The sequence below is a fragment of the Mesoplodon bidens genome, assembly GCF_964165515.1.
Source record: "Mesoplodon bidens genome assembly, chromosome: 18".
Taxonomy (NCBI): Eukaryota; Metazoa; Chordata; class Mammalia; order Artiodactyla; family Ziphiidae; genus Mesoplodon; species Mesoplodon bidens.
This window is the reverse complement of record NC_138175.1, coordinates 44314914-44459092: the sequence shown is the minus strand read 5'-3', so window position 1 is coordinate 44459092 and position 144179 is coordinate 44314914. Positions and strand designations below refer to the sequence as shown.

The following is a 144179-nucleotide window of genomic DNA, read 5'->3' as shown; positions in this document are numbered from 1 at the left end:
CGGGTTCGTGCCCTGGTCCGGGAGGATCCCACATACCGCGGAGCGGATAGGCCCGTGAGCCATGGCCGCTGAGCCTGCACGTCCGGAGCCTGTGCTCCGCAACGGGAGAGGCCACAGCAGTGAGAGGCCCGCGTACCGCAAAAAAAAAAAAAAAAAAATCAGTTGCATTTCTAAATACTAACAATGAACTACCTGAAAAGGATAGCACACAATCCCATTTATAATAGCAACAAAAACAAAATAATTAGGAATAAAATCTAACCAGTGAGGTGAAATACCTGCACACTGAAAACTATGACATCGATGAAATAAATTGAAGAAGATACAAATAAATGGATACAAATATTCTGTGTTCATGGATCAGAAGAATTAATATTGTGAAAATGTCCATAATACCCAAAGCTACCTATAAATTCAATCCCAATCCCTATCAATATTCCAATGGCATTTTTCACAAAAATAGAAAAAGCAATCCTAAAATTCATATGGAGCCACAAAAGACCCTGAAGAGCAAAAGCAATCTTGAGAAAGAAGAACAAAGTTGGAGGCATCACAGTTCCTGATTTCAAACTATACTACAAAGCTGTGGCCATCAAAAAACTATGGTACTGGGCTTCCCTGGTGGCGCAGTGGTTGAGAGTCCGCCTGCCGATGCAGGGGGACACGGGTTCGTGCCCCGGTCCGGGAAGATCCCACATGCCACCGAGTGGCTGGGCCCGTGAGCTATGGCCGCTGAGCCTGCGCGTCCCGAGCCTGTGCTCTACAACGGGAGAGGCCAGAACAGTGAGAGGCCTGCATACTGCAAAAAAAAAAAAAAAAAAAAAACTATGGTACTGGCATTGGGACTTTCCTGGTGGTCCAGTGGTTAAGACTTTGCCTTCCAATGCAGAGGGTGCAGGTTCAATCCCTGGTCAGGGAGCTAAGATCCCACATACCTTGGGGCCAAAAAACCAAAACATAAAGCAGAAGCAATATTGTAACAAATTCTTATTGAATTTAAAAATGGTCCACGTCAAAACAAAATCTTAAAAAAAAAACTATGGCACTGGCATAGAAGCAGACACATAGACCAATGGGACAGAATCAAGAGCCCAGAAATAAACGTATGCACATAAGAGCAACTAATATTTGGCAAAGAAGTCAAGAATACTCAGTGGGGAAAGGATAGTTACTTCAATAATAGATGGTCTTGGAAAAACTGCATATTTATGTGCAAAAGAATGAAACTAGACGCCTATCTTACACCGCTCACAAAAATTAACTCAAAATGGGTTAAAGACTTAAATGTAATACCTGAAATCGTAAAACTTCTAGAAGAAAACATAGATATTACAGAACACTTGACTTGTAGCAAAGAAGAGCAAAGAGGTTAAGTAAAAATGCTGTAGTCCTGAATTTGAAGGATCAGTATACACTCCGTAAAAATACGTGATATATGGGCCTCCCTGGTGGCGCAGTGGTTGAGAGTCCGCCTGCCGATGCAGGGGATACGGGTTTGTGCCCCGGTCTGGGAGGATCCCATATGCCGCGGAGCGGCTGGGCCCGTGAGCCATGGCCGCTGGGCCTGCGCGTCCGGAGCCTGTGCTCCGCAACGGGAGAGGCCACAACAGTGAGAGGCCCGCATACCACCAAAAAAAAAAAAAAAAAAAAAAAACGTGATATAGGGGAAAAAAGAAAAAAGAAAAATATGTGATATAGGTGAATGCATATATAATATGGATTAGATGTAATATAGTAGAGGTAAAGTAGAAGAAAATAAGTAAAAATTCTGCAATCTTGAATTTGAATTGGATGTAAATTATTACAACCATTTTGAAAAGTGATTTTACAATATCTAGAAAAGTGAAGTATCATATATACCCTATAATTCATTGGTATATATCCTAGAGAAACTCTTGAATATGTGAACCAAGATAAGAATGTATAAGAACATGCATAGATATGTTCTCTAAAAGCTATAAAATAGCAACAACTCCAAACAGCTATCAACGGTACGATGGCTAAATCATTTATGGTGTCTTCATCCATGGACTATTACCCAGTAATCAAAATAAATGACTATACCAACACATAAACATGGATGAATCGCTAAAATGTAAGGGTGAGCAGAGGAAGTAAACACAGAAGAAAACACTTAGGATGATTCAATCAATATAAAACCCCAAAGCACTCAATAGTAAACAACAAATTGTTTAAGCATACATGAATAGGTGGTAAAACAATATAGAGAAGTAAAGGAGTGATTGACACATGATCCAGCATGAGAGCTCCACCTGAGAGGGTAACCAAGGGAGATGTGTTCAGAGCAGGGCACACTGAGGGTGCCGGTTAGGTTCTACTTCTCCAGCTAGGAAGTTATCAATAGATCCACTGGCATGTGTTCTTCTTTCCTTCAAACTGAACCTGTGTCTTCTAGCCTCACTGGCCATAATATATTTCTCAATATAAAATTTTAAAAAGGAGGGCAAGAGAGGAAGAGGAAAGGGCTCTGGGTCTAAGGAGCATCTTTAGGGTGGGAACAGCTTGAAAATGCTTTCGAGTCACTCTCCCTGTGAGCATCGCAAGGAGGAGGCCAGGGTTGCTGCAGGCCAATGAGTTTCTGTTGGAGAAGGAGAAAGAGGAACTGAGCCCACACTTCCTCTTGACGAAGGATGAGGGAGGGCCGTGGCCCAGCCCTGAGCAGAGCTGGAAGGGAGACAACCGGGACCAGGCAAAGAAGGTTCAGAGCAGCACCAAGGGGTGAGATGAGGCTCCCGAAGCAGACAAAGGAGGGGAAGAGATGCAGAACGGCCATGTGACCCGGGGTGGGACTTGCAGAGAGGGCTGGTCAGAGGGCCCTGGTCCTGAACGTCCACCTCCAACGTGGACATGGCCCTGGGGCAATGTGCAGAGGGTCTACAGTTGGCTCAGTGGCCCCTTCTCAGGAGGGAGCTGACCTGAGTCAGGGATGCTGCTGTGACCTCAAAACCAGACTAGCTGGGGCCACAAAACCAGAAGCCTGGTGGTCCTCACACACCATGCCTGGTCTCTGAGTCACATGTCCCCCTAGCCTTACAGTGGCAAGTCTCACGGACATAGGATGTACGTGCAGAGTCATACACACCATTGCTGAAGTGACACTGTCCCACACAGGGACTCATGTACAAACTGTAGACATGCCTTACTCTATACTGACTCATCTTAGCGATAACAGTAACTCACTTTTGTTTTTCAGACTACAGCAAATCTTTTATTACATATAATAGTATGTATCCAAACAGTACCCAACACCATTTCATATCTCTAACACAGGGCAGAATGGGCATTCAGCACGAGAACCGAGAGAGGCGTGTTAAATTTCAAGCTTCTGACCACATCATATGGTGGCCAGGCAAAGCTTATATGTCATTTTCTCGCGTTATCCAACATGTGGCTCATACATTTCATCATCTCGATGGAGACAAAAATTTCCATTTCATATTTTGAGTGCAGGAAGTTGAGAGAGATAAAATCCAGTGAAAACACACTGGTTTCAATTCAACTGAGGTTTAAAAAAAAAGCAAACTTAAGTTAGTCATTTTGAAGGGAAAGAGGAAAAGGAAGTCATGGGGTTAAGAGTCAAAACTATGACAAGGGCTGGTCCCTATACAGGGGCTGCTGTAGCTCTGGAAACGATCTATCGAAGGATATTGTAAAATAAAGTGGCTTCTCTGCATTTTGTCTTTTTTGGTATTGTAAACATGTGCTGTTTGATATCACCTGAATCTAATTTAAAACATTTTTTTTTTGCAAACAAAACAAAAAATGTAAGTCTTTTAGGCAAGTATCTTCCTAAGGAAAAAAAGGAGTTCATTTATTATAAAACTGTGAGGATACCCAAGCACGGCCCCACTTAAGATTCAACAGCATGAACTTGAGAGCTTTTGTCCGCTGCTCCTCAGAGCTGAACCGGGTTTCAGTAGAATAGGAGCCACCGCTGCCTCCTGTGTCTTCCTTCTTGCCTTTCTCCACATCCACCCTGTAAGGAAGACACAAATCGATGTCTCATCTTTTTCAGCCCCTTCTTTGAACGGCTGCACACAGCCCAGGAAAGCCCCACTGCAGAGTCAAACCTGCTGTTCCAGAAAAAACGGAGCCCCCAGACCAGTACAATAGCAGCTCCTTAGATATGTCTGAGACTCCAGACTCCACCGGGAAACGCTGAAACCTCTAAAGCTTCAAACCCGTCCTACCGGCCAGGGAACGGGTAGCAACGCCGTCCAGCCCTCAGCAGCATTCACCTTGTTCCACTCCCCAGGAATAGAACGCACCTGGTTTTCTACATCCTTCCAGCTGTTGTTTAAATTCACTGTATTTCCTCTGATGCTGAGCTGCCTCTGGATCCAGTCTCAGCCTCAACCTGGACATCCTTAAGATTTTCTGTCACTGTCTCACGGTTGTTTTCTTCCAGCTCCTGGTCAGCCTCTCCTCCCCCAGTGCCAGCTCCTTTAGTCTCTCTGTAGCTGTTCACTGTCACCCTCCTTCATTCGCTCTGAGATCTCCAAACATCATTTGCAGCTCTGACACTCATCTTCAGTGACGCTGAGCTGAGTGTCCAGCTGGCCTAAAAGAGTCTGTGCCTCCCTCACCCAGCGGTGAGCCACGCCTATCTGGCCCGACAGGATGTCAAAAAGGCCTCCAGTGACTTTCACGCTTCAGCTAATGTTCTCCCCGTGCTGCGTCAGATGCCTCCCGATCAGAGTGAAGTTGTTGGCACTTTCTGCAGACATCATCCAGGCTGAGGGGATGAATGTGTGAGAGACACCATCCTGATGGGGTTGGAGAAGGCTCCTTTCCTGAGTTAGACCCTTCCTCCTGCATCTCTCCTGGTTTCACCTGGGCTCGGGGTAGTAATGGAGCTGTGGGCTCCTGGATGGTGACGCGGTCCAGTTTCGGGGGCTAGCTGCAGTGTCGGCACACGAAGCTGACTTGCATGGGGCCGCTGGGCATCTCCAACCCCTCCATCCCTCGGCACCTGGAGCCGCCACCCTGGTCCAGTCTACAGCCGGGCACTGTGGCTTCCCGTCGGCCCCGGAGCAAGGCCTCCTGAACTGCCGTCACCCCGTCTTCAGCTACTTCCTGGTCCGCAGCTCACAGTAACTCATTTTTACTGAGCATTTATTATGCACCTGTTAGTGTTCTAAGCGCTTTACAATACAGACCCCTTCACTCAACCACTTAACCAACATTCCCCAGCACCGGAGGAGCCGGACGCCGGGCTCCAAGTGGACACAGCTGTGACCACTGCAGTCACAGACACCCCCATCCCCAGGCGGACCGGGGTCCGGTGGGGAAGACAACCCTGGGAATGCCCACGTGGAGTGTACACGCTCTTACAGACATGGGCAGGGAGCCTCAGACAGGCCTCAGCGTCCTAAAAGAATTCACCCTGACCCCAGCCCCTGCAGCCGCTGCACCTCTGCCCGATACACTTGAAAGAGCTCGCTGCTCTTGACGCCTCCTCTTCCTTCCCTCCCCTCCTCTCTAGGAGCTCCGATCTATTTTTCCCCCACTGCTGCTCTGAAACAGCTTTGTTCAAGGTCCGAAACCCGCGCGGCAGTCCCTGTCCTCCTCTCTCAGCCCTTTTCCCCCACAGCTTCTCTGATGCCACCTTAATCCACCCCCTCCCCCTGCCCGCCCGCCTCACCGGTGCCCCTGCTCCATCCCCCTTGCTGAGGGACACATGCGGGACACCCCAGGGCTCAGGCCTGGGCCTCTTCTCTTTCCTGATCTCATCCTCCTTCCACATGGTCTCATCCATGACTTCAAATACCTCTATAAACACATGGCTCCAAAATGTGTATCTCCTGCCCTGACTTCTCCCCTGAGCTCCAAACTCATATGCTCCACACGGCAGGCATCTCCAAAGGGCAAAACAGAATTTTCTATTTATGCACCCACATGAACCTGCCCTACCCTCCAGGAAAATGGAAAACATCCACCCAGGTGCTCAGGCCCAAAGCCAATGAGGTATTCTTTTTTTCCAATCAGACCAAGTATAACAAAGTCTTTAAATACAGATATATATTTTTTAAAGAAGAGAGGGTGGGAGGGAGTCAGTCCATATCAGAGCTAAATGCAGTCTTCCCCACTGACCCCTCGCCGTGAGACACCTCCAGGCTGGGCTCCTGTGACCTCCACTTAGACTCTGTGGGCCCCTCACCCACACACGCGGCTCCCACACAACACATGGTTCCCGGGCTGCAGGGTACAGGGCTGCTGTTTGACCTCCTCCATCGTGGACACAGCCCTCTGCCTCTCTGAAGACACACCTCTCTGGCAGTGGGACTCCCTCCACCCCCATGAGAACTTGTTCCCACGCTGGCGGGAGCCCCTCTCCCCAGTCAGTGATCCCCCCCATCCCCAGGGTCACAGTTGACCCAGGTGTCGAGGGAGACCAGAGCGGGCTGTGTGAAAGGAGCTGAACCAAGCTGAGCAGGGCAACGGGAAGGGCTGGTTCGGGACAGGCTGAGACTCAAAAGGCCCCATCTGGCTGGGAGGACAGCAGCTCCTGGCTGAGACCCACACAGCTCAGGAATGTGGCCACACCAGACCATGGACCAGGCAGAGGGCCCAGCTGAAGAGGCCTGGAAATCCTCACTAGCACTGCTGCTCAGGTGCAAGAGGGAGTTCCCAAAGCGATCTGCGGTTGAAGGAGGCTGAGTAAACGTCGGGCCGGTGAAATGCCTCTCCCTGAGCTTGAGCTCCACCCTCAGTGTCTGCAAGACCAACCGTGGACAGGGCACTGATGGCCAAGGCACCGTCACAGAGAAGGGAGTAAGCCAGCTGGGTCACACAGGTGCCTGTGACTGGTGTGTGGCAGGTAACTTCAGGGAGGTAAGGTGGATTCTGTGGGACAGTCATGTAACCAGTGGCAGGTGTATGTGACACAGGCAGGCACACCTGCACAGCACAGGTAGAGGAGAGTGTGCACTGGTATGGGATGATGGGAGTGACAGGTGAGCAGTTAGGGACAGACAGGTGAATATGTGACAGGCACACCAACACCACTGCTGAGCGCTTCCCACCCAAGTGCCAGATGTTTCAGGGCCATAGTCCCCCCAGCCCAGGGAGACCTGAGGGCCCTGATGTCCTTGGAGAGCCTCCCAGGCCCCCTCTGCCCTCCAGGGTGAGCCTCCCTGAAGGACAGGAAAGGGCCCACCTGTGACACAAACGCCCGGACTTAGGGAGGGCAGCCCAGCAGTGTCCTCAGGCCCAGAGCAGGAAGATGGGAGCGGAGAGGCACCCTCCACTCCAGCTGTGTTGCCCCGGTTCTCCAGGCTCCTAGACACTTCCTGGGCTCTCTCTCCAGGAACCAGGGGCCTGGTGAGTGCTTGTGGCCTCAGACTAGTCTGCTACCCCAGGAGACAGTGCCACACAGGACTCCTCCCGGGATGGCTGAAGAAGAGCCTCCCTGCCTCCACCCCGGGTCATGGGGCCCCCAATCCAGGCCTGCTCCCAGCAGTCACTGAGTCCCCAGAGCACGTGCACACACACCCCTCTCCCAGCCAGGTACCCACCACACCCACTCCGGGTGCATGCAGATCCCATGCCCACACACCATGCAGGGGCAGGTCCTCCAGAACTGCTGGGTGGAAGGTCACCAGCAACCTGGGCGCTGCCCCCATCCCCAGACCTGTCCTCAGATGCCAACCCGAGGCCCTCCTGGAGCCCCCGCAGGCTGAGCCTACTCTTAGCCCTTCACCCTCCTCCCAGGGGGCATCTGCTAACTAGAAGACCAGCCTCAGGGATGGGAGTGAAGCTGGGAGGAGATGGTGGTGAGCACAGCCCCACACATCACCGCACTCAACCGCTGACGGCTCCCAGGATTGGCCCACCTTGCTCTCCAGGCATCTGTGGTGTGGATTCCTATGCCCAGCACCTCCCCAAAATCACGGCCCCAACTGCCCATCCCCTCCTAGCCCCTCCACAGCAAGTTCACAGAGGCACTCAAGGGTATCTTCAGTTCAGCAAGCTCCCATCTGTGTGTCCTGGCCAAAGAGGGGTAGGAAGCACAGACCAGGAGGAGTCAGTACCATCTCCTCCTACCCTATGACTATGCAGGCACCCCATGTTCAAGACCCACCTCCAAGAGCCCACCATCCCAGCCTAACATCATACACGTGCACACACACCACAGCCTTTATCACTTACAAGAGGTGGACCTTTCCTGTTTGTGGGCCAGGCCATCCAAACATTTCCAAATCACCTGGCCCTGGGGCCCCCCTGCTTTGTGGGAAAAGGACCCTAGGTTCTGTTGGCCTCACTCAGTTAATCTTTCTCTCTCTCCCTCTTGTTCATTCCACCTCTCAATTTCTTTCTCAATCTTTCTCTCCACCATTCTCTCAGTCAGCCTCCCTCTCAATCTCTCACGTCTCTCTCACCATCTCTCCCTCTCCCAGTCTCTCCTGATCAACCCCCCACCATCTGTCAAACATTCATTCTCTTTCACAATGTCTTTCTCAAAATCTCTCATTACCCCTCACAATATCTAACTCTCTCAATGTCTCTCGCAATCTCATGCCCCTTCTCATCTCCCTCCCAATCTCCATCTCTCCTCTCCCTCCCTTTCTCCCTCTTTCTCACCCATCTCCAACAACCTCCCTATCTCTCCCTCTCTCTCCCTCATACACACACACGAGCACGCGGGGCAGGAAACCCAATACTCAAGGGTATCCACAAAGGCACACCTGTGTGTGTACTACCTGGGGCACACACTTGATGTGCAGCATGTATAGTATTTCTGTAAACCCATTCTTGGGCCTTTGTCCCACCTGTGGCTCCTTCATTGGGCAACTGAGGCTGTACTTGGACTTGCAAACCAGTGAAGGAGAGGGGTCCTAAGCTGAGACTCTAAAGGCCAGGGCAAGGTCTGCCTCAGGTTACAGTACCAACCACATAGGCCAGGCACTGTGGAGACAAGAGTGAACAACCCAGACAGACCCTGGCCTGGAGTGCCCACCCTCTAGTGAGAAGATGGACATGAAGAGAACTCTTCTCTCAGTACACGTAAGTACAGCAGTTAACAAAAGCACAATTAGAGGTGTCACCAGGTGTCAACATCAAGGGAGACATCCTAGGGGCAGGTGGATTTGGCACCCAGCAGTGGAGGCTCATGGGTAATCTACCTGGCTTGAGGTCTGGCTCTCACAGTGCTTCCTCAGTCTCAACAACCATCATGTCAGCATAATTCCTGACAGTGGACTGGAAGATGCTGCTTTTGGAAAAGAGCTTAGAGATCGGGGCCCCAAATTCTGGGTGTTCGGTGAAGTGTAATAACTAGGAGCCTGGCTTATTCGTGTAGCTGAGAGCGGAAGGATCTGACTAGGAATTAAAGCATCGGGCAGGGGGTGGGTCCAGGCAGAGCGAGCTGCATGTGCAAAGGCTCTGGGGTGAGAGGGATGGTGGCGGTCACCAGCCCTGGGAGAAGGCAAAAGAGGGTCATGGAGCCCAAAGAGAAAGGGCAAAGTGTGGCCAGAGATAAAGCCACTGCCCCCCAGGGTCATGCATTCCCTTAGCTCTGACTTCTGATAAAGTTTGGCACATGAATTCAAAGGAGACGCCATGCTGTGATGACTCGGTCCAGCTGGATGGGGGAGCATGGAAACCAGGATGGAGCAGGTGTAGACAGTGATGGTGGTCCCCATGGCAGGAAGACCAGGGACCACCTCCACAGCAGACACAAAGAGAGAGAAAAGAGTAGAGCTGAACTTGCAACAAGGAGAAACGGAGGCCAAAGCAGGGTTCGACACTGGAAGCAATCAGAAGAAAGCTTTGCAATGATCCGCTAGAAAGCAAAGCGGCCCAGCTCAAGAGGAAGAGAAAGCCAGAAGGAACCTCCCATTCCTGGAGTATACTGTCTCCTGCCCCACTGGGATCACCTCCTCCAAGAAGCCACCTTGATCCTGTTAAGTCCCTTCCTCAGGAGACACACGCTTCCCCTAACTCGGGGCAACCTCTGCGTTAAAATATTTGGTCAACGATCGCCAAACTCACCATGTACTTCCTCCCTCAGCCCACTAGAGGGCCCCCGGGCTCCAGGCCTTAGCCCAGCTGGAACCCGCCGGCTGCCACTTTCCCTCCTACGCATCCCAATGAGCAGTCCTGACAACGTTCTGGTTCCTACGGCCTGGCTCCCCCAGATGAAGGATCTTACGTTTAACAGTGGGGGGAACGGAGAGCAAGAGCAGTAGTCGAGGTGGTTCAGTTCTCATAGGAACAAACGGACTTAAAATATTCTGTAAAAATCACCGTGATGGTTATTGTGATTAGGAGGTCTCTCGCCGCAGGGGCCACGCACAAGTGCAAATCCAACATAAGCCATCAGTGAGAAGCTTCGCGATGCTGATGTGTCTTTCAGAGGAAAAGAAAAAAAATCTACATTTCCACATACATTTCATTAGGTAACCGCTCTCAAGACACTGACATAAACAAAACCCCACGCTAGCCTAAAGTCTTTAAGGCAAACACATATTTTGGGATTTTAGAGGAATTTATACAAAAGTAGTTAAACTACAATGTTTTACCACTTGAACACTAGCTATATATGATATACAAATTGCACATTTGGGAGTTTCTTGTAACTTTCCTAAGAAATAACAACCGTGGGCCAAGTTTTTAGAAGAAAACTATATTCTTTTAAAGAAAATGAAAATATTCTCAAAGGAAAAACTTAATTTAAGTCAAATCATATGCTTTTGTTGTGGAGCCTGATACACAGTGCTTTCCTGTAACAGATGGGCAGGGCGCCCCCTCGCGGTCTCTCTCGACCGAGCCCTGTGGCTGGAATTCTGCACGAGGTGTTCTTTTCCCGAGGCCGAGGACGGGAGGGGTTGGGAACGAGGAGCCAGGGGTGGGAAGACCGGGGCGGGATGAAGGCTGAAAACGCCCATCGGAATCCCGGTTGCCAAAACCCGCCGTAACCACAATGGCCGAAGGGAGGGCTCCTTCGCAGGCTCCACTCCCTAAGGGTGTCATTCCTCACCCCCTTCTACGACCCCTCCCAAACAACGAACCCTTCCCACCCACCAGCGGGCCAGGAGCTTATGAGACAAACACGCATGCCCTCCGCCAACCCCCGCCTCCCCGGAGCTTTCTTGAAGGGGGTCCCAGACCCCTTCTACACAGGGAAACTGGCTCCCGCCCCGAGGCCAGTCGGAGGACGGCGGCCGTGTACCCCGCGCCCCTGCACGTGGTAACGGCCACCTTCAGCCCCGTGACCCAGAGCCGGTCTGGGAGCCTGCCCCCGAGGCCACGGGGCACAGGGGGTCCCGAAACAAGGCGGGTGATGGGGTGGGGGCGGGGGGCGGCCAGGGCCCGAAAGAAAGGAAGCCGTTTGAGGAGGCACAGACGGTGAATAAATATTAGTAGCTTCGCCGCGGGGCCGGCCCCTCGGACAGCAGCTCGGTGGCCGGTGGGAGTAGGGGTTGGGTGGGAGCCGGCGGCCGCGCCCACCCTGACACAGAGCTCCGACACTGACCTGGGTCATCCATCGCCGGCGCACGCGCAAAAATATACTCGCGCAAAAACACGTGCGCGCGCAGGAAAACACGTGCGTGCGCAGGAAAACGCGCTCCTGAGCGAAAAAACGCGCGCGTGTGCACGCAGACACAAACACACGCCCCCAGGGTCGGGCTACCCAACCCCCGGCTCAGAGCTCGGTGACGTGGCACAGCAGGTGAGGCTCCCCCAGGGTCGGGCTACCCGCCCCCAGCTCAGAGCTCGGTGACGTGCACAGCAGGTGAGGGAAGTGGGCCTGGCCGGAGGCGCCGCAGGTGGCAGCGGCGGCACAGCAGGTGGCCCTCCAGGGGGTAGCAGCGGCGTCCATCCTCCCCGCTCAGCTGCAGCCCGCAGTCCTAGGGAAGAACACAGCCCCGGCGCCAGGGTAAGCAAGGGAGGGGTGCATCAGAGATCTATAGGACCCTGCCCACCTTCCGGAGGACTTTGGCCTTTACTCTTTGGGGGAAGGGGGTCAGGAGCCCAGTGCTGGACACCCCGAATTGGAGAGCGTCTTACACATCCAGAGGAGCCAGCCAGGAGGGAGGTAGTCGGACACTAGGCTGGAGTCTGGGAGAGAGGGCTGGGCAGTAAATGGGGGCATCAGCATAAAAATGTGATAGTTTTTAACAACAAAACAACTGGAGTCTCCCAGGGAGTGCAGATAACTAGAAACGAGAAGAGAAAAAACAGCTGAGCTGTGGAAGCTCCAACTTTAAGAGAGGAAAGAGGAGCGGAGCCAAGATTTTAGGGGAAGATGAAAGAGGAAAACCCAAAGCAGCCTGACCTACGGGCCCAGTGAAGGGGGAGGGAGAGTCTAGGAAAGTTGCTGCGAGCTTAGGACAGGGACAACTGAGACTCACCTCCTGGATCCCCACATGGGGGTCACTGGTGACCTTGGGAAGGGGGGGAGGTCAAATGGCTGACCTCAGTGGCCTTAAGAGATAGTGGAACAGAAGACCGGAAGACATCAATTCAACAAGGAGTTTTGCTGTATGTCCCTTATCTCACCATGTTTACCACTGCAGGATATTTTATAGGCCAATTTTCTCTGCTTAACAAGTTATGTGATTCGTGTTTGACCTCTAACAGGCAGGAAATGTAAAGGGCAGCCATGGAGGATGGTATGCTGCAAGCGACAGTGGGGCACCAGGCAAGACGTACTGGACTTTTTCCTTCCTTTCACCCCCCCCGACCCCAAGGAGGCCCCTTTGGTCAGCCTCTCACTGCACCCAGGGCTGAACTCCAACCTGGAAGCTCTGACACTTGTTACCCAAAGGCCCTGAGACCAACATCTACCCCGCCCCACACAGGTGATGCAGCTGGGCTGTTGTGATGGAGCTTCATGTCCCAAGCAACTCAGGTCCCAGGTGTCCTCCATGTCCTGTCTGGCCACAGCCCCCCTGTTCCCATCCAAGGGTCTCCCCTGGGGACAGCAGCACCATGTCTCACAGCCCCGAGGCGCTGGTTGTAATCTGCCTGCAGCTTGACCTGCTCCTGGACTCTCAGCATCAGCCTTTCCTTAAGGACTGAGCTTAGCGACCCCAAGGGGACACTGCAGTCCCCAGGAGGGCAGGATGCCCTCCTACGGTTGCTGGAGGAACTGTGGCCACACCTGCTCCTGATCCCCCTTCCCTGGTCCTCCAGCAGGACTCCTATTCCCTTTGGGCCACTTGCCCCCATCAAGGGGCAGATGGACCCTAGATTCCTACTGAAGGTTTCTCACTGACACGCCTGCTCTTCCCTGGGGGCTCTGAAAACCAACACTTGGTTTTCCTCCTACCTCTCGGTAGGTCGGTCACTCATTCTAGGCCTCCTGTGTGGCTGCTCTGCCTGAATGCACCCCCGGAATGTTGGAGCTCCCTGGGCTATCCTGAGCCCCGGCTCCTTCCTCTACAGCTCTTCCTGGAAGACCTCATTTACTCCCCTGGCTTCAGTGGCCATGTACATGCCCATGATGGGACTCCTGCTTCCGGCCATGACAGTAACAAGGACTGGATTTCCCACCCTACCTTTAACAATGGCAAACTGGGCAAAATATATGAAACGATGATTCTCAGACTCTGAACAACAGGCAAGGCAGGCCAGTGATCTCTGAGGGAAGGGAAACTAATAAGGAGAGCCCTACAATTGCCCAGGTTACTACCTGGAGACATTTTTCCAGGCTGCCCATTGGTCTCTCTGAACTGAGAATTTGGGGAGGCAAAGGCAACTAGAAACCACAGGGCAGAGTATCAGAGAGGAAAGAGCTATGTAAGCCAATGACTCCCAAACTCCTGCACCTGTACCAGTCTTTATACTCCAGCACATCCGGCTGCCGCCTGGATAGTTCCGTTCAGGTGTCTCCAGCTACCAAAAGTGAGATCATCTAATGCCTTCCTCCTCTCACCCTCACTCTCTCCTGGGGTCGTAATGGACACCTTCCAACCCCTCAACTCCCACATCCAATCACTGACCAAATCCAGTCTCTTGTACCATCTAACCAACACTAAACTCACTCTACTTGCTGGAACCCAGGGCCACAACCTTGACTCTACCCGCCTCCTCAGGGAACCCCAGCCCCTACTCCCTCTTCCTCCATTCATTCTCTGCATGAGTGCATGAGTGCCCTTTCTAAAATCTCAGTGACATGGCGTCATCCTTTTTCGATCCTTCTCCACTGCCCTCAGGATAAGTCCACACTCCTCAGCTCAAGTGGCCTTTCGTCCACAGCTCCTGCCAACTTCTCCAGTGAAACAAAACAACACTCACCTTCACACCTTAGCACATTCTGCTTCCATTGCTTGAAAATGCCCTTCTCCCTGCTCCTTGGCTAACTCTTATTCATCTTTCAAATCTTAGCTTGGGTGTCACCTCCCCCAGAAAGCCTTCCTTGATTTTCCAAGGCCTGCTATGTGCTCTGAAAACTCCCCTTGATAGCAATGATGACCCTGTATAAATACTGCCTGAGTACTTGTCTCTCTGGAGGATAGAGACTGCTTTATTCTCTGTACATCAACAGCAACCCAACACTGAACATCCTCGGGAAATATTTGACTGAATGAGAAACAGGCTGAGAGAAACCATATCCTGGAGGGGAGGGAGAGACCTCACTGGGGGAGGACAGGCAGAATGGGGTAGAACCATAAAAGAGGAGGTGAGCCCACAGAGTACCTAGGGAGAAGGAGGCCTGTGTGAGAGGGGGACTACCCTGGCCACCAGCCTTCTGGGGGGACCCAGGCTCACCTCACAGTGATAGCATTCCACGTGGTAGTCTCTGTCCATAGACACCACACGGATGGTTGTCTCACAGCCCTGGAGGAAGAGACAGGGCTTGAGGCGAACTGTGTGGTGGGCACATAACTACACAACGCGCTCCTGTCATGGGGGTTGTGCATTCACACCCATGTGAGCTCTGACGTGGGTGCTCCCACGGGGCAGAACAGGCATCAGTGGGTGCACACAAATGGATGTGCGTGTGCCATAGGCCTCCTTCCACGGCTGCAGCCGAGAGCATGCACACTTGCTGACGAGAGCCATCACGTGGGTGTCAGTGTGTGCGTACGTGTTCTTTTCAGTTCTTTGGAGTCAGGAAAGACCACTGCCAGGCCTGCTTCCCCAGGGCCAGCATGTGTGGAAGACCCAGTGCCGGAGAGAGGTGCATCACCCGAGGATGTCTCCTGCACAAACTGCATCCTTCTCTCGTCTGCTCCCCCACCGTCTCAGCTGCGAGCTCGCAGAGCCCGGGGCCAGTCCTGACATCGACGGGCAACGGAGCTGAGGGGCCAGTGGGGCAGCCAAGCAGCAGGGGCCACCATTTCCCTCTAACTCATGCGGGGACACCTGCACCGTACGTGCACTGGGCACAACACATGTCCCTCAGCCCAGAGGGACAGGGGGCAGGAGCGCCTGCTCATCCCTCCCACTGGGGCCCAAGACCTGGGGCCAACCCAGGAAGGACCAGCAGGGCCAGGCGGGGCCAGGCCCCTGACCATCTCCAGGTGAGTGGTTCCTACCTGTGCAGGGAGGATAGGACGGGCACAGGAGGCACATTTTGGTGCAAAAACCCTGGAGGAATAAAGGAAACCAGAAGTGACCAGCTGAGTGACCAGAGGCCAAGGGCATGAGGACAGGTCCACCCATAGTAGCCCCATGACGTGGCCCGAGCATCAGGCCCCCTCTCCTTGTGAGGATATGTTGGGGTAGGAGCATCCTATGCCATGCCTTCTTGGCACTGGCCTTTTATGTGGTGCCCCAATTCACCTCCACCCCAGCACCTCCTCCAGGATGGCTTCTTCAGGTTCTGCCCTGGCCTCTCCCTCATGCTTCCTGCCAGCCATTGCCCCCTCATGTCCAGGCTTGGGCCTCCTCTAGCTGAGACCCCTGCAAAGCCTGGCTCCACATTGAGTACCAGGAACCGATGCCCAGCACCAACCCCATGCAAGGCAGCAGCACCGGACCAGAGGTCCGAGGGCTGAGCCTGGAGCCACAGCAACGGAGAACAGATCACCTGGTCACATGGGTACCGGACAGGCAGAAAGAGACTCTGCAGAGACCCCAAGCCCCCATTCCAGGCAGAAGAGTCCTGCCTGGCCACTAGAGCAGCGGGACAGAAGCTAGGTGGGGCAGCCCCGAGTCCCCACCGCTAGGACGAGGGGGTGCAGGCAAAGGCAGGGGGAGGAGAGGACTGAGACAGAAGGCTCCAGCAGAGATGTGCGCCTCGCCCCACCACTGAGCACACAGCGGAGGCCACAAGTGAGCGGGCCAAGAATGGAGGGCACAGACAGGCAGGCCAGAAAAATACTCCTGGGGAGAGGCAGGGGAACCATGGAGTCACACTGCTGCACAGCGCTGGCTACTCACGTGTGATAATCTCGGACACAGTAGATGTTGTTCTCCACGTCCACAGTGAAGGGCACGCCGTCCAGGCACTCGTTGCACACCGAGCACCGGAAGCAGCCCGGGTGGTAGGACTTCCCAAGGGCCTGCAGGATCTGGGGGCAGGAGGCACTGAAGGGTCAGTGTAGGTGGAAGGCTCAGCACAGCCCCCAGAAGACACTCTGGCTCTGAGCCCCTGGCAGGTCTCCAACAGGTGAAAGGGTGGGGTCCTTGACTCTGCGCATGTCAGAGGGGCTCCAGGAGCCTGGGGGAGGTTCTCACCATCTCCATGATGAGGTGTCCACACACGCTACACTTGTCAGCCGTTTGCTGGAAGCCGGAGTACTGGGAGGGGACACAGGATCCAGGATGTTATGTGACAAAGGGGCACTCGCTGCCCAGCCAGCATCTGCTTCCTGGCCTCAGGTCACCACATGAATCAGAAGGAGGGTCCCCGCCCCTGCTCCCACCCATGGCACCAGCCAGGGCACAGCTTTGACTCACCAGGAAGTCCTCCTGGCAGTATACTTTCTCACCCACATTGTAGAACGCCTTCCCGCGAAGCCGTCTCCCTGCAAGGACGAGGGTTGAGAAGGGGGTCCCTGGCCTGCTGGGACCAGGGACAATGCTCCTGCTGCCGTTTCTCAGCACCCTCCTCCCACAGACGAGAAGCGGATTGCAGACAAATTTTTAAATTTCCCTCTAATGTTATGTTATTATCATTACGCTAATTAATATTTTTTAAAAATTAAATAGAATATGTTGTTGACAAAACTGTGGTAAGAGGTTGTCAAAGCAAACATATGAAGACCTGTTTCTCAAATGTAAACTGAAGTTCTGATAATTTAAAAAAAAATTTGCTTTAAGTTCAGTGGAATTCAGAGCAGACTCCGCAGAATGAATTTCTTTTTTTTTTTTTTTTTACTTTTTCTTTATTTTATTTTTGGCTGCGTTGGGTCTTCGTTGCTCTGCGCGGGCTTTCTCTAGTGGTGGTGAGCAGGCGCTACTCTTCATTGTGGTGCACGGGCCTCTCTCATTGCAGTGGCTTCTCTTGTTGCGGACCACAGGCTCTAGGAGCATGGGCCTCAGTAGTTGTGGCTCACGGGCTTAGCTGCTCTGCGGCATGTGGGATCTTCCTGGACCAGGGCTCGAATCCGTGTCCCCTGCATTAGCAGGCAGGTTCTTAACCACTGCGTCACCAGGGAAGCCCAAGAATGAATTTCTCAATCTAGAAACGTTATTAGTACAACTCCCACCAGGTGAAGGAGCCCAATATAAAAAAAGGTATCCTTTATTCCAAGGATGCCAGGATAGTTCAACATCAGCAAATCAGTCAGTGTGATACATCACATTAACAAAATGAAGGATAAAAATCCTATGATCATCTCAATAGACATAGAAAGAAAAAGCATTTAATGAAATTCAACATACTTTCATAATAAAAACTCTCAACAAAGCGGGTATAGAGGGAACGTACTTCAACATAATAAAGGCCATATATGACAAGCCCACAGCTGATATCATAAACAATGGTGAAAAGCTAAAAGCTTTTCCTCTAGGATCAGGAACAAGACAAGGATGTCCACTCTCACCACTTTTATTCAACATAGTATTGGAAGTCCTAGCCAGAGCAATTAGGCAAGAAAAGGAAATAAAAGGCATCCAAATTAGAAAGGAAGAAGTAAAACTGTTGCTATTTGCAGATGACATAATATATAGAGAAAACCCTAAAGACTATCAAAAACTGTTAGAACAAATGAATTCAGTAAAGTTGCAGAATACAAAATCAATACACAAAAATCTGCTGTGTTTCTTTTACTAAAAATGAACTATCAGAAACAGAAATTAAGAAAATAGTCTATTTACAATTGCATCAAAAAGAATAAAATACCTAGGAATAAATTTAACCAAGGAGGTGAAAGACCCGTATATTGAAAACTACAAGACATTAACGAAAGAAACTGAAGAAGACACAAATAAATGCAAAGATATTCTACGCTTATGGACTGCAAGAATCAGTATTGTTAGAATGTCCACACTACCCAAAGCAATCTATAGATTCAACCCAATCCCTATCAAAATTCCAATGGTTTTACTGTTGGTGGGAATGAATGTAAATTGATACAACCACTATGGAGAACAGTATGGAGGTTCCTTAAAAAACTAAAAACAGGGGACTTCCCTGGTGGCACAGTGGTTAAGAATCCACCTGCCAATGCAGGAGACATGGGTTCGAGCCCTGGTCTGGGAAGATCCCACATGCCACAGAGCACCTAAGCCCGTGTGCCACAACTACTGAAGCCCGTGCACCTAGAGCCTGCGAGCCACAACTACTGAAGCCCGTGCACCTAGAGCCCGTGCTCCGCAACAAGAGAAGCCATGGCAATGAGAAGCCCTCACACCACAACGAAGAGTAGCCCCCACTCACCGCAACTAGAGAGAGCCCGCGGGCAGCAACAAGACCCAACGTGGCCAAAAATAAATAAATAAATAATTTATTAAAGAAAACTAAACTAAAAACAGAACTACCATATGACCCATCAATCCCACTACTGGGCATATACCCTGAGAAAACCATAACTCAAAATAAGTCATGTACGACAAGGTTCATTGCAGCACTATTTACAATAGCCAGGACATGGAAGCAACCTAAGTGTCCATCGACAGATGAATGGATAAAGAAGATGTGGCACATATATACAATGGAATATTACTCAGTCATACAAAGAAACGAAATTGAGTTATTTGCAGTGAGATGGATGCACCTAGAGTCTGTCATACAGAGTGAAGTAAGTCAGAAAGAGAAAAACAAATACCATATGCTAATAACTATATATGGAATCTAAAAAAAAAAAAGTTCTCATGAATCTAGGGGCAGGACAGGAATAAAGACAGACATAGAGAATGGACTTGAGGACACAGGGAGGAGGAAGGGTAAGCTGGGACGGAGTGAGAGAGGAGCACTGACATATATACACTACCAAATGTAAAACATAGCTAGTGGGAAGCAGCAGCATAGCACAGGGAGATCAGCTCGGTGCTTTGTGACCACCTAGAGGGGTGGGATAGGGAGGGTGGGAGGGAGATGCAAGAGGGAGGGGACGTGGGGATATACATATGCATATAGTTGATTCACTTTGTTATACAGCAGAAACTAACACAACATTGTAAAGCAATTATACTCCAATAAAGATGTTAAAAAAAAATTCCAATGGTATTTTTAGAACAAATGATCCTAAAACTTACATGGAACCACAAGACCCTAAATAGCCAAAGCAATCTTGAGAAAGAAGAACAGAACTGGAGGCATCATGCTTCATGATTTCAAACTGTATTACAAAGCTACAGTAATTAAAAAGTATGTTGTTGGCATAAAAACAGACACATTCATCAATGGATCAGAATAGCAAGCCTAGAAATAAACCCACACGTATATGGTCAATTAATTAACAACAAAGGACCTCACATCTATTAGAATGGCTATTATTAATAAGATAAGACATAACAAGTGTTGGTTAGGATTTAGAGAAAAGGGAACCCTCGTTCACTGTTGGTGGGAATGTAAATTGGTGCGACCCCTGTGGAAAACAGTATGGAGGTTCCTCAAAAAATTAAAAATAGAACTAACATATGACCCAGCAATTCCCTTTCTGGGTATTTATCTAAAGAAAACAAAAACACTAATTCACAAAGATATCTGCACCTCTATGTTCACTGCATCATTATTTACAATAACGGAGAGATGGAAACAATCTAAGCGTCCATTGATGGATGAATGGATAAAAAAATTACACACACACACACACACACACACACACCAGAATATTATTCAGCCATAAGAAGAATGAAAATGAAATCTTGGCATTTGCAGCAACATTGATGGACCTTGAAGGCATTATGCTAGGTGAAATAAGTCAGACAAAGAAACACAAATGCCGTATGATCTCTCTTATATGTGGAATCTTAAAAAAAAAAAAAAAAAAAAAAAAAGCTCATAGACCCAGAGAAGAGTTTGATGGTTGCAAGACACAGGGGGTTAGAGATGGGAGAAATGAGTGATGTGGGTTTTTTTTAGTTTAAACAAATTGAACAAAAACTTTAAAAGGCATCCTTGTCAAAACCACAGCCCCAGCAGACCTATGAGAGGCCATTAGAGTCAGGAGATGACAACACGTAACCAGGAGCAAGAGGGAACCTCCCCCACCTGATGAAGGGCACCTATGAAAGCCCCAGAGCTCACATCAGACCTAATAGTGAAATAGTAAATGCTTTTCCCCTTAGGATTCAACAGTATACTGGATGTGCTAGGCAGTGCAATAAGACAGGTGAGAAAGGAAAAACTATAAACACAAATGACATGATTGTGTTATATACAAAGTCATAAGGAATCTATGAAAAAACTGCTAGAACTAATAAGTAGGTTTAGCAAAGCTGTAGAATAGGTGGTCAATATATGAAAACCAAAAATATTTTTATATTCTAGCAACAAGTGATTGGAAAATAAACTCACAACTTTTATTTTTATTATTTTGAATGCATTTTACTAGCACCTTCAGTATTCCTTTTTTTTTTAATATCTATTTATTTATTTGGTTGTGCCAGGTCTTAGTTGCAACATGCGGGCTCCTTAGTTGTGGCATGTGAACTCGTAGTTGCAGCGTGCACGTGGGATCTAGTTCCCTGGGCAGGGATCAAACCGGGCCCCCTGAAGTGGGAGCGCGGAGTCTTAACCACCGCGCCACCAGGGAAGTCTCCTAAACTTACAATTTTTAAAATGCATTTATAACAGCATCCCCAAAAAAACATAAAATACTAAGGGAAAAATTTAAAGATGTGTCTGACTTTACTCAGCAAAACCAAACTTTGCTGAGAGAAATTTTAAAAGAGCTACATAAATAGAGTTATACCACTGCTGGAAGACAGTTCTCCATTGGATCCCTTCCATTTCTGCACATCTTTCAAACGGCTTGCGGCTTTCATTCCAAATTATCTTTCCAAGGACGTCTGTGGAGCAAACTGCTTAGAAGACAGAGATAGCATCTCCCTCTGAAGCAGAAGGCAGGTTGGTTTGCTGTTCAGTATAAATAAAGATAATGTGCTTCTCTGGGATAAGAGTCACACAGCTTTGCTGGCAGCCCATTATAAAATCCTGGGGTTCCCTAAGCTCAGGTTTCCTCAGCCATGACATAGAGACCCACCGCCTGTGCAGCACACAGCTGGCATCCATGTCACCACTGTGGGACCAAGGAGGGCACACAGAACCGATGTGAACATGAAGCTCACGCTGCCTGCAGTGCTGTATGTCCCAGGAAGGTCGTGTCTTCAGCCAGCACCTGTGAAACACTGGCAGGCTAGCTAGTCAGCTTGCATGCAGGAAAATATCTTGGACCCTGCACAGTTCCGACAACCATCCTCATGGCTTCAAACGTTCTCATGTCAATTCTCCCCAAATTGATCTACATATTCAGTGCCACCCAATCAAGTTCTCAGCACTCTATTTTTTTTCTGTGGAAACTGATGTGCCAATTTTTAAATTTATATAGAAATACAAAGAACCTAGAATAGCCAAAATAATCTTGGAAAAGATCAACAAAACTAGAAAACTTACACCACCTATTTTAAGACTTACAGAAATCAAGACAATGTAATATTGTGGTAAGGAGAGACAAAAAGATCAGCGGAACAGAATGGAGGGCAAAAATAGACCCATAAATATTTCAACAAACATACACGTGGGAAAGCAAAGTCTTTTCAGCACATGGTGCTGGAACAACTATATATTCATATGGAAAAACGAATAAGACTCAATTCCTTACCTCATACCATAGAGAAAAATTAACATGAAATGGTTATCAACCTAAACATGAGACACCTAAAGCTTCTAGAAAATAACAAAGGAGACTATCTTCACGACCTAACAGGGGACAAAAAATTTTAAGTCACCAAAATAATAACCGTAAAACAAAAAAAAAAAAGGAAGAAAATATTCACAAAACATCTGAAAAGAACTTTTACCATATATATTCCTATAACTAAATAATAAAAGACAACTCCCAATTTAAAAACTGGGCAAAAGAGGGACTTCCCAGGCAGTCCAGTGGTTGAGACTCCACGCTTCCAGTGCAGGGCCTGCAGGTTCAATCCCTGGTCAGGGAACTAAGATCCCACGTGCTGCATGGCAAGGCCAAAAAATTTTTTAAATAAAAATAAAATAAGGGCTTCCCTGGTGGCGCAGTGGTTGAGAGTCCGCCTGCCGATGCAGGGGACACGGGTTCGTGCCCCGGTCTGGGAGGATCCCACATGCCGCGGAGCAGCTGGGCCCGTGAGCCATGGCCGTTGAGCCTGCGCGTCCGGAGCCTGTGCTCCGCAACGGGAGAGGCCACAACAGTGAGAGGCCCGCGTACCGCAAATAAATAAATAAATAAATAAATAAATAAAATAAAAAGGGAGTAAGAATTAAATTAAAAATTATTTTTTTAAAAAACTGGGCAGAAGACTTGAACAGACTTCACAAAAGAAGATATAAATGGCCAAGAAACAGAAGAAAAGATGCTCAAACCTCATTAGTTGTCAGGGAAATGCAAATTAAAACCACAGTGAGATACCACTTCAAATCCATTAGAATGGCTAAAATTAAAAAGACTAAAATACAAGTTGTTGGCAAATATGTAAAATAACCCAACTCTCTTACATTTCTAGTGGGAGTATGAAATGATACAGCCCCTTTGGAAAATAGTTTGGCAGTCTCTTATGAAGTTAAACGTACACTTAGCCTATGACCCAGAAATTCCATTCCTTGGAATTTACCCAAGAGAAATGAAAACATTTGTCCACAAATGACCTGTACAAGAATGTTCATAGCACAACCTAGTATCTATCAACAGATAAATGGATAAACAAATTGTGGTATATTCATACAATAAAAATGCTATTCAGCAATAAAAAGGAGTGAGCTACTGATTCATGTAACAACATAGATAAAAAAAAAAAAAAATGCGGGGCTTCCCCTGTGGTGCAGTGGTTGAGAATCCGCCTGCAAATGCACGGGACATGGGTTCGAGCCCTGGTCCGGGAAGATCCCACGTGCCGCAGAGCAACTAAGACCATGTGCCACAACTACTAAGCCTGCGCTCTAGAGCCCGTGAGCCACAACTACTGAAGCCTGCGTCCTTAGAGCCCGTGCTCTCCAACAAGAGAAGCCACCGCAATGAGAAGCCCCGGCACCACAACGAAGAGTAGCCCCTGCTCGCAACAATGAAGACCCAACACAACCTAAATTAATTAATTAATTAATTATTTTTTAAAAAGAGAAAGAAAATAGTACATACTATTATGGTTGCATTTACATGAAGTTCTAGAACAGACAAAACTAATCTATGATGGTAGAAATCAGAACACTGGTTGAGTGGATGTGATGGGAGAACATATGGGGATTAACTGAAAAAAAGGGAAGATGAAAGTTTCTCGGGTGTTTAAAATTTCCTATAACCTTGTTAGGGGTGTGAGTAATATAAATGTACACATTTATCCAAAATCTTTGAACTATATACTTAAGATCTGTTTGCTGCACTACATGTAAATTGTACTAAATTAAAAACAAAAACAAGGGGCTTCCCTGGTGGCGCAGTGGTTGAGAGTCCGCCTGCCGATGCAGGGGACACGGGTTCGTGCCCCGGTCTGGGAAGATCCCACATGCCGCGGAGCGGTTGGGCCCGTGAGCCATGGCCGTTGGGCCTGCGCGTCCGGAGCCTGTGCTCCGCAACGGGAGAGGCCACAACAGTGAGAGGCCCGCATACAGCAAAAAAAAAAAAAAAAAAACAAAAACAAAAACAGGGCTTCCCTGGTGGCGCAGTGGTTGAGAGTCCGCCTGCCAATGCAGGGGACACGGGTTCGTGCCCCGGTCTGGGAAGATCCCACATGCCACGGAGCAACTAGGCCCATGAGCCATGGCTGCTGAGCCTGCGCGTCCGGAGCCTGAGCTCCGCAATGGGAGAGGCCACAACAGTGAGAGGCCCACATACTGCAAAAAAAAAAAAAAAAAAAAAAAAAACAAAGGTAAACCGAATATATCTTGTGCCAGAGTAAAGGAGTGCTCAAAGAACAATGGGGACATGTCAAAAGGGCACAGGAGTCAACTGGAAGGGACTTCCTCTGGCAATCTGAGCATCAAAAAGAATAATGGTGGTACTGCAACACATTACATGAATACAAGTCCATAAGTAATAAGAATACTCACAAAAGAAAAAATATATTGTTTGAGTTTTTTCCTTAATAAAAAGTTTTCAGGGACTTCCCTGGTGATCCAGTGGTTAAGACTCCGCACTTCCACTGCAGGGGGCATGGGTTCGATCCCTGGCTGGGGAACTAAGATCCCACATGCCACACAGAGCGGCCAAATAAATAAACAAAATAAAGTTTTCAAACATCCCCTAGGGAAATGCACCTTCAACATACACCTCAATGAATTCCCACAGACTTCCACAATCAGAAATTACAAAACACATGAGGAAACAAGGTATCATCACCAAGAGTGAGGAGAAACAATAAACAATAGAAGTAGGACTTCAAAAGTCATCAGCTATTGGGATAATTAGATACAGAATACAGAACAGGTAGGTTTAATATGCTTAAAAAATAAAAACAGATGTCCAAAACATGAAACTACAAAGATTTCTTGGACACATTAAAAGCAATGCTGTACCCCGGAGGAATGTGAGGAGACAAGTGAAAGACCCAAAAAGAAGAAAAAGCAAAAGCCCTGGGGGCTTCCCTGGTGGCGCAGTGGTTGAGAGTCCGCCTGCCGATGCAGGGGACACGGGTTCGTGCCCCAGTCTGGGAGGATCCCACATGCCGCGGAGCAGCTGGGCCCGTGAGCCATGGCCGCTGAGCCTTTGCATCCGGAGCCTGTGCTCCGCAACGGGAGAGGCCACAACGGTGAGAGGCCCGCGCACCGCAAAAAAAAAAAAAGTCTCGGGAGGCTACTTAGGAGAATGGAATGGAAGACCCATGTGTCTCCTCCAAACCCCAAAAAAAGAAATCTTTTTCCAAGGAGGAGCTGGTTAGTAGTGATCCTGAAGAGACAGCTGGCAGTGGAAGTCTTACCAAGAGGAAGAAATCCTTCCCTAAAGAGGAACCAGTTAGTGACCCTGAAGAGTCAGGAAACAAGAGGGTCCCCAAGAAAAAGAGGAAATTCTCTTCCAAGGAGGAGCCACTCAGCAGTGGACCTGAAGAGGCTGCTGCCAGCAAGAGCAGCAGCTCCAAGAAAAAGAAAAAGCTCCGAAAGCTATCCCAGGAAAATTAGAATGGACATTTCCCTAGTAGGGCATAACTTGCAGAGATATTTCCCAACCAATCCCCTATAGCCCAATAAAAATAAAAATTAAAAAAATAAAATTAAAAAAAAGCAATGCTGTAAACAAACAAACAAAAATGATCCTTGGCAGTTATGTTTGTGGCAGTATAAGGTTTGTTTTCCCATATGCTTCACAGTGTCTTTTAACGAATAGAGGTTTTTAATTCAAATGTAGCCAAATTTGTCAACCCCCTCTTTAAAGTTTGGCAGTTTTTGCGTGAAAAAAAATTTTTTCTTAACCAGAAGACTGGTAAAGATATGTTTCTATATTTATTTCTAAAATTGTCAAGTTTTTCTTTACCCATTTAGGTCTTTGATACACCTGGATTTAATTTCATTATTTTAGATGGATAACCACTTCTCCCAGAACCATCTGCAACATTGTCTCTATCACCCATCAAGTTTTCACACAGACATGGGTCTGTTTCTAAACTCTCCACTCTGTTCCATTGGTCTATTTGTCTATCCTTGCCCCAGTACCACATGAAGTTAATTAATGTAACTATACAATATATACTGACACCTGGCAGTGGAAGTTTGCCCAACCTACTCTTCTTCAAGATCATCTTGATTATTCTTAGCCTTTTGCTCTTCCATTTAAATTTTAGAATTAGCTTGTCAAATTCACAAAAGCCTGCTTAACTGGAATTACAATGCATTATAGATCAATTTGGAAAAAACTGACATCTCAACACTATTTTATATACCCATGTTCAACAGTATATGAATATTTACATGATTAGGCTACATTTATTTTTCTTGTCTTACTGCAATGACTAGGACCTCCAGTACAATGCTGAATAGAAGACATGATTGCAGGCATCATTGTCCTTTCCTCTTTTAAAGGTCCATTTTTCTTATATTTCACCACTGAGTATGATGTTTGCATAGATTTTTAGTAACCAACTTTTATCAGGCTGAGAAAGTTCCTTTTTATTTCCAGTTTGCTAAAATCTGAATGTCAGATTTTATTGACTGGTTGTTCTATTCCTATTGAGATGATTATATAGTTTTTCTTCTTTAGTTTGTTAATGAGGTGAGTTACATTAATGAATTTTCTATTGTGACTCCACTAGTACTCTTCAGGGAAGCTCAACTTGGTCATAATATATTATCCTGATTCATACACTGTTGAACTCAGTACCAGTGGAAAGAAGAAGGGAATAAATAAGAACACAAGAAAAATTCCCAGAACCGAAGGGCAAGTCTCCAGTCTAATGGGGCTCTGTGTGTACGCAGCACCACCAATGGCACAAAGCCTACACCAAACATAAAGAAAGTATCCTAAGCCAAGTAGCTACAATGCACAATCTCAGGAGCACCATTCCTGCGGCATCTATGTAAGTGGCAACCCCTGCAACTGTGCAGTTCACAGCCCTTTCCAGAGGCTATTGCAGGATTTGCTCAATGATAGCCCTCTTCCTGAGATCTCGCAAACGGAAAAAAACAGATCACACACACACAAATGAGAATCAGAATGGCATCAGAATTGAGCAGTAACCATGGCTTCTGGAAGATAAATCTATGACTTCAAAATGTTTAGTGAAAATTATTTCCAATTTGAAAATCTATTCCCAGTCAAACTACAAATTGTGAGGGTTGAATAAAGGCATTTTAGACACAACAGAATTCAGAAAATTTACCTCCCACATTGCCCTGCTTAGACAACTACAGCAAAACACTGGACAGTTTTGGTTGTTTCACAGCTTCGATTCCTCCCTACTTATCCAAGTTGTGTTCAGTAACCAACCTTACCTCAGACAGCCTGGTGTGTTTAAGGGAAACCTGAATCCACTCCCCTATCAATGGATGGGTTTGATTAGTATAAAGCTAATTCTTCTTCCCTTGTAATGGTTCAGAGACTCAGGCAAGTAAGTCAATCAAATCATAGCACTCCCCCCAGCCACAGGGGGCTTGGTTCAGGAATGGATGTGTGAGATGATCTGGCCAATGATATACAGGAAGATGTTTGCTAGATGTTTTCTGGAAAAGAAGTTTCCCCACCCCAAAAACACGACCAGAAGAAATGGCCCCTCTTCCTCCAGACCAGTGGTGTCCCAATGGAAGTCTCAAGCTGCCTCAGACATTTCACTACCATAAGAGAAGTCGCCCTAAGGATAAAGCCAAACCCAAGGGAAACACAGCCAAGCTATTCATAGGGCCTAAGCCACTAGATCAATCCCAGCCTGAAGCCAGCCTTATCTCTGGGCTCCCAGTTCAATGAGTCAAGAAATATTCTTAGAGTTTAAGCCTCCTCAGCAGCTTTTCTGTAACCTGCAGCTGAAAGTTTCTAGGAGACAGTGGATTCAATCCAACCAATATACATGAGAAGGCACAGAATGAACACCCCACAGGGGACCACAGAGCAACTGGCTCAGACTAAGGAGAGGCCAGGGGCTCCAAGGGGGAACTCAAAAGAATGCCTACTAAAATGGGGCAACTGGAGTGGGGAGAGGAAACTGAAGGATATGTTAAGTCAAGACAATGCAAGGAGAAGAAAAGGTTAAAAAGAAAACTCCAGGAAAAGTAAATGACTATAAAAAAAGGAGATATAACCCCAGTATAATCCTTGGTTCTGCAGTGAATAATATTTACATAGTCATATATTATAGTAATATAAACCTGGTTTATTGACTTAATCACAACTTATGATGACTACACTGAGAAGACGGAAGGAGAGAGGGGAGAACAGTCAGCATGAGAACCTATTCCTCACCTACCACAGCAAACATAAGTAAATCATTTCCAAAACTGATAATCAAGAAACAGCAGTGTATGCTGTTAGAACACGGAGGTGCCTACTAGATGAAGTTGCTAAAAAATACTAAGTGGCTGCCCCTGGGGAACAAGACCGGGGTAGAAAGATAAGTGGGTTTTTGCTATTGCAAAAATAGCTTCTCAGGACTATCTGACTTAACACTGTGTACATATTACACTTTTTTTTCTTTTAACATCTTAATTGGAGTATAATTACTTTACACTGGTGTGTTAGTTTCTGCTTTATAACAAAGTCGTATTACACTTTTATAAAATAAAATGTTTTGTATTAAAATGTTTTGTGTATATAAATAAAAGATGTCTTCTCAGGGCAAAGCATGAAAGAACAGTAAGAAGATCAAGAGTGCAGACTTATTAGGTTGGTTGGATTATAGTTACTTTTTTCTTTTATAACTTTGTCTAGGTTAAATTAAAACATTTAGATTTTATACAGTGTGTAAAATTAGGACAAAAAATATATTGCAGGGAAAAAAATATTAGCCTCATATCCAGGCAGGCAGAAGGCACATCTCTGGCTCCACAAGCCCCACCCAGGCAACCAAAAGACATCAGTACCCTGCCCAGGACAGAGGTTCCAAAGCCAAGGGCTAGAAGGGCAGCCTTTCCCTGTGGCCAGCAAAAGGCTCCTCCCTGGCCTCACGCCTCCCTCCCCAGGGCCCAGCAGATCTCCCCAGGAGCCTGGGCCTCTCAAGCAGACTAGGCCAGAAGAAAAGGGGCCATAACTCAGCCTCCTCCACACTCCAGCCTGGGCCAGAGCTGGGTGGTCCATCTGTCTGGGACTTAGGTGCAAGGGGATCCACAGTGCAAGAGGGACAGGGGAGAGGTTACCTACCACAGGAGTTGCAGGTGAAGCAATCGGTGTGATACAGGCTCCCCATTGCCTGGCACGCCTGTCTCGCTCCATAGATGCCAAGCCCACACTTGATGCAAATCCCTATGGAAGAAGAGGCAGGAAAGAGCAGCGATCAGCACCAGGACTGTGGACTTGAATGGACATGCATCTGACTCCCAGTCCTAATGCTGCCCAGCCACGTGATCTTGGGCAAGGAAATTCCATAGGCCTCCATCGCTCCATTACTAATGGCTAACATGGGGACAGGAAGGGTACCACTACTTAGGGTTTGCTGCTGTTGTTTGAGGACTCAAAGAGTTTAGCAAAGCACGTGGCAAGTCAGAGCTAACTGACACTGTCCACACCATCAAAATTACAATGACATGTTTATACCTGGAAAGTTGGTCTAAGCCCCTTCACCTTGATCTGCTCGTGGACAGAGGGAAAATCCTTTCTGCTGTCTATGAACCCAAAAGAATGAAGACCACATAGACACAATCAGGGCAGAATCCCTGACCCTCCCAGCCACACCTCCTTCATCTGTACAATAAGGTCAAGTTATTCTCTTGTTCAGTCAACAAATGGACACTGACACCCCGCATAGTTTAGGTGCCAGAGATTCTGCAACGCACCAAACAAATCCCCCCCACCTCAAGGAGCCTGTATTCCAGTGGAGAGAGATGGACAACAGGTAAATCACATCTCAGGTAGAAACAAGTGCTATGGAGGAAAAGAAGGCTGATTAAGAATATGTCTGAGTGTGTGATTTTTAAAGAGGATGGTCAGAGAAGGCCCCAGTGACAAGGTGGTATCTGAGCAAAGGTCTAAAGGAAATAAGAGAGGGAAGTTGCTCTGCAGGGAATAACTGAGTGGACTTGGGGACCACCCCAGGGTGGGGTGCTTGGCAGGCAGGGGAGGGGTGGTAAGGAGAGGGGTGGCCAGCAATGCCAGGGCAAAGGCCAGCACTAGCCTTAGGGAACTCTCTAGCCAGCCCTCCTAGAGACCGTGGAGACTGCAGGTGTCCAGCCCAGACATCAGAGGTCCTCTTACAGACTCACCAAAGGTCTCCCATGCCACAAAGAGCATGGAGACGGGCCCCCCCTGCCCCCTGGACCCTAAGTCTTCTGGCTGCTTCAGGACATGCTGCCCTCACCCTCTCCTTCCTGCTTTCCACCAGATCTCTCTCCTTACATTTACCACGGCTGAGCATCTCCCACCTTAAAAAAAACCTCCCTCCCCATCAGCCACCCCGTTTTCCCCCTCCCCTCAGTCAAGAAAGAAAGCTTAGTCCACATCCTGTCATCTCCTAACGGTGCAGATTTATGGACTTTCTCTTCTGATCTTGCTAAAGGGGGCCCTCTCCTCCTCTCGGGTCTCCAGAATATGACCCGCACCTGGCTTTCTAGTTCTTCTCTCTTCCCAGTTCTACTGGGTATTCCCTTGCTCAGTCCTGGGTCTCCCATGCCTCAGTCTCCCCAGGGGAGGGAGAGACAGTTCAGATGCCCTCAAACCAGGCAGGAAAGTAAAAGTGGCTGGTGGGCACCCAGGTGAATGGAGAAGAAAGCCATGGCCGCCGGAGGTCACAGACACGCCTCAGCTCCACTGATGGCTACCGGGGAGGAATGCAGGGCCAGCTCTTCTAAAGATTCTGATTTTTCAAGAAAAGCTAGAAATCTAGATTTGTGCATGAAATCTTTCCATACTGAAATTAATTGTTAACTTAAATGTTTTGAGAATTTGAGAGCCAAACACGCCACCTCTACAGGTCTCCGCAGGTGGCTTTACCCCAGTGCCATCTGCTCCCAAATGCTCACCCCTGCCGAGGCTCCTGGCACTCTGCCCAGCCTGGATCCCTCTCCTGAGCCACTAATCCACCTCCCAGATGGCCCCAGACCACCTCAGGTCCAGAAGAGAGCTCTGGGTTCCTGCTCAGAAAACGGCACTTTCAGGAAGCATCCAGGTCTACCCCATCTTTCTCACCTCCAACTCTGTTCCCTACTCTGGACTTCATTCCCTCCCCTCACTCCCACTGGCCCGATTCAACGTCATCAATTCTCATCCCACTTGCTGTTTCAACAGCTTCCTCACAGCATCCTACCCTGGCCCCCGATAATCCATCCCCAAAACTGCAGCCAGACTTATCTTTCTAAAGTGAAAATGACCCACCCTCACACCTTCACTCTTGTCCATCAACTTTGAAAACCTGGCCTTGTCATGTGACTAAGTTACCAGCAAACACGATGCAAGGAGCAAAAGTCGGCTGCCTATTGGAAGCAGAACAGAAAGATGGGCCAGAGGGGAAGTTATGAGCTTGTATTATTTGTTTCTCGGTTCTGTTTGATTTTTTGCTAAATATGAGCTTGCAGCACTTTAATGAAAATACGCTGAAGGAGGACAACCAGGACCACGAGGTACCTCCAAGATCCAGGGAGTAGACTGCTTCGGAGGAGAGCTGACTCCACCTTTGGGATGCAGTAAGATCCAGACCAACAAGACCTGGCAAATGCCCTCTGGTGTTTGGGGCTGAGGCTGGGGCATCGCCAGGGTGCTGAGCAAGAGCTGGGTCAGTCCAGTGGGAGGAGACAGAGACGGGCTGAGGGGAGATCGAAAGCGGATAAGCAAAGACGATGTCAACCAGACACTAGGATGCGAAGACGGGACGAAAGGGCGGATAAGGCCTTGGGGCCATACAGGTTTGGGTTTGTTGTTTTTTCTTATTTTTGTTGTTGTTGCTTAATATGTTATACATATTTATAAACAAAAGAAAAGGGCCAGCGGAAAGAGGAAAGCTGAAGATGGAGGAGGTACAGGTTGGAGATGGAAGGACCTTCATCCTCAGACCTGGACATGGACTTGAGAGCCTTCAGGGAAGGGACAGGAAGCCAAGACTGCAACTGCTGACGCCATTATCCTCAGCAAAGTAGAAAGCACGGGCAGGGCCAAAGAGAGAGGCAGGCTGTTGAGGGACTGAAAGAGGGAACTGACCAAGGCTCAGAGTGACGGGTGGTGCCCAGAAGAGCACCAAGGTTAAAGGCCATCACTCTGCGGCCTAATAGAGAGGCAGAAAAGGGGGCTGCAGCACTGACTTGGAGCCACGGTTCTGCAGGGCAAACAGCAATCAGAGGAACCAGACGTAGTGGTGAGACGCAAGCTGCACCCAGAACTGGAGACAGCTGAAGCGAGGCAAATCCAGGGTGTGGCCTTGGGGGTGGGCGGCTGAAGAGAAGGCAGAGAGATCACCAAAGTGAATGAGGTTCTGGAGGCCTGAGGCTGTTGGCTGGCTCATGGCCAGCAGAACTTGGTCAGGAGAGATGTCCATGAAAGCAAGAGAGCAGCCAGGAGGTGAGCGGGCGCCAGCGCCAAGAAGAAGGGATGGACAGAGAGGAAAAAACACTCCAAGGGTGAGGTTTATCAAGATCTCTTGAGCTCATGCTACCTGCAGACTTCCTTTTGGAAAATGTTGTACTATTCAGGTTGATCTGTACGAAACTGCCACTTTCATAGCCCCAAGATGTGGAATATCGGCAGTAAGATAACAGCAGTTCAAGCAAATGGCTGCTCATATTTTTTAAAAATCAGGAAAATGTTACCTAGATCTGGCTTCTCTTTAAAAAAACCCCGAAGATCTATCATCACTGACCTCCCACTCCCACGTGGCTTCAATGGGAGCAGCAGGTCCCATGAGAAAGGATGACCCATCAGCCCCCTCGCTTCTCCCACTACCTGCCCCGGTCTTCACACACAGATTCAGGAGTAGCTACGGAGGCCCAGAGAACACACCCCTGCCCAGGCCCTGCAGCGAGTGGGGACAGGAAAAGGGGCGGTCTCCCCGGGAGAGAGCGCTGGAATCTCATTCTCTTCAGAAGGCAGCCCAGCTTCTGCTCCTGGTACCCGCCTGGCATGAGAGGCAACGGCTTCCCACTCCCTCCCAGCTCCCAGGCGGTCTGACAGCAGCCTCCGGACCTACGAGACCGCAAATTCTCACCGTGATGCTCCTAGATGAGCAGGTCCCCTCCCAAAGGCAGGACAACCCTTTGGCCTACACACTCCCTTGACCACCTGACCCCTCCCTGGGCTGCAACCCCAGGGAGTATAACGGAACCGTACACATCCTTACTTGTCTCCTTTTGCCCACATTCTTCCCTCGGCCTGCAGTGCCCCCACTGCCTGTCCCATGCAACCTCCTTCCCTCTCAAGATCCAGTTCAGGGCAGTCCTGAGCTGCTAGCTGGAATGAACCATGAAATACAAACTCCAGGACGGACAGCCTCAGTCCCAGACATGATAACCACCACCACCCCTTCCAAAGCCAGGTGCCTACTTATCAGTGAAGGACGGAGGGAAGCCCCTCCCCAGGCCTCCCCTCAGAACCTCAAGCCTCAAGTTGTCCAAAGGACTTGGGATCAAAGGGCCAAGGTCAGACTGAGAAAGGGAGGCTGTCAGAGACTGGTGGTCTTGGCAAATGATGTGAAGCAGGATTCCCTTCGGAAACATCCCATATACACAGCACAGCCGAGAGCGAGGGCAGCGCAGTATGACCAGCTTAGTCTCCCCCCCTCCCCGCCAGCGTGGGCTTCTCCTCCCTCAAAGACTCTACTTTCAGCCACTACCATTATCAAAGCCTCAGGTCAGGCGGGCGCCGGTGGTATCCAGGCCACGCCACCTCCCTGCCCCTGTTCACAGCCCTTACTGCTGGGGGAAGGGAAACACACAGCTTCGGCTGACCGGCTGATCACAAAGCATCGAGTACGATGAGCTGAAGCAAGTGCCAAGGGTTAAGAAGAAATTATTCAAAAATAGCTTTTTCTGCCTATTAACGTGACTTTTTCTCTAAATTAGGGGCAACGCATCCACTGACTTTGCCAGAACTCCCGGCCCGGAGACCCAGAGGCTAAGCCACTGTCCTAAACAAGCCCCAGACCTGGAGGTTCACACACACACTCCGTCTGCGGGAACAAACGTCGCCAGCTCCCCAGCCCCACGGGAGGGAGACACGCTTTTTGCAGCCCGGTCCCTTGTCCGAAGCCCAGCCCTGGGCCCACCCAGCGCTCTCCTCGGCCGAGCCGGCCGCCTACCCGGAGGTCGTCCCCGACCCCCGACGAGGATAGCGGAGGCCTGGGGCCGGGGCGCGCGGGCCGCGCGGCCGCGCTAGCTCACCGAAGTAGTCCCGCGCAGTGCGCGCCTCCAGCGCCCGCTCCAGCTCTCGGGTCAGCGCCTCCAGCCGCCGCTCCGCCGAGCTCGGGGCGCCCTCCCGGCCCGGGGGCAGCTGGAGCGAAGGCAGAGCGAAAGGGGCCGACCCGGCGGGCTCCGGGGAGCGAGCCGGCGCGGAGCAGGCGCCGGGCAGGAGCAGGTCGGGGTAGGCGCCGGCCGAGCCGCGGGAGCCGAGGCTGGACACGCTGGAGCGCGCGCTGCCCACCGACGGCGGCCCGGGGCCCGGGCGCGGGTCCGAGCGGCCCGAGCGCGGGCTGCCGTGGCGCTGGTCGTAGCCCAGGCTGATTCCGCTGGAGCGGGCGCTGCCGCTGCCGCCGCCGACTCCGTCGGAGCCCGCCAGGCTAGCCCGCGGGCTGCCCGCCGGCTGAGCGCTGAGCTCGGGGGCCGCCGCGCGCCGCGGGCCTCGCTCCCCGCGGCTCAGTCCGTCCACCCCGGCCTCGGGGCCGCCGCCGCCGCCGCTGCCCTGCCCTCTGCGGCCCAACGCCTGCGCCGCCTCGTCTCCCGGCCCGGGACGCGGCCCCCGCCGACCCCGGCCTGGAGAGTCGCCGCCCGGCTCCAGCTCCCGCAGGGCCAGCCCGGCCAGGAGCAGAGCCGCCTCGTCCGCGGCCGCCCGGGAGCGCTGCATGGCCCGGCCCGCCGGCCCCGGCGCGTCACCTCCGCCTCCGCTTCCCGCCGCCGCTCCGGCCGCGCCGCCGCATCGTCCGCCCGAAGCCCGGAGCCCGCCCCGGGACCCCTGGGCGCGGGGCGGGGCCGGCGCCGGGCCGGGGTCGCTCTGCGGGCCACGCGCGGGCCGGGGGCCGCGGCGCTCCGCTCGGTGGCGCGCGCGGCGGAGGAATGTGCGCTCGGAGGCGCCGGGCCGCGTCCCCTCCTCCTTGCGGCTGTGCGGGGGGCGGAGGGACTCCTTTGTGGGGGCAGGAATGCGAGGAAGGAGACGGCGCTGCGGCCTCTGGAATGTGGGGGGAGTGGCGGCGGCGGAGCCGCGGTGTCCGCGCTTCGCCGCGAGCTCGGAGGGGCGCGGAGCCTACGCTGGGCCGCCGGGGCGTGCGGCTTGGAGCTGGCGCTCGAGTGGCGGAGCGGCCAGCTGTGGCGGGGCGGGGCGGGGTGGGGGGGGCCGGGGGCCCGGGCTCCGTTGTGCGCCCCGACCGTCGGGCCCCTGGAAAGATCCCGTATCCCCGCGGGCTGAGCTGGAGGCGGCTCCCCCAGTCCCGGCCAGAGAAATATGAGCAGTTGACAAACGTTTCCCACATCCTCCCCCATCTTACTTCCCAGTGTCGCCACGGTTTCAGGCGCTGGGCCGGACAAGTTCGGCCTTGGGCAGAAGCGCTGCACCCATCCGCCCCAGGGCACTGGAGACCACTGCGCGTCTCCAGCAGATGCGACCCCAGCATCTAGCGTGACCCCGAGATCCTAGCGTGTCCCAGGGCCATGTGGCTGCGCACTGGTTTCGGGTGCCCCCACCTGCCTGGTGGGGAAGGCGCCTTGTACTAGGAGCTGGGGCTGGATGGAGACTGGTCCCCAAGGCTGGTCGCCGTTCACAAGCGCCCAAGGCCAGGCGAGGCCGGAAACAGGCCTCGGGCTAAGCCAGGGGGCGGGGAAGCCTCAGTTGTGACCCACGGGCAGTCACCAAGAGATGTGAGGACTCCTCCTTTTTCCAGCACCTGCCCACAGGGGCTTGGGTGAGGCGCCAGTCCTGGGACAGGATAGGGCCTTGGGGCCACATGGTGGGGGAGGGGAACGAGAGGTGACTAGGGCTTTGTCCCCCAAAATACAAGCTACAAAGCCCTTGTCATACATTTCAAACAGCTTGTAGGAAAGAAAAGCAAACCATTATCTGTCAGGGCCTGTGGATCCAGGAAAACAACCTTGAGTGGAAGAGTTCTCTTATTTCCAGGCACCTCCCTCCTCAGAGAATTCCAGGAAGGCACACACAGTGTCTCAGGGAGCAGGAAGCCTGGATGGGGAATGGTCCCGGTGCAGACTGAGCAGGGCTCTGACCTCAACATTGCTGAGGAGCTCACTGTGGCACATTCTCAGCTGTCAGGGGAGCAGTGTCCGACCCAACTACTCCTCCCTCCTTCCACCTCTCAGAGCTGGAAGAATTCCAACCCTACAACCCAGGCTGGGGGGTGGGGAGGCACAGGTAGGGGCAAGTGGTTTGGAGGGAGCAAATATCCAGAGGAGCCATCTGGTGAAAAATGATCTTCCACTCTGAGAAAGGAAAATAAATTAAATCAACAGTAAGGTATTATATTTCACTGATCACATTATCTATCTACCATTTGTAAAAGGAAATATTGGCAAGACTGTGGTGTATATTTGTGTATATTTTACTGGTAATGAGTGTCAGTTGGTACATCCTGTCAGAAAGAACAGTTTGGTGTTATTAACATCCTCACAAACAAAAACACTCTTGAAAGCAGTAATGTTCCAAGTATCTATTCTAGGCAAGTAATCCCAATGCAGACAACAGTGTACCCACAAAAGTGTTTATCACATTACTTATGTAATCTAAACAGTCCTACCTAGGATCTCCAGCCTTCTGAAAAGGAGCTCTCTGCCCTCAAAGGTACTTCTTGAATAACCGTTCCATCCTTTCCTGACCACTTGAGCTTTCAAGATTTAAATAATATACTGGAGTCCAGGGTCAGCTAAAGGACATTACTTACTCTAATAGTAGATAGATAGGTAGATAGATGATAGATAGATAGATAGAATAACCACCACCCACAAACAGGAAGAGAAACAGCCTAAAATATGTTTGCTTTCTCTCTCTCTGGCAACCTTGGCAGCTGATCTTGGCTGGGGGTCGTCCCACACCTAAGACAGGAAGATGGTGGCAGCAAAGATGAAAAAGTTGCCAGAGTCCATCAACTCTAGGCTCCTAATCACTATGAAAAGTGGCAAGTAGGGCTGAGGTACAAGCCAACTCCGAAAATGATCAGACAAGGCAGAGCAAAGCCAGTCATCCTCCACTGAAATGGAAAACCGGTGTCCATCACTACAGTGGCAATAAGATTGAATTGGGCAAAACGGATAGAAAATACTAGAGAGTTTGCACACTGGCTATCATTGATCTAGGTGATTCTGACGTAGTTAGAAGCATGCCAAAACAGACTGGTGAAAAGCATGCAAAATTATTCTTTAATAAAATTGGCCAGAACTCGTTTAAATAAATAAATAAAATATTCACTGTTCGGGACTTCCCTGGTGGTGCAGTGGTTAAGAATCCGCCTGCCAATGCAGGGGACACAGGTTCGAGCCCTGGTCTGGGAAGATCCCACATGCCGCGGAGCAACTAAGCTGGTGCACCACAACGACTGACTGAGCCTGTGCTCTAAAGCCCGCGAGCCACAACTACTGAAGTCCGCGTGCCTAGAGCCTGTGCTCCACAAGAGAAGCCACTGCAATGAGAAGCCCATGCACCACCACAAAGAGTAGCCCCCGCTCACCACAACTAGAGAAAGCCCACGCAGCAAAGATCCATTGCAGCCAAAAACAAATAAATAAATAAAATAAAATAAATATTCGCTGTTCAACATTAGAATAAAGTACTTCCACGAAGTGGGAAATTCATTAAGCAATTATTTATAAATACCTTTAAAATATTTAATGATGTGGGGAATCCTACCATCATGCCATTAAGTGGATACAAAGTAGGATTCAAAATCACATGCTCTTATCTATACATTACCTGAATGTGTCCCAGACCCCATCTCCTTCTGTATCCTCAATAAAGGGTGGGTTTTGATCTCAGTTCACTGGCTTTCTGCCTGAGAAGCACAATGGGGTGCTCTCTGGCCTTTTTCTTCCTGAGTCCAGGGGTGTGTGTAAAAGATGAACAACCAGCGCTCTGGGGGAGATTTGTACAAATCAGGAGCCCTGATTTGTACAAATGGTCAATTCTAAACTACCAACATGGTGTCACTGAACAGAGTTGGGAAGAAATGGGTAAAATTAGCTCTCGAAAGCTAGTATGAGCTGGCTCCAATGACCACTGCCTGGGTCCCGCTGTCGGAGAAAGAAGTTTCACAACAGAACTGCTGGGCCTCTAGTTCTATCATTCTTTCAACCAGAATCTTCTTTGTCTAGACAAACGGACCAACACTCAGGAGGCTAGAACAGGGCATGTTCAATCTAGTCTCACACCAAACCCTGAACCACCATCTTTTCCTTCTAAGGCCCCAGATGCTGACCCTACCCAGACTCTGTCTACACTAATGGTGATTTTTTTTTTTTGAGAGCCCATTGTCTCACCTTGTCATGAGACCCCCTTATCTGTCTGTAGTGTCCATATTTTCTGGACCCCAATTATGGACAAAATTCAGTGGTTTTCTCACAGTCTTGGGACAGACACACTCAGATGTCAGTCAAGTATGGACTGAGTAACTTGGGTTATGAGGGAAGGGGGATGGCACGCAGTCAGACACCATGTGGAAGAATCGCTGGGATCCGCATTTCTTTCCCTCCCCTCAGCTTGCAGCAGTCTTTACCTTCATAATTTTTCCTGGGGAGAGCAGAAGTAATCTTTCACCTAAAGCACTCGTACCTCTCCCAGCTCAGAACCTAGGGGCCAGTCCTCCCATTAACACACAGCACCAGACCCAAGGTGCATGTTCTGCCTAATCCACTGGGAGTTGTGCCCAAAGGGATTTTTTTCATCCCCTTTTCTGAGGCCCAGCTCTTTCTACCAGATTGAGTCCACCAGCTTCCCCTGGTCCTAGTTCATCCCTTAGGCCTCTCTGGGGGCACAGAAGTTTCAGAGCGTTGACCACTAAAGCCATGGATGGGGCTTCCCTGGTGGTGCAGTGGTTGAGAGTCTGCCTGCCGATGCAGGGGACACGAGTTCGTGCCCCGGTCCGGGAAGATCCCACGTGCCGCGGAGCGGCTGGGCCTGTGAGCCATGGCTGCTGAGCCTGTGCGTCCCGAACCTGTGCTCCGCAACGGGAGAGGCCGCAACAGTGAGAGGCCCGTGTACCGCAAAAAAAAAAAAAAAAAGCTATGGATGGTTGGTTCCCCAATATAAGAATTAGGGTTAGGATCTGACCGTTACAGCTTGCTTCCTCCATCAGGGAGCAAGTGGCCATCTTGGGAGGACCTTCACTTTCCTGCCCTGAAACCTTATCCTGCACTCAGGAATGGGAATTTATGCACAAACTTTACATGGCAAAGACCCCAGCTAGTCTGCATCTCCATGGGGAGGAGCTATTTGGGGATACCCAGATTCCTACAGCCTTCGGAATCACATTTTTGAGCATGAGGTTGGTGTTCATGACTTTCAGTGCTGCTGGAAGCTGCCACTGGGACCAACTGGGAAGCTTGGCAACACACAAGCTGCAGGTCCTCAGATTCTCATTGCTACCTATTTGCTGTCTTAAGATGAGAAGTTTTGTGCACACCAGCCCTTAGTTTCTTACTGCTTCCAAAGATTTCTACCAGGCTGGCAAATTTGGCAAGGTTTTCCAAGAGCAGCATAGTGCGGAGTAGGGATGCAATATGTTTATAGAATGAGTGAATGATGGTGTGTACAATGCCTACATTCTAAGATTGATCTTCTGAGAAAGTAAATTTCAGAAGACTTATAAAGTAGATCTTGGGGACCTTCTTGGAGCACTGTACATTCTAGTAAAATTTTTGCTCAGCCTTTCCCTGTGTAGTAAGTCATCATATGCTGCAAGATTTAAAATGCTTGGGGACTTCCCTGGTGGTGCAGTGGTTAAGAATCCACCTGCCAATGCAAGGGACACGGGTTCGATCCCTGCTCTGGGAAGATCCCACATGCCACGGAGCAACTAAGCCCGTGCTCCCCAACTACTGAGCCTGTGCTCTAGAGACTTCGAGCCACAACTACTGAGCCCACATGCCACAACTACTGAAGCCCGCACGCCTAGAGCCCGTCCTCCACAAGAGAAGCCACCGCAATGAGAAGCCCGCACGCCGCAACCAAGAGTAGCCCCCACTCGCCACAACTAGAGAAAGCCCGCACACAGCAACAAAGACCCAACGCAGCCAAAAATAATAAATAAATAAATTTATTAAAAAATAAAATAAACTTCTTAAAACTGTTATAGGGAATTCCCTGGCGGTCCAGTGGTTAGGACTCTGTGCTTTCACTGCCAGGGCCAGGTTCCATCCCCATTCGGGTAACAAAGATCCCTCATGCTGCTTACCAAAAAAATTTTTTTAAAATAAATAAAATGAATATATAAGATATATATATATATATGCAAGCGCAAAGCAGCATCAGAGCCCTATAGTTCCAACGCAGTTTTTTGAGAGCAGTTAAAAAAATGTTCCCTGTGTGCAGAATGCAAATAATGTATTCCCAGTATGAAAGTGTCTATAAAAATACTTCGCTAAATATATCTTGCAAAACAATCAAATGGCTCCTGGTCCTCAGGAACACTACTTTAAGATGCAAGGACATGAGAGATCTTCACCACACCTACAAGCCACAATGACTAGAAACATGTGCCAACATTTTTCTACCCTAATTTCTTTGGGTTTGTAATAGTTTTTGCTTTCTGTATTACAAGAGGCTTAAATTTGCCCATGGTCCTTGGCCATAGGGCAAGTCCCCTTCAGACATATGTGCCATCAATGGGCCATCAACGGGCAATTTTCAGGAACAGGAACATGGACTATGAACCAAACGTTTTCTGGCCACTTCTAAGTGGACCTTTAATCCTGGGAACAATTTGGTCCTCTTCTTAGTTCTTTGGAAGCTCAAATGAAAGACTTCCTCCTAAGTCTCAGCCTAGCAATACGGACAAGCAAAGCTGATTTCATCAATGCCAACCCAGGAATCGCTGTAACACTTTCTCATTCCAACTGATATTTTTAATAATCTTTATTACCTTTCTGATTTCAATCACAGGATATACTCAATACAAAACTTGAAAGAGACACAGGCACTAAAGAAAAATACAGAATATGTATCTCCACCTTTACTATGAAAGTTTTCAGAGAAAAGTTAGATGGCACAGTGAACAACGTATATAGGCTCCATCTATATTCAATGTTAATTTTGCTTTTTTTTCTTCCGGTATTATTTGCTGAGCCATTTAAAAGTTGTAGGTATTTTGAGCTTCATCTCTAATGCCACAAGAGTAAGGACAATGGCCTATATAAGAACATTACCATAGCTAAGAAAATAATTCGGTTATCACCTAATTTATTCCACTTTCAAATTTCCCATTTCTCACAAGAATTTAGTCATTTATTTTGCACTTGAGTTCTAGAATATCACACATTCTATACTTGCCCAATTATTTCCTCTTAATGTTTAATTTGTTCCTGTACCCCTTCTACTTCCTGTCAGTTGGAAGTCTAGATGCTATATACAAGTTACTTTTCTGGGGGGGGCCCTAGGTGGTGTTGTGTTCTTTGAATCAACATCTCATCAGTAAGCACATACCAGGTTGTCCCATTAGTGATGCTAGGTTTGATCACTTGATTACAGTGATGACAGATCAGTCCATTGTCAAGACTGAGCTTTTCCCTTTCGTGAGTTTTTTATACAGCAACATTTGAGCACTCTGCAAAGGTTCTGTTCCTCAGGAGCCTCTTACTAAAGGTTTTGATATCCACTGATGATCTTTGCCTCATCAGTTATTTCGTTAATGGTTCAGGCTCTGTATTAAAACACTGAATCCTTTCATGGCACATGCCAAGTACGTGGAATGATCTTTGGGACAAAGGACTCTCTAGGTAGACTTGAGTCGCCAGACTGCTCCCAATGAAGCTGGAAGATGGTTTGTCAGACTGTATTTCAGGCTGGAGCTGCCAGAGATACACCCTGTCGAGCCTTGCTTCCAGCCAGCCCACTAAGAAGACCCATGTGGGAAAACCATGAATACAAGGCCAGTTTCTAAAGTATCTCCACTCTCCAGGGACATGGGAGCAGCTTGAATCTTAGTCTAGTTGAACAAGACACTGTAGTCAGACCTGCTTTGCTGGTAAACCCAGATTTTATAAAAACAAGTAGAAAACGGACAGAAACTGCTGGAAAAATGGTCACGGAGTTGTTGCAAAGATGAACACCACTGCTCTGCCAAGACAGAAACACACCTCTACAGATAAATGGGAAAGAAAAAATGGAAGAACATACACAAAATGCCAGAAATACATTGTTGACAATTGTGTCTAAAACGGCAGGGTGAAGGGTGAGGTTTTAAGGAATGGAGAGACTTTCAGATTTTCTCCAGAAAGTACAAATTTTCTGGAGAGCTCTTCAGAATGCAAAATTTCAAAATGGGAGATGATCATCAGGGACCAACCAGTTAACCAAAACTTGCTTCTGAGAGGTGGTATTCCAGAATATCTCATTTTTATCTGTTACACAGCTCTGTAATTTTGAAATATATTTTTCTGGAGGAAAATGAAACCTCCAAAAAAATCTAGAGGCCAACTAAACCTCACAGGGTCATAGAGTTGTGGGTGGGAATCTAGCCTGCTTGTAGTTGTCGTATCTGAAGACTGGAAGTCGGTCCATCCTGGAGGCGTCAAGCAGCATGCTCCTGCGGGCTGAGTCTTGTTCGCCACGATTTTTCTGAAGGCTGATTACATGATGAATTTAAAAATGACAACAGACGAGGAGTAAGCTGGATGGCAGAGTAAGAATTACACAAAGTGTAACAATACAGAGAATTATCAACTTGAAATTTGGCTGACTGTGACCCAAAACACCAAAGGCAGAGGTACAGAACTGGGCAAACAGCTTCATGGGTTTCTGTTACCCAAAAACTCCAGGCACATCTGTGTGACAGCGGCCTGAAGGCCAAGGCCTTCCGAGGTCCGAGACAGATGTGAGTGCTGCCCCTTCAGCACTGGTGTGGCCACATCTGCTGGCCAGAGTTGGGTCCTGAATGGTACAATGCAAGAAGGGATTTGGATGACCTGGGGACAAACCAGAGTGGAGGAAAGGCTTTCCCCGTGGAGTCTCAAATCGAAGGCTCCAAGTTACTGGGGCTGAGCAAAGATCACTTAAATGTTCTCAACAGAAGGCCAACTGTTTACAATCCGAATGCCATTAAAAGCTTTCTTTCAGAACGTACTCACCTATGGTAAACAGCAGAGGTCTTGTAACCTCCACGTCCGTTTCTGAGTTAATTTTCTAAAAGCAAAGAATATAGCATGCCTGCAGCAAATACAACATATAAACCCAGCAGAAACGTGAACTGTGCAGGCATGTATAACAAGTATGCAGATGCCATTTATTTGGTCCATAAGTACAGTATAGTCGTATTTGAGTTTTACAAAACATCAAATATAAATAACCTGAAACTGGAACAATACACAAAATTGGCTTCTTACACAGACACACCAGGCAGTACAAGCTGAAAACTTGAGTAAATTAACAACTGTTTTACATTAATATACATAGTGCCAGTTAACATTTAAAAACAAGTTTCAATGCATAGCACTTGATACTTCTTTGAATCTGTTTCAGTCAATTAAGAGTATGAAAATGGTTAGATCTAGGCTAAAAATAATTCTTCTTCTAACCAAAAATAAAGGCATAATATTTATAACCAGGTATCAACTTTACTAAACCACAATATTGTAAAACTGTTAAATGATACCTAAGGGTATTTACATTAAAAAGGCAACATGCATTGTGTTGTTCCACCTCATGACTGGTTATGCACACACTTTGTTCAAAGGGTTTTAAAACTATATTCCTACTTTCAATACAGCATACTGCAATGTTTCTAATAGTTCTAGCAAAATGAATGCTTTCAAAGGGAGCAGAATCATCTTCAAGTCACTGGTGCCAATGTTTTCCCTTTGGAACAAAGGACGTAACAAATAACCTGGTTCTGCCCGGAAGGCCTACTGCAGTAAGGGGTTCTGTTCAGAGGCATTTCCGTTCAATCTAATGCTATGACATCATCAAGCTCCTCTGTCTGCTCTGTGCGTGACTTTTTCGCACTGACATTCTCTTTCTCATCTAATTTCCTCTTGCGACTTCTTTCTTCTTCACTGATGTCGGCATTATTTGAGGGACCTTCTTCATCCGAATCAACTATGAGCACATCATCTTGCTCTTGTGCTTATTTCAGAAAAAAAGGGAAAAAATGGTTAAAAGTGGGGGGTTACTAGCAGCTCACTAAAACTTTACGTATGTGGAAACCTAACTCTTTAATATACACCAAACTTTAGAATGGCTACCCTCAGGACCTCGGCTTTATACATTACATACTTCCGTAGTGTTTTAATGTTTTCTGTTACAAGCACCTCTTCCTTTTTTAATCAAAACAAAAATTTTAACAAGCATTATATAATTCAAAGGAATTATTACAGTTCCTTGTTTCTACTTCTCCAACAGAAAAGAGGAGGGTGAATATCCTAATATTCGCAGCAGTGGTAGTAATAAACAACAACATATACACAGCACTTACAATGTGCCAGGAACTGTTCTAGGCACTTCACATATACAACTCATTTAATCATCACAACCACCGTATAAAGAAGATAACATTATTATCCATTTTCCAGAAAAGGAAACTGAGGCACAGAGACTTGCCCACGGTCACACAATAGCAGAGGATGAGGTCAGGATTCAAACCCGCAGAGTGGGGCTCTACAGTGTATGCTCTTAACCCTACACTACGGTTGGTTTTGTGTCCCCCATCCCCCACCACTCCACTAAATCAAAGGCAGAAAACCTACCTTCCTCATTGCTAGAACCTCCAAAACCTACCCACAGCAGTGCATCAATAAATGCACATTTTGAATTATGATTTTTGAAAAACTACTAGTCCTTTCCTTAAAGGAGGATGATGAACCTTTCTTTTTTCAGAGGGGGGAAAAGTTCATGAACCCATGGCCCACACACTCTGGACTACCTCAAAGTCCATCTTTACAACTCTCAGAGAACATGAGAACCAAGGAACCACCAATATTCCAAAGAACCAAAGACACAGGGTCAAAGAAATGAAAACAAACAAATGAAAAAGTAGTAACTTTTAGTTTCCTGACACTAAATGAAGAGGTAGGTAGGTAGTGTGTGTGTGTGTGTGTGTGTGTGTGTGAGAGAGAGAGAGAGAGAGAGAGAGAGAGAGAGAGAGAGAGAGAGAGAGAGAGAGAGTGAGTGAGTGAGTTGGGGTGGGGTGAGGCAGGTAGTAAACGTTTACATTAGAGCACAGTGAAGTACCAACACTGAACACCCAGGAAAAGAGAGCTTCTGGTGCACTTTACCGAAGTCACACTGGTTCTGAGAAAACTGTGAAATGCTAAAATGCTATACTTACCAAGCATCTGTTCACTCAAAATAGTTAGATGCACTGATTTGCTGCCCCTACGAACAGGCATACAAAATCCAAAACTACTACTACTAAGAATGAACCATCTTTATACACCAGCAAACTAACATTTCCAGTCGTAAAAACAAATGAACAAAAAAATAAAGTGTCTTATTTTCCATAAAAATTTTACCCAGTCTTAAATATCTTCATGGTTCATACATTCAAAGCTTCATTAAAACAATGCCAAACCAACACACACCTCTAGTAGTCCTATGGAGTTCTACTTTATGGTCAACATTCATAAAATAATCAGTTTGTTCTAGATAGTCGTGCTTGGTGCGTAAATTAACAACCTGCTGGCCAGGGCCATGACTCACCTGTGGATGTGGAAGGCTGAGCTCCATCGTCACTGCCATTGGTTATGCTTTTGGCAGCATCTTCAGCTTGCTTGGGCCCCACTTTTTCTGGGGCATCACCAACAACTTCAAATTCAACATCCTTTCCTAGGTCTTCACTGTAAGAGAACCATGTACTATAACACTGGACCACTGCTATACTACTTACAAAAGCAAAGGCACACCAGACAGAAACTGTCCTCAAAGCTCAAAAAGTGTATACTACATACACACCAAATATTTGGATTCTGATTTTCAAAGAGTTTAAAAAAAGACTATAACAGATTTTTATGATAATTCAAAACTCTAATTCAAATGGTCAATAGCATCGCACTTTCAATTCAGGGAAAGGGCTTTTTAAAAAAATGTTAAGTAACTTTTATTGCTAAAGCAGAAAACGAGTTGAAAACTGTGAGGCCTGATGTAATTCTTAGGCATTATTTCTTCAGCTACTAGGTGAAAAGATTCTATACACTCTACTCTGAGCTTGACCAGAGTAATTTAGTGTTTGCGGGTAGAGTTACATGGATTCTCGGTTTTCTCCCCATCTTTACAGGCAGCACCCTGCTTTTGTAATGAGTTCCCAAAAACATGTATAAAAGTTTAATGCATGAAAGTCAAACAAAAGACTTACATGTTATAAGGGGGGTTCTGTTCCCAGAGAGCTAAAAAATATGATAAAAAAAAACCCTAATTATGCCTCCTTTTTTAGACACCATGTGATATATTTCCATTTTATTGTACATGTCCTTTCACAACTAAACACAAGCACACCACTAACATCCAACTGGTGTCTAATCGAGGCCAGATATCACTCCCTAGCGATATCTACCTTTCACTCAATTGTCTCATTTTATACTAATAACCCACATTCAGTTTTTCCTGTCATTTTATGCTTTTTACAAACTAAGTATATATATAATGTAATACTCTCCAAACAACTACACAAGTTCTAAATGTTTGGATATATAGATAGCAACATTGGCAAAAAACATGTGGATGCAGGTGGCAGCCTTTGCATTTTGTTAGATGCTACCTAAAGTAATGAGTCAGGGTGCAGTTTAAGGGTATCAACGAGCATGTTACCTCATTCAGCAGATAAACACACCAAAGTGGAGGACCATCTGTATTTAAATTGTGTTACATATGTGCAAATATCCTGTAATGCAAGCACTCTGGATGCTTTTTTATGAAGTGGGCAGGATATAAAATCAAATAAAAAGAAAAAAATACATGACTCAGGAATCTATATAGGATAAATTTTAATGCTCTCTTGTTACTGTTCCAGATCACAATGAAACACTTGTTTTATGGGAGAAATATTTCTTTCTTCCAAATCAATCTTTAAAACTAATTAAAATTTTTTATTCTAGTTCAATTATCAAAATGAACGCAACCCTGATTATAACTATTCAAATGCCTGGATTTCTACCCTCTCTAGGTCTTTCTGATCAGCCACCACTGATGAGTTAGTTAACCCTTAAACATTTCTTGCTTATCCCTTTTCTTTCTGGATTATCAGATTTTTCTGTAGGTCAAACCTCAGGGAACTTAGCGGCCAACTTGAGCATATACATGGTGCAGCTTCAAATGAACAGTAAGGTTTAAAGGTAAGAAAACATTTTCTCTCCACTTTATCTTTAGTTTGTATATTCAAATAACTTCTTACACTTAAAATGTTAATAGTTCCTACCTATGAAGGATGTTGATCAATAAAGTGTAGTCCTGAAGGAAGTCGTCTGCTTGAAGTCGGCTCCCATTTCTAATTCCAAATTCTGATAACTTCTTGTGATTATTAGCTAGAAAATTTGAAAGAAATTTAGATGCTTTAGTTACATGTCCGTGGAGCAGTCACCTTAATTTTTAAAAGGTAAACCCCTTGCTATAAGCTGAACTCTATCTCCTGAAAATTCGTACACTGAAGCTCTAACACCAGTGCCTCAGAATGTGGCTATACTTCGAGACAGTGCTTTTTAAAGAGGTGATTAAGTTAAAATGAGGCTGTTGGAGTGGACCCTAATCCAATCTAATTGGTATCCTTAGAAGAAGCCAAGGAGGGAGGCCTCAGGAGAAACCAAACCCATCGACTCCCCCCACCCTCCCAACACTTTGATCTTAAGAATTCTAGCCTACAGAAATAGAAGAAAATAAATCTGTTATTTAAGTCACTTGTCTGTGTATTTTGATATGGCAGCCCTAGTAAACTAGTCCACTAAAGTATTACTCACTTAGCTACTCAGCCCTGAAAACTTAACTACCAAAATTACTTCAAGGGAACCAAACTGTGAGAAGTTCTGAGAACCTTCTCCCCTTGAAACCAAATTAATCTGGAATCCTACAGGAGTCAGTGACAACTTACAGAATTGTTCAAAATATACTCTATTTCTAAAGAGGTTATCCACAGAAATGCCAACAAACTACTTTTAGCAAATTTTACAATTCAGAAGTATGAGGAAACTTTATTTCAATGAATTTTTCAACATAAATTTTCAACATTTCTCAATGGACAGACAGCAAGGTCTCCAAAAACTAATCATTCCAACTTAGTTCTCTCTTCCACATGTCATTCTGCTTCATCTGAATATCCCCAGCATGTAGCACACCATGCTTAGCATCTACTAGCACTCAATAAGCCTTTGCTACATGGATTATAAATACTCCAATGAAGAACAATCTCTCCAACCAAACTTTTGGTGTCACCACCTCCTCCTACCTATTCTAGGGCCCATCCTGCCTTAACTATCTTTTCTCTCCTGTATGTTCAAATGCTCCTCTCTCCTGACCTGTAAAAGCACTCAAGTTTCATTTACAAAACTGCTTCTTCATTTAGCTGCCAATTTACACTCTCCCCTCACAACACTCAGTCAGCTTTACTGAGTATCTGCTCTGTGTCTACAGACTGTGTATAACCTGTTGACCTACAGCCACCGTGCCTGGCACATACTAAGTAAACTGTATTTTAAATTCTACTTACGTTTAAATTTACATAATCTAACAATCTTTTACGTTCTTAGTTTTTATTTCTTATTTTACCTTTTTAGTCTCCCTGGAATGTCTCTGGAAAACAATAGTTTCTATCCAGACTTCCATCCCCAAGCCCTTTCACACTCCCTAAAACTCCCCAGCCCAACATGTTCAAAAGGGAACCAGTCACTGAGCATTCTATCCTGGTGAATTAGCATCACCTCTGAAGCCAGGGTCTTGGCAACAGCTCTGTCCAAGCCTAACGATGCTTCTCTTCTTCATCTGTGCTCTAAATTCTGCCTCTGCAAATCTCAAATCTGCCATTTGCTTCTGCCTTAGTGAAAATCCCTCACTTCCCTCCATTTTTTTCTGATTCCCTGCCTCTACTCTTACATCCTTATCTCACCCCCCTGCAGATTATACTACAAGGTAACTGCATTACTTCCCTGCTTAAACCCTGGTGGGAGCAGGATATTGGGGGAGGAGGAAGACAAACAGACATTACACATATGACACAGCGTATCTTCCAGCTGCACAGTCACTGCCAACCCCACAGCACTCCACCTTCCAGTGAAACAAAATAACTGGCCATTCCTAAAGCTTTTATATTGCTTCATAAGTTTATGCCTTTGTAGATGCTGTTCATTCTGCCCAAATGCAGACTCTCCCCTCTCAGCTCTTCTTCAAGAATTGGCCCATGAGTCCTCTTTCTCCTGTGACACCACCCCCCACCCTCCTTTTACAAAGCTTCAATTCAAACTTTGTACACTTTCTCTCTATAGTATTTCTTAGACGGCACTAAATCTACTTGTTGATAATCCCTCCTCTCCTTCTAGGCTGTAAGTACTTCAAGCCAGGGACAATTATCTTATTCATCTTTGAATTACAAATATCTATGACTACGCCTGCAATACAGAAGGACTCCAAACATATTTGAATAAATGCTCTCTCACCCTCAGTAGCACATGTATTTTGTGGAAAAGGACCACATTTGAGCCACTGAGATTCTTGACCAGTTTCCATTTTTAAGGTCCTAGCCTTTAAAAGAGACAGATGGCTAGAATGGGGCTTAAATATTCAATTAGACTCTTAAAACAGACTATGACCCGGCCAAAACGCAACCTCCAATTACTCATGACCTAATATCCCCAAATTTCTTAACAAGGAGCTATAGCCAAAAAGAATCCTGACACTCCCCGTCAGGACAAATGAGGTGTGGGAACTTCTAAGTCCAATCAGATTGACCAGTGTGGTCTGAAGGAGGCATAACCACAACACAATTCTCACTTAGAAAGCTTAAACAGAATCTAATGCATTACACCTTATATAACAAATACATTAACAAAAGGGATGAACTGCTTAAACCAAAACTGGGCACTGATTTCAGCAATACTCTCTGCTCTATATCACGAGCAGGCTATCAAGGCTTCCCCACTCTTGGACAAACATCACCCCTGTCAGCTGAGGCACTGAGTACCATATATAGTGAATGGATAAACTAACGTGCACTCCTTCACGCAGGCAGTCTGCATCCAAATGAGGGGGAGTGAACACAGGCAATGTATAATAAATACCTTCTGTCTCTCCCTCTTCTGAAGATATTAGGATTGTTCCTTTTCCATCTTCAATTTGGACATCTGGTGCTACCATAGCAAATTTTTCTTTCACTATCTATAAGAAAAAAAAGATTCAAAATATTAACATACGGAATTAAAACCACAAAAAGCCTAGACTTTTTTTTCATAAAGGCTCTGAACTTTCCCCTTCCACTGGAAATGAGCCAAGGTGCTCTTTAAGGTACCTTATAGGGCAACGAGGAAAGCAATGGGAATTTACCCAATTATCCCATGCCCATGTTCCATCCCCATGTTTGACCACTGATAAAGATCAGGTAAAACTTCCTCCAGATGGGGACTGAGAACTCCTTGGCTGGCTCTGGGTATTTTGTCCTTCCCAGCAGATTAGGTACTAAGCTAGATACTTGACATATTTTATCTTAGTCTCTATTCCAAACCCGTACTGACAGATGTTTTATAGACGAAAAATTTCTCATCAATCTGATTCTCAGATAAACAGTCTTCCCCTTCCCGAGTTCCATCTCTAAATTCCAAGACGGATCAGGAGTGATAATATTGTTAAATCCTACCTGATCCTATGAAACAAACAAATAAACAAAAAAACCAAACAACGGAGGAACTCTCTAAAGGCCCAACTACCCTACCAATAGTGGAATTACCTTTAGCTCAAGAATGAGCAGATGCCAACTATAATCGTTTCTTTCCTAAGAAAGAAGATGGGGCAACCACCCTCTCTGCTGGCCAGTATATCAAGTCCTGCTGCTTCCCCATCCAAAACATAAGCTCAAATCAACCAGCCCTGTGTAACCATTTCTGGGAGAAAGGCCATTCATTCTCAAGCAGCCATTAGGGCCACGATGGTCTACTCCCCCATGTCAGGAGATATATAAATATGTAACACTATGATGGACATAATCAGAGGAACTATCTGAAATGATCCCCAAAGTGGGAAGTGGAACCCATTCAGGCCATTTTTTAAATCTTTCCTAATTCAAAAAAAACTAGGAGGAACTGAAGGACCAAGCTATAGAACCAGACCATATCCTAACCCTCCCTTTCTCACTCCAGAGCTCTACAGGTGAATCCAAGTGTGCAAACGATGCATCTTCTCAGGGACTAACTTAACATACCAGAATCAGGACCATCACTAGATCATGTAAGGATACCTCCTATCTGCCAAAAAAATACAGAATTTACACACTGCTTGAGAAACAAAGAACTTGCTTACTAAGATACTGTGCCACCAATGTACCACCTGTGCTCCATATTCTAGCCAAAAACGCCTATTCCCTTCTGGGATGTGAAGCACATATTCTGGAACCACAGACAGGAAAGACAACAGGACCCAGATGGTAAAGCAACCCAGGATATCAGAGCAACACACCTCAGTAGTTAGGGTAATTATCTGGCTTTTAGTTTGTTATCACAGTAACACTGTAAAAGGCAAAAGGGGACTTGTTTTTTCTTATAAAAAGAAAAATGAACAACCTTTCTTATAAAAAGAAAAATGAACAACCAGGAAGAGAACTAGGTCCTGCACTTACCTTATCTTGTAAGGTGAGAACAGTCACTTTATGGACATTCAGCCGCACAGTCACCTCTGGCTTGCTGGCACATACATAACAATTAGGGTTGGGAGGATCCAGTGCACAAGGCACAAGGAGCTTCTTTCTTGGGTTTGGTTGTTTATTCAAAAAAATCTTTGGAAAAAAAAAACACAAGCAAAATCAGAAATTTGAGTCATAATTTATATACCATACAGTGTTCACTTAAATACGCCCTTCCAGAAGGAAAACCAAGACCTTTAAAAAAAAAAAAAAAAAAAAAAGTTTGAGCATGTACTTATTTATTTGTTTGTTTACTCATTTATTTATTTATGGTTGTGTTAGGTCTTCATTGCTGCATGCGGGCTTCCTCTAGTTGTGGTGAGCGGGGGTTACTCTTCATTGTGGTGCACGGGCTTCTCATTGTGGTGGCTTCTCTTGTTGCGGAGCGTGGGCTCTAGGCATGCGGGCTTTAGTAGTTGTGGAACATGGGCTCAGTTGTTGTGGCTCGCGAGTTCTAGAGCGTAGGCTCAGCAGTTGTAGCACACGGGCTTAGCTGCTCCGTGGCATGTGGGATCTTCCCAGACCAGGGCTCGAACCCGCGTTCCCTGCATCGGCAGGCAGATTCTTAACCCATGCGCCACCAGGGAAGTCCCAAAACCTTCTTAAGAGGCTGGTTTTTCCAACCTTCTTTTTAAATTAGCTACCTTGTAAATAAGGCTGAGCTCACTGAAAAGAAATCTCCGTGTACTGAAGACTCTATAGACTATTCTGCACACTAATTTAGCATGAACAAAGGCCTAACCATACTTGTCTTTGGTATCATCATTAAATCTGGTATCATCAGTTTTGGGGTTCCTTCCTAATGGTTATTCTTATCAACTTTAAGCCAACTTCTAACAGGACCAATACACTAATTTCTCTAATTAATGATAATGCTTTCGCAGACATATGGAACAAATGAGCTACCTTTTTTTTCAAATTTTCAGATGACTATGATATTAACATTTACATAATTAAAGGAAAAACAATGTATGTCTGGCACTATTACCATTTCCCTAATAGCCAAACAAAATAATAATAAGAACCAAGGGGAAAAAAAACACACAAAAAAACTGCACTTAAGTTACGAATGTCAGAACACTGGAAGCTGATACACAAATTCTCATCGTGGAATTACCATGTAGTATGGTATCTGCTAAGATGAATTAACTCTGAAGAAGAACCCCATCAATTCCCCAAGGCTTAAAGAAGTAAATCCCTTGACAGGCATTAAGTGCTAGGAAGAGCCCTACTGTAACCTCTCCCCACAATAAACACTAGGCATATACATTTGTACTCAGGGCTGGAAGCAAGGTACAATGAGAGAACAGACTTATTTGATCTTGATCTTCACTGGGAAGGTAGAAATCAACAGTAATAAAAACAACTGCTAACACTACTAATACTCAGGCTAACACTATTATTAATGTATCCTGGCATTCGTTTATAAATGTGAACAAATGAAGCCCAGACATATGGGTATCATTAGCCCAAGAGAAGAAGAGAGATAAGAAAGCAAAGAAATGGAAAGGATGTTACAGAACAAAGTAGATACTTGTTCAGGCTGCTATAAAAAGGTAGAAATAAAAAAATATATAGTTCTAAAATATATATATATATAGTTCTTATAAATTAAAAACATGACAACCAAAATAAAAATTTAAATAGAAAACTGAACCTAGATGGCAGGTTCACTGACCTTATGAGTCTACATTCCCTCACCCTGAAATTTCATGGAAACAATAAAAGGTATTTTAAGAGTGCATTAGGGCTTCCCTGGTGGCACAGTGGTTGAGAATCTGCCTGCCAATGCACGGGACACGGGTTCGAGCCCTGGTCTGGGAAGATCCCACATGCCCCGGAGTAACTAGCCCCGTGAGCCACAATTACTGAGCCTGCGCATCTGGAGCCTGCGCTCCGCAACAGAGAGGCCGCGACAGTGAGAGGCCCGCGCACCGCGATGAGGAGCGGCCCCCACTTGCCGCAACTAGAGAAAGCCCTCACACAGAAACGAAGAGCCAACACAGCCATAAAATAAATAAATAAATAAATTACCAAAAAAAAAAAAAAAAAAGAGTGCATTAATAATGGCACTGGGTGGCTTCCCTGGTGGCGCAGTGGTTAAGAATCTGCCTGCAAATGCAGGGGACATGGGTTCAAGCCCTGATCCTAGAGTCCGTGCGTGCTCCGCAACAAGAAAGAAACCACCTCAATGAGAGGCCCGCGCACTGCAATGAGGAGTGACCCCCGCTCGCCGCAACTAGAGAAAGCCCGTGCATACAGCAACGAAGACCCAATGTAGCCATAAATAAATGAATAAATAAAAATTTTAAAACTAAATAAATAAAATTAAAATAAACACAAAATCCTCTCTGAAGAAACACACCTTCAATAGGTCCTTAAAGAATTATTACAGATAGTGTTAACAAATACTAATTGTTTTTTAAAAAAATCATGTATCACATAAGCAAACAAAACACTATGAGAGATCTAGCAAATGACTGTAAACTCATCCATAAAGATTTCAGACATAAACATGATCAAATATAAGTTTAAAATAAAAAAGACTGACAAAAAAATGACTGAAGAACAGGGGACTATAAAATAACCAAATGGAATTTTAAACCAGAGAACTCTTAGAGCTGAAAAACAATTGAGAAAAGTTAATATAAGGACCCCACACAAAGAACTCAGTAAAACTAGAAATGTTAGAAGCAAACTAGCTGCTGCAAATGTGACAAAAGAGAAGCAAATGTGTTTTCCTTTTTGTTATAATTTCCAGGAAGCTTACTTAAACATGCAACTCACAAGGTAACTTGAATAATTACTTTTCCATTGCTTTACACCAATTTTATTGTTTTAATTTAAAAATTGCAAATAGAAACACTCACTGTTCTACACTGGTCTATTTTTCCTGATAAAATCTTCAATCCTTCCAATACTATCAACCCAGCAATCACTGCATTAGTAGTAGCGATAGCAGGAATAATGTTCCCTGCCATTGCTGGAAAAAAAAAAAAAAAAAAAAAAGTTTAGCTGTTAAAAAAAAAACCTTAGAATTTTAGATGATACAATTGAAGTACAAAAAAAAACTTACATTTGATATCAAATCTGCTCTTCATATTCATACTGAAAATATGCATCCTGAGGTTTGCAGCAGAGGTGACGAAATCCATTGCAGACGGGTCATCCTGCCAATAATTTAAACAATTTAATAAGTCTCCCCACAAATTTACTCATTTGGCTAGTGTTTCAGAACAGCAGTTTCACACATTTATAACAAGTCAACTAGAACAAGAGATGGCCTCTCTGGATGAGAAGGGGGCAGGGGCTCATCATCAGCTCCTGTGATCCAGGAATGCGGTCCTACCAAGAGCCAGCAGGTTCTAGGAATTCACTCCTGCTTACAACAAATGCACTGGAGACTAAGAGTATAGACCAGAATACCAATTCCATTTATTGATTGTGGCAATCCTTCCCTGGGTCCATCAGTCAACAATAAGGTTGTTTGACAAATACGGAACACAGGCTGTTTTGAGAAAGCTATTTCATTGAAGCCTCAGAAACAGCTGAACTACTCCTTTTGGCTTTCTTTCTCCAAACTCCCTTCACGTACTCCACAGTCCTATATTGTTTCTTTTCAGATATGGCAGGACAATACTTTTCCCTTTACAATTTCCGTTCTTCCTGAGCCGATATCCTAGTCTCTCTAATTAGATTTCAGCAAGGTTTCCTGCTTTGAACTGAGAAGAAACTATCGTAGCCCATAATTCAGAAACACCAAAGTATAAAAGAAAAAGCACTGATAGGATGTGGGTTCTTTACATACTTATTTGGCTGGCTATGTAACCACAGGCAAATAAACCTCCCTGACCCAATATTCATTAATCTGTTAAACAGGGAAAATTATATAAACATCCTGTAAGGTTGTGGTAAGGATTAAATATGATTATTTAAGAGTACCCAACACAGTGTCCATCAGGTACTTCCCCAGGCAATTGGCTTATCACACCCATTAGTTAGAGTTTACTCACAGAGGCTAACAATTCACAGTTCCAAGTTTTGTTATGTAGCCCCTGTGTATAGATGAAAACCTCCCAAGCCACTAGTGTAACAGTAACAATGAAAAAAAATTTTTAAGTTACTCCTTATAGCACACAAACCCTAAAGACTAATGTTTACGAGACTCCCCCAAATCTAAATTTACCAGATTTCAGATGACTGATTCAACCCGTCTCAAAATTTGCACATAAAGTTACCTTAGTTTTCTTAAACCGATCAAACTTTTCTCCTTACTTTAAAACTCACAGCAAATCTCTACCAATATATGAACACATAAACTTTATCAGATAAATCATTTACAGCCACAGAAAATATTGACTACCATTAAAAATAAGTTAACTTACCAAATCTCAAAATGTAACATTTAACTGCAAAATACTATTAAATATTGTTTTAACTTGTAAGAAAAATTACACCTCATTTTTCAATTGAGAAGTCTCTCAGGCCTTTAAGAGTTAAAAGGCAATTTTTTTACTTTCAAGGCCAAATTAGGCCTATGAGCTGCTGTCTCCAAAAGGATATTAGGACTTGTATTAACAAATCTCTATTACGTAAGAAGTTCTCTTAAGCCTATTTGCTTAAGTCAGATAAACATTTTACTCCAGTAAAGTCACATTTATAAACCATGAACTCATGAGAATCTAAAATGAGGTTTTATGATATTGCTTAAATTCACATATAGAAAATTCATAGTTCAATGTAGTAATCAGAGAGGAAAACATCCAAACAAAAATCAACATGTCCTCAAAATCTGGTAGAACAATATCCCCAAATTACTAGGCTCTGGTACAGCTCAAGAACTAAAATATACATTTGATATACAAGTAATTGCCACACATTTTCAAAACAAACCTTGTCCCATATAAGCTCAGCTCCATCTCCCTTTTCTGCTAAATGAACTCTCAAAGTCTCAATGCTCTTTGAAAAAAGACGTGCATAGCTCTTTACATCTAGAACTTGCTGGTCTCTCAGACCTAACTGGGGTTCATTTTGTTGATCTGATGCATTGGTTTCTTCTCCTAAAGAAAAAAATATTAGAAATTTCACTATTAACATCATTCCTCTACTCTGTTTAACAATTCAATACCCAATGATAAGAAAATCAAATAATATGAAACAAATTCCATTAAAGTAATTATCACTATGATACACTTATGTGTACAAGAAAATCGCCAATACTGATATGGGAAAGGTGCAAGTGTCTCAGAACTTCATAGGAGATTACGAGAGGATTCAAGAATATAATGTAGATAAAATAATTAGCACTATGCCCAGAACATAGTTAGCACTCAGTAAGTGGAAGCTATTAGAGCAATACTTGAATTGGGCCATAAAGTGAAGTATCCGTTACTGTAGGTAACTGTAGAAAACGGCTCCAAACTGACATCCTAAGTCTCCTGGTACCTTTTAAGTTCTACTATACTGAACACTGCTGTGCAAAACAAGCTGAGACACAATGTGTGGAAGGAGAGTGGGTAAGTTGGTAAAACTACTACAATAGTTTTTCTTGCACTTAAAGTTATAAATATGTTCCTAAGTTAAAGGAACAACACTTTATGTCAGGGAAAATATGAAACAACTAAATGTTAACTGATAAGGGACTAGTTAAATAATACCGACTGAAAAGAACAAGTCAGAGTATATAAATAGTATGATTCCATTTACGGAAAGTGCATATACAACTGCCTGCGTCTACGTGCAGAGTTATCACCAAGACATTCCCTACAACATTAATAGTAACTATTTCCCTAGGTGATGAGATTTCCAGTGATTTTCCTTCTTCATACTTTGCTGAACTGTCTGAATTTCTTACCATGGGTATATACCACTGAATACCAAGAAATGACAGGGCTATTTAAAGACTTTAGGTTAGAGAATTTCCAATTTAGGTATCCCAAAGACAAAAATGTATCCTTTACCTTGACTTTGCACTTCAGCCCAATCCAATGGAACTGGAGGTTTCCTTTTCCGCCACAGTTTGTCCATTGTCAACAGATACCTGATATCATCTTTAAAAAGCTAAGATAGAAAGAAGGGAAGAAGGAAAGGAAGAAAGGTAAATTCCATGAACCCTACAGTCCCTATGCTGATAAAATATAACAAAATTTCCCATCTGATTTATTTTAAACATTACACTATAAAATCTGATTTAAAGAACACATGTTATATACCAGTAGATTAACAATTCTCAAAGGGGCAGGGGGAGCTTAAACCTTTGTGTAAAAGGAAATTTTACACAAAACCCCTGTACGTGAAAACAGTTAAAATCAGAGATGCTGATGAAAGCAGAGTAAGGAAACTCTGAACTGTGCTGACTGACCCTGTCCTCCCAAGTCACCTCCCCTAAATTAGCTCCTCAGATCAGTCGGAAGCACAATCATACCGTTCAAGCGGACTAAGTGAATACACACCAACTCCACAAGAATTGAGCCTAAAGGTACCAGTTAGCAATATCTCCAAGTTTGTGGGTACATACCAATAAAGCACACACATTTAATAAGGGCTCAAAAACAGAATTTCTTAACCATCTGCAACATCTTTGAAATGTGCTCCCGCCCCCCCAAATAACCTCAAACACACAAAACAATTCCTATTTCGAAAATAAAAACATAAACATTACCACATGTAGACTGAGAGACCGTCACATGAATCACACTTCCTATGTGGCAGAATCTCAGATGATCTTAATAGTTTTACCTTTTCCTTAGCTATATTTTCTATTGTTGACTGATTTATTCCACAGGTTTGCTGTATGTACCGGGTATGAATTTAGATGTGGCTAAGTTAAAAGAACTATTTCTTTTTTTTTTTTTTTTTTTTTTTTTTTTTTAAATAAATTTATTTATTTATTTTTGGCTGTGTTGGGTCTTCGTTTCTGAGCGAGGGCTTTCTCTAGTTGCGGCCAGTGGGGGCCACTCTTCATCGCAGTGCGCGGGCCTCTCGATGTCGCGGCCTCTCTTGTTGCGGAGCACAGGCTCCAGACGCGCAGGCTCAGTAGTTGTGGCTCATGGGCCTAGTTGCTCCGCGGCATGTGGGATCTTCCCAGACCAGGGCTCGAACCCGTGTCCCCTGCATTGGCAGGCAGATTCTCAACCACTGCGCCACCAGGGAAGCCCAAGAACTATTTCTTAAATGCTGGAGAGGGTGTGGAAAAAAGGGAACACTCTTGCACTGCTGGTGGGAATGTGAATTGGTACAGCCACTATGGAGAACGGTATGGAGGTTCCTTAAAAAACTACAAATAGAACTACCATATGACCCAGCAATCCCACTACTGGGCATATACCCTGAGAAAACCATAATTCAAAAAGATTCATGTACCAAAATGTTCATAGCAGCCCTATTTACAATGGCCCGGAGACGGAAACAACCTAAGTGTCCATCATCGGACGAATGGGTAAAGAAGATGTGGCACATATATACAATGGAATATTACTCAGCCATAAAAAGAAACGAAACTGAGCTATTTGTAATGAGGTGGATGGACCTAGAGTCTGTCATACAGAGTGAAGTAAGTCAGAAAGAGAAAGACAAATACTGTATGCTGGCACATATATATGGAATTTAAGAAAAAAAATGTCATGAAGAACATAGGGGTAAGACAGGGATAAAGACACAGACCTACTAGAGAATGGACTTGAGGATATGGGGAGGGGGAAGGGTAAGCTGTGACAAAGTGAAAGAGCGGCATGGACATATATACACTACCAAACGTAAGGTAGATAGCTAGTGGGAAGCAGCCGCATAGCACAGGGAGATCAGCTCGGTGCTTTGTGACCGCCTGGAGGGGTGGGATAGGGAGGGTGGGAGGGAGACGCAAAAGGGAGGGGATATGGGAACATATGTATATGTATAACTGATTAAATTTGTTATAAAGCAAAAAATTAAAAAATTAAAAAATAAAAAAAATAAAAGAACTATTTCTATCAAAATATACTCAATTCAATAAATATTTATTAAGCAGCCTTAATCTTTGAAAACCAGCCAAATATACAACTAATTAGAGTACAATTCAGTGTGAAGGCCACACAGCTCTGAGTACTATAAGTTTTTTAAAATATTGATTTATTTATTTTTGGCTGTGTTGGGTCTTCGTTGCTGCGTGCGGGCTTTCTCTAGTTGCGGTGAGTGGGAGCTACTCTTCGTTGTGGTGTGCAGGGTTCTCACTGTGGTGGCTTCTCTTGTTGCGGAGCACAGGCTCTAGGCACGCGGGTTTCAGTAGTTGTAGCACGTGAGCTCAGTAGTTGTGGCTCACGGGCTCTAGAGCGCAGGCTCAGTAGTTGTGGCGCATGGGCTTAGTTGCTCCGCAGCATGTGGGATCTTCCCGGACCAGGGCTCGATCCCGTGTCCTCTGCATTGGCAGGTGGATTCTAACCACTGAACCACCCGGGAAGTCCCCATCTTCACACTCCTGTCTCTTTCTATAAACCTATGAATCTCAACCAAATCCTTAGTCTAAATTGCTCTACTTACCTATAGGACCATCTGTCATCTCTCTAATATCCCAGAGGAATCTCAAAATTAATTCTATCACCTTCCCCTCTTCCCCAACCCCCACGCACACATCTGTTTCCCACCCTACCTATCTCAGAGAACGGCACTTCTGTTCACCTGCTGCCCAGCAGGAAACCAGGTAGCATTATTCTTCGCCCCTCACCTTATACATACAAAGTCCTGTTGAGTCTAACTTTTCCTCCACACTCCACTGGGAATGCAGATGGGTTGTACTTCAGATTACTCTGGCATTGCACAACTCCAGAAGGCACTGCCCCATATTGGTTACAAGAGGAACACCAGGTCCTACAATAGTGCACTGCATACTTTCTATACCTTATAGACTACCCTTTAATGGATTCCCACTGTCTTGGTATAACATCCTTATCATGACCTAGCAAGTCCTGCCAGATCTAACCTCAGCTTACCTTCCCAGTCCTCTTTCCACTCTCCCGTTTAATGGGAATTATTTCAGTTCTTCAACCTGAAACTTTCTTTCTATATGCTGCACACTCATCCCCACCTTTATTCTTTAAAGTCTTGAGTTGAAATGTCAAGACTTCAAAGAAGTCTTGACAGCCTCTGGACAGCCTCTTCTGAACCTTCATACTAGGTCTAATAATGTTTAATAATAAGTGGGGTTAAGTTTACTTATTATTAGAGGGTTCCAATGCATCAGAACTTAACGTCATAACACGCTGAACTTGAAATTACTTGTTCAATGTTTGACTTCCCTTCTAAATGCTGAGTTCCCTCCCTAAAAAGAGCTGGGACCCTATTTTCTGTCTTTCACCACTAAATCCTCTGTACTTAAAGTGGCCCCTGGCACACAGCAGATGATTAAAGTTACCTGTTGAACAACGGATTGGAGATGTATTTCAGATTATTCTGGCATTCAACTGTTGCTCAGGTTGGAATGGAAATAGGTATATGGATACTAGTTTGGAAAACATTGTCGATATCCATATCAGAGTTAAGTGCATCTGATTTTAAGTATAATCAAAATAAAAACCATTTTCTAGGTAAAGGCTGTAGTGAGGAAATAAATGCAGTAGGTTTAAGAAAGTCAACCTGTGACATGTACTGTCACTGAGGAAAGATGAAATAGAAGCTGGAGGGAGCAGTAGGCCATTTGCTTAGGACAATAGGACGTGTGCATGTCAGAAAGCAGACAGAAGGAGCCAGGAGACTCAAGACGCAGGGCAGAGAGAAAATACTATTTGAAGAAAAAGGTACAAGACGGAAAAATAGCAGATGGAAGCGCTAGCCTTTACTCAAAGGGATTTCTCTCAAACAGAAAAGAGCTAATAAGAACCTACTGTATAGCATAGGGAACTCAGTACTCTGTAATGACCTGTATGGGAAAAGAATCTTTAAAAAAGTGAATATATGTATATGTATACCTGATTCACTTTGCTGCACACCTGAAACTAACACAACATTGTAAATCAACTATGTTCCAATTAAAAAAATTTTTTTAATTAAAAAAAAAAGCAGGGGAAAGAGAAAAGACTTTTTAAAACACAGATCTGAGGGCCTAGCTGAGCCATAATTAGGTAGACCTAATTAAAGCAATCTTACAGATTTCTCTAAAAATATTGAGCAAACAATACATAAAATGAAGAGGAATTCACCCAAGAACACAGGCTTAAGGATTCAAGAGCAATTTAGAACATGTCAACCAAACTCTCAATAGAAGATTTGAGCGGCAAAGGGACATAAGACAAGAAACAGCAGGAACCAAACAAAATCAAGAAGTTCAGTGAAAGTGAGGGAAGGAAAGACAACCAAGAGTAAATAAGCAAGCCTCTGTATTTTACCTTCTATAAAGATGCTATACTGATTTAGTATTGTTAAAATTTCAAACCTGTTTATCCCACCTGCATCAATGAATTCACTAAGACAGCAGTAGGCATAAAAAGAAGTGTAATTCAATCATGCACTAGTTTAAAACAGAATAACACAAATCTATCCACAATTATAAAAAAAAAGGTAAACCTAACCTTGGTAAAAAGTTTAACTGGATCATATCCAGTTGATTTAGCCCATTCCTTGGTGGAAATACGTTTAATGTCACCATCTTCATTAGATGCTCTGGCTCTGGCTTCGGCTTCCATTGGTTCCCCTACAAAACAAACACCATTTTATTTTCAACTGTAGTTAGTGTAGAATTAAGTTCTCATCTACCTTTAGGGGAAAAAAGAGTCACTCATGGAGGTCACCAGCATCTGACACATTCTGAGTTCAAGGAGACAGAATTATAACATGCTCACCACCATCTTTTTCTACCTCAGTTTCTGAAGGCCATATGTAGAGCAGTTCCAAGTACAGACCTATAATCAGATCTGGGAACAACTCCTGGCTCTATTTACTAGATTTGTGAAATTTCCCTAAACAGTGTTTCCTCACAAGTAAAATGGCAGCATCCACTTAAAAAAAAAAAAACCTTAAATACATAATATATTATCTAGCACATAACAGCAATTATTTCCCCCCGCCTTAAGCTATCAATACTAAATTAGCAAAATAAAGATAGTGCTCACCAATAAGAAAATATACCCCAACTAGTTTACTCACAGGAAGCTTCAGGGTCAGCTCTGTCAGGAGACACTTCTTGATCAGCATCTTCTTCCCCAAACAACTGGCTATAATTTAAGAATAGTAAATATTTATGTACAACAAAATACTCTGAACAAAGGTTAACTTTTCCTACTTTTCTCAAAAACAACTAATTTAGTTATCTCAAATCTTTAGTAGGGATGAAAAATAAACAACTGACAAATTATGTTCCATCAACTTAAAAGTATTAAAACAATCTGTTTAAAACAGCTTGCAGGGACTTCCCTGGTGGCACAGTGGTTAAGAATCCGCCTGCCAAGAGACACGGGTTTGAGCCTTGGTCCAGGAAGATCCCACATGCTGCAGAACAACTGAGCTCGTGCGCCAACATTACTGAGCCTGTGCTCTAGAGCCCACGAGCCACTACTGAGCCCGTGTGCCACAACTACTGAAGCCCGCGTGCCTAGAGCCCATGCTCTGCCAGAAGAGGAGCTACCGCAATGAGAAGCCCACACACCACAACAAAGAGTAGCCCCGCTCGCCACAACTAGAGAAAGCCTGCATGCAGCAACGAAGACCCAATGCAGCCAAAACTTTAACTAAAAAAAAAACAAAACTGCTTGCATCCTCATTTCAACCACAACACAGGCAAGGCTAAATTTTAGTAGACCTAGATTCATTTCTGCTAGCTAGGCTCTGCAAACTCCTATGTTATAATCTTTGATCAAGAGACAGGTGAGCGGCTTTTACATTCCAACATGGATAATATTCCACTGTCAGAATAATAATTGTGAAGTATACCTGCAGCTAGCTGTTAAACAAATACTGGCACACCTATTATGTGCGAGGCACTGGTCTAGGTGCAAGAAACTCAGCAGTGAATAAGATGGTTTTCTTTTATAAGAAATAACAGAAAAGTATTAAGCTGAAATTCTCTTTTGTTAAGCAAGTTATCCTAAGAATTGTTTAATAACTTTCCAACCATTCCTCAAGCACATAACTTATAATAAAGCTATCTTAAAAAGCTATCTTTTTTTTTTTTTTCGGCTGCGACACGCAGAACTTCCCCGACCAGGGATCGAACCTGTGCCTCCTGAATTGGAAGTACGGAGTCTTCACCACTGGACCACCAACCAGGGAAGTCTGATAATAAAGCTATCTTAAAGAAATCCTTTGTACAGTAAAAATCTCAAAGATCCTGATACACTTTACAAGAAAATGGCCATTTGTTTCCCACACTGGTTGTGCCCCAAAATACAGCCCCACAACAGCACACAAGAGTTCCTATCGACTTACTTCCTCTCCGGACCTAATGTTCTGCCAAACTAGCAAGTATAAAATTGTATGTTACTGTGGCTTTATTCATGATTTTGCAAGTCAATCATAAAGTTAAACACTATCTTCATTTGCTTATTGCCTATTTGGGTTTCCCTTTAAGTGAAAAAAATGTCTGTTAGTATTATTTTGTCAGGTTGTCTTTTTCCTACTGATTACAGGAATATATTCCAGATCACAGTTTTGGTTGCTTATATGTTACAGCTATTTCACCCCATATAATAGCTTATTATTTATACATCATTTAATGTCTCTTGATGACGAAACACTAAATGAACTCGAACGTATCAATCCTTTATTTTATAATTAGCACTTTTGTATCTTGAGAAATTGTTCCTTAACCCCAAAGATAAAAGATTTTCTCCTATATCAGAAAAATTAAAAGTTTTGTCTTTCACATCTGAATAATTAATCCACTTGGACTTAATTTCTATATATTGTTAATTTACACATATCATTTGAAGTAGAGAATACAATTTTTTTCCACATTGGTAGTGAACTGCCTTCCCTTCGATTTAGTCCCTTCTTTCATCTGGGATCTACTGTGCAACCTCAATTACAGTCTGTTTTTCTATTCCTGCACCAGCAACTCAGTAAATTATTTTTACCTTTTTTTTTTTTTTTTTTTTTTTTTTTTTTTTTTTTTTGCGGTACGCGGGCCTCTCACTGTTGTGGCCTCTCCCGTTGCGGAGCACAGGCTCCGGACACGCAGGCTCAGCGGCCATGGCTCACGGGCCTAACCGCTCCGCGGCATGTGGGATCTTCCCGGACCGGGGCACAAACCCATGTCCCCTGCATTGGCAGGCGGACTCTCAACCACTGCGCCACCAGGGAAGCCCTATTTTTACCTTATATTAAATCTTGAAATCTGTTAGAGCAAGTCACCTCAACTTACTCTTCTCCAGAAGTATTTTGGTTCCGCTTAAGCTTTATTCTTCCATATAAATTTTAGAATCAGCTGAACAAGTCCCCAATGAGATTTTAATTAAAATTGCATTGAATCATATTAATATTTTATATACACAAATTAGTATAAATATATCTTTTGCTCTGTCAGCTAAGAGGGTCTAAAAGAAATGGCACCCAGAACTATGCCTAAGCACTTGCATCTTGGTTCCTAGTATCATTCTTCAATTAAAGGAACCAGGGCTCCTTGAAGAAATGTCTATTTCTAGGACTGAAGCAGGAAACATACAAGATGAGCGTGGAGCATCTTGTGGTACCAGAAAGTAAGGAATTGCTCCAAAAAATCCCCACACATTGATGGCAGTATATCGAAGAGCACAAAGCCAACTGAAGAGCTCCCAGTGGCCAAAGCTGGAACAATTTGAGCAACAAAATAAAACAGTATTAGATTATAACCGAAACCATTATTCAGTATCAATGAGTCCACACTGATACCAATAAATGGGTGAGAAGAGACAGGACAATATAGAAAGGGGAGGGAGTAACTTTACAGTGGAGAAAACAAACACTACATTAAAGTAATCAAGGCCTACACTAATAGTCATAAATCATGTTGATAACATGTACCCTTCATATGATATGATGAAAATGGCACTTTATCTCTGTGGTCTTTCTCCCAAAAATCCATAACCACGGTATTATCAAGAGAAAAACATCAGACAAATTCCGACAGTGGGGCATCCTAAAAAATACCTGACCAGGGACTTCCCTGGTGGTGCAGTGGTTAAGAATCCGCCTGCCAATGCAGGGGGACACGGGTTCAATCCCTGGTGCGGGAAGATCCCACGTGCTGTGGAGCAACTAAGCCCGTGCGCCACAACTACTGAGCCTGCACCCTAGAGCCCGCGCACCGCAACTACTGAGCCTGAGTGCCTAGAGCTCATGCTCCGTAACAAGAGAAACCACCGCAATGAGAAGCCTGTGCACCACAACACAGAGTAGCACCCACTCGCCGCAGCAAGAGAAAGCCCGCACGCAGCAACGAAGGACCAATGCAGCCAAAAAAAACACCCGACCAGTACTCTTCAAAACTAACAAGGTCATCAAAGACAAGGAAGTCTTGAGAAACTGTCACAGCCCCCTTAAGGTGTGCCTAAAGACATAACTAACTATAATGGGGTATCCTGGAACAGAAAAAAGACATTGGGCAAAAACTCAGGAGATTTAAATAAACTATGGACTTTAGTTAACAAATAGTGTGTCAGTATTGACTCACTGTTATGTACGTATCACACTAAGATGTTAATAACGGGAAACTGGGTGTGGGGACTCTGTGCTATCTTCTAAATCGTTCTGTAAATCTGAAACTGTTCTAAAAAGTCTATTAAAAAAGAAAAAAAAAAGTTTGCCAAGTAAATAAAGCTTGCAACTATATTTCTTGTGAAACTTTGTTGTTACACCATTACATGTATACTTTTCTGAGTGATTATACCTTAATCAAAAAATAAAGAAAACTGATGTTTGCTGTAGATTTCTAGAAAATATTTTTTATCAGGTTGATAAAGTTCTCTTCCTAGTTTACTAAGAATTTTTGTCATGAAAAGGTGTTTGCTAAGTTTAACCAAATGCTTTTTCGACATCTATAAAGATTATATAGTTTCTCTTTAAATTCTTAATGAAGTAAATGCCATTTATAGATTTTTCTAGTGTTAAACCATGCTTGCGTTCCTGAAATAAATACAGCTTGGTTATGGTATACTTTTCTAGATTTGTATGCTAATGGGGTTTTTTTTGTTTTTTTTTTGCAGTACGCGGGCCTCTCACTGTTGTGGCCTTTCCCGTTGCGGAGCACAGGCTTCTGGACGTGCAGGCTCAGCAGCCATGGCTCACGGGCCCAGCCGCTCCGCGGCATGCGGGACCCTCCTGGACCGGGGCACGAACCCGTGTCCCCTGCATCGGCAGGCAGACTCTCAACCACTGTGCCACCAGGGAAGCCCTATGCTAATGTTTTATATAGGATTTTTTCATCTACATTTATGAATGAGAATGTCTCGCAATTTCCCTCTTATAACGGCCTTAACTGCTTTGTTTGTTTTTTTTTTTTTTTTAAATTTTATTTTATTTTATTTTATTTTATTTTTTTATTTTTTTTGCTGTACGCGGGCCTCTCACTGTTATGGCCTCTCCCGTTGCGGAGCACAGGCTCCGGACGCGCAGGCTCAGCGGCCATGGCTCACGGGCCTAGCCACTCCGCGGCATGTGGGATCCTCCCGGACCGGGGCACGAACCCGTGTCCCCTGCATCGGCAGGCGGACTCTCAACCACTGCGCCACCAGGGAAGCCCAAACTGCTTTGTTTTTTAAACAATGTATGTAGGACATCCCTGGTGGCGCAGCGGTTAAGAACCTGCCTGCCAATGCAGGGGACACGGGTTCGAGTCCTGGTCTGGGAAGATCCTACATGCCGCAGATCCAGGAAGCCTGTGCACCACAACTACTGAGCCTGCGACCTACAGCCCACGAGCCACAACTACTGAACCTGTGAGGCACGACTACTAAAGCCCGCGTGCCTAGAGCCTGTGCTCTGAAACAAGAGAAGCCACTGCAATGAGAAGACTGCACACCACAACAAAGAGCAGCCCCCGATCGCCGCACAGCAACAAAGACCCAATGCAGCCAAAAGTAAATAAATAAACAAGTAAATAAATAAATAACAAAATGCCCTCCTTAAAAAAAAAAAGGTTATTTATTTATTTATTCATGCACGCATGCATGCAGTGCTTGGTCTTAGTTGCGGCATGCAGACTCTTAGTTGCAGCATGCATGCGGGATCTAGTTCCCTGACCCAGGATTGAACCTGGGCCCCCTGCATTAGGAGCGCGTATACTTACCCACTGGACCACCAGGGAAGTCCCCAGCCTTAACTGGTTTTGCTATAAAAGATATGATAGGCCCTGGGGGCTTCCCTGGTGGTGCAGTGGTTGAGAGTCCGCCTGCCGATGCAGGGGACACGGCTTCATGCCCCGGTCCGGAAAGATCCCACATGCCGCGGAGCGGCTAGGCCCGTGAGCCATGGCCGCTGAGCCTGCACATCCGGAGCCCGTGCTCCGCAACGGGAGAGGCCACAACAGTGAGAGGCCCGCATACCGCAAAAAAGAAAAAAAAAAAAAAAAAAAAAAAGCCCCAAAACATGAAGTATTCCATTTTTTAAAAAAGTTTGGGGCTTCCCTGGTGGCGCAGTGGTTGAGAGTCTGCCTGCCAATGCAGGGGACACGGGTTCGTGCCCCGATCTGAGAAGATCCCACATGCCGCAGAGCGGCTGGGCCCGTGAGCCATGGCCGCTGAGCCTGTGCGTCTGGAGCCTGTGCTCCGCAATGGGAGAGGCCACAACAGTGAAAGGCCTGCGTATCGCAAAAAAAAAAAATTAAAAAAATAATAATAATAATAATAAAAAGTTTCTCTGAGACTTTATATAAGATTAGAATGATATATTCCTTGAAAATTTAGTGGAACTCACCTATACATTCACATAGATTTGGTGCATCAGTTAGAGGAATTTAAACCACGGATTAAATTTCCCTAGGGAGCCTTTTATTTCTTCTTGAGTCAGTTTTCTAAGTTTTTAAAATGAATTTATCCAATCATTAAGTTTTTTAAATGTACTGACATAGGGACTCCCCTGGTGGTCTAGTGCTTAAGAATCCACCTTCCAATGCAGGGGATGCAGGTTTCACCCTTGGTCAGGGAACTAAGCCCACACACTGCCTGAGTATGAGGGCCACAACTAGAGAGCCTGCATGCCGCAGCAGAGGATACTGCATGCCGCAACAAAGACCCAACGCAGCTGCGGGTGGGGGTGGGGGGAATATGTACTGGCATAATCTTTTATTATCATCCCTTTTTTCCAATTATTCTAACCTGTGTGGAGATTACATTCCCCACTTAGTTATCTATCCCCCTCTCCTTTTTTTTTTTTTTTTTTTTTTTTCCTTTTTGCGGTATGCGGGCCTCTCACTCTTGTGGCCTCTCCCGTTGCGGAGCACAGGCTCCGGATGCGCAGGCCCAGCGGCCATGGCTCACGGGCCCAGCCGCTCCGCGGCATATGGGATCCTCCCAGACCGGGGCACGAACCCGTATCCCCTGCATCGGCAGGCGGACTCTCAACAACTGCGCCACCAGGGAGGCCCCCCCCTCTCCTTTTTATGATCAAACTTGCCAACTTATTTTTCGCTCTTATCTCAATTATATCGTTCCTTCTAATTTTTTTGACTTTATGTTGTTCTTTTTCTAACATAAGTTGGATCCTTTGCTCATTAATGTTCACCTCTCTTCATGTGTGTAAGCCTGTATCTTTTCTTCCAACTACCACATTCAATGTATCCTACAAGTTCCACATGTAGTATTTTAAGTATGATTACAAAGTATTTCCAACTTCCATTATTTCTTTTTTAACCAATGAGTTACTTCTAAGTATGTTTTAGTATTTCCAAATACATAGATTTGTATTCATTTAGTTACATGCCTGTCTCCAGACTAAGCTTCACCATCATAAGTACAATTTCTCCAAGGTATTTAAATAAAAATGACCCCACTGTCCATCATCAGTACTAAAAATATGCCCAGAAATATATATACTCTTACTTGAACAAATATTTTGCCCAAACGATGCAATGAATAGGTTCTGAAGGTGTGTTACGAATTGTACAGCCAGGAAAAGTTCTCTGGGTTGGTTTGGGATGACATTCGTAACACTCAGTCACACCCTGCAAAGTCAGGACATGAGAAAAACATTTATCCCATCATGGTGGTTTCTCAATATTGTAATATAGTCATAAACATTTCATTCCTTCATCTATATTCCAACTGTCAAGAAAATTTTAAAATATTAGTGACTCCAGAACCCTTACTTTACAGATAAGGAACTACAACATAAAAGTTAATTGAATCTACCATAGTCACAGCTAAGACTAAGCCAGGACTTCTCTGATTCCTGGCCCGGTAGGAGAAAATACAAGTTTACCTTGATCACACTGAACAGACAGGGAAAACTACTAGAAAGACAAATAACAACTTTCCAACCAATTATCTCTCAAAGTTGTGAAACTCAGTTATGTAAATATTATGTATAGATTTACCTTATAAGCTCCTGAAGATTAAGTGAATTTAAAGCATTAATTTCCAGATCTATCCAGGTACATGGAAAAATCCTAAGTATTGCCAAACCAAATACTCTTCATTTCGTTGCTAAAGGGTTACGTTTAAAGTTATACTGTAAGGAATCCTTGAAAGAAGTCCACGGCACCTGAGATAATTTTCTAAAACTTAGAATGAATATTCTTTATCTTGGCAATTCTCAGTCTCAGTCTTAACACATACTAGTGTCTCAGGATCATGGTAATGAGCAACGTCTTTCTAATAATGGTTAAAGACCCCAAACCTGCAAATAATATTTTAATATAAACTGCAGCAGACGCAGTGTTTTCTCCATAATGCCATTTCTCATGTCCTTCCAATATGCTTTCTTGGGGGCAGCGATATGGCAAGCAGTCACCCCTCATAAACTGATATTTATAAGACTTTATAGAATGATATAAATTAAGCTTTCGAAGAGTAATATTAAACAGTAAAAACAAGTGAAGCACAGCCGCAATTTTCAATATGGAAAAACTGCCAAAGAGCAGACAAAAATACCAAATTTCAAGTAGAGTGTAATTCTTTTTAGTTTCAAAACCTGCAAAATGATTCTTCAAATGTAACTATGTTTAATTTCTTAAAAGAATTCAAAGAAAAAAGATTTGAGGCAGCAAATGAATAACAATGCTGAGATTGTATAAAACTGGGTTATGAACACACATGTATTTGTTCTTATTCTCTAGTTTTATCTAAATATTTGAAATATCAGTACTCACAAATACTCCAAAAATTTTTTTCAAAGTACTCTTCAGATCTGTAAATCCAGACTTTAGACAACAAGTAACTTTTTAGAAGGCTGGTTTACCATATATCAACTACAACATGACATGTAGTCTCACGGCTACTAAGAATTTTAAAAGGCAAGTTTATTATGCTTGCCAGCCTAAGGATTTTAATATATAAGCTACATGAAACAAAGTAGCACAGAGCTAAAAAATCTTTGCCTGTACTCTTTTTGGTACCTTTATAGCATCTAAGTTTTACAGGAGCACAAAATAATCCTTACATCCTGGATGTTGACAAGCCCATGTCATATATATCCAAAGTTTACTTCTTCCCTCCTTAAGGTCCCAAAGAAATATTTGGGAAGCAAAAACCAAACCAAACCAAACCAAACCAAACCAAAAAAAAAGTACTTTACCTTTTTGATAGTGGTTACTTGCCCAAGATAACCAGCAGTTCCACTCTCAATAAGAGGGACATCAGCTGCTAGACACATTCTATTAACATGGTTTCGGGCAGCTGGAAGAAAAATACTAGTTAACAGGAGTTTACAAAAAAAAAAGAAAAAAAGAAAAAAGAAATTATGTAGTTACCTTTAATTAGGATGAAATTTACCCAAACCATTTTTTATTGTTTTTATTTCATGTACAACTTTCTTATAGCTATGACCAGAGTAATACAACTGTTATAGACATTTAAGAGACATTCAACAGCAAAATTTCAAAGATAAGAAATTTATATCACAAATTTACTGTAGGAGAAGCACCCCTATATATTACTTTTTAATACCAAAGTGCCATCTTCCTCTTCTATCGCTGTACCTACTTCTATTAAATATGGCTAAAACATTGTTTCAACCTTTTCCAACCCCTTAACTTGCTCTTATTCCAATAAAATTATCAGGTAATACATGGAAGTAAATGGAGAATGTGGAATATCAACTTTGGAACTATTTATCTTTTTTTTTTTTGCCGCACGGCATGGCATGCAGGGTATTCGTTCCCCGACCAAGGATCAAACCCATGCCACCTGCAGTAGAAGCTCAGAGTCTCAACCACTGGACCACTAGGGGAAGTCCCAACTTGGAACTATTAAGGCAGTTTAAGGTGAGGGGAAAAAAGATGAGTCTGGTTAAAAGAGTTATACTCTTTCTCATGCTACTTTGTACGTTTTTTCTTTTGATATTTCTGGCCCCAAATTGTTACAAACTCATTTGACAGATGTACTTTTACATGTGGAAGTAGTTACAGAAAGTATTTTAAGTTATTTTCACCCCACATTCCAGACACAAAGATTTGCTAACAATAACTGGCTATATGATACTTGATTATATATCACCAACTTGTGTAAAGTTTAAATGGTCCAAAACGTGTACACGTACATAATAGGATCCAATGTGATATATTACAGCACCAGATATACCCAAAATAATTCAAGAGCCATGACTTCTATGCTAACGTTGACATCCTATTGCCTTACTCTCAAAACAGTGGTTTTCAGCCCTAATTGCCCTTTACATCAGCTGGGGAACTGTGAAAATATATGATCTTTAGGTCCCATTTACAGAGTTTGACTCAGTTGGTTTTGGGTGAAATCTGGGCACTGATATTTCTCAGGTCTCCACATACACGAAGGAAGTCACACTGTGCTTAAGCGCTGGGATAATCTGAAACAAACATACATGCACGCAACCTATGCATCATCCTCTTTAATGATTTTAACTTCCCCTATATTCACAGTAGTTCTAGTTAAAAATTACAATCAGTTGGCAAGCTTTAAACCTGATCTTACTTCCCTTTAGGTCTTTTAAGTTCTAACTCATAAGGAAATATTTTAATTAACACTAACTTTGTAAACAACCTTGTTATGGAGGAAGGGAAATACTTAGAATTAAAAGTATTAAAATAATCTCACCTCTGTTATCTAAAGCATTCATAACCAATATAAATTGTCGAAAAAATTCCACATTATAGTCAGGGCTACAAAGTAAAACAACAACAAAAAAAAAAGGTCACCAAAACAACCGGCCTTACACATGAGCTTCACAGTATAATACAGGGTCCTAAAAAGCACATTAAAGTAATAAAAGTACAAAAATAACTGATATTAGGGGTCTCTACAATATAGATAGGTTTGATTTTTCCCCAAACACCAGAAACAGATTTAAACCACACATCCGTTTTGGCCAGCTACCTCGGGCACAGAGCAGAATCTCAAACTGGCATGACTTCGAGAGTCCCACCAGACCTTCTTGGGGCAGCAAGTGCCTGGGAACATACAAAGAATACATTCCCAGGATCTGCCTGGCCTGTAGCTTCACCTCACATGGTCAGGATCAGGCAGGGTTCAGGCCCCTAGGGTCCCTGCTTTTAGCAGCACTGGGAAAGCAACACAGGGTAAGGAGGTTGCAGGGCTATAGTCAAGCTTGTAGAGCAAACATCCAGAGAATGAAAAGCAAGCTGGAAACACAAATTCCCTGAGAAAGCATAAGACATTCTCTAATCCAGGCCTCAAACAAGAACTCATTATTTTTAAAACCACTTACTTGTGGACAACAACTATAGATAAAGGACATTTTAGACGCAGGGTTCCTTTGCCCCAACGCCTCCAAAGTTATATTTTGACTCTGTCTTCCCTGAGATCAGAGTATATTTATGTACCATCAAAACTACTGTCCCATCACAATTCCCAGTGTTATATTTGACAGAAGTCACAGTCCTAATAAACAAATTATCTTCCGAGGGAACCTTTTACACTGAAAAAGGTCACAGCTGAAATCGATCAGAACGAGAGCAATATATTTAGAAAAGTCTGAATCATCATGTATATTGATTTCTTATAGTTTAGAATATCCCTTTATTTAAAACAAGAATGTAAGGTCCTTTCAGGTTTCCAAGTAACTTATGTATTGAAAGTATTAAAGGAAATGACCTCTTATCTAAATCATTCAAATTATATTATATACACATATACACACACACACATATATATATGAACTGTTAAAAGAATGTCACTTACGTGGACACAACCTACTACATTTTAATTATTCTAGGAAAATTTTTAAATAAGCAGAATGACTGAGTTCACATATTTAGCTAATAAAAGTATCTTATGCTTTAAAGGTTTGATTAAAAGTTCACAGCAAACAGTTGTGCAACGTAAGAATCAGAGCATACTTCATGACGCTGTCATGGTAGGCTATGATATTAGCTTTCGGGTAAAACTGCAGTACACTTTCTTTGGCAACCTGGAAAAACAAACAACACTAAATTACTAATTTACTAAATTACTACAACATTTCTATCTGAATATGAAATCTATCTACGGCAGACAATAGGTATTTCACCTACTTATAAACACTTGTACATGAATGGCGAGCTTCCGCAAAAATATCAGATGAGTAACCAAGTGTCATTCATCCATTCAACAAGTATTTACTAAGCATCTTTCATACATCAGAAACTGTATAAGGCACTTGGTGAGCAAAAGTGACATTAATCAAATAACCACCCAGATAAATTTAACTACAAACTATGATAAATGATACATAGAAAAAGTAGAGGCTGTAATGAGTGGAAGATATGATTTAGTCTAAGAGATTTAGGAAAGCACGCCTAGAGAAAATCTGAAAAATGAAAAGGAGAAAAGAGTGAAAGTTTGCCCAAAAAGCTGGGAGAAAATCAAAGAGAAAGATGTTTTAAAACCTTGAATCAAGATGGAACATTCAAGGAACTAAAGAAAGATCAGGATGGCTAGAACCTCAGGGGAGGCTGTCTTCTTCTAAAGGGAACGATGACATAAGCTGTAGCTTCTCTTGCCCACAAACACAGGAGCAGCCAAGCTCTAGGCAATGTAGGAGCACAAGGCTCATTCTAAGTAAACGACCAGAAATTTTAAGAAGGGGACACCATTTCCAGGACTGGGTGGAGCACTTTTATTTCCTCTGTAGGTAAGAAAGGATGGCACAGTCTTCTGGCCTTTTCTAGACATCTTCTTATTCTTCATAATCCCTCAGCTAAAAAGAGATGGCTTCCCCCATACTCTCCCTCCTACTAGAGAGTCCAAATTAACCTAACACCATAAATAGAAGATCCACCAAAGGGCAGAAATATAAATGAATAAATAGAAATGATATGAGAAATACAAAGTTACCTGGGCCTTTGATCTTCCAACATGTTTCTTTTGAAACAAAAACTGCCTGTTGAGGTTGCTGACATCAATAGTATCCAGATCAATCTACAAATGCATAAACCCCAGATAAATCACAAATTTCCTGGTATGTCTGAGCAATACGTATCACTATCCTCAGCATCCATAACCCAGAACTTTTGATATCTGCTACGTTAGGGGAGAAAATGCTTTTTGACCAATATACTAAAGTTGTTAAATTGATAAAAATAATTTAATGCGTACTAAAACAAAACAAGATTTAATTTCAGAGACAACTTTCTCAAAAATATTTTAGAAAGGATGCCTTTTTTGTTCATTTGTTTAATCATACTGGCAAATATGTTAGTAAATTCCTTAGACGACAAAATGATGCTGAAAATGCATTGTATTTCCATCATTTCTCTATCAACCTCATTACTCTTTCAAATCCAACATACTAGATTTAACTGTGCTCTGGTCTTTTTCTTAAATGATACTTGGCAAATAGATTTACTGAATTTTTGCTTTCTTTAATTCAAAAGGCTTTACCCACACACAATTTCATTTACAATCATTACTTGAGGGCTGCGGAGGGAAACTTCTACACAAGGTTAGAAGTCTCACGTTTTAGGTCTTATCTAACTGCTGCTTCAAAGTAAATATAAGAGAAGAAATAATTATAACTAAAACCATTTTCACTCCATTTCAATAAATTTACATGAAGAGTAATCAAATGTTCTAACTGTGAAACACCCTAATGGTTTTGGTGAAAATCACCAAAACATATAATCACCTAACATTTTTTATCTGTGCTTTCTAAATTTACTACAAAAATTAAACCAAATAAAAAAGGATCAGCATTTATTTTTCAGGTGCCCCAATTCACTGTCTTGTCTATTACAAAATGATGCTTTTGAAGAAGTATTAGTAGGTATTGGCTATGCCACATTCATATTTGGGACATAGAACTGAAGGGAAAGACTAACCCTATAAAAACCAATGGAAAATGCGTAAATGCTTTTCCCCCCAGTCACTCATTTATTAGTTCAGTCGGCCACCTCTACTTCTTTTTAATTCCATGTTTCCACTACACCTTAAGATGCTATAAACTCACATCCAAATTTCAGGTTACAACTCCAATCTCTAAAAAGTTTACATTAACAGAAATGACTTGACTCAGAATTACAGTAGTTTCCCGTCACTGTTCAACAATGCAAAAGTTAAAATCCTAACCAATACCTTTAACGAAATAATCTACGGTGATAACAATGACTGTCACGCAGATTGCACCCAGAAGAGAGGAGCGCGAGCCACAAAGGAGTCCTAGGTAAGTTACTAAACCCCACCGTACCTCACTTTTCCTCTTATCTGTTAAAAATAAAATGAGGTGAAGACAGCGTTTACAAGCCTATGATGGTAATGAAGATTAAGTGCGTTAAGGCGAGTAAACCGCGCAGGACAGCGCCGGGCTCGGAACAAGCGCTCAGTAGGTCCTGGTTGTTACCACCGCCATTCTCCGCTCTGCATATTATTTGAGTTAAGGGGGACTTCGAATTGAACACTCACAACATCCCCAAGGGACTCGAGACAATCCTCTCCTGCCTCCGGTTAAAGCTGGGGAACTGCTCTGAAGCGAAGACACGAGGACTCTTCCACACCCCAGAGCCGCCACAAATTGCCGCTGCCTGAGAGGCGGGGGACGGCTCTTCGCGGGACGCCCGGAAGACCCGGGCCCTTGGCCTCCTCAGCGTGCGGAGCGGGCCCGGCGTGCAGCGGCGCCCACCCCGTAGACGCAGAAGAGCTCCCTCTAGGCGGGCAGCGACGACCCCAGGGCCTCTTGGTCCGCCCCCGCACCCACAGCTCAGGTCCGGACCTCCGGGCCCCGATCCCCCGGCCCCGGTTCCACGGCCCGCCATTCAGCCCGCGCGCACGCCTGCTCCTCACCAGGTCGATGTGGGAGAAGCCGGTGAGCACGAGGTTTTTGAGGAGCTCGCAGCCGATGCCGCCCGCGCCCACCACCAGGACCCGGCCCCCGGCCACGGCCTCGGCCAGCTCCCGCGGCAGCCCCCGCGACAGTGCCATGGCGGGACAACCACGAGCCTCGGCGCAGGCGGAGGCGGGAGAACTGAGCCGCGGCCGGAAGTGAATGGGGGAGGGGCGGCCTAGCTTCCGTTCCTGCGCACTGCGGCCGGTCGGCGCTGAATGGGCGGGGCCTGGGGATCTGGCCAGTCCGCGAGCGGCCCGGACTGGGCTGGACTGTGAGCGGAAGACTCTTCACACCTCCGGCTATACTCCAGACTGGTAGTGCTTCGCACCGAGGCGCGTAGTTCTTCTCTCCGGCTTGAGATTCATTCGATTTTTGATGTGTATTTTTAAAAAATACTTTGCAGCATATATGTAACCGAGCAAAGGCCTCTTATGCCCCAAGTGAAGAAAGCCAAACTTTGACAAGGGGAGTTTGCAGCAAAGTAAGGACTTACTGCAGGGTCCCAAGCAAGGGAGTGGGAAGCAAGCCTCAGATCCACTTCAACTTGGTCTCTGAGTTAGGGTTTTTTTTTTTTTAAGGGTGAGGAATGGAATATTTCCTGCCACATCAGTAAACAAAGGATGTCATAGTCAATCAGCAATTGCAGCCCTCCATTCGTGAGCTGGTGAGCCCCAAGGAAACTCAGGAAGGAAAGAATACCTGCCATCTAGCAGCCATCAGACTGCAGCCACTCCCTACCGTGAGCCCTGAGGGACCTGAGGATTTGAAAGCATAGGATACTGGCCCCAGAGAGCTGAGGTGCGTGTATCAAAGGAGTGATTCCAGTGAACCCAGACTCTTGCATCTTCCCATACAGAGAAAAGCACTAAATTCCTTAATTTGGGGTATCTGGTTTTCTTTAATTTAGAATAATCCTTTGATGTTCCAACTACCTGCCCTTTGTTGCAAAACTTGTATATCACCTGGCTCCCCGCCCCCCACCTCCTCAGAGCAGTTTTCTCAAGGTTACTTGAGATGCTGCCTCCCGGGGCTTGAAGTCCTAAAAATTCCCGCCAAATAAAATACAACTCTCAACTTTTAGGTTGTGAATAATTTTTTAGGTCCACAAGGGGAAGAACAAATCATCATCTTGTGACATTTCGGTGACATTTCTTAATTGTAGTTTTGGGAGTTAGGATGTCTCTGGTTTACAATTTTCTGGCCACGTGGTCCATGGTTCAGGAGTCTGTTAGCTCATCTTCCTCTGGAGAAACAACATGAGTTTATACCTTAATGATGACATCTATAATAGCAAGGTTAGTACATTAACGAGGTTATCAACAACAGCAATTTTAGCCATCTGACTCTGGGTGATTAGTGTTCAGTTAGCACAGGATTGAGATCAGAGGGGATAAGAAAGGGAATAAAGTTTTGGAGAGAGAGATTTATCGTAAACTCAGTAAAGGAACTCGATTTCCAGGGGACTCAGTTTCAGTTACAAAGTACGTCCTGGGAAAATATTGATGGTGGAACCACTCATAATATTGAATGAAAAAGATACAAGACTTCCCTGGTGGTCCAGTGGTTAAGAATCCGCCTTCCAATGCAGGGGACGCGGGTTCGATCCCTGATCAGGGAACTAAGATCCTGCATGCAACTGGGAAACTAAGCCAGCACCTGCAACTACTGAGCACATGCACTCTGGAGCCCACGAGCCACAGTGAAGAGCCGGGCAGGTTAAAAAAAAGAAAAAGACACAAAACCACACATATGATTAAATTTTGTTAAAAAAAAACTTTTTTAAACAGGAAAATAACCATTGTTAATATTTTTGTGTATGTGTGTGATGAAATTGTGGACAATTTTTATTACTCCTCTAAACTATACTGTATTTCCCAGATGCTCATGCTCCTCAAAGAAAATGTGAATTTTAAAATCAGAAAAAATTATAAGAAAAAAGGAAAAGATGGTGTGAAAGGAAAATCAAAATAGAGTATTGCTGAGAGAGCTCTCTAAAATGGAGCTGGAAGGCCACTGACAAGTAATTTATGCATGGCTCAGCCTGGATGAAATCTGACGTTTTGACCACTTACTGTCCTAATGAAGTCATCCAGAACATCTGCCAGAAACTTGATACTTATTACCCTTACCCTAATATAACTCATGACGGCCTATCTATTTATCAGATCCTTAACCTAAAACAACTCGTGACCGCCACCCCTAAGGATGAGTATTTCTTTTCTTGTGTCAGAGTACAGTCTCGTGGCTTTTGCCTTTATAAGCCCCTGACTTTTTCTCTTCCCCGGAACACTCCTTCCCTTTTAATCAAATCTGTGTCTTCCGAATTGCAATTCTTACGACGCCAAATATACTCTTATCTTCTTTCTTCGTTTTGTTGGTTGACAGTGGAAAACAGAGGAAAATGCTTTTGACTTCTGTGGTCTTTCTCATCAGTTGCTTGGTTCACCAACCACACACCAAGCCTGATCTGTGAGGAGTACTCAGTCTGTTGCCCTGATCCATGAGACGAAGGAAGGGCCAGGGCACCCAACTATGGCTGGGGTGGGAGGCACCCTTGCATAGTAAGCTGCTGATGTTCCTTCCCTACTATTGGCTCTCATAAAGGCCCCCTGTGGCAGCTAAAGCTAACAGAGGTCTTCAACAAAATGCTGACCTTCCTTCTCCCACTAGACACCCAGTGGATAGAGCCACCTTCCTTTGCTTCTTTCCTGCCTCCCTCCTCTTCCCTTTGCCTGGGCTGGAAACCTAACCCGGAGGCTTTGCTTTTCTTCGTGGGTTGGTGTGTTGTTAAAAACAAGATACAAGCTCAGAATGGAGTTGCTTATGCTAAGCCCCATGTCACCAAACTGAGACTTAATTACAGTTTCGGCTCTCCCAGAAATAGAATCTTAAACCATCAATCAGGAATCACCGGATCAGCACTGGTTAGGTAATCTACCTGAGAGACCCCTGCCGTCCCCTAAAGGAAAGTAACTTGGCAATAAACAACCCCCTTTTTTGCTGATATAACTTTCTTGTTCCTGTCCCTTTCTGCCTGTAAAAGTCATTTTGTTTATTAGCTCCTTGAAGCTCCTTCCTTTCTGCTAGATTGGGTGCTGCCTGGTTCCAATTGATTTTTGCTCAAATAAATTCTTACGCCTCAGTTTATCTTTTAACAGTGTGTATAAAGTATAAAACGCTTGCCCACCTTAACAAATTCAAATAGGATGCAAGTGCAGGAAGTAAAAACTGAAAAGCACCACTCACAAAATTGCACACCTAATCCTACTCCTCAGGGCCTTGCTGGTGTTTATATTTCCAGATCTAGATCTTTTACACAGCATTAGGAAGAGTTTTACATTTAAGTGGGTTCACACTAGACTTGTTTTCTCATATCTTGCTTCCTTAACAATATGTCACAAACATTATTTCTATGGGATCATGGGAAACGCCCCTGCTAATCTGTACTCTATTTTGGTAAGACCTCATACAAACATGTATAACTAGATTCAAGAACATGTTTGGTTGGAAGCACAAGTTGTCTCCACCTAAAAGTCAGCCACATTACACCTAGCTCAGATATCTGCAAATGTCTGTATCAACAGTTTAAAGCAACAATTCTACCCCATCCTCTCATCAAAGGAGGGTACTCTCTGGCCATTTAAATAAATCCAAAGTGATATACCCGCAACTATAAGCAGTATGTTTTCTGCTCCAGTTGGAGTGAGTGGTCTGACAGTCTGAGGGATTCTCCACCCACAACAGAAGTGCCACAGGGGAACCGGTGGTCACTTCTCCAGCATGACAGGGAGGAGGAATCAAGACCTCTCTCTGCAGGTCCACACTCAGCCTCGGCCCTGCAAACCCAGTGATCCTGAAGTATCACTGACCAACACCTTCGCTTTCTTCTACACAGCCAGCCACTTTCCCCCAGGTGCCTCCGACCCTCCCAGGAAAGGGGGAGAGGGCAGGGCAGCATTAGATAGGGTTCTCACCAGTCACACACTGCCCAGGAGAACCACATCTCATGATAATATGGGCCTAATGTGTTATTTACCAAAGTTTATGTTTATTAACATAAATCAATCAAATTGTTTATGTTAACACCCAGTTTCCTCATCTATGCAGGCAAACAGCAGGTCTGTACACAGCTGGTGGAGGTGTTTTCATGCTGCTGTCAAGGGGTAGCAGAATGGAAGCAGCTGATAACATAAAAACTAAATGGCGAAAGGGGAGATTGGAGAGGTAGACAGCTGGATGGAAGGACAATGTCCAGAAGAGAGAAAGGGCCCCCTTCCTGTGATGCTTTAGGGGCAGGAGGTGAGGGCGGAGAGCCTGGGGTGGGGGAATACCAGGCAGGTCTAAAAAGCTCACGTCACAGGGCAGGAGCCTCAAGCAGCTGGAGCAGTTCCAGTAGTTTGCTCTGTCAGCACCCAGGGACAGCAAAAGTGCCAAGGCTGCAGGGGTGGTACGTGGCTGGCTGCACTCATGGCTCTCCAGCTGCTCTCCCTCGTAGAACCCACCGGTCTGCTTACATAGGATCACCTGCCCTCTGGGCTACAGAGGAGCCACATTCTGAGCTGCCACTGTGGACACAGGCCACTGACGCTGGAAGGGTTAACCAGCCCACAGCTGGGAGGTTCTAGTCCTGGCTCCAGACCCATCAGGGGTGCCAAAAAGCAAAAAGAAACAAGAAACAAGAGCTAATAAATTGTGAGTCAAAATGAGGTAAAAACACAATTTAAACATTAAAATTTGCTTTAATTTATATAAACAAAAGGAAAGGGCTTCCCAGGTGGCACAGTGGTTAAGAATCCGCCCTGGTCCAGGAAGATCCCAGATGCTGCAGAGCAACTAAGCCCATGGGCCACAACTACTGAGCCTGTGCTCTAGAGCCCGTGCTCCGCAGCAAGAGAAGCCACCGCAATGAGAAGCCCACGCACTGCAATGAAGAGTAGCCCCCGCTCTCCGCAACTAGAGAAAGCCCACGTGCAGCAACAAAGACCTAACGCAGCCAAAAATGAAAAAAAAACAAACAAAAAAACACAAAAGGAAATGCACTACTTAAATAATAATTCATCTGGGTCCTCTTGGATAATACAAAATTCTTCCACGGGAGTCTGATGATTTTGAGGCCAGCAACTCTTCTCACATGTGTAAATTAGAATGGTTCCGAATTCCACAGAAAGACCTGAAAAGTACAACATATTCAGGATTCCAGCAAAGAGAAAACTTATGAGATACACTCAGTATTAACAGTTTGCCCTGTTTGGGGAAAGCATCTTAGGAGCTTGTGTAGAAATCAGCGATTTTTAGAACATGGCTGCTGTCATCTGACGATGCTGGCCTTCAGCTGCAACATTTCCAGCCTCCAGCCAACCCTGCTCACTTCAGACTGGTCCCCACAATCTGAATTGGTTCTGGCAAGTCCATCCTGTTATTAAAGGCAGTGGTTTTTGTATACTGACAGACTCCCTTGGTTTGTCTCACATCTGAAGTCAAGGGAGATTCTGTCAGCAACCAAAGACCTCTGTTCAGTCCTGAATGGCAGGTTTTTCTTCCAATTCCAGGGCTTGTTCCTGTACTTGGTGCTCCTAAGTGTCTAGTCATACCACCCCTTCGACTGTCTAGTTGGTGAATATATTGTGCAGTGTTAAATACATCGCACCCTCAAAGCTGTTTGCCCATTCTGTCTTTATTTCAAAAATCTGAACAAATGGCTAGCATATACTTGAACTCTTGGTGAAATTTAAATGTTAATAAAATAGTATACCCATCAAAAAAAAAAATTCAAAGTTTGCTTAGTGGATAGAGCCCAGACTCTGGAACAAGATTGCTTGAGTTTAGAGTTTAGAGCTTGAGTTCTACCACCCTGAGCAAGTGATTTCACCTCTATGTTATAATGACTATATTTATCATGATGATAAGATTGCTGTAAGGAGGAGTAAATAAGCCAATACATGTAAGATACTTAGAACAGAGCCGGGCACATCTTAAGTCTTAACTGTTAAACAAAAAGGTTAAGCAATTAGAAGATAATACAAAGGAAGGAAAAAGATGGCTCAATATCAGGATAATTGGCGTTGCCGCAGGGAGTGATTCTACCTTACACACTGAAAAAATAATTACTTAAAGCAAAAACAGTGCTCACTAGTTTTCAGTCACAATACAGTTGCAGTATTCTTACAAAAAGTGACTGCTGATTGCAAAAAACCCACAGATTTATCAGTAAAATATACTATTTTTTTTTAAATGTTTATTTATTTATTTGGCTGCATCAGGTCTTAGTTGCGGCATGTGAGATCTTTAGTTGTGGCATGCGAACTCTTAGATGTGGCATGTGGGATCTGTTTCCCTGACCAGGGACCGAACCCAGGCCCCCTGCATTGGGAGCACAGAGTCCCAGCCACTGGACCACCAGGGAAGTCTCAGTAAAATATACTTTGAAAATAAACAAAAAGTCTCAATTAGTCTTCATTACAAATGTCTAGACTATCTGACATTGAAGATCATTTTAAAATATGTTACACTGGGGCTTCCCTGGTGGCGCAGTGGTTGAGAGTCTGCCTGCCAACGCAGGGGACACGGGTTCGTGCCCCGGTCTGGGAAGATCCCACATGCCGCGGAGCGGCTGGGCCCGTGAGCCATGGCCGCTGAGCCTGTGCTCCGCAATGGGAGAGGCCACAACAGTGAGAGGCCCGTGTACCACAAAAACAAACAAACAAACAAAAAAATATGTCACACTGACAGAACACTACCTCCAAGAAAGGATACAGGCAAAAAGTAGAAAATAAATCCTAAGAATTTATAGAAGTTTATTGACGGATGGAGCCACGAAGAATGTCATCAAGAGAACATGAGCAACAAGAACTCCTGTTGAAATCAGAATAGGAAAACAGGAGTCAAAAGGAGGAGGTGGACAACTGGTTTGCAGCAGCAAAAGAAAAATACCTTTTAAAAATGTAGACAGCAATAATGGAAAGAAAATCAAAGACAGTACAAAGAAAGGTCAAAATAGAGCTGATTTTGAAAAATTAATGTGAATTTGAGATAATTCCCAACTAGAATGAGCAACAGGCAGTTTTCAGAGGGCATTGAAGGCTGAAACTCAGTACTAGTAACCACCAGGAGAGGAAAGAAGGAGGTGTAAGGAATTAGATAGAATAAAATACCAAGTAGCTGAGTATTATATACATGAGCCCAGAGACCTGCCACATTTGGGGGATGAGGGAGGGGGAGGAGAAAGACACAGTATATGGAGATCAAAACAGTCCCATTACACATCCAATGAAAAACATCAGAAACCACAAGAAACAGAAAAGACAGGTGAAACTTAATTACAGGTAGAAAAAGAGGCTTGAGAGAATCTCAATGAATGTAGAAGGAAAGGGAAAAGCATGCATTTGAGAGGAGAAAGCTGACCAAAGCAACTGGTGTTGCTTCCATAGAAAAGCTACAAATTCAATAGAAAAGATACTCAGAAATAAAAAGGAAGAAAAACTAAATATATGGGTCGGAAGACCTATCCTGTCCCACAATAAAAGGATTACAGAACAATGGGACGGCAAGACATATGTTGGTTCAGTGCCCGGACTTCATAAATGAAGAAAATTCTACAGGCATCCTAGCATAAAGTTAGTTACAAAGGTGGCAGCGGTGGGAGGGGTGGAATCAGTCCACCCTCAGACTTCTAGAAAGCAACATTCAATGCCAAAACATACTTCGCGGTGAGACGCAGCCATGGGAGATGACAGGAGGTACCAGATAAAAGGACTGGCGGGGCTCTCACTGTTGACAGCATGGGCAATTACAAAGTTTTGAAGAAAGTGGGGCTTAAGAACTTCATATATAAGTTGTCCTTCAAATATAAAGGCAGACCAGCACACACATTCTAAAGTAAGAACAACACCTACGAGCCCTCTTTGAGGTTATTACTTGATAGATTCCAGCTAGGAGAGAACAGTCAAAATAAAGAATTCATAGGCTAAACAGCTGTGAGAATTATGGCTATAGAATACAGACTTATAAACCTTGATAAAGCAAAAATGATACTAAAATATTTGGAGATGGAGTAGGGTATACTTTTCCTTATCTATTATAGTAAAGGAGCCAAATGCGTACTATTCAAAATTGAAATACGGAATGAATATAATTCTCTTAATTTCAGAGGATCTTTTTAGAAACTAGGGCCTCTTGAATAAAGAACCCATTACCTAGGAACTTCCCTGGTGGCGCAGTGGTTAAGAATCTTTCTGCCAATGCAGGGGACACGGGTTCAAGCCCTGCTCTGGGAAGATCCCACAGGCCACGGAGCAACTAAGCCCGTGCACCACAACTACTGAGCCTACGCTCTGGAGCCCGCGAGCCACAACTACTGAAGCCCACGTGCCTAGAGCCCGTGCTCCGCAACAAGAGAAGCCACCGCAACAAGAAGCCCAGGCACCACAACGAAGAGTAGCCCCCGCTCGCCACAACTAGAGAAAGCCTGCACGCAGCAACGAAGACCCAACGCAGCCATTAAATAAATTAATTAATAAATTAATTAATTGAAACGAAGTACCTGGTAAGGATTTCCTGGGTATGACAGCAAAACACAGGCAACAAAAGTAAAAACAGACAAATTGGACTATATCAAAACTAAAAACTTATGTGCATCACAGGACACCATCAGTGGAATGGGAGAAAATATTTGCAAATCATATCCGGTAAGGAGTTAGCATCTAGAATATATAAGCAGCTCCTACAACTCAAGAAAAATAAATAAATAAGCCAATTAAAAAATGGACAAAGGACTTGCACAGGCATTTACATAAAGTGATATGAAAATGACTAATAAGTCATTAACACGAAAAGATGCTCAACATCATTAATCATCAGGGCAATGCAAATCAAAACCATCACTTAGCACCTCACACCCATTAGGATGGCTACTATGAAAAACACAGAAAATACGTGTTGGTGAGGACATGGAAGAATTGGAACTCTTGTGCACGGTTGACTGGGAATATAAAATGGTGCAGCCACTATGGAAAACAGTATGGTGGTTCTTCGAAAAAATAAAATAAAATAGAATTACCATATGATCCAGCAATTCCACTTCTGGGTATATAACCAAAAGAAGTGAAAGCAGGATCTCAAAGAGATATTTGTACACCCATGTTTATTGCAGCCTTATTCACAATAGCCAAGAGGTAGAAGCAAGTGTACATCAACGAACGAACAGGTAAACAAAATCGGTATATACCTATGATAGAATATTTATCCAGCCTTAAGAAGGAAGGAAATTCTGACACATGCTACCATGGATGAACCTTAAGGACATTATGCTAAGTGAAGTAAGGCAATAACAAAAGGGCAAATACTATAATTCTACTTATATGAAGTACCTACAGTAGTCAAATTCATAGAAATAGAAAGTAGAATGGTGGTTACCAGGGGTTGTGGGGAGTTGTTTGATGGGTACAGAGCTTCAGATTTGAAAGATGAAAAAGTTATGGAGATCCGTGTCACAACAATGTAAGTAAACTTAACATTGCACGGAGTAATGATTTAAATATTTTACAAAGCCATCTCCTAGAAAAACAACTAGGAGATAGACTTTTTGACTTAGAATTTTAAAAAGAAAAAAAACAACAATAAAGACTGAGAGAAACCCATACATTTTTGAACTGTGAAAACCTAACACAAAAGTAGTTTAAAAAAAAAAAAAAGAGGAGGATGTATAACAAACAAGGAAGAGGTAGAATAAATACCTCAGCAAGAAAAATATGAAGATCTCAAAAAGTTAAGGGCTCACAGGATTGGTGTCAATAACATTAATTTGTAGAAATACTGGTTAAAAAAACATATGCAACTACATATTATCAATACATAAAAGGGCAAAATAAAACTAACGTTTTTTCCTAATGAATGAATGTTCATTATTTAAGTTGGCTTAATTACCTCATTGGGACTTCCCTCGTGGTCCAGTGGTTAAGAAACCACCTTCCAATGCAGGGGATGCCAGTTCGATCCCTGTCGGGGAACTAAGATCCCACATGCCGCAGGGCAACTAAGCCCATGCACGACAACTTCTGAGCCCACGTGCCACAAGAGAGAAGCCCATGCACCACAACAAAGATCCCGAGTGCGGCAACTAACACCCGACGCAGCCAAAAAATAAATATTTAAAAAAACTTGTTTTTCCTCCATTAAGTCTAATTGTTATAATTATCACTTTGCTGTCATAATTGTTGTCCCTGCCATCCTTATAAGGATCACCAAAGGCATTATGAGTTTGTGCAGCTGCTTACACAGTGTTTATCTTAATTAAAATATGATTCACATGCCATAAAATTTACCATTTTAAAAGCTACAGTTCATTGGTTTTTACCATATTCACATAGTTATACAAACATCTCCACTATCAGATTCCAGAACATTTTCATCACCCCAAAAAGACACCCCAGGCCCATACCCGTTAGCAGTCACTCCCCATTCTCTCCTGCCTCCAGGTACAAGCAACCACTAATCTTCTGTTTCAATGGATTTGCCTATCATGGACATTTCATATAAATGGAATCATATAATTTGTAGCCTTTTGTGTCTGGCTTCTTTCACTTAGCATAATGTTTTCAAGGCACAACTATTTATAGCACGTTTATCATGTAGTACTTCCTTTCTTTTCATGGCAGAATAATACTCACTGGAGATACCACATTTTGTTTGTACACTGATTTGTTGATGAACATTTCAGTTACTTCCACTTTTCGGGTATTCTGAATAATGCTGATACAAGCATTTGTGTACAGGTTTTGGTGTACGTATGTTTTCAATTCTTTTGGGTGGAATTGCTAGGTTATGACATTTTTAACAATAATATTTGCAAAACTTTTCCAAAATTTTGTACCAGATGCTGCAAAAGATGCTGGGACATCAACAACCTCCTATGTGGCTGATGGCAACAGAAACTGGTAGATACCTACCATGCAACAATTTGCTAATGTGACTTAAATAATACTTGTATACACAGCTATTAAAAAGAACTCAAAGGGACTTCCCTGATGGCACAGTGGTTAAGAATCTGCCTGCCAATGCAGGGTTCACGGGTTCAAGCCCTACTCTGGGAAGATCCCACATGCCACGGAGCAACTAAGCCCATGCGCCACAACTACTGAGCGTGCGCTCTACAGCCCATGAGCCATAACTTCTGAGCACACATGCCACAGCTACCGAGGCCTATGCGCCTAGAACCCATGCTCCACAACAAAAGAAGCCACCGCAATGAGAAGCCCGCACACCGCAACGAAGAGTAGCCCCCACTTGCCACAACTAGAGAAAGTCCAAGCACAGCAACGAAGACCCAACGCGGCCAAAAATAAATAATTAAATAAATTTGTTTTTTTTAAAAAAAGAACGCAAAAAAATAGGATTAGACAGGCACTTCTTCAACCTGATGAGAGCATTTACAAAAAACCTACAGTTAACAAGTTACTAAGTTACCTAACGATTAAAGACTGACTGCTTTACTCCTATGATCAGAATTATGACAAGGATGTCTGCTCTCATATTTACATTCAACACTGTACTGAGGTTCTAGTCAGTGCAGTAGGCAAAAAAAAAAAAAAAAGAAGAAAAGAAAAGAAAAAGAAAAAAAAGACAGCCAGCTAAGGAAAGGAAGAAGTAACTGTCTTCATCCCCAAACGACAAGATTGTCTATGTTCAAAACCTGATGTAATCAACAAAATAATCAATAGAACAGTTGCAGGGCACAAGATCAGTATACAAAAATCAATTGTGGGGCTTCCCTGGTGGCACAGTGGTTGAGAGCCCGCCTGCCGATGCAGGGGACATGGGTTCGTGCCCCAGTCCGGGAGGATCCCACATGCCGCGGAGCGGCTGGGCCTATGAGCTATGGCCACTGAGACTGCGCGTCCGGAGCCTGTGCTCCGCAACAGGAGAGGCCACAGCAGTGAGAGGCCCGCGTACCACACACACAAAAAAATCAATTGTGGAAATAATGTCAAGGAACATGGCAGAGTAGGAAGCTCTAGGAATCTGATCTTCCACTAAAGCAGCTACTGAGCTGGAAGAACTATCTGAAACTATCGATTTTGGAACTCTGGAGTCTAGTGAAACACTTCATCATCTAGTAAGAGCTCGATTAAGACACTAGTAAGTTTTAGAGATTTTCCTTCTTTCATTTAGCAACTAGCTCCAACACCACATCCAAGAAACTCAACAAACTTCAAGCAGCAAGAACTCAGAGATCCACACCAGACACAGGGTAGTCAAATGTTAAATTGACAAACTGTTAAAACTCAAAGACAAAAGGGTAACTTTGAAAGCAGCAAGACAGAAGTAACTAGTTGCATACAAGATAGCCTCAATAAGATTTAACAGTTGAATAGATAGTGGGAAGCAGCCACAGAGCACAGGGAGATCAGCTCGGTGCTTTGTGACCGCCTGGAGGGGTGGGATGGGGAGGGTGGGAGGGAGGGAGATGCATGAGGGAAGGGATGTGGGAACAGATGTATATGTATGACTGATTCACTTTGTTATAAAGCAGAAACTAATTAAAAAAATAAATAAATAAACTTAAAAAAAAAATGGATAACCAGTGGACCTACTATATAGCACAGGGGACTCTGCTCAATGTTATGTGGCAGCCTGGATGGGAGGGGAGTTTGGGGGAGAATGGGTACATGCATATGTATAGCCGAGTCCCTTTGCTGTGCATCTGAAACTATCACAACATTGTTAATCGGCTATACTCCAATATAAAATAAAAAGTAAAAAAAAAAAAAAAAAAAAAAAGAATTATGTATCTGTCAAAACTATCTTTCAAAATTGAAGGAGAATTAAGATATTACCAGATTTTCCTTTTTTTTTTTTTTTTTTTTTTTAAGCTGAGGGAGTTCATAACAGTAGATTTGCCCTGTAAGAAATGCTAAGATAAGAATCCGCCTGCCAATGCAGGGGACACAGGTTCAAGCCCTGGTCTGGGAAGATCCCACGCCCACGCACCACAATGAAGAGCAGCCCCCACTCACCGCAACTAGAGAAAGCCCGTGCACAGCAACGAAGACCCAACACAGCCAAAGATAAATAAAATAAATAAATTTATAAAGAAAAGCCAAGGACTAGAGGATATAACTAGTAAATGTTACAAAACAATTAAAGAAGAATAAACACCAATCCTTCTTTAAGTCTCCCAAAAAATTGAATAGAAGGGACTACTTACTCATTCTCTGAGGCTAGTATTATCCTAATACCAAAGCCAGACAGAGATATTAAAAGAAAACTACAAACCAATATCCCTTATACGGATGCAAAAATCCTCAACAAAATACTAGCAAACCAAATCCAGGAGCTTATAAAGAGGTTTATATGCTATGATACGATGGGATTTATCCCAAGAATGGAAAGATGTTTAAACATACCAAAATCAATATAATATACCACATGAACAGAATCCACAGAATTACCATGATCATATCAATTGATGCAGAAAAAAAGCATCTGACAAAATTCAATACTCTGTAGTGATAAAAATCACTCAATAAACTAGGAATAGAAGGTAAATTCCTCAATCTGAAAAAGGCCATACAAATGAAAAACTCACAGCTAACTTAATACTCAATGGTGAAAAACTAAAAGCTATTCCCCTAAGACAAGGAACAAGTAAAGGATGCCTACTTTTGTAACTTCTATTCAATACAGAAGTTCTATATAGAGTGATTGGACAAGAAAAATAAAAGGCATACAAATCAGAAAGAAGGAAGTAAAATTATCTCTACTGGGGACTTCCCAGGTGGTCCAGTGGGTAAGACTCCGTGCTCCTACTGCAGGAGGCCTGGGTTCGATCCCTGGTCAGGGAACTAGATCCCACATGCATGCCACAACTAAGAGTTCACATGCCACAACTAAGAAGCCCACATGCTGCAACTAAGAAGCCTGCATGCCGCAACTAAAAATCCCGCATGTCGCAACAAAGATCCTGTGTGCTGCAACTAAGACCCAGCACAGCCAAAATAAATATTTTAAAAATAAAAAAATAAAATTATTTCTCTTGCAGATGATCTGATCTCTTTTTTCCAAGAATGCTTGTTTTTTTAATTTATTTCTTTTTAATTAATTAATTTATTTATTTATTTATTTTTTTTTTTTTTTTTTTTTCTTTTTGCGGTATGCGGGCCTCTCACCGTTGTGGCCTCTCCCATTGCGGAGCACAGGCTCCGGACGCGCAGGCCCAGCGGCCATGGCTCACGGGCCCAGCCGCTCCGCGGCATATGGGATCCTCCCAGACCGGGGCACGAACAATTTATTTATTTTTTATTTTTGGCTGCATTGGGTCTTTGTTGCTGTGTGTGGGCTTTCTCTAGTTGCAGCGAGCAGGGGCTACTTTTTTTTCTTTCTTTTTTTTAATTTAATTTTTTATTTTTTTGGCTGCACTGGGTCTTCATCACTGCACGTGGGCTTTCTCTAGTTGCGGCAAGCGGGGGCTACTCTTCATTGCAGTGCGCGGGCTTCTCATTGCGGTGGCTTCTCTTGTTGCAGAGCACGGGCTCTAGGCACACGGGCTTCAGTAGTTGAAGCACGCAGGCTTCAGTAGTTGTGGCACACGGACTCTAGAGTGCAGGCTCAGTAGTTGTGGCACGCGGGCTCAGTAGTTGTGGCTCGCAGGCTCCAGAGCGCAGGCTCAGTAGTTGTGGTGCATGGGCTTAGTTACTCCGCAGCATGTGGGATCTTCCCAGACCACGGATTGAACCCGTGTCCTCTGTGTTGACAGGCAGATTCTTAACCACTGCACCACCAGGGAAATCTGACAGGGGGCTACTCTTCATTGCAGTGCATGGGCTTCTCATTGAGGTGGCTTTTCTTGTTGCGGAGCACGGGCTCTGGGCACGCAGGCTTCAGTAGTTGCAGCATGTAGGCCCTACAGGGTGCGGGCTTCAGCAGTTGTGGCACGTGGGCTCTAGGGCATGTGGGCTTCAGTAGTTGTGTCATGCAGGCTCTAGCGTGCAGGCTCAGTAGTTGTGGCACACAGGCTTAGCTACTCCATAGCATGTGGGATCTTCCAGGACCAGGGCTCGAACCCGTGTCCCCTGCATTGGCAGGTGGATTCTTAACCACAGTGCCACCAGGGAAATCCCAAGAATGCTTGTTTTTATTTTGTCTTTGTCTCCATGCTTACATTTCCACACGAACAGATCAAAATCAAATTATCTGCCACTCAAATATTCATATTAGAATAATGATAACAGAATTTCTGACCACAAAGATTCAGTGTTTCATCTTGATTTTTCTAATCAGAATTGTTTAAAAAATACCCAGAACTCACCAGTTCCTAGGATAATTACCAGAAAGTGACAAATTTTTTTTTTTTTGGCTGCACCCCACAGCATGCAGAACTTCCTCAATGAGGGATCAAACCCTTGCCGTTAAGCAGGGAGTCTTAACCACTGGACCACCAGGGAAGCCCCCGAAACTGACAAATTTAAAGAAACAAAAATAGTAGACAATCCTGCAAGTGATTTTAGTTGTTGCTATATTTTGTCCCAGGAACAAGTCACCTCTTAGAAAAACTACTCCAAGATCAAAGCCTGAAATGATTTTCAGTGTAGTAAAAATTACATGTTATTATAATGTCCATACACCTAATGATGTAGGTAAAGATAAAAAGTGATCTCTTCTTATGTGTTTAAAGCAATTCAAAAGAAATATATAAAGGTCCTAAGAAATCAGGTTAGATCTGAAGTACAGTAGGGAATACAAAAAGCAAACAATTTTCCTTGTTTCTGATTGTAAAAGAGAAGTAGGCCATGGTAAACAAATATGTCACATGACAAGGTATGTTCATGTTAAGAACACTTCCATAACCACAGAAGAAAGGCTTACCGATTGTTGAAATAAAAGAGAAAATGGATATGATGTACCTTAGGTAATTACTGGTAAACTGGAAAAAGATAATGCTGACATAAAAACGCCCTCATTGCAGATATTATACATGAGTGACTATGGCAGTTGTGCAAAGAGACAGAAGCCATTATTCCTCAACTGTATATGATTATGCCAAACATGTGCCTTGGTCAACTCATCATCTTAAGGGACAGAATTTCTGCTTCTAAAATTAAACCACGCTAACCTTTTAAAATATTTTACAATGAGTAAACATGTTTTGTGAATTCGATGAGTAGATGGAATATTTTCATGTCTGTTCTAAAAGTACTTTAGATACACCTGAGAATACTCAATGGTCATAAAGATCAAATGTAATCAGCCACCATCCCATGTAAAATCATTACATTTAGCAAATACCAATATGTGTGTGTATATATATAAAATATATATTAGTAAATAGAGATGATCTGATCTTATATGCAGAAAATCCTAAAGAATCCACACCAAAAAATTTGGTTTTGAACACTTATCTCTGTTGTTTTTATATTATCCTTTAAGATCTCTGCTCTAGCCTTTATTCCTTCCTTTCTTCTGTGAGCTTTGGTTGGTTGGTCTTCTTTTTCTAGTTCCTTAAACGGTAAACAATTAGGTCATTGATTTGAGATTTTTCTTTGTTTTCAATGTATGTGTTTACAGCTCTAAAAATGACCCAGCAATGCCATTCCTAGGATATACCCAAAAGAACTAAAAACAGGGAGTCAAACAGATATTTGTATACCAATGTTCACAGCAGCATTACTCATAATAGCTAAAGGATGGAAATCCATCAAGTTAAAGAATTAAAAAAATTTGTATATACATACAATGAACTATAAAAAGGAAGGTAATTTTGATACATGCTACAACATGGACAAACCCTGAAAACATTATGCTAAGTGAAATAAGCCAGACACAAAAGGACAAATGTTGTACGATTCCACTTATATGAGGTATCTGGAATAGGTAAATTCACAGAGACAGAAAGAGATAGAATAGAGGTTACCAGCAACTAGGGGAAGAGAAAATGGGGGCATTAATTCCTTTCTGGGAGTGGGGGAGTAGTTAATTCTTAATGGGTACAGATTTTCTGTTTGGGATAACAAAGAAGTTTTGGAAACAGAGAGTGGTGATGTTTACATAACATTGTGAATACACTTAATGCCACTAAACTATACACTTAAAGAAATGGCTAAAATGGTAAATTTTTATTTTTAACATCTTTATTGGAGTATAATCACTTTACAATGGTGTGTTTGTTTCTGCTTTATAACAAACTGAATCAGCTATACATATACATATATCCCCATATCTCTTCCCTCTTGCGTCTCCCTCCCTCCCACTTTCCCTATCCCACCCCTCTAGGTGGTCACAAAGCACCGAGCTGATCTCCCTGTGCTATGGGGCTGCTTCCCACTAGCTATCGATTTTACATTTGGTAGTGTATATATGTCCATGCCACTCTCTCACTTTGTCCCAGCTTACCCTTCCCCCTCCCCGTGTCCTCAAGTCCATTCTCCAGTAGGTCTGTGTCTTTATTGCCATCTTGCCCCTAGGTTCTTCATGACCATGAAATGGTAAATTTTAAGTATGTATATTTTACAACACATCTTTTAAAAAATCAATTATATTTAAATATACTAGCAGCAGACATCAGAAATTGAAAATTTTTAAATGCCATTTACAATAGCATAAAAAAGCATTTAAGACAAAACCGAAAAAAGATGTGCAAGACTATACATTGAAAAGTATAAGACCCTGCTACAAGAAATTAAAGAGAACCTAAATAAATGGAAAGACATACTATGTACATGAACTGGAAGACTCAACATTAAGATATCAATTCGCCCCACAATGATCCAGAGAATCAATGCAATCCCAATCAAAACCCCAGAATGCCTTTTACTTTTTAAAGAAACTGACAAGCTGATTCTTAAAAACACAGGAATGCAAAGGACTTGGAAGAGTCAAAATATCTTTGAAAAGGAAGAATAAAGCTGCAAGATTGATACCTACCAGATTACAAATCCTACAAAGCTACAGTAGTCAAGACAGTGTGGCAGCAGTGTCAAAACAGAAAAACAGATGAATGGAGCAGAATGCAGAATAGAGGGTACACAAGTACAGATGAATGGAGCAGAATGCAGAATAGAGGGTACACAAGTACAGATGAATGGAGCAGAATGCAGAATAGAGGGTACACAAGTACAGATGAATGGAGCAGAATGCAGAATAGAGGGTACACAAGTACAGATGAATGGAGCAGAATGCAGAATAGAGGGTACACAAGTACAGATGAATGGAGCAGAATGCAGAATAGAGGGTACACAAATACAGATGAATGGAGCAGAATGCAGAATAGAGGGTACACAAGTACAGATGAATGGAGCAGAATGCAGAATAGAGGGTACACAAGTACAGATGAATGGAGCAGAATGCAGAATAGAGGGTACACAAACACAGATGAATGGAGCAGAATGCAGAATAGAGGGTACACAAACACAGATGAATGGAGCAGAATGCAGAATAGAGGGTACACAAACACAGATGAATGGAGCAGAATGCAGAATAGAGGGTACACAAACACAGATGAATGGAGCAGAATGCAGAATAGAGGGTACACAAATACAGATGAATGGAGCAGAATGCAGAATAGAGGGTACACAAATACAGATGAATGGAGCAGAATGCAGAATAGCGAGCACACAAGTACAGTAACACATATATGGACAAGCAATCTTCAACAAAGGTAAAACATAATTCAGCAGAGAAAGAATATCCGTATCAATAAACGGTGCTGAAACAACTGGATATTCACATGGAAAAGAACGAAGTGGATCCATACCTCACACCATATGTACAAGTTAACTCAAAATGGACATAAATCTAAATGTAAAACAGAAAACTAGGAAAAAACTAGTGTCCTTGGGCTAGGCAATTACTTCTTAGACAAGACATTAAAAACATGATCCATACAAGAAAAAATGAATCAACTGTCCTTCAAAATTAAAAACTGTTTTTTGAAAGGACACTGCTTAGAGAATAAAAAGACAAGTCAGTTTATTCTGACTGGGGGGAGAAAAAGGAATTGTTTTCAAGTGGAGAAACCTGAAACACCAGGTGATCAAGGCTAACATCAACAGTCAATGTATAAAGATGCACCCTTGATATCATGTGTGACATGAAGAAAATGGCACTTTACCCCTGTGATTTTCCTCTCAATAACCCATAATCTCATTGTGATTATAAGAAAAAAAATCAGACAAATTCCAATATAGGGGCATCTTACAAAGTAAATGACCAGTACTCCCCAAAATTGTCAAGGTCTTCAAAAATGAGGAAGTCTAAAAATCCATCACAGGCAAGAGACACAACAACTAAATGCACTGTGGTATCCAGGACAGGCTCTTGGATATCAGGTAAAAATTAAGGAAATCTAAATAAACTATGGATTTTAGTTAATAATGTATTAATACTGCTTCATTAATTGTAACAAAAGTACCATATTGATGTAAAATGTTAATAAAGGGGAAACTGGGTGTGAGGTATATGGGAACTCTATGTACTATTTCTTAATTCTTCTGTAAATTGAAAGCTTCTAAAGAATAAAGTCCATACCAAAAGAAACAGAAATAAAAAAAGGCAAGCCAGACTTGGAGAAAATATTTATGAATTATATACTAAAGGACTTGTATCCAGAATAGATACAAAACTCTCAAAATTCAATAATAAGAAGACAAACTATCCAATTTTTAAAAAGAGAAGATGATTAGAACAGATATTTCACCAAAGGAAACATATAGTGGTAAATAAACACATGAAAAGATGCTCAAAATCATTAGTTGTTAGAGAAATGCAAATTAAAACGACATGACATCACTACACACCTGTGAGACTGGCTAAAATGAAAAAGACAGACCATATCAAGTGTTGCCAAGGATGTGCAACTCTCATGTATTGCTGGTTGGGATATAAGTGGCACAACCTCTTTGGAAAACAGTTTGGCAATGTCTTAAAAAGTTAAACACACACCTACCATATAATTCAACCATTTTTCTCCTAGATACTTACCGAAAAGCCTGTCCATATAAAGACTTGTACACAAATGTTGATAGTAACTTTATTTATAATAGCCCCAAATGGAAGCAACACGTTTCCTTAAAATAATTCTAATTTAGCTGTGGGGCAACTAAGCCCGCACGCCACAACTACTGAGTTCGCGCGCCTCAACAAGAGAGCCCACATGCCACAAACTACAGAGCCCACATGCTCTGGACCCCACGTTCCACAACTAGAGAGAGAAAACCCGCATGCCAAACTAGAGAGAAGCCCACACGCCTCAACGAAGATCCCGCGTGCCGCAACTAAGACCCGATGCAGCCAAAAAAAAATAAAGAAAATTTTAAAATAAAATAAATATTTAGGGCTTCCCTGGTGGCGCAGTGGTTGAGAGTCCGCCTGCCGATGCAGGGAACACGGGTTCGTGCCCCGGTCCGGGAAGATCCCACATGCTGAGGAGCAGCTGGGCCCATGAGCCATGGCTGCTGAGCCTGCACGTCCGGAGCCTGTGCTCCGCAACGGGAGAGGCCACAACAGTGAGAGGCCCGTGTACAGCAAAAAAAAAGAAAAAAAAAAAATAAATAAATAAATAAATAAATAAATATTTAAAAAATAATAATAATTCTAATTTCCCAAATTTTTTGTAATATGCTTATATTTTATAAGGAAACAAAAATGAAACAATAGTCTTTCATTTTTAAAATAATTCCAAATTAGTGCTAGAAACCCACAAACTCAAATAAATAAACGGCTTATTACCTAAATTAGCACTTCTGAGCATGCTGACCAGCGCTGGCATAAGCTGAAACTCAAATATCCTTCGGGTTCCACAGTGACTGCAGGCTGGGAGCTCAGTGACTTCTGATGTAGGACAAGTCAAGAAAAGTGGTTCTCCACTCCAGGAATACCTAGAGCAAGGAAATAAAGAACTGTGAATCAGGGCCACGTACAAGTCACATTCCAACATCTAAGACCACGCTTTGCAAATTTTGTTTCTTTCTTGGAGAGTACCCGGAGCAAAACCAGAGAGCAAAGAAAATCCAAAGGCCCAGAAAACTAGCTGCAAGGTTGTATATCATAGCAAGATATCTGAATTCTTATCAATGGTTATCAAGTCTAGATGAAGGCACTAAAGCTAATGTTAAACTGAATCTAACTAAAACTGCAACAAAGCCCAGACTCAGCTCAACTGAAGATTAAGAAGACTCAGCCCCCCACAGTACTGGCCTTACAGAAGAAGGGGCATATACTCCTAAGGAATAAATAATAACTTCAGTATCTACTGTTCTTTAACATACCATTTCCAGTAAACAATTTTTTTAAGTTACTAGATATTCAAAGAAGCAGAAAGAATTGACCCATAAAGAAAGTGAATACCAGGAGATCAACAGCCAAAATGATGGAATTATCAGACAGACTTTATTTTTTTTATCGAAGTATAGTTGATTTACAAAGTTGTGTTTAACTGCTGCTGTACAGCATAGTGACTCAGTTATACATATATATATATATATACATATATATATATATTCTTTTTCATATTCTTTTCCATTACGGTTTATCACAGGATACGGAATATAGTTCCCTGTGCTATACGGTAAGACCTTAATCGAAAATACTTTTAAAACCACCACCAGGTTAGGTCTCTCACTTCAATCACTCTTGTACTTTAATATTTGCAGATTCAGTTCTTATTTCATTTTGGGGAAAATTTCCTATTTCATCTTTGAGTATTGTTTTTCATCCATTTGTTGAGTTCTCTATTTTGGACACCGATTATCCTTATAGTAGTTATATTTATCAACCTTCCATAGATATCACCTTCTCTCTAATTGCTTTGTATTTTTCTTCTGCATTCACTAGATTTTCACAACTCTTTTCACCACGTCAATACTTCGATTTTCAGCCAAGTCTATTATTTCTAAATTTATTCAATATGTAATGTGTGGCTTGGTTTCTTTAGCAACTCAATTTCCCTTGGCATCTCATAGTTACTTCATTTTCTCAACTTTGAGCTCTTGGGTTTTACTGAATGTATTTTCTTACAAAGTTCTTCTAGATCTTGAAAACTCTGCTGGGAATTATGTGTTCTCAGATTATGTTTTCTTCCAGATATGGTTCTTGGCTCCTTTTTGTTTGTACTATTCATTTCTTTAATTTTACTGTCGATAATATGATTACAGGAGCAGCATGCCACTTTTCATCTAGCTCATGCCTGAAGGGGGCAACTCTGTTTAGACCACCTGTTTTCTCCAAAACGGTGTGTGGGCTTTCTTACTGATTTTCTGTCTATCTCATATCAGAGGTCTGCTCCTTTCCCCTTCTCCAAGCATATTTTTCATTTCTTCTACTTTTCTGTAGGTGAAGTGGGATGGGGATATGGTTCTGTAAGACTAGATGCAATCTACTAGAACACCTGGGTTTCACTTTTACTTCTCAGATAGTGTAAAATGTGTTACATGTTGGGAGATCCCATTTTAATGGGGAAGAAATTGTCCTTGACCTCTTTATCATTACTGTAACTAGTCAACAACTTTTGCTTCTGAGAGGCAATTCCTAATTCCCTGCATCATCACCCTACCACACCCAGTTCTCTGGCCAACAGCGCTACAGCAGAAGATAGATTCTTTTCCTATTTGCTTCTTTCCAGATTCAAGATTATTACTGCAATTCTCAGGATTTTGTGGGCTAATCAGGGTATTTTGAAGAGGTGAAAGAAGAAGGTTGTATGGTTAGAACTCACACTAAACCATTCCAGAAATTTCTCTACCTTCCTCTGTGAAAAGTAAGTTAATTACAAAAATAAATATTTAAATACATGTGAGGTACCCAGAACTGTATTAGACATTTAGTGATATTATATCCTGAGCTGCCACTCTGAATTTTATGGTATTAAATTCCTTTCCTTATTTCAATGCTGATGAAAGGAATTTTCTTTTTAATACTTGTTTTTTTTTCTATTTTATTTTGGGCTGACTTTTACCTTTTATATTCATCATATCAGGTATTAGGGGAGAAAGACCATTTGATTTTACTCTGTCCACTTCAACTGGACCCATTTTTCAAAGTTTTCCCTATGTCATTATTTTTATATACTATAACCTGCTGGGTATGTCATTTCCTCTGAGGCCTCTCTGACATTCTACTTATAATAGCTATGTTTTATTTTCCTCATTTATCACTTGTGGAAATCATACAACACGTCTATTTATTTTTAACCTCCCTCACTAGAAAGCTAAAGCTATAAAAACATGGACTCTGTGTCATTTCCTGCTGTACCTGCAGCATCTAAAATAGACTCAATAAATATTTGCTGGATGAATGAATATGTTCACTGAATCCTTCCAAACATGCTGTAAAGTAGGTATTAGGCCCATTTTACAGAAGAGAAAATAAAGGTAAAGTCATCTGCCCAAGGCCAAGTCTTCTAAGACCTAAACCAAGGTTCTTTCCAACCGTACCACATTTGAAAAGGTGCTGGCTCCACCAAATACCTACTATACATGGGCACTATGTTTTGCATGAGAGTTATATACTCTCCTTACCGCCAAAGAATTTACAGAAATTAGGTGATTCAGTAGACCCTTGTCCTAAGATGATGAAGAATTCATAAATATGCCAGTGCTATTAAGAGATCCTAGGGAATTCCCTGGCAGTCCAGTGGTTAGGACTCTGCACTTTCACTGCCGAGGGCCCGGGTTCAATCCCTGGTTGGGGAATTAAGATCCCACAAGCCACGCAGCACGGCCAATTAAAAAAAAAAAAAAAAAAAAAGAGATCCTAACAGATCTCTGCTTCCCCAAAACATAGCATAGTGGATTTCAAACAACAGCCAGTATTTACGTATATTTTACAGAGTATTTGCCTCATCACCTCATTTAATTCTCATAGGAATCCTATGAAATAGGTAGTTGTATCATCATCCTCACGTTAGAGATGAGGCACTGAGGATAAGAAAGGCTAAGTGACTCACCCACAGACCCACAGGTAGAAATGGAAGACCTGGGCAATGAACTTCCAAGACCTATGATTCAATATCCTATGAGCACTTGTTACTTAACTACAAAGTATTATGTCTTCAATATATGAAACTTACAAAGTAGAACGCACAGGGGAAATAAAATCAAAATTATTATAACTAACAAAGATTTAGTTACAAAGATGGAAGTCAAACTGATAAGGACACACTCTGTAGTTCAAGAAAAATCAAAACCCCACACCCCAGATAACAGCCTCCTAAACCCCCATCTCAAGAATAGCATCAACACTCACCCAATTTCACAAGCCAGAAGCTCAAAACCACTTCTGTTGCCTTCTTTTACTCTCATATCCAAGGGTCACCAAGAACTGCCATTATAAAAATATCCCAAAGGAACTTCCTTGGTGGTCCAGTGGGTAAGACTCCGCACTCCCAATGCAGGGGGCCCGGGTTCCATCCCTAGTCAGGGAACTAAAGTCCCACATGCATGATACAACTAAGAGTCTGCATGCCACAACTAAGAAGCCTGCAAGCTGCAACTAAGAGTCCACATGCTGCAACTAAGAAGCCTGCATGCTGCATCTAAGAGCCCACATGCTGCAACTTAACATGCTGCAACAAAGATCCCGCGGGCCGCAACTAAGACCCAGCACAGCCTAAATAAATAAATAAATATTTTTTAAAGAAAGAAAAGCGAAAAATTATAAATATTCTATGACCCCAATTATTTTTTTTAAAAAAATACACAAAACCTACTTACATGTGTGCATCCAAATGCATAAAAAATAAGTGAACTTAATAAACTAAAATCTCAGCTTCATGGTTTGAGGAATACTGTAGATTTTGGTTTTCTTGTTATACTTCCCTGTGTTTCCCAAACTAATATACATTACTTTTACAATCAAGAAAAACAATTTAAAAAAATGTGCCTTTACCTCAAAATCTGCTCCTGACAAGCAGCAATTCTCTTCATGAATTTGTACAACATCTTATCTCCACTTTTAATTATGGTCTTCTCATATTTTTCATCATCATCACTAGAAAGACTAAAAAGAGAAGCAAAAAACACTTTTGCCTGTATATATCCAGAGTATTAAAGTATTTAGAAAAGTACACAATTTTTAAAAACTTTACCAAAGTAATATATGCACATAATGTAAATATCATATATTTACTACTTTATAATGAATATCAGTAACCCCCCGCCACCCTTCTCTCAAGCCCTGCTTCCTAGCCATTTTCAACTCTGGATAATTATTTGCAATTTAAAAAGTCATTATGTCCACTGACTCTCTCCATTTCTTTCTCCATTATGGATTATTTTCAAACACCAACACTTCTTCACACACTCCAACAGTATTCTGAAAAAGCTTACAAATGATACAGCTCTGGTAAAGAACCAGATCAACTCTCCAAATATCCTATTGTAATTCTATTATAATAGCAAAGTGATTATTCTTACTTCTTTAGAGGGTTTTGGTTTATAAAGCCTTTCAAGACCTATTCTCTCACTTAACTCCAAAAACCATGTGAAGAGATACACCACCCAGATATCAGTATCACTCCCATTTTACAGGGGAGAATTGAGGCTCTGGGAGGGTCTCTGAGGTCCTAGGCCAGTTCTTGAGCCACAGCCAAGAGTCAATAAACAAATGGCATTTTTCTAACTTACCTGTCTCTGTTATACATTTAAAAACAGAAAAGTTAAAGAGACAGTAAACACATCTTGCGTAAATACTTGGTATTCCTAACTTCTGTTTGTTCACTTTCCTGAGGGTCCCTATAAACAGAACAAAGTGTTTTCAAGCTAACTCCAGGGTGGCTGGTAAGATCCCCTTGTTTGTCTCCCTTTCTCATCTGAGAGGCGTGAAGCAGAAAGGTCCTACACACACAAGTGCTGCCTGAAAAAGTTTCCCCAGATACGAGTGTAAAACCAAAGGGTACCTACTGTGGCAGCTTCCTGATCAAATCACCTCTCACACTCAGCAGTACACACTCTCACCTTTGGGAAAGCAACTGTTCCATATCAATTCCCTCTCTCTGTTGATACTCCCTCTGAAGGCTCTGAGCATGATCTAGACTGACAAAGTCCCTGTAGTCATCCTCATCAACAACACAGATGTAGTAGGGCAGGAACTGCGGCAGCACGGAAGGCAAGGCCATCCCTTCCCCAGGAGGCACAGGAGGAGCAGCACCCGGGACAGTATCCTGCAGGCGGAGGTCTTGGAGCTGGGCAGTCCAGTCTCTGTCTTTGGCGCGGCTGGAATCGTTTCCAAAATCTGAGATAACCTGTGGTGGAGGCGCCTCCTCCCTGTCGCTTCCCCAGTCATCTGCACCATCACACCAATCCTCAGCTGTGAGGCCATCTTCCTGTTTCTGGAAAAATATCCAGTGAATGTGGTTCAAGCACACTTGGGTGATCTCACCTACTCCCTTGGCTTCCTGAGCCACCCATCCCTTCACCTTCCTGAGGGAGCCTTAACACCAGCACCCCCCGCCCTCCACTCTGGCACACTCTGATTCAACTTCCTGGACCCCGTTTACTCAAAAGCATGTTGGAGGTGACAAATATTGTGTTTCCTTTTCAGGGGCACCATGGCAAATGCCGTATGGTGGTTTCTTCAACATCTCTTTCAGTTGTGCTTCATGTATTGCACATGGTAAGAAAGAACTACATTTCCCAGACTCCTAAGCACCTGGGGTCCTAGGTGTGATCAGGGGGTCTGTCTGTGTCTAGAGAGAGACACAAACTTGAGACAAAGTGAAGTGGAAGAAGGGGCCATGAAGCAAAAGGTAGCTGATCTGTAGATGGAGACAGCAAGGCTCTGGAGTCAACAGTTCTGACCAGGGCAGCTTCCATTCACCGGAACGCATCTCAGTTTCCTGACTGCAAGAGAGGTTAGCAGCTCCTTGACAGGCCAGTTCTGAGGTGTGGTTCTGGAGGTCACTCCTGGAGTCATCTCCTCCAGGCTATCCAAATAAGTTAGTAAAAACCTAATTTTAAGTCTGTCTCAGCTTTAAAAAGTCAAAGTGCTTTTCTATTATCTGCAATTGAACCCTGACAAATATAGGCAGACACCACCTTTTTATTCCCAGTATTGCTAGTACTGTGCTTGGCACACATTAAGAATTCAGTGTATATATAAAGCAGCCTTCACAGGCAAAGGGAAGCTGAATTTTGTTCTGCAGCTACCAACTTGCCTGATTTTTAAAATTTAATAAATTCGAGTTTTGTCGTATTAACTATGTTTGTTATATACACATATACTTATCACAGTAAGTATATTTACTATAAACACACACATATATAATGATGTGTATATACACACCCATACTTTTTCCCAAACAGAAAAATCAGTAAGCTATGTGCTTCCATGCCTTCAGTGCATAATTAAAACAACTAACAAGACGTTAAGGAAGTACCATTTTATGGTTCAAAAAAAAAGCAAATTGTGGTGTGATGAATTGGGAGATGGGGATTGACATGTATACACTGATGTGTATAAAATGGATGACTAAAAAGAAAAAGTAATAAAAAATAAACATAAAAAAGCAAAAACCATTCCAAAGTACTTCAAAGAACATGGCTTAAAGTTTGTCTCAAACGAAATACCCTCAAATTACAGCAGATCATATGATAGTCACAAGCGCTTTACCTGAGCGTCCTGCGTCTCTTTCTCTCGCATTTGCAGGCACTGGGAGCGGAACACCTTCCAACTTCATAGAAAAGAAAAACTGCGGTGAAGGGTCCATCGCCGACTGCCAGCCGACTGACCAGTCCCCTCCGAGTGCGCCGGGTGCTGGCCCCCCAGCCCCGCTCCCGCCCACTCGGTATAAAGTCCAGTGGGCAGATCCGGGACTTCCCCGCCTACCTGCGCGCCCTGCCGCTAGCGCACCCTGGACGGGGGCAAGCGAACACGTGCAGGAGCCGATGAAACGGGGAGCCTTCCAGCGGGCAGTACACCTGCACGACCAGGGCAAGCGGCTGCCTGCAAAGTTCACACACTGGCCTCGGCGCTGCCACGGCGGGCAGGGCGTCCTGAGGGCAAGGGAGGCACTCAGACCCTGACTCTTACCCGAGACCTCGCCCACTCCCTCACCCCGTAGCCCTCACCAGCACCCGCCGACCCCGGCTCCGGCGCCCCACCTCACCGGAACGCCGCCCAGCTTGCTCGCGGTCCAGGCTCCCAGCCCCCTGGGGCAGCCGTGCACTGCAGTATCTCGAAGCCCGAGCAGCACCGGCTTCCGACGGGCCGCCATAACGACGAGCCGCCCACCTGAAGAGGCGAACTACGGCAGCCGAGAGGGTGCGCCTCTCTGTGCACGCGCACCGCCTACGCCTGAGAGACGGCCCCGCCCCCTTCAGACCGCTTCCGGGGTTACGGTTTGGAGCCGTGAGGTGAAAATCGCGGAGCGGCAAGGTTTTTTGGCTCGTGGTGCGCGCTGCTGAAGGAAGTTGGCACCCTATACTGTGAACTAGTCTTGCCAAAAAGTTTTATCTAAAATAAGTGGGATATGGGACTTCTCTGGCGGTCCAACGGTTAGGGCTACGCGCGTCCACTGCAGGGGCGCGGATTGGATCCCGGTTGAGGGAACTAAGATCCCGCATGCCATTCGGTGCGTGAAAAATAAATAAATAAATAAAATAAAATAAGTTGGATAATAGCACTGTCGTTAACAAGCCCCTCCCCCAAAAAAGAAAAAAACAAAGTCTTAAATTTTTATTTATTTTTTTAATTATTTTTTAAATTTTTACTGGAGTATAGTTGACTCACAATGTTGTTAGTTTCAGGTGTACAGCAAAGTGAGTCAGTTATACATAGATCCACTCTTTTTTTTTTTTTTAAGATGCTTTTCCCATATAGGCCATTATTGAGTAGGGCTCCCTGTGCTGTACAGTAGGTTCTTATCAGTTATCTATTTTATATATAGCAGTGTGTATATGTCAATCCCAGTCTCCCAATTTATCCCTTCCCCCCCCGCAAGAAAGCCCTAAATTTTTAGAGGACATATCGAAATGCCTATAGATGAAATGATATATCTGGGATTTGCTACATGATGGGCGGGACTGTAGATGAAATAAAATGGGTTGATAATTGTTCAAATTTGGTGTCAGGCACAGGGTGGTCTCTTATGCTATTTGACTTTTATATGTTCGAAATTTTCGGTAATAAAGTTTTTTAAATGCCTGTGGCACACATAGGTGAATTTAAAAAACATCGTGCTAAGTGAAAGAAGCCAGACACAAAAGGCCACATTCTGGAAAAGGTGAACTTTTTGTAATCAAATGGATGGTTGCCAGGGTTTGGGTTTAGGGGTTTAGGGGGCAGAGGTTGACCACAAAAGGTGCCAGGAACTTGTTGGGGTGATGAAAATGCTGTATATCTCACTTGTGCTTGTTACATGACTGTATACATTTGTCAAAACTCAGAACTGTACACCAAAGGAAGATGGATTTTACTATATGTAAATTATACCTCAATAAACCGCACTTAAAAAAGCATGTTGCAGAAGCACTATTTCAGGCTTCATACCATGGTGTGTAAAAAAAGAAAAAGAAAGTGACTTCCCCTGTGGTCCAGTGGGTAAGACTCTGTGCTTCCAGTGCAGGAGGCCCGGGTTCAATCCCTGGTGGGGGAACTAGATCCCACATGCATGCTGCAACTAAAGAGTTCGCATACCACAACTAAGAAGTCTGAATGCCGCAACTAAGAAGGCCACATGCCACAACGAAGATCCCACAGGCAGCAACTAAGACCTGGCACAGCCCAAATAAATAAATAAATAAATAGTTAAAAAAAAAAAAAGAGGACACAGGTGCCTCCTGATGTTTGGCTCCAGCCCCAGCGAGGACCTGGAGGTGAAACCAGTTTACTTTTGGTTTACCACTGCCAATCTGATGGCTTTAAAGGTGCTGTGAAGTCCAATCTTGCTGTTCACTTCAGGTCTAGCCAAAGAGGCTGGATGACTTGGTAGATACTTGTTATTTTAGCTGATGTTTCCCAGGATACATTTCTAAATTCTTGCAAGAAGAAACAAACTTCAAAATTCTTCTTGGGGACTTCCCTGGCAGTCCAGTGGTTAAGATGCCACGTTTCCACTGTAGGGGGCACCGGTGTGATCCCTGGTTAGGGAACTAATAAAATCCCGTATGCCCCGTGGTGCAGCCAAAAATTTAAAAAAAACAAATCTTATTCTTGCTAACACAGCAAGATTTCCTCCAACAGTTACTGAGCTCTCTCCAACGTGTCATCTGTTTACATCCTAATATAACCTATTACAGCCTCTTGATCAAAGTGTGATTGCAGCATGAAGCCTTATTACTTAAGAGGAATGTTCAAGATGTTAACTGCTGCCCCATTCTGGAATTTCAGAAGCAATTTAACAACAAATTTGACACTGACATTATCGTGGAGTCCTTGGAACAACGTAAGGAGTGCTTGCATGTGTGAGACTTGAAGTGTCTAACTTAATTCATGATTTTGTAGGGTTTGGACCTCCTGACAAACACAAATCATCAAATTGTGATACAGTTTGTATTTGAGGAAGTACAGAATGAAGATGTTGAAAGCTGCTTCAGTCTCACCTGAAGGGCTGCTTGTGATGGTTAATTTTACGTGTCAACTTAACCGGGCTATGGGATGCCCAGATAGCTGGTAAAACATTTTTCTAGGATTATCTGTGAGGGTGCTTCAGAAGAGAATAGCATTTAAATCAGTAAACTGAGTAAAGATCTGCCCTCAACAATGTGGGTGGGCATCATCCAACCTGATGAGAGATTGAAGAGAACAAAAAGGTGGAGAAAGGGTGAATTCTCTCTCTTCTTGAGCTGGGACATCCATCTTCTCCTGCCCTTGGACCAGAGCTCCTGGCTCTCAAGCCTTTAGACTCTGGGCCTCCCACCAGTGGCCTCTTAGTTTTCAGGCCTTCAGACTCAAACTGAATTATAGCCCTGGCTTTCCTGAGTCTCCAGCTTGCAGACAGCATATCGTGGGATTTCTCAGGCTCCATAATGATGTGTGCCAGCTCCCATAATAAATCTCCTCATATGTCTGTATAGAGATACACAGACATATCCTATTGGTTGTTCCTCTGCAGAACTCTAATATACTGCTCAAGACTTGCAACAACTGGCAGCCACAGGATAAGTGGAAGCTGTAAGTGATGACAGTGGCAGTGATGAGCAGAACAAGGGAGGGCCAAGGGACACATGGCCAACTGACATATGCCAGGTGCTCCCGCCTAAGGGAAGACATGAGACTTGGCAGCTGGCCAAGAGGAACTCAGTGGGCCTACTGCTAAAAGATCATTCATGTGAAGACAAGCTAGCCTGAGAGGGTCTGCCACCTAGAATTTTCCTCTCTACAGACTTGTGTGCTTGCCCTTTTGTAATAGAGGCAGTGCCTCTGATGGGAATATAGCTCACTTTTCATCAGCTATATTAAGAAAGGAGGTGGGGGAATTCCCTGACAGTCCAGTGGTTAGGACCCCACGCTTCCACTACAGTGGGCACAGGTTTGATTCCTGGTCGGGGAACTGAGATCCCATATGCCGTGAGGCGCCCCCCCACCAAAAAAAAAATAAGAAAGGAGGTGGGTCAGCAGGGGCTTCAACAGAGCTTGACTGTTGAAGAGCATCTTTCTATCACCTCTGCAAAAGTGGGAGAGAAGTGGGCATTCACTTTTGGAATTAAAAAAAAACAATTTCCACTTCACCAACAGGAAGATGAGGAGTGCTGACAATTTCTGTTATTTATTTTAAGTGGACATTTGCACCTGTATGGTCACTTTCTACAGTCAGAGTATTCCTTTCTTTGAGCATTCATGGGTGCAGTTTGTCTTCTCTTTATAGGAATTAAAAATACAAGTCCTGACTTTTCCCTATTTTGAGGAAGGCATGTGACCAAGCTAGAGGACAACTCAAATGCAGGCAGCCCAGAAGATGGGGTGAAGGCCGCCTGATGACAGGGTTGAGGGCAGCAGGGCTTTGTGAAAGGGGCAGCAGTTTCCCAGTCCAGATCATTCTGTGTCATGGCCTAGGGTGCAGGTCTGGAAAGCTCAGCCTCTAGTCTGCCCATCAATTCTGCCCATCAACTCTGCCTATCAACTCTTTAAATAAAATTCCTTTTCTGCTAAATTGGCCAGAAATATTTAGTATCTTGAATAGAAGTACCTTAAATAGAAGATAAAAATATAGTTTCTTCAAAAATCCTTTTTTTCAACTGTCTATCTTATAAAAGGAAAGAATTACCCGAGCATCTGGCCAGGAGTTAGTGGTCACCCTTGATCTGAGCCAGGAATTCACCCAAAACAGACAAAATATCAATGTGGTTTTAAAAACTATCCAGTGAACAGAAGTATACAATCCCTCCAAAGCCACAGGGGTGAGGAGTGTAAGAAGATGTAGAAAAGATACGATTACAGAGGCCAAGTTGCCCTCGTGACTTGGATTATGCCCCACTCCACCTACTCTCTTCTCAAGGAACCGTCCTCCATTCTGAACCTGCTCACCAATTACAGCAAAGCCTCAGTCAAGGCAAACACTCCTCCTACTGGGTACCCTAACTCCTGCAGAGAGCCCCATCTCAGGACAAAGAAGAGGCTAAGCCTACAATCTCCTTTGTGGCATCTTTATTTTCTACCTGGTATATGAACAATGAACATAGGTCAGAAAAATCAGCTGCACTGCAACACTTCAGCCAGCTGTAAGACAGAGGGGGACTGGACATGGAGAGGGTGAGGCTGGCAGTTCCAGACCAGCTTCCCCCAAAGGGCTTGTGGTCCAAGCCCGAAACCAGAGGGTGCTCTGGGCAGGACCATGCAGTGCAGACTCTGGGCAGGAGGGACAAGAAGGACCAGTCACAACAGGGACTGCTGCCGGGCACGAGTTTATTGGCTTTTGGCCTCATGCTCCTGCTTGATGAAGTTGATCAGCCCATTGGTGGAAGAATCGTGAGAAGTCACTGGGCTGCTGCCATCAAGCTCAGGTTCAATTTTCTTAGCCAGCTGCTTTCCCAGCTCCACTCTGCCAGGGAAAGGAGAAAGAATGGTATGAGGAAGCTTCCGACATTGCTAGTGAAATCCACCAGCCAACTCACAGGCATTCCCCACCCTCCCCTTTGGCCAGCAACTCACCCCCACTGGTCAAAGCTGTTGATGTCCCAGATGATGCCCTGAACGAAGATCTTGTGCTCGTACATGGCTGTGGAGGGAGCACGTTAGGGCTCTACCAGCCCAGTCCGACCTACCCGAAGCCGGGACTTCCCCACTCACTTACCAATCAAGGCTCCAAGAATGAATGGCGTGAGTTTAGTGAACACAATAGAGTTGGTTGGGCGATTTCCTTCAAAGACCTTCAGAAAACACCCAGAAAAATGTCCCCCAGTTAGTCGTGATTCCTAACTCCTCATAAGGGAAGCACATGCTGCCCCAGAGGCTGGGATGGGCAGCTCTGTGAGGACAGCCCCTCCTACTGTGCAAGACAGGCAAGGCACTCCACGAGCCCCTGCCCTGGCCACACAACTTTATCCTTCCAATTCCAGGATGCCACCCAAAGCCCACTTCAGGAGAAGTGCTGACCTTGTGGGGCAACAGCTTCTCAAGGTCCTTTGGACTCTTCCCTGCAGCCTGTAGCTCCTTCCGGGCCTCCTCTGTCGACTTACCCCGCATCAGGGCCTCAGTCTGGGCCAAGAAGTTGGCCAGGAGGATCTGACGAGAGAGACATCGAGTACCATTTTGAAGCACTGTCTGAGCTTCAGGCAGATGGACAAGACTGCCTGGCACTGCCCAGTCAGGGTTAGTCTCAGCAGTCGGGGTCAGGCTGCTTGCCCCGACTCTGGAGCTTATTTGGAGCAAGGGGGGACAACAGGGCACGTCTGCTGACACTGGAAAGTAGGTAACGATGATAACTGCCCTTCAAGGACTATGTACTACTTGCCAAGGGCCCTGTTAAGAACTTTACCAACATCTATTTTTTTTTTTTTTTTTTTTTTTTTTTTTGCGGTATGCGGGCCTCTCACTGTTGTGGCCTCTCCCGTTGCGGAGCACAGGCTCCGGACGCGCAGGCTCAGCGGCCATGGCTCACGGGCCCAGCCGCTCCGCGGCATGTGGGATCCTCCCGGACCGGGGCACGAACCCGTGTCCCCTGCATCGGCAGGCGGACTCTCAACCACTGCGCCACCAGGGAGGCCCCCCAACATCTATTTTTTAAGATCCTGAGGCGGGAGAGGCGTCATCTCTTTTCTAGTTGAGCCTCAGTTTCCTCAAGTCAACAGCACTGAATCCCAGAAGGACAGAGGGGAAGAATTAGAATTCAAACCCAGGACTCCTGAGTCCAAAGCTTGTGCCCACAGTAACCCATGCTACTCTGCACAGCCAAGATAAAGCAGGATCGGTCCTCTTCAAGGATTCTGTCAGGTCAGGAGTTGGGTGGTTTTCCCCTTTGGTGCTGTGGTAGGCAAGATCTTGGCTCCCTGACCTTTGCCCCCTGCTGTTAACGCCTGTGTATATTATATCTCATGGCAAAAAGGGATTTTGCAGACAGAGCTAAGGTTACAGACCTTAAGACAGGGAGATTATCCAGGTGGGCCCAATGTAATCACATAGCCCTTAAAAATAACAGAAGAGGACGGCAAGTGAGTCAGCCACAGAGATGCAACAGAAGAAGATGCAGGAGAGAATCGAAGCTTCAGATGGACTCAACCAAGCCTTGCTGGTTCTGAGACCGAGTCAAGGGGGTTTCTAGAAGCTGAGAACGACCCCCAGCTGCCAGCAAAGAAACCAGGTCTTGGTCCTACAACCATATAGAAATGGATTCTGCCAACAATCTGAATGAATGAGGAAAAGGATTTCCCCCCAGAGTCTCCAGAAGGGAACACGGTCCTGCCAACACCTTGACTTCAGCCTGTGAGAACCTGAGCAGAGACCCAGGAGGGCGTGATGGGCTTGGGACCCACAGAAACCACGATAATAAATGGGTGTTGTCTTTAAGCCACTAAGTTTGTGGTGGCAGGAACAGAAAACTAGTACTGCTGACTAATGCATCAGTCTTAAGAGGTCTGGGTGTAATGTGAGCCTAAGACAGCATGAAGAGGGTCGGGACGAGGGCTTTTACCTTGTGATGCAAACCCTTCCTTATCGGGTGCTGCGTCTGAACAGGGATGAGGAAGTCACAGGGTATCATCTTGGTACCTGCGAAGGGCGCTGTGGTCACCCAGGCGTCTATCCCCACCCATGGGAACCACCCATGTGGCCTACAGGAGAACGCTGACCTCACGGAGGAGTCTTTGCTGGCGTGCCCTCCCCGTCCCCAGCAGCACTCCTGCCCAGGCCAGATGGGGCCTACCTTGGTGGATGAGCTGGTAGAAGGCATGCTGGCCATTGGTCCCTGGCTCCCCCCACACAATGGGGCCCGTCTGGTGGTCCACACGGGTGCCGGACTTGGTGATGTACTTCCCATTGGACTCCATGTCACCCTGGAATGGGGCCAGAAACCCAGTCATCGATCTGCAAGTCTTGCTCCTTCATGCACATGCCCAAAACCAGCCTGGGATGCACCAGGCACGCCTGCCCTGCCCTGGCCCTGGGAGATATGGGCAGGCATGATTCTTTTATGTCCCCTCACCTGGGAGGGCACAGCTCACAAGCTTTTTGGCTTTAACCGCTCTGAAGGACCCATGACCAGCAGAAGCTGTACACGGAGGTCCAGGGAGGACCTCCCTAAGAGCAGAAACGGGTCACAAAATCTTCAACTGATTTCTTAATGGAGAGGCAGGCTGGAATCCAGACTGTATAGCCTTTGAGGGCCGTCACCCCAACTAGACTCTGGGCGTTGGGGAGCCTCAGCCCCTCCTCCAGTCACAGGATCCACTGGGAGAGGGGCTGCTCTAGGGGGGCTGTGGAGATTCCAGGGGCAGAGGGCTGTGAGTAGCCCAAAGAGGCACCACAGACTGGGTGTAAACTTGCTTTTCTGGAGGGACAAAGGCAGTGCAAACCATGGGGGTCCCAGGCTATGGCCCACCCTGTCGGGTGATGTCCAAGAAAGAAGTGACCTGGCTGAGGCACATGCCCTGAGCCAAGCCAGAGTCTGACTGGCCAGGGCACCATGATAGCCAGTCATGCCCCTCCCACGGTAGCCAAACTCAACTGACACAGATCCTGGTTACAAAGATTCTCCATGAGATGGGGAGCACAGGTGGGCCTTGGACATGCCCAAGGGTAATGGAGGAAAAGGCCCCTGGAGGAGCAGGAACCTGGGCACCCAGGCTCATGGGCCCCCCAACCCAAGGCCTGGCAGCTGGTACCTGCTGGAAGTAGGCAGCAAAGCGGTGCAGGTACTGGTCATAGGGCAGCATGGCATGCGTCTCACACCCAAAGCAGTTGATGTACCAGACGCCCAGCAGAGCCAGCAGGACGGGGGCATTCTTCTCCAGGGGCGTCGTGCGGAAGTGCTGGTCCTGAAATGAGAACGGGGTGGGTGGGGGCTGAGCAGCTTCCCAGGAGGGAAGGAGTGAGGGCGAGGGGGCGGGAGCTGGACCAACCACAAGCTTCCGGCCAGCGTCTGGCAGAGAACACAAGCCTCAGCACTTACCATCCAGTGAGCCCCTGAGAGCAGCTGCTCGAAGTTGTCAAATCCTGCAACACAAAAGCAGCGTCAACAGAAATGGTCATGCCCTACGCCTCCTGGACGTGGGCAGAGCTTCTTCTGGAACCGGGGAAAGGCTGGAGGGGGAGCCAGAAGAAACAGGATCTGGGAGGACTTGGGCCTGTAGAAAGCCCCTCTAATCAGAGTCACCCCTGAGCACAGAGGCAGCTCTAAGGCCACCTGGTGTGGAGGAGTGAGCAGGACCGCAGTTGTGAGGGGCGGGGAGAAAGGCCAACCTGCAAACCCGCAAGGAAACTCGGCCCTTCCCACCTGACCTGAAAGAAATGTTCCAGCCAAGGGCAGAGAGGCCAGCGGCCTGTGGGAACGGGAAGGTATTCAGGGACACGAGCCCCCAGCCCGACTTCAGACTGCAACACGGTCTCCCGAGACAGAAACACAAACACGCACACTCACCCACGTGCAGGGCAATGGAGAGTCCGATGGCTGACCACAGCGAGTAGCGGCCTCCCACCCACTAGGAGAGACAGGAAAAGGCGCTGAGGAAGGGCTGGCACACCCCACCCCCCTCCCTCCTGCCACGGAACTTGCCCCCTGAGAACCATGCTCTGCTACAGGTGAAGCTCCGCGGCCCTGGGGCCAACCCACCTCTGGGAAGCAAGACAGCAGGCCAGACGCCGGCAACTACTGGGCCGACCAACAGGGCAGAGACTATACGAGGGACTGACCAGAGCCACGAGACTCAACCAGAGACCTTACCGTGGCTGACCCCACCTCCTGAGACACCGACAGACCCGGCACCTCATACCTGTGCCAGGTCCGGCCTCCCCAGGCACCAACAGACCCAGCACCTAGCCCACCTCCTTGGACACTGACAAGTCAGAATCCCACACCTGTGTCTGGTTGTGCCTCCAAGGACACTGACAGACCCAATGACTCGTACCTGTGTCCAGCCTCTTTAAACACTAAGAGACCCAGCGCCTCATACCTGTGCCCATGCATACTTCCTTGAACAATGAAAGACCCAGCACCTCCTACCTGGCCTTGGCCCCTGCTCCTCAGATACTGATAAACCCAATGTCTCATACCTGGGCCTGGCCTTGCCACTTCTGACAACGAGAGATCCAGTGCCTCATACCTGTGCCCATTCCCCACTCCTCAGGCTGTACTGACAGACCCAGCACCTCCTATCTGTGCCTAGCCCTGCCTCCTGGGACACTGACAGGCCCAGTGGCTCATACCTAGGCTTGACTGATCTTCAGCCTCAGCCCAAGACACACTGAGGTCTACCATTCACACTGTGCCTTCTCATGCCACACTGCAGACTCCACTTTACCTTCAGAATTCTCAGATCTCCAGTCACGTCTTCCTAACAACTATTTATGGAACACCTACCATGTTCCTAGCATAGGCAATACAAACAATCCACGGGGGAGAAAGATATAAATGAAACAATCATGCCAATAAATGTGAAAATGAGATAAAGTGTTTGGGAGAAAGGAAACCAAGAATAAAAGGACTCTGAGGGTGCTTGAGCCTGGATGTGAAGGATGAGTAAGTGTTACCCAGGGAAGCACAGAGGGAGGAGAAGGATTCCAGCAGCCAGAACAGCATATGCAAAGGTCCTGCAGCAAGAGCAGCCTTTCTCAACAGTGAGAGAATTAAGCCCCACAGAAAATGCTTTGAGTGACTCAATTTCTCAGTACTACCAAGGTTGGTCCAAGGCTAGCACCCTTCTAGAGGCAAAAGAGAGATGCTAATTCATTACATCCAATGGATGCCTTGGGGCATTAAGGCTTACTTCTATCCTGAAAGCCTGACGAGACAGGCTGGGCAGGAAGAAGTGTAGCACAATCTAGAAGATGAAGGAAGGAGTGAGAACTGGAGGGTAGAAGCTGAGAGGCAAGGCTGGAGAACCAAGAAGTCTGTGGGTGAGGAGCGAATGGAAGCAGGAGACCACCTAGGAGCCCCAGTGGTCGTCCAAAGAATGATGCTACCCTGAATGGGGGCGGCAGGGATGCAGACCACTGATTCAGGAGGTTCAATTAAAAAGGATGAATTGGAAGAATGACAGAATCAAATGTGGCCCAGATGTTTCTGGCTTGGATAGTAAGATGAATGATGGGGATCTTTACCTAGAAAGGGTCTGGGTTTGGGGGAACCTTACCTGACTGTCACAGTCCCACAGACCACACCATGCCTGACACTGGCTCTCAGATCTCACCCAATAGACTCAAATCCAGAAACTGGCCTGAGCAGACAGCCAGCACTCAGACCAACAGACTCCAGGCTGCTGACCTTGACTGAAGTCAGGTTCTCAGACTTCACTTTTGTTTGGGGAGAGCCCAGCAAAGCTAGTGTCTGATTTGAGCCTCTGAGACCTCAAGCTGCGGACACATGTCCTTAGACCTCACCTTCACCTGCAGTGGGTCTCTCACACCACACCTCAGAGATGTGGCTCTGCAGTCAGTTCCACGTTCTGTGCCTCACCTGCCCCAGAGCCTCAGACCTCACCTTCTCCAACCAGGTATAATCCAATCTCTTTCCCCACTTGATTAATTCAGACCCTGCCAGCCAGATCCCAATGTGACAGACCACACCTTGGACTGGTTACAGATCCTCAAGCCTCTGCAACACCCTGAGCTCTGCCCATCACACCTGACCAGGGTGCTAAGAACAGGTGGCTGACATGGCTCAGCTCATTCTACCTCTCCTACCTGAACCCAAGGGCTCCACACACCTCCCCAGGTAGACCCAGGTACACATACCTACGATGACTGCCTTTCCCTCGATGAGAGTCCACTCTACCCACCTGACCGTGCCTGATCCTACCTGTGTCTGACCCACCTTCTCAGGCCTTACCAATCATACCAATTACGTATTTCTAGGCTAGATCCTGCCCCATTCATTTCATCTAACAAGCCCGGGGATGCCAATTTGTACCTGAACCGAGGGACAAATACCCACCTAAGATCGTGTTTATACCTCTGCCCATGTGACCCTGATCCACGGACTCACTGACAAAGCCAGGTCCACATAGCAGCCCTGGGTATGGATGCAATGGCTTCACCTGGGAGGTTAACTCTACCTACTTGTGTTCAACTCCAGTACCTCAGACCACAGGGTTATACACCTGTCAGAGGCAGGCTCCAGACAGCTCAGCTAATGACCCGGGCTTCACATACCTGTCTGTCCCTAACCTTGACCCCTCACATCTCAACTGACAGACCCAGGCTCACCTCCCTGAGCCCAACACTCAGACTCCTCACACCTTCCCAAGGGATCCAGCTCTCTCTCCACAGGCCTGATCTCGGCTCCCAGGCCTAACATGAGAGAGCCAGGTCCACCGTCTGTGTCTGACTCGGCTTTTCTCATCTCACAAACAGATCCAACACTAGCAACCCCTGCTTAGCCTGGGCACCAGCACCTCAGTGAGGAGCCTCAGACCTCATCAGATGCAAACATCTCTGCATATCTGTGCTCAGCAGGCCCCACCGAGAGACGTGGTTCTACCTACTTGTGATTAGCCCCAGGCCTAACTTCTAGGACCTGGGTCAGTGTACCCGAGCCAGAATCATGCTCCAAGGATTTCACCTGCAAGACCCAAGCATACATACAGCTGGCCCCAAAGTCCTTGCTTGAGAGGAGCCACATCCACCTACTCACGTCTAACTTAGAGGCTGCGTATCTGCTATGAGCCCCACAGAGTCCCACCTACCTGCAGAAGACCCCAGTGCCGTGGGCCTGAATTGAGGCCGCTCTGCCAACCCAGGCTTAACCCTGGTCTTTCAGGCATCGCCAAAAGACCAAGGGTACATACCTTTGCCTGAATCCAACACCTGAAAGAGCTAAGCCTACCTACCTGTGTTCAACCGTAACTCCTTAGGTCTCCTCAAGACTATACTTGGCAGACAGGCTTTGCCTACCTGCCTCTGACCCAGGCTGCTCAGACCACATTTGCTGGGCCAGCTCTGCCTACTTGTACATGACCCTGGTTCCTCCGACCTTACCTAGTGGACAGCTCTGCCTACCTGTACATGACCCAGGGCCCTCAGTCCACACCTGGCAGACCAGCTCTGCCTACCTGTACATGACCCTGGATCCTCAGACCATACTTAGTGGACCAGCTCTGCCTACCTGTACATGACCCTGGGCCCTCAGTCCATACCTGGAAGACTAGCTCTGCCTACCTGTACATGACCCTGGATCCTCAGACCATACTTAGTGGACCCACTCTGCCTACCTGTACATGACCCTGGATCCTCAGACCATACTTAGTGGACCCACTCTGCCTACCTGTACATGACTGTGGATCCTCACCATACCTAGTAGACCAACTCTGCCTACCAGGGCTTGAGCCTGGATCCTTGGACCATATCTAGCAGACCAGCTCTGCCTAGCTGTGCTTGACCTTGGATCCTCAGACCATACCTGGTGGACCAGCTCTGCCTACCTGTGCTTGACCCAGGGTCCTCGGACTACACCTAGTGGACCAGCTCTGCCTACCTGTGCTTGAACCTGGATCCTTGGACCACACCTAGTCAGACAGCTCTGCCTACCTGTATTTGACTCCAGATCCCAGACCATACCTTATGGACCAGCTCTGCCTACCTGTACTTGACCCTGGGTCCTGAGACTGTACCTGGTGGACCAGCTCTGCTTACCTGTGCGTGACTCTGGGTCCTCTGACCATAGCTAGTGGACGAGCTCTGCCTCCCTGTACTTGACTCTGGGTCCTCAGACCATACCCAATGGAACAGTTCTGCCTAGCTGTACATGACCCTGGGTCCCCAGACCATACCTAGCGGACCAGCTCTGCCTACCTGTACATGACCCTGGCTTCTTTGCTGTACCTAACAGACCAGCTCTATCTACCTGTATGCAACCCTGTGTCCTCGGACCATACCTACCCAGCCAGCTCTGCTTACCTGTACATGACCCTGGATCCTTAGAACCTAACTAGCAGAATAGCTCTGCCTACCTGTGCTTGACCCTGGGTCCTCAGTCCATACCCAGTGGACCAGCTCTGCCTACCTGTGCCTGACCCTGGATCCTCAGATCATACCTAGTGGACCAGCTCTGCCTACCTGTGCCTGACCCTGGATCCTCGGACCATACCTAGCCAAACAGCTCTGCCTACCTGTACATGACCCTGGATCCTTAAAACATACTTAGTGGAACCACTCTGCCTACCTGTGCTTGACCCTGGATCCTCGGACCATAGCTAGTGGACCAGCTCTTCCTACCTGTACACAACTCTGGACCCTCAGACCATACCTGAAAGACCAGTTCTGCTTACCTGTACATGACTCTGGATCCTCGGACTATACCTAGTGGACCAGCTCTGCCTACCTGTACGTGACCCTGGATCCTTAAAATATACTTAGTGGAACCACTCTGCCTACCTGTGCTTGACCCTGGATCCTTGGACCATAGCTAGTGGACCAGCTCTTCCTATCTGAACACAACTCTGGACCCACAGACCATACCTGAAAGACCAGTTCTGCCTACCTGTACATGACTCTGGATCCTCGGACTATACCTAGTGGACCAGCTCTGCCTACCTGTACACAACTCTGGACCCTCAGACCATACCTGAAAGACCAGTTCTTCCTACCTGTACATGACCCTGGATCCTCAGACTATACATAGTGGGCCAGCTCTGCCTACCTGTGCTTAACCCTGGATCCTCAGACCATACCTAGTGGACCAGCTCTGCCTACCTGTACTTGACCCTAGGTCCTGAGACCATACCCAACAAACCAGTTCTGCCCACCTGTACTTGACCTTGGGTCCTTAGACTGCACTGAGGGGGCAGCTGTGCCTACCTGTACATGACCTGGCTCCTTGTGCTGTACCTAGTGGACCAGCTTTGCCTACCTGTGCTTGAACCTGGATCCTCAGACCATACCCAAAGGAACAGTTCTGCCTACCTGGACATGACCCTGGACCCTTGGTCCATACCTGGCAGACTAGCTCTGCCTACCTGTGCTTGACCTTGGATCCTCAGACCATACCTAACCAGACAGCTCTGCCTACCTGTACACAACTCTGGACCCTCAGACCATACCTGACAGACCAGCTCTGCCTACCTGTGCTTGACACTGGATCCTCAGACCATACCTAGCGGACCAGCTCTACCCACCTGTACATGACCCCGGCTTCTCAGACCATACCTAGCGGACCAGCTCTGCCCACCTGTGTTTGACCCTGGATCCTCAGACCATTCCCAACGGACCAATTCTGCCTACCTGTACATGACCCTGGCTCCTCAGACCATATCTAGCAGACCAGCTCTGCTTACCTGTGCTTGACCCTGGCTCCTCAGACGATACCCAGAAGACCAATTCTACCAACCTGGCACCTTACACTGTACCTAGTGGACCAGCCCTGCTTACCTAAGACCACATGTGGCAAGTCAGTTCTACCTACTTGTGACTGAGCCTGGCTTCTGAGATTGCAGCTGGGCGGCCAGCTCTGCCTACCTGTACATGACCTTGGGTCCTCAAACTGCACATGGTGAGCCACCTCTGCCTACCTATGCTTGTTCCTGGCTCCTGAGACTGCCCCGGCAGGCTAGCTCTGCTTACATGTACCTCATCTCAGCTCGTCAAACCTCATCTAAGACATTTGGTTCTTCTTACCTGGACTTGCCTGTGACTTTTGAGATTTCACTGGACAGACCCAGTTTCCTGAACTTGCTCCACAGACTTTACCTGACAGACCCTGCTCTACCCACCTGTGCTTAACTCACCCTGACAGACCCAAGGATAAAACCTGTACCAGATGCAGACTCCACAGACCTTACCTGAGAAACTCAATTCCACATACCTGTGCCTGGCCACAACTCTTCAACTTCGTAAGACATCTCTACAAGACAGGCAGGGATGCAGTTCTACCTACCTATCCTGACCTTACCTGGGAGATGCAGATCTACTCACCTGTGCCCAGTCCCAGCTCCCAAGATCTCACCTGAGACACCTACCTCTATCCACCTGTCTTCACTTCATATTCTCAGAGATCATCTAAGAGATCCAGGTCTTTCTAGATGAACCCAACCCTGGCTCCTCAGGTCTCACCTGACAGATCTGTTCTACCTACCTGTGCCTGACCTCAACTGTGGGACAGAGTTTAATGAACCTAAACATGGCTTTTCAACCTGCTTCCGGCTTACCTTTGGCTTTACCGATTTTACCTGAAAAACTCAGTCCTATCTACCAGTGCTGAACCTCAGCTCCTCAAATCTGGAATACAAACCAGGGACTGACCTCAGCAGCTCAGACCTTACCTGTTCAAGAACCAAAAGTACAAACCTGTATCTCACCTCAGCTCCTCAAACCTTACCTGACAGACCTGCTTTGTGTACCTGAGACAGACCCAGAATTCATGAACCTTCCAGATGGATGGAAGCAGCGCTCCATCTCTTTGCCCAACTCCAGCTTTTCAGTCCTTTCCCAGGGGACCCAGGAACATCTTCAGGACCATCGCCCTGAGCATCACCAGAACTGCTTGGACAACACCTGAGGACACAGTTCTGACCTGGACCCGATCGTGGATTTCTAGTCCCACCTGTCAGACTCAGCTCTGTCTCTGCCTACCTTTGGTTTTAGTGTCCTTACCTGACCAACACACTTCTGTCCAGATGTGCCTGATCTTGGCTCCTCAGGCCTCCCCTAAGACACCTAGTTATACACACCTTGTCTGATTCCAGCTTCTGAGACCTCAAGCAGACGTGGCTTTACAGACCATGCCAGCAGACCCCTCTGTACAAACCTAACCTGAACAGACTCTTCCCAGAGACCTGACAGATCCCTGGCTGCTCATCTCAGCCGGAGGGAAGCCTGGCGAGAGCCCACTGGTGCCAAACAGTGTCTGAGTGACTTGGGCCTCTGACACTTCTAGAGACCTTTGTCTACCATAAGCCTCTCACAAGGCACCTTAGCGACGTGGCTCCTAGGTTGGTTCACCTGTCTGTTCTTCACCTGTCCCAACTCCCCAGTCCTTACCTTTTATAACCAGGTACATTCCTAACTCTTCCTCATCTGGGCACCTCATACCCCAACCCAGCCAGACACCAATGCCACTGACCACGTCTTGGGCTGGTTATGGAACCTCAGGGGCCTCTACAACACCTTGAGCTCTGGCCGTCACACCTGGTCAGGATGCTGAGACCTACATAGGGGACTTACCTATGTTTGCCTAATCCTGAGTTCTAAACGCCTCACTTGAGTGATCAGCCACCCACTACCTGATGCTCACTATTCAGAGCCAGTCAGAGATCCCAATGTATACACCTATCCTGAACTCACAGATCCAGGTTTAAGAACATGGGGCTTCCCTGGTGGCGCAGTGGTTGAGAGTCCGCCTGCCGATGCAGGGGACGCGGGTTCATGTCCCAGTCTGGGAGGATCCCACATGCCGTGGAGCGGCTGGGCCCGTGAGCCATGGCCGCTGAGCCATGGCCGCTGAGCCTGTGCGTCCGGAGCCTGTGCTCCGCAGCGGGAGAGGCCACAACAGTGAGAGGCCCATGTACCACAAAAAAAAAAACAAAAAAAAAAAAACAAAAAAAACACGTACCTGGGCTTCCCTGGTGGCGCAGTGGTTAAGAATCTGCCTGCCAATGCAGGGGACATGGGTTCGAGCCCTGGTCCGGGAAGATCCCACATGCTGCACAGCAACTAAGCCCGTGTGCCACAACTACTGAGCCTGCGCTCTAAAGCCCGCGAGACACAACTACTGAGCCCACGCGCCTAGAGCCCGTGCTCCACAACAAGAGAAGCCACCACAATGAGAAGCCCGTGCACCGCAACAAAGAGTAGCCCCCGCTCGCCACAACTAGAGAAAGCCCGCGTGCAGCACCGAAGACCCAATGCAGCCAAAAATAAACAAACAAACAAAAAAGAACATGTACCTAAGTTTGGCTCCTCAGACTCCACTTGATAGAATATCTGAATTCTTCCAGAATTCACAGACCTCACCTGTACCTTTACCTGTCCTGGTGCCTCCTCTTCAGATACCACCTGTACCTGTCCTGGCTCCTCTTCAGACATCACCGGCCAAAATTAGCTCTCCAGTAATGCGTGCTGACTGCCTGAACCCGACACACAAGGCTGCCCCGTGGCTGGCCACAGATGATCAGGCCTCACCGCTTACACATACCGACGCCAGATTGAACTCTTCAGATCTTACCTTAGAGCCAGAGCAACATCCCTGTATCTACTGTGACTCCTCTCTCTCACCTCAGAGACCCTGGCTCCAGAAATTTCACCTGTTCCTGTCCCTGGCTCCTCAGATGTCACCTTCTCAATTCACCAATAAACATCCTTAGCGACCCAGGCAGGTCCTTCCAGGTATGTCTGGACTGGCCGCAGAGGCCTCCACTGTGCCCACCCTGGCCACTCGGGCCTCACTAGCCAGCCCCAGCCCCATGTTCTCGTGCCCAACTGTCATTCCTAGGCCTTACCTGGGAGACCCAGGTCTGTCTCTAAGCCACACTCCAACTCATCTCTGCAGGCTGGGTGGTTACAGGCAATGACGAGCCAGGCTGTGACACAGCCCCGCTGCGCTGGGCTCCTTGGCTAGCAGGAGCCCCCACGTGTCCCTGACCACCACCTGCTCAGGCTCCAGATCCCGGGGAGGAGGAGGATGGTGCCTCCCCTCGTTTATCAGGCATGCAACATTTGTTAGAAGCTGCACAGTCTCTTCCCCTCGTTTATCAGGCACGCAACATTTGTTAGAAGCTGCACAGTCCCCCTCGACCGGGGTTCCTCGTCTGAGCCACAGGACACAGAAGAGCATTTGAGTGACTCCTCAATTCTTCCAAGGATGGTACGTAACTAGTCCCATTCTAGAAAGAAGTTAACTCATTACACACAAACGATGCCTTAGGGCGTGAGGGCGTTAATTCTCTCCCAGACTCCAGGCCTTTAGAGCTTTCAAAGGAAGTTACATCTTCAGATGCTGCCACCAAACAGAGAGCTTCCAGTATAAAGGCCTGGAAACAGCCCCACTGGGAAAATCCCCAACTGGACGATGCCCTCCTAGGTACACCTGCCGAAGTCACGTGTTAGAGCCCCACCCACTGCATTCAAGGCACCCACGTCACACCCTGCACCGCATCTCTGCCCTCCAAGCCTTCCCTGCCTTCTGCGACCCGAGCCCTTCTCACACCATGGCTGCACTCAGGCAAGCTGCAAGGAAAGCTCCTGCTCCCTGCTTGACACCAGCTGTGGCTCTAGCAGAGATGAGTCTGTGTGACCGCCTGTCACTAGAGTGGCCCACAGCTCTGCCACTCAGCAACGCTGGCTTTGCGAGCTGCTCAGCGGGGCCCCACCCAGGCCCCAGCCTGGCACCTCCTCTCTGCCACCCTCCAGCTGCCCCTGCAGCTCCTTTCCAGGCCTGCCCAGTCACACCTCCTGCCTCACCCTGCCCTTTGGCCTTTACAGATTGCGGCTGTAGTTCAGAGAAAGGTCATCACTGAGAATAACTCACAACCTCAGCTTAGCGACGGGGACAGGGGTGGCTCCGGTTACCCCACAGTGGGTGCTGCCGGCAGGCACCCAGGGGAATGGCACCCTGGCCTTGCAAGCCCGCCCTTGGTGGGAGTGGAGCCCTCATCCTGACAGAGCAAAGCTGTTCCTGCCCCACAAGCCTCTCTGAGGGCCTCCTGCCTGCTGCAGGCATGCAGCAGGTGCTCAATAAATATTGACCTGACCTTATGGGCCCCTCATCTGCGTCTTGACTTGGCAAAGGACACATGATTCACCCACCACGGGGAAGTGCCTTTACTTACATCCCAGAACTCGAACATGTTTTGAGGGTCAATTCCAAACTCCTTCACTTTGGCCTAAAAAGGGCAGAGGGAAAGAGAAGGAAGGAAGTCTGGGTTAGCGGCACAGGAACAGGAGCTCCAGGGCATGAAGAGTCGTGCCACCACTGGCGCTGCGCTGGAGCCACCTGCGAGTCCAGGCGGGACCAGGAGCCACCCACCCCCAGAGCCAGATGCCAGGCCAGCTCACGTCCAGCACACCAGTGGCCCAGTGCTTCCAAAGCCCTCCTGCTGAGAGGGGCTGCACACCCACCCTGAGGACCTGGCCCACACACTGTTCTGCAAGACCACCTCCTGGACCAGACCCCCTGGGACCTCTGGGAAACAACTGAGCACGGGCAGGGGCAACCTCCCAGGCCAGGAAACATACAGCCCGGACACCTGCCCAGCCCTTCCAATACTGGGATGGTGACCGCACCCCAGGAAGCCTGCAGGGAATGAGCGATCCTATTCTATCCCCTGGGCAGACAGGGTCAGCAACCCTTGCCTAGACCCCACAGGAGACGCTCCACTGACCAGTCTGAGCTCTACCCACAGGAGGTGGACAGTGGTACTGTGGTTGGCCGGCCTTAAGATGTCCTCCTGCCTCCCCCCACAGGCAAGTCAGCACTGCAGGCATGGGTGGGGGTGGGGGTGACACAGAAGGAGTGGAGTCAGGAGGACCTGGGTGTGGTTCCGGCTCAGACTGCCCAGCACAAAGCCCACCACACAGCAAAGGCTCAGCCAGGTCTGCCTTCCTCACGACACCTGCAGCACAGCCCCACCCTGCCCGCTGACACGCCCCCGACCCTACCTTGCACAACCTGGGGCCAGGAGGAACTGGCAGGTGGGTAACCATGTTCTAGTCCCGTGTTCTAATCCTGGCATCACTGACTCATGCAATCACTGGGTGACAAGTCACATCCCTTCATTGGGGCTTAACGTCCTTATGTGAGAAATGGGATGCACCCCCCACCTGTACCCTGCATATCCCATCTGGGGAGAGGCCAGTAGCAGAGGCCAGGGGAGGTCACGTGTGTGGAATGTGGTGGGCATCAGCCAGGCCCGGGAGATGGGTGGGGTTAATGTGATCCCACTGACTGCAAGCCCCTTGCTGGAGCAGCAGAGCTTCGTCTGCCTTGCAGAGAAGGTAAGGATGGTTTGCAACTCACATCCCTCATAGGCAACCAACCCTATTACCCCACCAGCTGAGCCAAGATCCCTGAACCTGTGAAACACACCTCAGCTGATGTGTTCGGAAAGGCCATGACCCTGACCTGGCCTGGGCCTCCCCAGGGAGGTAGTATGGGAACCCTCATGGGCACTTACAGTGTTGGTAGACAGGGCAACAAAGTGCTTCGAGACTGTGGAAGGCTGCAAGAGATGAGCCAAGTTACACCACACCCATCCAGGGGGCCCCCCAGGGGCAGTGACCCTCCCGTCTCTGGAGAAACCAAGGCCCCAGGGGGGGACCCACTGCTCCCAGTCCTCGGTTCTGAGGCTGTCGGAGGAGCCCCATGTCAAGATGGAGAGGACAGAGGGGTCAGAGGCCAGGCAGCCCAGCCTACCTCACAGGCACACAAGGCCCAGGGTGTCTCCCCTGTAAAGCTGGAGGGGCCAGGGGCAGGGAGGATTCCATAGGGCCAGTGGCCTTAAGGAAAGGGCCCTCGGCAGTTAGAGCAGGGTCTGCCACATTTGGCTTGTCTGGGCTGGCAAAGCCAAGTATCTTTTTTTTTTTTTTAATATTTATTTATTTTGGCTGCACGGGGTCTTAGTTGCAACACGCAGGATCTTCGTTGCAGCATGCAAGCGGGATCTAGTTCCCTGACCAGGGATTGAACCTGGGCCCCACGCATTGGGAGCACGGAGCCTTACCCACTGGACCATCAGGGAAGTCCCAAAGCCAAATATCTTAACCAGAAAGGCTGCCTCCTGCTGCCAACTTCAGGGGAAATAGGGCTACAGGGCTAAGAGTGGCCACACAGGCTGACAGGCAGGCCCACCCTGTCCTACCCAGCCCGCACACTGCCCACTGCCCACCCAGTACTCACATCCTTGGCCGACATGAGAAACCACTCCTTTGCTGTCTCTGCGTTGGTGATGGTCTCCTGGGTGGTGAAGGTCTGCATGCAGAGAGTACAGGAGTTGGTCCCCAGCCAAGGTCGGTACGGCCCAGAGCCAGAGCTCAGCAGCGGAGGCCGTGTGGGTGCCCAGTTACCACACGGAGCAGTGTATGCAGGTGTGAGTTACTCCCCATCACCTCCACCCACGTGTCCACAAAGCCACGATCAGTGGCTGTATCTGGGGCAGGGGCGTGGAAGTAGCAACGTCATCCTGTGATTCCAGGACTTCACAGACAGAGAAAGGGGAAACGCTAGTAAGAGCTACACCTCCACCTGCCCAGAGCCCACCCTCCACCCCCGCCACCCCACCACAGGTCAAAGGCCAGAGCATCCTCCAGGAGAGCAGCTGTGGACACACCTGGGGCTCCCTTCAGCCCAGACTAGGCTGCATCTCAGAACTCAGATGGAATTCTTAATATTTAATGTGCATGGATACGAGTAAACAGGGCATAGATGACAAAAAACAAAACGCTTACATTATCTGGGCATGGCTCTGGGATCAGAAAGGAGCAGGCATTAGAGACAGATCTCTGAGAAAGATGGGAACGGTCCCAGGCTGAGCGCACATTCAGTGAAGTGTGTGGGTGGGCCTAAGATGAAGGCTCATACGGACCAGTTCAGGCTTTCATCAGGTAAACTGTTTTTGCCACCAGATAAGGAACAGTCTGAGGGCAGCTGTGCCCCCCCCCGATCCACAAAGCGTGGCTCATTCAGAGTAGGTGGGAGGGTCCAGCGTCCAGGGCAGTGGCAAAGCACCCACCGCCCCGCACCCCAACACACACAGGGCTGGGAGTCAGGCCGGGTCTGAGGGCCGTACCTTGGAGGCGATGATGAACAGGGAGGACTCAGGGTTCAGGGCGGCCAGTGTTTTGGCAATGTGCGTCCCATCGATGTTGGAGACAAACCAGACCCGGGGACCTTCTGAAGAGTATGGCTTGAGGGCTTCAGTCACCATGAGGGGTCCCTGTGCGGAGACGCAGCATCAGAAAACAAGATTCCAGGGCCCACGAGAGGTGAGAACAGCCAGGTGCCACCTCTGGAGAAACCAAGGCCCTGGATGGGACCCCTCCTCCCCCATCCCAAGGCAGCCCCCTCCTTACCAGGTCAGAGCCGCCGATGCCGATGTTGATGACATCCGTGATGGACTTGCCTGAGTACCCCTTCCATTCACCACTCCGGACACGCTGGCACAGAGCGGGGAGATGTAATCAGCCCAGACCCTTGAGTATAAACTGCTACTCAAAAGCATCAGTACTTCTGTCTCCTTACACCTCAGTCCCGACTTCCAGGCCCTATCAGAGGCCTACTGAGATACAGTGTCACATCCTTGCCACACTCAGCCCCAACTAGACCCTTTTTCTCATCATTAGTAAGCAGGGTGACATCCCCACCTCACAGCAACATTGTCAGAATCTACAAAACAAGAGTGAACTTTCAGCAGAACCTAACATGACAGAGGCCAAGAGATGTGAAATGTCAACTACTGTGACTGGTTTGTGCCAGGGACAGAAATGACAGACATGCAGCCAAGCTCCACATGGACCTCAGAGATTCTTGACTCCCAGCATTCACATCCCTATAGGGTCCCCCATGCTGTACAGGTCTCACTATGCACCCATTAGGGTACTGCAAAAATGATGGAGTGTGACTTCAGAAGCTGGGTCATGAAAGACCATGCAGCTTCTGCCTTGCTCTCTTGGATACCTCACGCTTGGGGAAGCCATCTACTATGTTATGAGAAGACTCAGTTGTATGAAGAAGCCAGTGTGGTGAGGAACAGAGGCCTTCATCCAACAGCCAATGACAACTCACCATCCATGAATAGCAACTGCCTTGGAAGAGAATCCTCGAGAACCCAGCAAACCTTCAGGTAACTACAGCCCTGGCCGACACCTTGAGTACAACCTCAAAAGAGACCCCCAAACCAAGACCAACCAGTTAAGCCTGAATTTATGATCCATAGAAACTGTGTGAGATAGTAAATGTTTACTGCTATTTTAAGCCAAGTTTTGGTGGAATTTGTTATATAATGATAAATAACTAGTGCAGACTTTGGTACCACAAGTAGAGTATTACCATAACAAAAATCTAAAAATATGGGTAGGGACTTCCCTGGCCCAATGGGTAAGACTCTGTGTTCCCAGTGCAGGGGGCCCGGATTTAATCCCTGGTTGGTGAACTAGATCCCACGTGCATGCTGCAACTAAGAGTCCGCATGCCACAACTAAGAAGTCCACATGCCACAACTAAGATCCCGCACGCCGCAACTAAAAAGATCCCACGTGCCGCAACTAAGATCCGGCAGAGCCAAAATAAATAAATAAATATTTTTTAAAAATAAAAAAATAAAAATATGAGTAAAAGCTAAAAGAACCTTGAGGAGAGTTAGTGAAAGCCTAAAAAACATTGGAAGAGACCATTAGCAGAGGTTTAATAGTCCTCGAGGGGGCTGCTGGTATAGATTTAAAGAAATGGGAAGAAAACACTACTGAAAATTGTAGGAAAAAGAATCCTTGTTATGTAGTGAAAGAAAATTTAATAACACTGTTGCCTGCATTAATGGGGAAAGTAAAAGATGTATCTATTATGATCTGGATGATCTAGCTACAGAGATTTTCAGGCTGTGTTATAGGAACTACCTGGCTTCTTGCTGCTTATAATAAAATACAAGAGGAGAGAAATAAGCTTAATGAAGAACTTTTAAACAAAAAGAAGCCAGGAATCGTTGGATTTGAAAATTCCCAGCCTCTCCAGAAAATAACTGATGCTAAAATTAGGAGATGGATCTTGGGCAAAGTTCAAATCCAGGGCACTGTAAGAAAAGCTTCAAAAGGTAAAGCAGGGCTTCCCTGGTGGCGCAGTGGTTGAGAGTCCACCTGCCGATGCAGGGGACACGGGTTCGTGCCCCGGTCCAGGAAGATCCCACATGCCGCAGAGCGGCTGGACCCATGAGCCGTGGCCGCTAAGCCCGCGCGTCCAGAGCCTGTGCTCCGCAACGGGAGAGGCCACAACAGTGAGAGGCCCGCGTACCGCAAAAAAAACAAAAAACAAACAAAACAAAAAAAAGGTAAAGCAGAGAATGTAGCTGTAACATCCTTTGTTAAGACCTCAGAAAGAACTAAGGTGGTAGCACAGAGAACATTTTGGCTGAAGGTAAGGCTTCCAAAAAGCCTAAAAGTACTGTCTCTGTGGTCTTAGAAGAAATTGTAGGAAAGGACTTATCTTGAAAAAATTTGTGGGTATAGCTTTCGTCTAATGGAGTGAACCCCCCCACCCCCAGTAAGCTTCACAGGAGACCCACAAAGTTTTTAAGATAACTGAACGGTCAGAAACACTACCAGCTTGGACTGAAAGTGACAGAGATATTACAAAAGGAAAAGAGATCTTTGGGACTTCCCTGGTAGTCCAGTGGTTAAGACTCGCACTTCCAATGCAGGAGGGTACAGGTTTGATCCCTGGTCTGGGAACTAAGATCCCACATGCCACGCGGCATGGCCAAAAAAATAATAATAATAAAAATAAAAAAGGAAAAGAGATCTTTAATAATTTTTATGTTTTAGGCCGTGGCGTGTATATGTGTGATCTTAGTTCCCCAACCAGGGATCGAACCTGCGCACTCCTGCATTGGAAGTGCAGAGTCTTAACCACTGAGCCGCCAGGGAAGTCCCAGAAGAGAGATCTTTAAAAACCTACATTTCTATAGGCAGTAAGCAGGCTGAAAAAACTAGGCAATTACAAACACAGACTACCTTTCCTGTAAAAAGGATGACTAAGGGCAAAGCCAAAAGCCTTGAGGAAAAATTCCTAGGCCTTGAGTCCTAACCAAGCAATTGCCAACATGTGTCTGGCTCAATTTCAGAACTGCTTTGGACCGATGTTTCCTGTGTGCCTTCCACTTTCCTTCCTTTTTGAAAAGGAATTATCCTATAACAGTTATCCTATGCCTATCTCACCATTGTATGTTGGGTGTGTAGGGGATAAATAACTTGTCTACTTAATTCACATATCTTCAGATCAAAAAGAACTGTATTTAAGTTGTATTAAAGAAAATACAGATATATCTGTACCTAATTTAGATTATTAGGTTCTTCACTTCTATAGCTGATAAGGTAATGGCATATGGCCTTAAGAGAAAGAGAACAGGGTATTTTGCATGTGGAAGGAACATGATGAATCACTGGGAGCCAGAAGGCAGACTATGATAACCAAATTCTAAGACAGTTCCCAGTTATCCTCACCTCCTGGCACTGCATTCATGTCCTCGTGTAGTCCCTTCCCACTTTGATCAGAGTTGACCTGTACAACCAACAGGGTATTACAGAAATGAAAGAGTAACTTCTGATGCTACCTCAAGGTATTAAAAGATGTTGAGGGGGCTTCCCTGGTGGCGCAGTGGTTGAGAGTCCACCTGCCGATGCAGGGGACACGGGTTCGTGCCCCGGTCTGGGAAGATCCCACATGCTGTGCAGCGGCTGGGCCCGTGAGCCATGGCCGCTGAGCCTGCGCGTCCGGAGCCTGTGCTCCGCAACGGGAGAGGCCATAACAGTGAGAGGCCCGCGTACCGCAAGAAAAAAAAAAAAAAAAGGACGTTGAGGCACTCTGCCTTGCTCTCTCTTGGATCAGTCACTCTGGGAAAAATCAGCTACCTTGTCATGAGGACATTCAACCTGTAGAGAGGTCCACAAGGTAAGGAACTAAAGCCTCCCAAGTGTCAGCACTAATTGCTAGTGAGCCATCTTGAGTGCAGACCCTCCATCCCCCATCAAACCTTCAGATGAATGTAACCTTGGGCCAACATCTTGACTCCAACCTTATGAGACCTGAGCCAGAACCAGTCAACAGAAACGCTGACTGCTGTTTTCAGCTGCTCAATTCTGGAGTTATTTGTTACACACCGATAGGAAACTAGTATACATGGCTTTCCCAAAACCAGTAAGACCCAGTAACTTTATTTCTTTTAGATAATAAAGTAATCACCTGCCACGAGCAATTTTCCATCAATACAGAAAGAAAATAAGTTGCTCAGCTTTTCAACAATCAATCTCACCATGAGTTTTGTTATAATAAAGCATCCTAGAGGGGAAACTTTGTGTATCTTTACTATTACTACATATACCCTTTATTTAATCAGATAGGGGGTCTTACAAAAACACACCAGTTCTGCAACTTCCTTTTTCAACTTCACAGTATATCCTGAACAGCATAGCAGGTCAATGCAACTGTAGCTCCCTAATTCCTAATGGCGCCCAGGACTATGGTTTATGAACATACACTGACTTTACTGGTCAGCCCTCTGATAAATGAGGTCAGGCTGTTTTCGGTTCTTGCCATGACAGTCAAGGTCATGGTGAACATCCTCACCCAATCTTGGTGAACTTCTGAGAGCATAGCCATGGGGAGTGTTCCTTACCATGGAACTGCTGCTATTCAGCAGCTGTTTTGAACTATAAATAGCCCATCAGTCTGAGTCAGGTATCCAGCAGCCAGCTATAAGGGAGGGCTTTCCTGGAAACAGCTTCCCAGATGACCAGTGCCACACACTCTCCACATGGCATGCCCGAGCACACAAGGGCTGACCAAACAGAGCACCATGCTTCCGAGACACATCAGTTCTGCCACTCACAGCAGATGTCTGGAAACGCCCAACCCTACATCCCATCCAAAGCCCATCACAAACACCAACCACTCTTAAGGGACATTCTGGAATCCAGATTCTCATCAGGACCTCAAGCCTCCCTCACCCTGCAAAGTCCCACTCACTTGCCTGCCTAGCCTCTAGGATGGATGCCCAGATCACCTCCTGCCGTTTCAGGTCTGAAGATGACCAGCCACACGTGGGGGACACAGCTCTCAGGGACCAGGTGACTAGAGCCTAGATTATCACTCCCAGAGCATGCGTACAGACATGCGTAACCCACACGTACAGACACGCACACGCTCACACAAACCGTCCAGCCCTTGTACCCCAGGCTTGAGGACGTCCACCACCTCTTGCAGAATCACCGTGGGGTAGACACTGCGGCAATGGCAGGTGATGTGGGGAAATCTCTAGCTGGTCTCTGAGGCAACCCCTACACCCCCACACAGGAAAAGGAAGCACAGTTGTGTGCAATAACGCCGACACAGGGTCCAGCTGCATGTGTGTGTGTACACGTGTGCCTGTGTGTGTTTCAAAGAAGAGACGGCAGACATGCTAGTACATGCGCAGGAAACTTCTGGAAGATTTAACAGTAAACATTATAAAAGCTGCCTCTGGAGAGCTGGCTGGGGTGTCGTCAAGAAAATTTTCCGTTTTAAATCTCCCCTAGTTCTAGACTAGGCAATAAGGGCACGTGACTAAAGAGGTTAGAAAAAGCAAGTCTCTCCCCGACTAACCCATCTCTCAGGGGCCTCACTTTTCTTTTCAGAACTCTGTCCTGGCCAGATTGTCACGGTGAGCCCACAGGTGTTAGAGCTCAGGAAGGAGGCTGCTCTACTGCTGCCAGTGGTGGGTTCCCTGAGAACAGGGTCAGGGAAATTCCTGCCTTAGCAGAGCCTCCACGGCTCGCTGTCACAGAGACCACCGCCACCTCAGGCTGCATTGAGGGCTGGGGTCCTCTCCAAGGAGCGTGGAAGGGCGGCCCATCAGGATCCCCAGATTCCCAAATACAAGCACACACACGGCCAGGGGGAAGTCCAGCCCAGCAGCTGCATACCTGGCAGAAAGACTTTATCTTCTCCAGGACCCTGTTGACCTCTGGCATCACATCCTTGCCATCCACCAAAATGGGTGTGTTGGACCGGTTCCGAAGGGCCACATGCAGCACTGCCCGATCCTGGGGGCGAGAGTCAGCGCGTGAAGGCCTCCACCCCAGGGCAGCCACGCTCCCAGCTGGGCATGATGCAGTGTGGCCCCAAGAGTCAGCTCAGCCCTTTATCCACTGGACACGCAAGCCCTGAGGTCTGCTAGTACCATGGCCTCATCCTCAAAACCCACTGTGCGCTCATGCGAATAGGGGCCACTCCGGGTCGTAGAGGGAAGGCAAGGCGTGTGTCACTCCCTTACGTGCTGCAGACAGCCGCAAGGGGAGGGAGACCGGAACAGGCCCGGAACAGGCCCCAGCGACCCACAGATGTTCAGGGCGTGAAAAGTCAAAGAAAGCTGAACAGAGTGAGCAAAGGCAGACTGGTGACAACACAGGTCAGAGACAAGCAATGAATGGCTACAGAGGGCCAAGGCTCAGGAAGCCCAGTCTCATCTTTCTGGTGAAAGTACACGGTGTTTGTTTGTTGGCACCTTTTGAAAAGTGTCCCTGGCCCTTTGGAAGTGGAGCAAGACAGGCAACTCAAGCTTCCCTCACCAAGCATCCCATCACACCCACTACTGGAAACCAAACCAGACCCTAAGTCTGTGACAGGCTCCAGGCAGCTGGCCTTATCAAGAGAGAGCAACAGTCCCATCAAGCTGGAGGCAGCAGAGGAGTCCTTGAAAGAAACAGGTCCGAGACTCCAGGGGGACAGGAAGGGATATCTCAGGACTCCAACGCAGGGAGAGGCTAAGGTGGAGGGCTTCATGCCACACTGCCTTCACCCCGCCCAACCTCACTCCTGTGCCACATTCTGTAGACAAATGCACCACTCCAGGAAGCCCTCCTTGATTGCAGTCTCTCAGCCTAGCCCAGCAGTGAAAGACAGGGGTGTTTGAATAGTGGCTCTGCCACTTACAGAATGACACTGGATAAGTGACTTGACCTCGTGTGTAAAACGAGGATAATAACATCATGAGGATGACACCCTGAGTGCTCAGTGACTCTTATGCCTACAGGGTTCCACAGCGATTCACGCACAGGGTGGCCAAGGCCTGACCTTGCCACAGCTTCCTGTTGACTCCTGCCACTGAGGAGGTTGATTTTGACATGAGTCTTCTTTCCACTAACACAACTTGTAGCAAGGATCAGAGTTAACTTCTCTGAGCATGCCTTGAGAAGCCCTCTCCCTGCAGCCTTGAGAGGTGCTGTCCCCAGGCAGACACCGGGAGCCATTCCACGCTCACCAGACCTAGACTGCAGTCTTGGGGACGACACGCCCCAAGGCTGTGCAACTTGCTTGAGGAAATAGGCCTTCAGGCCCCTGGTTAAGTAAAAGCATTGCCTAAGAGGAGGGGTACGGACACAGGGTGATGCTGCTAACAGTCAGACGAACCCCAAAGGGAAGGAAGAGGCTGTGGAGGGTATATGGAGACTTCCTGCTCACCTCGGTGAAGTTGATCTTCTCACCATTGAACATGCGTTCCCGGGCAGCCTCCACACCCCTGGACTTGGCCTGAGAAGAGAATACACTGAGGCCTGGTCCCACCCACACTGGCCACCAGGAGTCCAAGGCCCCAAGCACAAGGCTTGGTGCAGCCCCCCGTGGGGCTGACAAATGGCTGCAGACTGGTGCCCTCCCCCACTGCCTGGGAAGGGTCTGCTCAGACATCAGGCACTGAGTCCCCTGGGAGGCCGGTCAGAACCTGAGCCAGGGGCAGGGGCACAGGGGCAACTGCTGAGATCCACTAAGAGGGGGAAGTAAAGATGCTCAAGGACCTGAGGACGCCAGCAGCCCAGCTCGTCCACAACACCATGGGTCACGGGTCAAGCCTCCCCAAGCAGAACATTACCAGGTCCACCAGCATCTGCATCACAGCCTCCGTCACAAGGTTCTTGGAGTAATCCAACAGAATATGCCCATGGTTGGTGTTGAGGTTCAAGCTGCAGAAAGATGGCAGAAGCGGCTGACCACACCCCAGCCTGATCCCTGACCAGAGATGCTTCCAAAAAAAACCCCTCCCTGTGCCAAATCCAAACAAGCCTCAGCTGGCCAGCACAGTGGTGTCGTCTGTCACCTGTCCGCCCCCCAAGCTGACCTGCAGCAGCAGCACAGGGCAAGATGCAGACCCCTGGTGAGGAGGCTTTCCTCTGCTAGAACTGAGCTGGGGGATGGGAAGACAGAGCTGGGTGCGCTGCCCCTGCCTAGGCCAGAGAGTGACAATTCCCTCCCAGAGCTTCCACTCTGCGACTCAGCTTACTGAGGGAAGGACCCAGATGACAGGGCTGGCCATCAGGGGCTTCCAGTCTGGAGCCACAGACCTCCCCTCCCGAAACCCTGCGCCAGTGACCATTCCCGACCCCCAAGATTTTCTCCTTTCTTGGTCGTTCACGGGTCTCCGGACCTAGCCTCCTGGGCAGGAATCACGGCCCCACCTCTCCCCCCTTCCATCGCGGCGCCCCGCAAATCCCCCGGGCCGGTCCCACCCTGACCGCACCCTGCAGAAGGTCCCGAGCACACTCTCGGCCAGGACCGAGTGGAAGAGGGCAGCCCTTCTGAGCCTGCTGCGTCGGCGAGGGCCCTTGCTCACAAGCGCGGGGGGATGGCCTGCTTCAAATGGCAGGGACCGGTGGAGGGGGAGGGGAGAGAAATGTCCCCGTGGAGGGGAAGCGGCAGAGAGGCCCAATCCTCATGACTAAGCTGCTGGGGCCCCGAGACCTCCGGCGAGCACCCGGAAACCTGCTTCAAGGAGGCGTCAAGGACGAAGCGCGGCCTGGGCCTGCGCCCAGATCCGTAGCCGGGGGCCCCCGGAGACCGCCGCCCAGCCCTCCCGGCCCAGGCCCTGCACTGCCGGACCCCGCGCGCCTCATCCGGGTCCGGCACGTCCGCGCCCCGCCCCTGGCCCCGCGCGCGCACCTGAAGTGGTTAAAGCGGTCCTTGTCTCCTTCGAAAAGGCGGCGCAAGTTGAGGTCAGAGCCGTGCTCGTGGTACCATGCCTGCAGCTTCTTGAACTGCGGGTTCTGGGTGAGCGCGGCCATGGCGAGAGCAGCAGAGAACACGGACTGGGACAAGCACGGAGGAAGAAAGCTGGGCGGGTGGCGCGCGGCAGGCGGAGGATAGGCGAGCGCAGCGAGCTTTATGGCGCAGGCCCCCGGCTCCGCTCCGCCCCGCCCCGCCCCGCCCCCGCCCCCGCCCTCCTCTCTGCGGTCCGCGCCCGAGGGGCAACCTGGTGCGCAGCCTCAGCTCGTCTCACCTTGCCACCGGCGGCCTCTTGGGCTGCTGCTCTGCCGACCTCTGCCTGGAAGTGACTGAGGAACAGAGGCGGAGCCCTGGCCTGCTTCATTAGTTCGTTCATTCACCCACTTAACCCAACTCCTTCCAACACTTCAGTGTTACAGGTGCTGCGGCTATGTAGGTGACAAGTAAAATATATGGCATATCAGATGCTGGTAAGTGCTAGTGAGATAAGGAAAGCTAGAAAGGGTGCTGGGAATAGGGGTTGCAATTCTGAATAGAATGGTCAAGGCACTCACTCATGAGGTGACATTTGAGCAAAAGCCTGAAGAAGGTGAGGAAGCAAGCCAGTTGACTATCTGGGGGAGAAGTGTTCAGGCAAAGGGAAGAGCAACTGCAAAATTCCCGAGGAGAGCATGCTTAGATGTTTCAGCAACAGCAAGAGGCAAGTGTGGCCGGAGGGGAGTGAATGAGAGGAGAGTGATAGAAGATGAGGTCACAGAGGGAAGGAAGGCAGTAAGTCATCGTGAGGACTTTGGGTTTTATTCCGAGAGAGATGGGAAGCCATTGAAAGGTTTAAGCAAAGGAGGGACATCATCGGACGTGTTTTACAAAGGATCAGACCAACAGTTCAGTAGGCATGAAAGTAAGGACAACAGACAGGACGCTACAGCAATAATGCAGGCCAGGAATGAAGGTGTCAAGGTAGGAGGAGTTGGCTGTGGTGATCTAGGTATATTGAGTGAAGAATTAAGAGAAAGAAAAATAACAGTCAGGGCTTCCCTGGTTGCACAGTGGTTGAGAGTCCGCCTGCCGATGCAGGGGACACGGGTTCGTGCCTCGGTCCGGGAAGATCCCACATGCCGCGGAGCGGCTAGGCCCGTGAGCCATGGCCGCTGAGCCTGCGCATCTGAGCCTGTGCTCCGCAACGGGAGAGGCCACAACAGTTGAGAGGCCCGCATACCGCAAAATAAAATAAAATAAAATAGCAGTCAATGATGACATCCAGTTTTTTACCCGAGTTCCTGGAAAAATGGAATTGCCATTGCATCTTGGAGAAATACAAGTTTTAGGGGGAAGATCGTGATCTTGTTTTTTGACATGTTAAGTTTTCCAAACCTATTAGACATCTAAGTGGAAGTGTTAAGTTCGGTGTTCACATCTGGAGTATGAAGAGAGACAGTTCAAGCAAGAGGAAAAACTTGGGAGTCATGAGTGAATAGGTGGCACTTGAAGTCATGAGCATAGATGAGAGTTTGGGTGAGACCGAGTAAATCTAGTCAGAGAGAAGTCCAAGAACTGGGCACTCAAATTGAGCTTCTCCATCGCCCAGTTCCCCCAGAAATGCCATCCATCTAGGAGTGTGCCCTGTCCTGCTGCAGACCCAGGCCTAGGTCTTCCTCTGGCCCACCTCCCAGTTCCATGCAGTCGCTGCCACCTCTGGCCTCTGCAAATGGCTTTTCTCTCTCAGCCCAGAATTATTTGAGATAAAGAAGGAAAAAAGAGAGCGGCCAAAGACTGAAGAAATGAATGGTCACAGGACTTTGCAGGGAACGGCCCTGTCCACAAGGCCCTTATTTAGCCAGAGTTTTGGGTCAACTGTCTACTCTGAGATTTAACTCGGTTTCCCGTACCCAGCACAACCCTGACAGTTGCTGAACAGCATCTGGTCTACTAGAGTTTCTGAGAAACACTCCAGAGTTTCCCACCCAAGCAGCTGCCTGCACAGAACAGCACTCCCACCCCTCGATCCTGTGTTTCAGAACAGAACTTCATCCAATAGGAAGGCCAGTCTCAGTAGCCATTACCCCATCATCCACTTGCCCTGTGATTCCTCAGATGACTCTAGCCCAGCAGTAGCCACTGACTCCCTTTTTCTAGTAGGCTTTTTTTGGTGATCACAGTAGACATCTGTTCACCTGTTGTCTTTGTCTGAAACCACTACCTCTCACCCTTAGGTTTCTTCCTCTGCCTCCCTGATTGCATCAGAGATGAACACATGACCTAAGCCCGCCAAACAGGGTTCTTTCCTGGGACCCAAAGCCAGCAGGAGAGACTCAGTTTTCTGTAGTGTTAAGCTGCCTTTCAGAAAGGACAGACCCGAGGTTCAGTCCCTGGTCTCAAGGAAAACAATGGAGAGTGTGCCCTCCAGAGAGATGTCAGGGTGAACCTCATAGGGCCCAAGTTCCTGGGGCCAGGTCACCTCTGTCTGCAGCTGGAACACAAATCGAATCAGTTATTTCCCTTAGTGTTGATGTTGTTCTGAGCTGAGCTGTCATTTACAACTCCAAGTGTTTCCAAAAATGTTATGGGTGTTCACCTGCCCACTGCCACACTGTCCTCCCCAATGTCCTCTCTCATCCACCCAAAACTCATAGGAGCAGCTTGGGTACTGAACAGGCAGGAGGCGAGGCCTCCGATGATTACCTTTTTGAAGGTTTCATCTTCTTTTTAACATTCTGTAATGTACACCTCCAGCAGTTTGGCCTCTCTGATTCCCAGTAGCTTCAACGATTCCAGATTTCCCAGATATTCTCAGATTTCCCCATAATATTTTTTTTTTTTTTCTTTTTGCGGTATGCGGGCCTCTCACTCTTGTGGCCTCTCCCGTTGCGGAGCACAGGCTCCGGATGCGCAGGCCCAGCGGCCATGGCTCATGGGCCCAGCCGCTCCGCGGCATATGGGATCCTCCCAGACCGGGGCACGAACCCGTATCCCCTGCATCGGCAGGCGGACTCTCAACCACTGCACCACCAGGGAGGCCCTCCCCATAATATTTTAAGTTTAACATTGTACTTTGAAATTCCAGGGACTTGGGCTTCCCTGGTGGTGCAGTGGTTAAGAATCTGCCTGCCAATGCAGGGGACACAGGTTCGATCCCGGGTCCGGGAAGATCCCACATGCCACGGAGCAACTAAACCCGTGCACCACAACTACTGAGCCTGCACTCTAGAGCCCGCAAGCCACAACGACTGAAGCTCGCACGCCTAGAGCCTGTGCTCCGCAGCAAAAGAAGCCACTGCAATGAGAAGCCCGTGCACTGCAACAAAGAGTAGCCCCCGCTCACCACAACTAGAGAAGGCCCGCCTGCAGCAACGAAGATCCAATGCAGCCAAAAATAAATAAGTAAATAAATAAATTTAAAAAAAAACTATAGAGTTTTCCAATAAAAAAAAAAAAGAAATTCCAGTTATGTGGATTTTCTGTGTTAGCAGAAAACTAGGTTCCTATCTGGAGGACCATAACTCACAGTAGCTAGGGAGAGAAAATGCAAAAAAAGAGTAGCTCAAAGGCAAGCCATTATTAATTGAAAGCCATTCATCATCCAACTACTAACATGGATACTTTACTACTCCCACCAGTTTACTGTGTGCAGAGCTCTGTGCTAAATTCTCTCCCACGTAACCCTCATAGCAGCCCCATGAAGGATATCCTGTTGTCCTCCCCATTTAAGACAGGTTAAGATATCTGAAAATAGCCATTCTGCTACTAAGTAGAGAATTAACTCAAGGTTGCCCCATTCCTGAGCTCTGTTCTTAATCACAACCCTGTCCTGCCTGCCACCTCCTGACTCTTCAGCCTTGGAAAGAAGGTACAGGGGAAGTGGAGGAGCAGGCCATCCCTTCCTGCCCTCCCCATTATCCCAGTTCTAACATCAAGTAGGCCTTTGTGATATTAAATCTGATCGACAGGGTAGAATTTTACAAGTGGAAATGGCCCAGAATGACGTCTGCAATGGAAAGGACAGCAGCATGGGCAAAGACAGAGGTAGGAGAATACAACCGCTAGATTAACACTGGTCCCCTTGGAGTGGATCTAAGGATCTGTGTAGGGCAGTAGGGAGAAACTCACTAGGAAAGATGCAGTGTGTGGAAGGGATCAGACATTGGAGTGTGGGGTGGCCTCTCTAACCAAATCCTGGGGGAGTGGAGTGGGGCCTGTAATTTGGAAAAATAGTAACTTAATTCTATGTTGACAAACGTTAAACGTGTTTTCTACCACCGTCACCACAATCGGCACCACATGCTGTGGTCTGCAAACCGCACAGTATAGGGTTCAGAATCCAGGGGAAGTGAAGCTCTCGGAGGGTTATCTGCACCCAGGCCAAGGGCTGACAATCACAACCGAAAGAAAACCTGGCTCAGAAAGTTCAACAGACTGCTCCAGTCAGTCAGTCACCTTCAAGTGCCCTCAGCAAAATGGTATGACCCGGGAGAGGAGTGGATTGAAGGGTAGACTTAAGTCAGGCCTCAATTCAGGGCCGCTGGACAGGGGTCAAGAAGGACCTGGAGACCAGGGGATCACCAGGACAAGGGCAAAGGGAGGTTCGTGGACAGGGCGACGGCCGGAGTCTGAAGGAGATCGGCTGTGGGGCGATACACGCCGATGGATTTTCGCGAGCTGCTCCGGGGAGGCGCACCCACCGAGGGTGCTGAGTCACGCTGACCAGGAAAGGGCAAGAAATCGCGGTTCGCCGGAGATACGAGGATCTCCTGGCACTGGGCCCACTCTCCGGAGGTGCGGCGCGCATGCGTCTACGCGCAGGGAAAGCGGGATCAGCTCAGGTAGTGAGGGGGTGCTCACGCGTCTGCGTGTGGGCTCGCACGTCCGGGGGTGCAAGTGTGCGCATGTCCCCGCGCCGGGACGGGAGCGGGGGGCAGACCGCGGAAGTCGCAGACGCCTCTGCCCGCACGTCTGGGATGGACGTGTGCGCACAAGTGCGCATACTCCGGGTTGGGGCGGACTGCGCGTGCGCAGACTAGGAGACCCGAGGACGGGGGAGTCAGCGCCCCCAGGAGGCTCGGAGCTTGTGCTGCGTGCTTCGTGCTGTTCGCCTATTCGGCCGCGTATTGTCGCTTCAGGATGTCGCCACAGAGCTTTCCCTTTGAATCCACTGTTTGGTTTTTTTAAAATAATTTCCCCACCGCACATGGCCATGAGTTTCCAGCAGAAGAGAAAACTCGGTACTTAGTTGAGCTACAGAGCCCTACCCGCAGCTCCTAGCGTCAGTCCCTCCTTGCAGCTCTAGTACAAACAGTGATCATAGTGTATTTTTCAGCCCAACGTGAGAACCGATTTATTTTAAGGCTAGTTCTATTTTTGCCCTGTATTAGAATTTGCCTCTGGCCTTAGCAACACCTCGTTTCATCTGGCTTGTCTTGAGATGCTTCGAGCTGTTCTGCACCCTGCACGTGTGGCCATGAAGGAGACTCGCTCCTTGCTCTACTGAGGCCTTGGTTCAGGTGAGAGACATACAAACACACATTCCAGCGGAGTGCTAAGTGCTGTAGTGAAAAACAAAGCTGGGGGGAGGCTGGGCTGTGGCCCAACGGAACTGGAGAGGCCCAGGCAGGTGGGCACTGGGTGAGGGGTGGGGGTGGGAGGCTTCCTTGAGGTAGCAGGGGTGTATGGGACACCCTGGGGCCTGAGAAGGAAAGGCAGGAGCTAGGGGAGGACCAGGTTGATGGCAGTGGAGATATAAGAACATGGTGGAATTTAAATGTGCTTGCAGATGCACTTGTAGGACTTGCTGCTTAAGTGAATAAGGAGAGTAAAGATGATCAAGAATGTCTGCTAGGATTTCTGCCTGAGCGCCGGGTGGATGAATAGTGGCACCTCTTACCAAGACTGGGAAAGAGGGGGTTGTCTTCCCTAAAAGAGTGAGTTTTGCGATCACAGACTGCATCTTCTACGCAGCCCTGGCTCCAATCCTAGCAAGGGCCTCGCCCCCAGGTGACAATAGTAAATGTTGAAATGAATGACACTCCTGAAGCAATCCTTCCTCCTCACCTAGGTCCACATCCCCAACTCAGTCCCAATATAAGCCACATCCAGTCCCCCTCACAGACAATCAGAGGCCTGTGCCCAGCCAGCAGATCCCTGTGGAATCGTAAGGCCAGCTGTTTGTGTCACTTCCAGGAGCCTGTCCCTGGAGGTTCCTCAGACTCCCATGCACATATGGTTGGGAGCCTGACAGTCATGTTGTCCACATACATGGCTTTTTGGTAATTGAGGAGCTGTCTCCAGATCAGGAAGCAGATCACAAGAGGGGTCACACAGAGCAAGAGGAACGTCCTTTCACGGCACCATGGTTGGAATGCAGTGTTTCAGCTACACTCCTAGAGCTGGACGCCCCACTCTCCCAGCATCCCCCAGGTGGAAGAGGAGGGGCACCGTCCTAAGGACCTCACCTGCCTGTGTGTCATCCTCCATTTCTCGGCTGAGCCAAAGCCTCCAAGGACCTTCTTGGGGCTCCGGTGAACATCTGTCCTGCTTCCATCCCCACCCACCTGGCATGGAGCTGGGGCTACGGGACTCCTGTCTCCACCACTGTTGTGAATCAGAAGTCAGGGAACAGCACCAGGTACTAGTGCTAAATAGGAACACGTCTGAATAAAATGTGTTTTTCCGTCTAGCATTTTAATATGAACTTTCGGTGTCTTCCTTAGCATACCCGTGCAACATGGCTGTTCCTAAGCAGCCTTGTCCTGAGGTGCACTTAGAAGGCTCTAGGACTAAGTCCTCATGCTCAGCTTTTAGGCATCTCAGCAGAAAGAAGCCTGAGTGGTACTTGTACGGGTAGGTTATATATTAATGCTCACTCCATTATCCTAAGTTCATGAAAAAAAGCTTCAATCAAATGCTGTCTTGCTGTAAATGAAAATGAGCTGAAATTCCCCTGTAACCCACCCGCCTTTTGTGGTTCCCAGTTTGCAATCTTTCCTTCTCCATTAGCAGGATGGCATCATCCAGTGAGACGAGGCCTTCTTGCCCCTGTGAGGTAGGGTCTGTCTGCCACACAGTGGGTCCCTGGCAGAACTGGGGCAGACCTCACCCCTGCATCTACCTGCTCCCTGGAAAGGCTGGCTGGGCAGCTCACAAGCGCCCATGTTTGGTGGAATGTGTGTGTTGGCAGATCACAACCCAAGGAGAGAGTCTGCATCCCTCCAGGTGACCTCCTTCACCACGACACTGG

At 46.1% G+C, this 144179-nt stretch overlaps 4 protein-coding genes across 5 annotated transcripts; all 4 read right to left on the bottom strand.

Moving 5' to 3' along the window:
* Window positions 1-11366: 11366 nt before the first annotated feature.
* On the bottom strand, window positions 11367-35282 carry WTIP (WT1 interacting protein). Of its 2 annotated transcripts, XM_081216492.1 has the most exons (8): window positions 34490-35282; window positions 29334-29435; window positions 16876-16943; window positions 16654-16716; window positions 16357-16487; window positions 15510-15561; window positions 14740-14808; window positions 11367-11873 (listed from the first exon to the last, which is right to left on the bottom strand). In XM_081216492.1, exons 1-8 carry the CDS (start codon window positions 35166-35168, stop codon window positions 11733-11735), a joined length of 1305 nt encoding a protein of 434 aa, XP_081072618.1. In that variant the 5' UTR covers window positions 35169-35282; the 3' UTR covers window positions 11367-11732. The 2 variants fall into 2 exon arrangements, with proteins under 2 accessions (XP_081072618.1, XP_081072619.1); XM_081216493.1 differs by lacking the exon at window positions 15510-15561 and having other exon boundaries at window positions 11725-11873.
* An 8452-nt stretch (window positions 35283-43734) lies between these two features.
* Window positions 43735-77868, bottom strand: UBA2 (ubiquitin like modifier activating enzyme 2). The gene is made up of 17 exons (XM_081215529.1): window positions 77676-77868; window positions 75735-75818; window positions 74759-74829; window positions 73497-73561; window positions 72001-72101; window positions 70308-70429; window positions 63445-63512; window positions 62871-62992; window positions 58293-58392; window positions 57226-57392; window positions 55409-55502; window positions 55203-55315; window positions 52270-52425; window positions 50723-50819; window positions 47878-47983; window positions 46167-46303; window positions 43735-44594 (listed from the first exon to the last, which is right to left on the bottom strand). Exons 1-17 carry the CDS (start codon window positions 77811-77813, stop codon window positions 44413-44415), a joined length of 1923 nt encoding a protein of 640 aa, XP_081071655.1. The 5' UTR covers window positions 77814-77868; the 3' UTR covers window positions 43735-44412.
* A 4569-nt stretch (window positions 77869-82437) lies between these two features.
* Window positions 82438-105954, bottom strand: PDCD2L (programmed cell death 2 like). Its single transcript, XM_081217041.1, has 7 exons — window positions 105806-105954; window positions 105526-105692; window positions 105310-105370; window positions 103656-104029; window positions 102589-102699; window positions 98434-98582; window positions 82438-82888 (listed from the first exon to the last, which is right to left on the bottom strand). Exons 1-7 carry the CDS (start codon window positions 105911-105913, stop codon window positions 82758-82760), a joined length of 1101 nt encoding a protein of 366 aa, XP_081073167.1. The 5' UTR covers window positions 105914-105954; the 3' UTR covers window positions 82438-82757.
* A 4314-nt stretch (window positions 105955-110268) lies between these two features.
* GPI (glucose-6-phosphate isomerase) lies at window positions 110269-137091 on the bottom strand. The gene is made up of 18 exons (XM_081217040.1): window positions 136886-137091; window positions 135822-135912; window positions 135416-135484; window positions 133879-133998; window positions 128284-128367; window positions 128001-128147; window positions 127112-127183; window positions 126390-126434; window positions 125046-125099; window positions 114710-114770; window positions 114242-114285; window positions 113955-114107; window positions 112997-113126; window positions 112766-112842; window positions 111232-111360; window positions 110930-111005; window positions 110788-110854; window positions 110269-110677 (listed from the first exon to the last, which is right to left on the bottom strand). The coding sequence occupies exons 1-18, from the start codon at window positions 137005-137007 to the stop codon at window positions 110542-110544; spliced, it is 1677 nt and encodes a 558-aa protein (XP_081073166.1). The 5' UTR covers window positions 137008-137091; the 3' UTR covers window positions 110269-110541.
* Window positions 137092-144179: the final 7088 nt, after the last annotated feature.

Bases quoted from the DNA above. Each gene is read 5' to 3' on its own strand.
- WTIP (XM_081216492.1), bottom strand. From the start codon at position 35,168: ATGCAGCGCTCCCGGGCGGCCGCGGACGAGGCGGCTCTGCTCCTGGCC. The intron at 16,488-16,653 runs GTGAGAACCTCC...TCCTGCCCCCAG, and splicing joins GACACCTCATCATGGAGATG to ATCCTGCAGGCCCTTGGGAA. The intron at 15,562-16,356 runs GTGAGTAGCCAG...TTATTCCTCCAG, and splicing joins TGTGTCCGAGATTATCACAC to GGTTTTTGCACCAAAATGTG.
- UBA2 (XM_081215529.1), bottom strand. From the start codon at position 77,813: ATGGCACTGTCGCGGGGGCTGCCGCGGGAGCTGGCCGAGGCCGTGGCC. The intron at 63,513-70,307 runs GTAAGAGTATAT...CTTAAATTATAG, and splicing joins TGGGCAAAATATTTGTTCAA to CCAGTTGTTTGGGGAAGAAG. The intron at 50,820-52,269 runs GTAAGTGCAGGA...TTTTTCTTATAG, and splicing joins TTCTCACCTTACAAGATAAG to ATAGTGAAAGAAAAATTTGC.
- PDCD2L (XM_081217041.1), bottom strand. From the start codon at position 105,913: ATGGCGGCCCGTCGGAAGCCGGTGCTGCTCGGGCTTCGAGATACTGCA. The intron at 105,693-105,805 runs GTGAGGTGGGGC...CCTTGCCCTCAG, and splicing joins GCAAGCTGGGCGGCGTTCCG to GACGCCCTGCCCGCCGTGGC. The intron at 105,371-105,525 runs GTAGGCGGGGAA...TTTTCTATGAAG, and splicing joins GCTAGCGGCAGGGCGCGCAG to TTGGAAGGTGTTCCGCTCCC.
- GPI (XM_081217040.1), bottom strand. From the start codon at position 137,007: ATGGCCGCGCTCACCCAGAACCCGCAGTTCAAGAAGCTGCAGGCATGG. The intron at 135,485-135,821 runs GTAATGTTCTGC...TTCTCTTCTCAG, and splicing joins TGCAGATGCTGGTGGACCTG to GCCAAGTCCAGGGGTGTGGA. The intron at 114,286-114,709 runs GTGAGTGTGCGT...TTTGTGTTGCAG, and splicing joins CTCCATTGCCCTGCACGTGG to GATTTGACAACTTCGAGCAG.